This window comes from Phyllobates terribilis, unplaced genomic scaffold (genome assembly GCF_046119375.1).
Source record: "Phyllobates terribilis strain yellow unplaced genomic scaffold, ASM4611937v1 Scaffold_2__4_contigs__length_985480577, whole genome shotgun sequence".
Lineage (NCBI taxonomy): Eukaryota > Metazoa > Chordata > Amphibia > Anura > Dendrobatidae > Phyllobates > Phyllobates terribilis.
Window position 1 is genome coordinate 646701695 of NW_027362762.1, and position 144179 is coordinate 646845873.

Here is a 144179-nt window from a genome sequence, read left to right on the forward strand (position 1 = left end):
AGTCCCCGGCCAATGGCCGGAGGACTTCACCATATATAAGGCACCTCCTCCAAATTGGAGGTGCCCGAGCAATGTTGTTGCACTGTTCACTACTCTGCTTCAGCCCTCAGGTCCCGTTTCCAGTTACCTGCCAGTTACCTGCCAGATTCCTGCCTGATTATCTGCTACCTGCCTGCTAGTCTGAGGTCCGACGGTCTGCCTTACTACTCCTGTCAGTCTGTCTAAGGACCAGCCTGCCCGCTCACCTGGGAGCGCACATCAGCCACCTGCCTGCTTGCCCGAGGTCCGACGGTCTGCCTTCCAACTCCTGTCAGTCTGTCTATGGACCAGCTTGCCCGCTCACCTGGGAGCACACACCTGCTACCTGCCTGCTAGTCTACCTGGAGGCTCCGCCGTCACGTGCTGTGACCACCTGCCTGTCCAGTGACTCCTGCTCGCTCACCTGGGAGCGCTCATCTGCTGCCTGTCTGCTAGCCTACCTGGAGGCTCTGCCGTCACGTGCTGTGACCACCCGCCTGTCCAGAGACTTCTGCCCGCTCACCTGGGAGCGCTCATCTGCCGCCTGTCTGTTGGTCTTCCTGGAGGCTCCGCCGTCACATGCTGTGACCACCCGTTCATCCAGAGACTCTCGCCTGCTCACCTGGGAGCTCACGTCTATCATCAGTCGCCACAGGTCGTACCAACCCTTTACCTAGAGACTGCCCCGGTCACTTGCCGTGACCATCTGCCCGTTCATCCAGAGACTGCCCCGGTCACTTGCCGTGACCATCTGCCCGTTCATTCAGAGACTGCCCCGGTCACTTGCCGTGACCATCAGCCCATTCATCCAGAGACTGCCCCGGTCACTTGCCGTGACCATCAGCCCGTTCATCCAGAGACTGCCCCGGTCACTTGCCGTGACCTCCAGCCCGTTCACTCAGAGACTGTCCCGGTCACCTGCTGTGACCTCCTGCCCGTCTTCCCTGGTCGCCACCCGCTCCCTTACAAGGACTGCCCCCTTGTATAGTAGCTCAGAGGTTCCGCCTCCCAGACCCGTTACAGAAACCCCCCACAAGTGACACCATTTTGGAAACTAGACCCCTTAGGGAACTTATCTAGATGTGTGGTGAGCACCTTGCACCCCAAGGTGCTTCACAGAAGTTTATAATATTGAGCTGTAAAAATAAAATTTTCACATTTTTCCCACAAAAACGTTTTTCATCCCTTAATTTTGCATTATCATAAGGGTAATAGGATAAATTGCACAATGAAATTTGTTGTGCAATTTCTCCTGAACACGCCGATACCCCATATGTGGAGGAAAACCACTGTTTGGGCGCACGGCAGGGTTTGGAAGGGAAGGAGCACCATTTGACTTTTTGAATGTAAAATTTGCTTGAATAATTAGCGGACGCCATGTTGCATTTGGGGAGCCCCTGATGTGCCTAAACAGTGGAAACCCCCCACAAGTGACACCATTTTGGAAACTAGACCCCTTAGGGAACTTATCTAGATGTGTGGTGAGCACCTTGTACCCCAAGGTGCTTCACAGAAGTTTATAATATTGAGCCATAAAAATAAAATTTTCACATTTTTCCCATAAAAAATGTTTTTCATCCCCTAATTTTGCATTATCATAAGGGTAACAGGAGAAATTGCACCATGAAATTTGCTGTGCAATTTCTTCTGAGTAAGCCGATACCCCATATGTGTGGGAAAACCACTATTTGGGTACACTGCAGGGTTCGGAAGAGAAAGGAGCACTATGTTGGCTGGGATAGGTTGCAGACACCATGTCACATTTGAAGAGTCGCTGACATGCCGAAACAGCACAAACCTCCACAAGTGACCCCATTTGGTAAACTACACCTCTCAAGGAATTCATCTAGGGTAGTAGTGAGTATTTTTTAATTTTTAAATTTATACCATTGGGCAGTGAAGAAAACATAATTGTATTTTTACCACAAAAAATGTTCTACCCTCAGATTTTACATTTTCACAGAGGGCAATGGGTAAAAATGGTGCCGAAATGTGTCACACAATTTCTTCTAAAAGTGGCAATGCCCCATATATGGCTGTATCGTACCGCTTAGCCATACGGCGAGATGTGGGAGGGACGGAGCGCTATTTGACAATTGGAGAACAAATTATTGTAGAATAGGCATTTGGATTTGGGAGCACAAAATTTTCTGAATTTCTTTTGGGGGGCAAGGGCCATTTCGATTTTCCAGAGCCTTTCTGCTACCAGTAACTTGGAAGTCCCTTATATTTTTAACAGATGACGGACCTGAATGGGGACTAGCTTTTTTTGAGGACTGAGTTGAAGCTTTTATCGGGAACATTTTACATAACATTTATCCGGCGCTCTAGGCTGAGCACTTACATCGGGGTTTCCATCTAAATTTCCAAGTGATGTAATTCAGATGAAACCCCTGCAGGATCCATTCACTGTAATGAGGCAGCAGAGTTACTCTGGACTCCGTCTGGCCTCTGTTTAGCGGTGTCCTTTTTTTCAGAAGTGCACAAAACTGTGGCCAACCACACTTTTATGCACGCCTAAAAAAACTGACACCGTGGGATCACAGGCCAGATGGCATCCACAGTGGCCTATATCTGCCTCATTACAGGGAATCTTCCGTCATGGGTTCCGTCTGAATCACGTATTTCAGAGATTTACACGGAAACTCTGGTGTAAGTGCTCAGCGCAGAGCGCAGGATAAATGTGAGCAGAGCCTTACTGCGATCTTTGGGAGACATAATAAACAAATCAGTAGCAGGTGAAGAATTGGTTTTATTTATTTTTTACGCCATTCCTCGTGCGGTATAAGTGATGAGATTACTTTATTCTTCGGGTCAGTGCGATTACAGAGATACCAGATTTATATCTGGTGACTGAAAGCTGTCACACACTAAGAGATGCTTTTTTTTGCAAAATGTGGTTTTTGCATCGCCATATTTTGAGAGCTATAATTTTTCCATATTTCGGCCGACAGAGTCATGTGATGGCTTGTTTTTTGCGGGATGAGTTGACATTTTTATTGGTACCATTTTTGGGTAAGTAACATTTTTTGATTGCTTTCTATTCCGTTTTTGGGAGGTAAAAATAACAAAAACCAACAATTCAGGAATTGTTTTTTTAGGTTTTTTTTTATGCCGTTCTGCGTGTGGTAAAAGTGATAAGGCAGCATTATTCTTTGGGTCAGTATGTTTACAGCGATACTACACTTACTGTATATTTTTTTTATGTTTTGGCGCTTTTACACAGTAAAACTATTTTATAGAAAAATTTTTTTTTTGCATCGCTTTATTCTGAGAGCTATAACTTTTTTATTTTTAGGCTGATGGAGCTGTATGGTGGCTTTTTTTTTGCGGAACAAGATGACGTTTTCAGCGGTACCATTTTTATTTCCATTTTGCTTTTTGATCGCATTTTTTCCACTTTTTGTTTGGCGATATGATGAAAAAGCATAGTTTTTTGCTCCATTTTTTATTTATTTTTATTACGGTGTGCACAGAAGGAGTTAATTAGTGTGACAGTTTTATAGATCAGGTTGTTTCAGACGCGGCGATACCAAATATGTGTACTTTTTTTGTTTTTGCATAAATATACGGATTTATTGGTTTAATATTTTATTTATTTATTTTTATTTATTTTGTGATTCTTTTTTAACAGTTTGAAAACATTTTTTAGACTTTTTTTTTACATTTTTACTTAGTCCTGTATGGGACATTAATTTTTATTTTTCTAATCACTGTTCTCATGCAATGCAATAGACATTGCATGAGAACTTTGCTGACAGTTTCACACTGTCTGTCTCCTGCTGGACTCAGCTGCAGGCTGAGCCTAGCAGGACACCATATATGGCAGATCTGGAGGTGGTCATGTGACCTCCAGCTGCCATAACAACGGCAGGTCCTGGAAGACATCAGGGGGCCATCGGAGATGTAAGTGGAAGACCCCCTCTCCTCTCACTATCTTCTATATGCCGCGATCACTATAGATCGCGGCATATAGAAGATAGCAAAGGGTTAACAACCTTGGGACCTGATCCAATCAGGTCCCGATGATGTCCCCTGTCAGAGCTGTCGCTCTGAACCGCAACCGCAGCACTTGCAGGACCCTGGGGGTCCTGAGGGCTGCGGGACCACCGACCGTTCATAAACGTCGACGCTGCACAGAGCCCAGGCAGCGCCGACGTTTATGTACAGTGGGCGGTCGGGAAGTGGTTAACATGACTGCTCCTACACAGACTTCATTGGCTCCATTAACAGGGATATATACTGTATAGTCTGGCAAGAAATCACAACATAGCACCTTCCCTTGAGAAAACAACAAGGCAAAACGTGCGTCAGGGCAGTGTGGGGAGCTCTTATGATACATGCCATGGGTAAATTCAGTATTTTGCTCTGATCATTACTTTTTCCAATCTGTATAGATACTTCAAATGTATACCTCTTTCTCTGACATTTGGTTTTACCAGATCTTTTATAGTATGTGATGTTGAGGTAATACATACCTATTTGTTAATAATGTCTTGTATCATACCCTGTACTTGTTTTCCTTATATTGTTGAGGTAATGCATATTTACTTCGTTTATACAGATATTTACTATACCTTATACATGCCTTCTTCATATATGGGCCAAACTGACAGTGTTCATATGGGTGATAATCTACATTGATAGGTCTTTCTTTTTTGTTCCTTCTGTAATAGACCTCACTGATATATGTTATGTAACTTGTATTCTGTCGTAATAAAATATGGATTTTACTCTATTTGTTGGTTAATGGTTATTTCATTTTTCCTCTCTTGAGCTCAATCTATAGGAGTACTCCACCCCCCTATTTTCTTATCACTTTGGGGGAGCTTGTTATTTCTCATGAATCCTAACCACACTATTATATGATGTGCTATTTGAATATTTGGTCTACAGTCAAATATGGTGGAGGTTCAAAGATGTTTTGGGGTGGTATTGCTGCCTCTGCACAGGGTGCCTTGACTGTGTGCAAGGCATCATGAAATCTGAATATTACCAATGGATTTTGGGTTGCAATCTAGCGCCCAGTGTCAGAAAGCTGGGCTTGCATCCTATGTCCTAGGTCTTCCAGCAGGACAGTGACCCCAAACATACTTCAAGAAGCACCCAGAAATGGATGGAAATAAAATGCTGGAAAGTTCTGAAGTGGCCTGCAATGAGTCTGGACATAAATCCCATCAAATAACTGTGGAGAGATCTTAAAAGTGCTGTTGGGAGAAGGCACCCTTCAAATATGAGAGACCTGGAGAGTGGTCCAATATTCCAGTTGAGAGGTTTAAGAAGCTTGTTGATGGTTATAGGAAGCAATTGATTGGAATTATTTATTACAAAGGATGTGCAACCAAATATTAAGTTGAGGGTGCCAACAATTTTGACCTGCCCATTTTTGAGTTTTGAGTGAAATAATGTCCAATTTGACTTTTTCTGTTTTTTTTTCTGTTGTTCTAATACACACAAAGGAAATAAACATGTGTATAACAAAACATGTGAATTGCAAGAATTTATTGTGAGAAATATTTCATTTTCTGGAACAATTTCAAGGGCGCCAACACTTTCAGCCATAAGCGTATATATGAGAACGGTCACTACACAGTATGCAATCCCTCCATACATTGTTTAAACTGGCCGCTGCTGCAGACAATTGATCAATGGGGGTACCTGGTGTCAGAGCCCTCTGATCTGATATTGATAACTAATTCTAATGCCAGGACATCAATATTTAAATAATGGACAAACCTTTTTAACTTACACATAAGGAGCTAACCCTGTGTATATGCCAGTTTTTATCAGAAATCATGCCTGAATATAACTTAGTAATTTTTCTCCAGTATGTATAGTATAAGATATAGGACATTACATACACTTGTTTAAATTATATCACTATAAATTTATTAAAAAGATAAGATTTATTGTTGGCAAACAATGAAAGAATTAATTACATTTACACGTGTTGTTATAGGCAGAACCATTTTCCATGTATATGTGATCCTAACGATTGGATTCCCATGGCCAGAGCTCATCGACATAAGATTTGATGTGCTTCCTATGAGAGAGAGCATAATGAGAGGTTAATGAAGACTACATACAATAAACTTTGTCAGCTTTATTATTAGAAATCCACAATTCTGCTTCCTAAGGTCTCATTCAGACGTCTGATTTTCATGTACATGTCCTATCCATGTTAATCATGAATACAATATCCATGGAATTTTTTGTATGTTTGTGTTTTCTTACTAATCATGTGTCCACAAAAAAATCTTGGCGACATAACTGTTTTTGATCTCAGTCGTGGATCACAATCACCCATATAAGTCTATGGGTCTGTGAAAATCTGCATGCTTCAATGGGTAAGGAAGTTTTGCAATTTTCTTTTATTTTTTTGCATTTGAGAAAATCACCAATGAAACACTGATAGTAAAAACTGACACACTGATCAAACACTTATGAAAATCTGATCCAAAACACTGATGAAAATCGGTCTGTGTTGTTACATACGAGAAAAATCAATGGTGAATAAAAAAGAGGCCTAAAGCCCCCTGTCTCACATAGCGAGATCGCTGCTGTGTCACGGTTTTGGTGACGCAACAGCGACCTCACCAGCGATGTCGTTATGTGTGACACTTTGCAGCGATCAGGCCCCTGCTGTGAAGTCGCTGATCGCTGCAAAGTGTCCTGGACCATTTTTTGGCCGTTGCCTTCCCACTGGTCAGCACACATCGCTGTGTGTGACCAGCGGGAGTAGCGATCAGGCTGGTAACCATGATAAACATCGGGCTACTAGGGGCACACGCGCACCTAGTAACCCGTTGTTTATCATGGTTACGAGCCTGCTAAAGTGAGCGGTAACCTCCCGCTCACCGTAGCAGAGTGGTAACCATGATAAACAACGGGTTACTAGGTGCGCGTGTGCCCCTAGTAACCCGATGTTTATCATGGTTACCAGCCTGCTCCTGCTTCAGCAGGCTCGTAACCAGGAGCAGGACATCGTGGAAAGATTCTTTCCACGATGTCGCTGCTCCCCTGATCGTTGGTGAGCCTGCCTGTTTGACAGCTCGCCAGCAACCACATAGCGACGCAGCAACGATCCCTGACAGGTCGTATCGTTGTCGGGATCGTTGCAGCGTCGCTAAGTGTGATGGGGCCTTCAGTGTTTTTTTAAAAAAAAAAGTCACTTGTACTCATGTGTAATCAAGCTCCAAGGACTGACAAATGATAATAGTATAGAATGCACCACAACTCTGGCCTATAGGTAAATATTACCATCTAATTGTAATTCACTGTTAACCCCCTCAGGATTGGCCCATTTTTAGCCTTTAGGACGAAGCATATGTACGTGTGTATAAATATATACATATATATATATTTATACGCACGTATATATGCTTCGTACTAAAGGCTCAAAACTGTATATTGTATATATATTTTTTTTTTTTCAGCCTCACATTCTAAGAGCCATAAAATGTCTCTTTTGTGTTGATGGTAATATCAAATTATTATCATTCATTACATCTCATTACTTTTGTACAATAAATACACTGTTTGAAAAAAAAATAGTTTTTGTCACCATATTCCAAGAGCCATAAGTTTTACAGTTTTCCGTCAACAGTGCTGTGTTAGGGCTCATTATTTGCATGACAAGATGTTAGGAGAACCATGGTTATGAGAACTACTCTGAAAGCTGTTGGGCTGGTGAGAGGGAAGATGAGAGAGATGAGCAGATACCTGCGGAATAGAAATCAATAGGCTTGAGAGAGTTGGCTGGAATTTTAGGAATTTACCTCCCTCATAGAATGTCGCTACTGCACATAGACAGCCAGGGTGTGGGCAGGCACTAGTGACCAAGCTCCATGGAAAGGGGCTGTACACTATGAAAGATAAAAGCTTTAATTGTGGGAGAATGACAGCAGAAACAAGTCAATCGCAAACTTGATTATTTTCATACTGTGTAATTTAAGCAATTGAATAACTTGAGAATTACACCGTATCACTTGTTATATTTCCTAGTCATAATTAATTGTTGCTGAACTTTGATTGGTGGATCAGCAGTCAGTGTTTTGACTTGCTTCTCTGTTTCCCTGTAGAATGGTGCTGACTGAATAATGCACAGAGCGCATTCTACCCTAATCCACTCTCCAAATACACCCTGATAACGCCACTCCAGCAGATGGTGAGAAAAAGAATGTAAAAAAATACAGAAATTAAAAAACAAAAATGTCCTTATTTCTGGCGCTGCCACCCTAGGCAATGGACCTCCAATGGCAAGTGGCAAATACGACCCTGGGTAAACTGAAGTAGTGTGATTACTGTACAGTATGACCTTTTTAGAACTAAATTCTAATTTACTACTATTTTGTTTGACATGTTCAAATATTATAACGTCTAATATACAGGGTAGGTGAAGTAGGGGTGTAATTCTATTTTAGGACATGGGGCAAGGTCAATTGGAAATTTGAAAAAGTGAAGACCATACTGTCCATAGAAACCAATCATTCTATCCAAATTAATATTTTAGATGCATACTCTAGTTGAGAAGATTATAGATAAACTCTGATTGTTTTGCACAGAATGAAATGACAGCAAATAACAAAACAAGTGCAGTCAAGGAACAAATAAATAACTGCATTGATAGATGAACAGTGTTAAAGTAGTTGTCTAAATTTAAGGACAGGGATTTTTTTTTGCACACTTTATTTGCTTTGACCGAAAAGGGGAAATTAAGTCATTGAAAAGGGATGTGGTTTGTCATATAAAAGGGCATGGGCTAGCTCTCTACTTTGAGGCAAAAATGCACCAAAATTGTGGTGAAATTTTCTGCATCAATGTAAACCAACCAACCAACCAATAGTCTAAAAATACACCAGATTTATCAAACAGCCACTTATCACCTACTATGATAAATGTGGCACATTTTAAGACTGTGTAGTCTGAATTTGCACTGTCTAAGAATTAGACAGTATTGAGAAATCTTCCCCATTGTGCGGAATTGTGGGCTGTTTTTTTGCTAGATAATTGTTATGCTTGTGTAACAACTCACGCAGGAAAATGGGTGAAACTGTAACTCACCCTGCCGGTTCCTACCTAGAGTTTTCGATCTCAGAGTCCAAGTGATTCCTATTTGGGTTGGAATAGCCCTAACAACAGACTAATGGACCTATGCTGCCTAAAAGGCTATTGAGTGCTTCACGGTCCTCCTAAGTAACCGGAGGGCAGAGCAGAGTGCAATTTGCCTACAGAAGGGAAAGTGTGCTGAGAAAGAGATCCCAGAGTGAGTTAAAACAAACCACAAAATACAAAATGGAAAGATAAGATACACACTGCTACAGAGTATGCCATATACTTCCTAAACAAGAAACACAAGATAGTTTCAGGGTGAAAAGCATAATCAGCAGAGAAATAAACCCTAGCTGGTCTTTCACTGACTGGCATAAACAACGTCAGTATTGCTAGACATCCAAATGAGAATATCACCAGCAGGAATTACCAACAGGGAGAAAGTATGTATTGCCGCACCCAAAAGGTGACCGGGTAAAAAAATTAATAAATTAAAACACTTGCTAACCTAAAAAGACTAAAGCAAGGATAACAGACAATAAACACGAGGATAAAAGGGTGTAACTGCTGTGGCTCAGCAAACAGAAAAGACAAGGCAACCACAAAGCACAGGCTCAATGGTTTGAACCCAGAGGCATGACAATACTGCATAATGTATTTCATATGTTCATGGTGCATTCTAAAATGTCTCAACATATGTCAGGTTTCAAATGTAAGTGAACATTTTTCCCAATTTTTTAATAGTTCTTTTAATTTATATTCAAAATGAGCAGCTACTTTGGCATTCATTAGAATAAGGATTGCACATTGGTGAGGAATTTACATGCAAGGAGTGGATGACACAGATACATTACAGTATTTGCAACATCTTTGTATATTGCTTATATTGTAAAAAAAATGTATTCTGCTATTAGCATAGAAGTAAAAAGCAAATTAAGGTCATCTGTAGATAATATTAGAAATGTAGTAAGCTAAATCTTAAAAAATTGTGAACATGTGTTTTGTGGCATTAAATTTAACTTAAACTTCATATATTAATTGTGAATATAAATTCCTTATTTATCATTCTGAGTATGGTGACTACTTTGAATCAAAGTGAAACTGTATGTGGAAGTTCTAAAGGAAAATTAAATAGCATCTACATATTTTATGCACTTAGCTCATAGGAACTGATAATCTTGTAAATTATTTATATTTTCCAACAAGGCAAATAATTAAAATGGCATATGAAGTATTTTAAATACCAGACATTTCATTAATGGCTAAAGTCATATCTGAAATTAATCAGTCAATATAATTTTCTAGTTTAACTCATTAATAGCACAGACATGACAATATCAGTTAGGGGAAGTCATTTTATTGTCTATACATAATAATTTTAATATTTCCAATTGCCATAGGGGTAGACTTCAGATACATATGCATCAGATTAAAGTTAATCTGTCACTAGATTTCACAATATAAAATGTAAACATTATTAAATATATCTTAGACCTGATGCGGCTGGCTATTAAATTTGAAAATCCATGTCAAAATAACTAGCTATCAGCTGTCAATCCATGTCAGAACTAGTTCTTGTTACTGTTAGTGTCAGGTGCTGGCTGTATAGCATAGCCGGCACCTGCCATTTTGGTGTGGACTCAGTTTCTAAGCCTGATCCATACACCCCCTCCTGACATAGGATGTACCAATGTGTCCTATGTTGGGAAGGAGTTAAAATACTCGCCATAATACATACAAAAAGAGATACAGGAAGAATTCTAAAATGAACAGTAATAATTATTATTAATAATAACAATTCTTATTAACTGATATTATTAGCTTGACTGAAAAAATACACTTATAGTTTTACAGTAATTAGCATTTATTTAGATCTGCTGTTTAATCAGAATCTTCCCTAAAAAATCATTTTATCTGGGACTACAAAATTGTTGGCCCATCCTTACGATCGGCCGTCAATATCAGATTGGGAGAGCTCCAACGAAAGGTATCCTTGCCAATAAACTAGCTGAAGATGCAATGCAAGTGATGTGTCACCTTGGTTTGTTATCTGGCACCACACTCTTGGTAGAGGTTATACATGGTATTTCAGCTCACTTAAATTGATTTGAAGGGGATCAAGCTGCTTGTACTCGGCACTGTCAATTATACAGCACTGTGCCCCTTGAGTCGGCTTGTCAGCAGGGTTTTCCAGATTCTGATTCATACCAATCTGATATTGATTGTCTATTATATCCTGATTCCAAAAAATCCCTAATATCCCCTTCTGCCTTGTTCTGTATATTTATGGTGTTGGTGAGAGGTCTTTAACACAAGCTGTATATATTTGTAGATTGTAAGCTTGCGAGCAGAGACCTCACTCCTAATATAACTGTTTAACCTGTCTTACCTTGTATTGAATTTATTGTCTGTACATGTCCCCGCTTAATTGTAAAGTGCTGCGGAATATGTTGGCGTTATATAAATAAAAATTATTATTAGAATTATTATTATATTTGTGCTGCTTTAATGGCATCCACAACAGGATCTATTGCATGTAAAGGAGGAAAGGTGAACAAAGCTAATTTTTAAATGTTGAAGAGTAGCTAAACTTTTATTTTTTTTATTTTAATTTTTATGTAACAAATGTCATATCCAGAAACATTGTAATAAAGTTAATTACCTGACCTTTCCTCCCTCTGGAAGAAAATTCATGCAAAAGTTTTGTCCAAAACCCCTACTTCCTTTTTGTGGTTGATGGGAATCATCTGAACAATGTATTTAATTAAGCAGCACACAAATGTCCTGTCTTTGAGTGAGGATGGTGTCCAGCCAGCGTGCACTCACTTTATCTTGTATAGAGTAGAATACGCTATAGTCACAGTGAGAACGCTCAAGTCCTATTAGCCTGAACCAATAGCATGTAAGCTCTGTAGATTACACCCTACTTGTATTCAGAGATGGGAATTCGGTACACTGCTTACTTGGATACAGTGTATAGACCTTCTCCAGTAACGACAGAAAGGAGGCCACTAAAGACATAAGAAGTAGGGTTTTGGATGGTACTCCCACATGAATTTTATTCCAATAGAGGGAAAATTTTGCATTTAACTGTATTACAATATTTTTGGATATGACATTTGATGCATAAAATGGAATTGATGTTTTTGCATTCCCCCCATCCTCCAGAAAACTTGATTAAAAAAAAAGTTAATGAATAAGCGAATCTGTCACCAAATTTGACCTATGTAAGCTAGTAACGCTTTTACCTCCGAAGGTGGTTTGCTCGTTAATAGTGTTGAGCCACCCCCGTAGTGTTCGAGTTCGGTTCGGTTCGTCGAACACCCTTATGTTCACCGAACTGTTCGTCGAACTGTTCGTCGAACACCTTCGAACACCATTAAAACCAATGGCAGGCAAACAAAAACACATAGAAACACATAGAAAACACCTTCAAAGGTGTCCAAAAGCTGACAAACTGCTCAGAAGACATAGCTAACTCATGGAAAAGTGACAAGTACATATAGTCATGCGAAAAGAAAAGAGGTGGAGGAGTAAAAGGAGGGGGAGACACAGATATAGGCATGTCATGCCCTTCTAAAATCCAAAAAGTGAGAAGCCGACACGGCCAGTCCGTTGCTGCTCGTGACACCTCCGTTTGTGCCAGAGCCGCGGTGGACCCTGATGACCAGCCCCCCTCTCCCAATACTGGTGCCTGTCCGCTGGTGGGTCGAGCGAGCCCCCCTGTGGTGGAGGCAGCTCTAAGCTTTTTAATTTAAATTGTCTCTCTAATTTGAATGAATACACTTTAAATCCTTTTACAAGGATCTATTGAAGGGCAAGTCTCATGCCAGCAGCCGCGTAATTCCAGCTCCAGTAGCGTACACTAAAGCTGCTGCAGTTAAAAAGCTTTTATAAGGATCGAGCTCGGCTGTCCACCGCAAGGCGTCCTACCGCCAGTCCCAGCCCCTATGCCTTGGGGTGCCTCCTGATGCTCTTCACTGAGTATCCTGTGGTCCCGAAGCATTTCCTTTGAAAAAATTAAGTGTCCAAACTACAGGTGGTGTAGCTTGCTTAACAGCCGGGATAATCCGCTGACTAGCAGACACTGCTACTAGGCACAAAGTATTTCCTGGGCTAGATGCAGTTAAAAATTTGTAATTAGATACTCTCGTTGGATGCTGAGAAAGCATTCCATAGAGTCTCCTGGCACGCCATATATTATTCTCTTAAAAGCTTGGGGTAGGGGTCTAGGGGACCCTTTTATAGCCAAAATCACGGCCCTGTATCACAATGCATCACCTAGGCTGAAGATAAATGGAACTGTAGCACCCCGAGGGCTCGGTTGCTGCAGAGGTATTGCACCTCACCCAGAGGTGTGATATCTCACTCTCTGGTAAGGATGGAGTGAGGATCAGGACCCCGACACCTGCATGCATTACACCACATTGCCGTGGGGCAGGGCGACCAATATGCCCCTGAGATGGGCACGACAGTCCCTGTCCCTGGCTGGAGTGGGGGGAGGGAACACTGAGGAAGGGGAACCCTGTAGCGCAGGAGCAGGGAGGAAGCAGTTCCTGGGTGCATTGAGAAGGGAGTATAAAAGGTGGGCACAGGGTATCAAATTCTTAGGAATTCCTATTCATAGAGACCTCTCCCGTCTATGTTATCTTAATTTTGGGCCCTTTATTGAACAACTCCATACAGACCACGGTTGGCAAGTTAGAACTGTAAGATTCACTACGTGAACCACTGGTGTTTTGTGGAAAAGCACATGTACACTGAGTTCCAAATTATTATGCAAAAAGTGTTTAGGCGTGATAAGGGAAGAATTTGTTTGTTTGTCAGTTAAACTCATTGATGGTGATGTGTGTCAGGGCTCTTTATATCACTGTAAGCCATTGCAGACACCTGTGCTAATTAGTTTGGCAGGTGTGTCCAATGAACGGCAAGACTACTTAAGAAGGCTGTCCCACATTATTAAGCAGCCTACATTTTCTGCCAAAATGGGAAAGAAAAAGGATGTGTCGGCTGCTGAGAAGCAACAAATTGTGGAGTGTTTAGGTCAAGGCATGACTACAATCAACATTGTGCGATGATCAGGATGAAGTGTCTTGGCAATCAAGAAGTATGTAGCTGATTCACAGTACACACGTGTGCGTGCTGATAAGGGCAAATTGAGGACTCTTTCCTACAGGCAATTACGTCAGGTTAAAAGAGCAGCGTCAAAAAAGCCTTGTCATAGCAGCAGACAAGTTTTTGAAGAACGCTGGCTGCGGGGCATGACAAGATCTCCAAGGCGTAAGTGGCGAGCTCCGGCCATTTATCCAGATTGGAAGCCCAAAAAGAGCAAGGGTCCAGTGACACAGTCATGGCTTCAATGTTTACTTGGAGATACTCCTGTACCATCGTCTCTAGGCGTTGACTATGTGTCAGACTTCTTGTCTCCTGTGGCCTTGCAAAGGATGAGCTAAAAAAGTGGTGAAATGATTTCGCAAAATTGATGTTACCAGCAGATACTGTGTTTCTGTTACGGTTTGAGTGCTGAACACTCGACGGTCCCACGGTTGGCAAGTTGGAACTGTGAGATTCACTACGTGCACCACTGGTGTTTTGTGGAAAAGCACATGTAAGATTCTGCAACAGTCTCTGCTGATACTCCTGCATGCGTGCATCCCTTTCTATGGCAGGAATTATTTCTGCAAATTTACTTTTGTACCGGGGATCTAACAGTGTGGCAACCCAGTAGTCAGGATTATTTCTAATTCTCCCAATTCGAGGGTCATGTTGCAGGTAGTGCAGCAAGAAGGCACTCATGTGTCTTGCGCATCCAGGAGCACCAAGTCCCTGTTGTGTTGGTGGCGAGGTAGCAATCATGCTTCCTTCCTCTGTCCTCTCCCCCCAACCTCGCACAACAGAAATGTGATCAAGGTCTCCCTCATCTGATGAGTCTTCCATCAGTTCGTCCTCCACTTCTTCCTGGGCTCCTACACCTTCCTCACTAGTTTGGCTGCTACCATGCACCCTGGTAAAACCATCTCCCCCCACCCTCACATGCCTGCCGCCTTGGTGCTGCCGACCGTCTGGACCTTGCAGATGTTAGCCCTTCCGCATACAACTCCTCCTCCTCTACTTCCTCCACCTCCTCTTGTGCCACCACCTGACTCCGAATTCTGTTTAACATGTGCTCCAGCATGTAAATCACCGGAATAGTCATGCTGATAATGGCATCGTCAGCACTAAACATCTTCGTCGCCATTTCAAAACTGTGCAGAAGGGTGCATAGGTCCCTGATCTGAGACCACTCCTCCAGCGTGATTTGCCCCACCTCTGGATCCCGTTGGCCCAGGCTATATGTCAGAACGTATTGCACCAGGGCTTGTCGGTGCTTCCACAGTCGCTGCAACATGTGCAGAGTTGAACTCCACCGTGTTGGCACATCGCATTTTAGCCGGTGAAGTGGCAGGCCCAAAGACTTCTGTAGAGATGTAAGTCACTGAGCTGCGGGATGCGAATGGTGGAAGTGAGCACACAGCGATCGTGCCCTCTGCAGAAGGCCATCTAGTCCTGGATAGTGGGCTAAAAATTGCTGGACAACCAGGTTCAACACATGAGCCATACAAGGCACGTGTGTGACATTGCCCCGGCGAAGGGCCGCACCCAGGTTTGCAGCATTGTCGCACACGGCCTTCCCTGGTTTCAGGTCCAGTGGAGACAGACATTCATGAAATTGGTTCTCCAGAGCTGACCACAACTCCTCAGCTGTGTGACTCACATTTCCCAGACATTTCAAAGTAAAAACCGCCTGATGACGTTGAGCCCTACTGCCAGCATAGTAAGGAGGTGTGCAGGATCCCTTCTGTGCAGTTAGAAAGCTTGTAGCATGACCAGACAGGCTTTGGGTGCAGGTGGAGGACCGAGAGGAGGTTGAGGAGGCAGAAGCAGTGGAGGAACTTTGACATAAAGAGGATTGACGCACAACTCGTGGGGACAGCAAGACTTGGACTGCAGCCCCTTGTCCTGCTGTCACCATAGTTACCCAGTGCCCAGTCAGCGACATGTAAAGCCCCTGTCCGTGCCTACTCGTCCAAGTGTCTGTGGTGAAATGCACCCTGTCACACACAGAGTTTCTCAAAGAAGCAGTGATGTTGTGTGCGACATGCTGGTGGAGCGCAGGCACACCTTTCTTTGAGAAGTAGTGCCGACTGGGCATCTGGTGCTGGGGCACTGCGACGGACATAAGGTCTCGAAAATCCTCTGTGTCTACCAGGCTGAAAGGCAGCATTTCTGTAGCCAAGAGCTTGCAGATGGTGAAATTCAACCTCTTAGCTTTCTCATGGCTAGGAGGAAATGGTCTTTTACTTGTCCACATCTGAGGGACTGAGGGCTGGCTGTTGTGCTTAGACGGGGTTGATAAGGGTGTCCCCGGCAAACTGCCGGTCTGTGAGGAAGATGCAGGCGGACATGTTAGGTTGCCTTGATACAAAGGTGGTGCTATCGATGTCGGACAGCGCTCAACACCAGCTGGTGTTACCACCTCCAAAGAAAATGATGACCTGCCAATCACGCTGGCTGTTGCGGGTAAAGAGGTGGCAGGTCTGTGTCCCAAAACTGGTGTGACTGCTGTCCCCCCAGTCACAGAGGATGAAGAGGCCGCAGATGCACAAGATGAGGCAGACGGTGGTTGGCCCGGCCGGCTAGGCCGCATTGTAGCACAGTGAGCTTCCCACTGCAACTTATGCTTCATGTCCATGTGCCGGTTCATGCATGAAGTACTCAAACTATGTAATTTTGGCCTCTACTTAGCTTTTGTTGACAAATGTTACAGATAACACGAGTTGGGTCATCTTTATCGATCTGAAAAAATGCCCAGGCTATGCAAGGCTTAGCACCCATGCGACCTGAAGAGCCACCACGACTTGTGGTCAGAGGCAGAGTTGTGTTTGAGGATGCAGTTGTTGACGTGCTTCCAGTACTACGTCTCTGTCCAGGAAGGCGCAACATGACCTCATCGTCACTAGTACCCTCCTCCACTTCCTCTGCTGACCTCACCTCTTGGCTGACAGTGGGTTGACAGTAAGTGGGATCTCCAACCTCATCATCATCACCCTGTGTGTTATCACACCCGTCGTCCTCAGAGCCAACCTGTTCCTGCCCTGACAAAAAACTAAAGTTGTCGCTCCAATCAGGTATTTGAGTCTCATCATCGTCTTCCTCATTGTCTCCACCAACAGGAGTTACAGTTTTGGAATGAGGGTCTACATTATGGTCAGAACCTTCTGCGTCTGGTCCTGGATCCAACTCATAAAGATTCTGGGCATCAGTGCAGATCATTTCCTCGTCTGGATTCACAGAAGCGCTGGAGCCGACCTCTGATTCCCAGGCTATAGTATGAGTAAACAGCTCTGCAGACTCAACCATCTGTTCTACCTCATACTCAGACGGGCAGCTGGAGATTTGGGAGCTGTGAGGAAGCAAGTGCGATTGGGGTGGCACCTCTGAGGACTGGAGTATTTGTGATGTTGAAGTTGATGTGGAGGAGAGCCCACTTAAAGGAGCACTTGATATCCGTTGAAGCACCTGCTGTTTTTGTGCCTCATCTGGAATTTGTAGCGATTGGCGTGGCAGTAAGAAAGGGATCTTATCACATTGTCCGCTAAAAGAAGTAGACATTTTAGTTTTACTGGAAGACGGTCTTTCTTCTGCAGATGTTACTGTTGCTTTAAGACCTACTCCACGGACACAACCTTTTTTCCCCTTCCCAACACGCCTATTCCCCTTTCCACCAGCAGCAGGCCTTTTTCCACTCATTTTGGTGGTTAACTAATTCACAACTCTGGAGTTGTTTGCACAAAAAACAATGGATGGGAACCGAGCAGAGCTGAGTGGCCAAACTGTGGTATTAGGTCAAAACTATTGTCTGGGTTAGATGCAGAAAAAAATTATATTCAGTTTGCAACCTGATGGAGGTCAGTATAGATGGACTAATAGAACAAGTCCCACACACTGCTAGAAGGCCAAATATTTTTTCAGAGCTAGATGCAGAAAAAAATTATATTCAATTTGCAGCCTGATGGAGGTCAGTATAGATGGACTAATAGAACAAGTCCCACACACTGCTAGAAGGCCAAATATTTTTTCAGAGTTAGATGCAGAAAAAAATTATATTCAGTTTGCAACCTGATGGAGGTCAGTATAGATGGACTAATAGAACAAGTCCCACACAATGCTTGAAGCCCAAATATTTTTTCAAAGGTAGATGCAGAAAAAAATTATATTCAGTTTGCAACCTGATGGAGGTCAGTATAGATGGACTAATAGAACAAGTCCCACACACTGCTAGAAGGCCAAATATTTTTTCAGAGCTAGATGCAGAAAAATATTATATTCAATTTGCAACCTGATGGAGGTCAGTATAGATGGACTAATAGAACAAGTCCCACACACAGCTAGAAGCCCAAATATTTTTTCAGAGGTAGATGCAGAAAAAAATTATTTTCAGTTTGCAACCTGATGGAGGTCAGTATAGATGGACTAATAGAACAAGTCCCACACACTGCTAGAAGGCCAAATATTTTTTCAGAGCTAGATGCAGAAAAAAATTATATTCAGTTTGCAACCTGATGGAGGTCAGTATAGATGGACTAATAGAACAAGTCCCACACAATGCTAGAAGCCCAAATATTTTTTCAAAGGTAGATGCAGAAAAAAATTATATTCAGTTTGCAACCTGATGGAGGTCAGTATAGATGGACTAATAGAACAAGTCCCACACACTGCTAGAAGGCCAAATATTTTTTCAGAGCTAGATGCAGAAAAATATTATATTCAATTTGCAACCTGATGGAGGTCAGTATAGATGGACTAATAGAACAAGTCCCACACACAGCTAGAAGCCCAAATATTTTTTCAGAGGTAGATGCATAAAAAAATTATATTCAGTTTGCAACCTGATGGAGGTCAGTATAGATGGACTAATAGAACAAGTCCCACACACAGCTAGAAGGCCAAATATTTTTTCAGAGCTAGATGCAGAAAAAAATTATATTCATTTTGCAACCTTATGGAGGTCAGTATAGATGGACTAATAGAATGATGCTATGCCCAAAAGGTTTTACTTCACTAGGTGCAGTAAAAAAATTGGTATTCTATACACAGGTGGTGTAGCTTGCAACACAGATAGGCTACTCCACTGACTAACACACTCTGCAATAGGCCAAAAAGGATTAGCTTTGCTAGATTTAGCCAAATGCTGTGAAAAAAACTTGCACAGCACTGGCACAGACCTGCCTGGCAAAAACTGATAGGAACTGATGTAACTTAGTCCTGAAAAGGACTGCAATTACAATTAGTCTTTACTCCCACAACCTATCTATTTAAGAGCACAGACCAGCCTGATAAAAGTCGTAGGAAATGCTGTAACCTAGTCCTTAAAAGGACTGCAATCACAACTATTCCCTACTCCCAAGCTATCTGTAGATTTGTGCGAAAATTGGCTTGAAATTAACAAGGTATAGCGCACACAGCAACAGCGGTGCCGTCTAACACGCAGCTGCAGCAGTGAGAAAATGGTGGCGACGGGGAAAATGGCTGGGTCTTATAGGGCAAGGACATGTGACATACACTGCCAATGACACATGCCCTTGCTTGTGTGAAAAAAAGCACTTCGCTCCGTGTGTGCGCTGCTGATAGGCTGACAGATTGCACCTCCCCACTGTAAATGCGGGAAAGATAAAAAAAAAATGGAGATCTTCATTATTCCTGCAGAGATCCATCCCCTGCCCCTCCCCCCACCCCGCTGTACACTCAAACTGCGTATTAACATTAATTTTCATCATTACTGAGAAAAAATGCAGTTATGATTTTGGTGCACGAACAGTTATCGAACATAACCTCGAACAGCCGAATTTTTTTCAAATCGTTCGTGTTCGCCGAACGGCTCGAACACCGCCCAAAACACCTCGAATTTGAGATTGGCGAACAGTTCAAGTCGAACAACACTCATCTCTACTCGTTAATGACCAGGCCATTTTTTAAAATTTTGACCGCTATCACTTTATGAGGTTATAACTCTGGAACGCTTCAACCGACCCCCTGATTCTGAGATTGTTTTTTTCGGGACATATTGTACTTCATTATAGTGATACAATTTCTTTCATATGACTTGCTTTACTTTGTGAAAAAATCAGAAATTTGGCTAAAATTTAGAAAATTTCGCAATTTTCAAACTTTGAATTTTCATGCCCTTAAATCAGAGAGATATATCACACAAAATAGTTAATAAATAACATTTCCCACATGTCTACTTTACATCAGCACAATTTTGGAACCAAATTTTTTTTGTTAGGAAGTTAGAAGGGTTAAAAGTTGATCAGCGATTTCTCATTTTTCCGATAATATTTACAAAAACATTTTTTTAGGGACCACATCACATTTGAAGTGACTTTGAGGAGCCTTTATGACAGAAAATACGCAAAAGTGACACCCCTCAAGGTGCTGAAAACCACATTCATGAAGTTTATTAACACTTCAGGTGCTTCACAGGAATGAGGACAAAAACAATGAACATTTTTCACAAAAATGTTAATTTAGACGCAATTTTTTTTTATTTTCGCAAGGGTAACAGGAAAAAATGGACCACATTTTGTTGTACAATATCTCCTCAGCATGCCAATACCCCATATTTGGGAGAAAACCACTGTTTGGGCACATGGCAGGGCTCGGAAGGGAAGTAGCCCCATTTGACGTTTTGAATGTAAAATTTGCTTAGCGGATGCCATGTCGCGTTTGGGGAGCCCCTGACGTGTCTAAACAGTGGAAACCCCCCCAAGTGACACCATTTTGGAAACTATACCCCTCAGGGAACTTATCTAGATGTGTGGTGAGCAGCTTGAACCCCCAGGTGCTTCACAGATGTGTATAACATTAAGCCGTAAAAATAAAATTTTCACATTTTTCTCACAAAAATGTATTTCAGCTCCCAATTTTGCAGTTTCATAAGGGTAACAGGAGAAATTGCACCATACCATTTGTTGTGTAATTTCTCCTGAGTCAGCCGATACTCCATATATGGGGGAAAACCACTGTTTGGGCACAGCAGGGTTCGGAAGGGAAGGAGTGCCATTTTACTTTTTGAATGTAAAATTTACTTGAATAGCTAGCAAAAGCCATGTCGCATTTGGAGAGCCCCTGATGTGCCTAAACAGTGAAAACCGCCCACACCTGACCCCATTTTGGAAACTAAATCCCTCAAGAAACTTCTCTAGATGTGTGGTGAGCACCCAGAACCCCAAGGAGCTTCACAGAAGTTTATAATGTAGAGCCATGAAAATAAAAAAAAATCAAACTTTTTCGACAAAAATGATCTTTTAGCCCCAAATTATTTATTTTCACAAGGGTAAACGTTGAAAATGGACCCTAAAAACTGTTGTGCTATTTCTCCTGAGTATGCCGATACTCCACATTTGGGGAAAATACACTGTTTGGGAGCACGGCAGGGTTCAGAAGGGAAGGAGCACTGTATGACTTTTTGAACACAAAATTGGCTGGAATCGAGAGCGGACACAAGTGTTCGCTACTTGAGTTTGCATCGGATACTCGGGTATGCACCATGTATTGTGGGTGCTCAAGTGACATGCTCGAGTCCCTGCCCCGCATGTTTCACAATTGTTAGGCACCCAAAAAAAAAACATGTGGGGATCACTTGTGCTTGGCAGGGAATCCCCGCTGTGGTGACTAGTTGTCAGTGGGGATCGACTAGCGCTCATCTCCTCCCTTCCCTAACCAGGGCCCAATGCCAGGGAAAGACAGAGCGAGGTACGCATGCAGCGATTGGTGAAGAACCAATATAGGGACGTTAGTGGAGACAGGGTGAGATTAAATCTAAGTAGGAGGTCTCTACTGTCCCCTTTCCCTAGAGTCTGAGCTCTCTTTCCTTCTTCCCTTTGTGTTGCACTTAGTCTTTCCTTCACCTTGCGTGATATTATTGCCGGCCACTACAGACAACAAGGGGGGACAAACAAGGGAAAATCGCTTAGCTTTAGACGACTCCAGACAAATGCACACACGTCCTCTAGCACCAGAAAGGTAGAAGTACTGCTCTTGCTCAAGCCTTCACAAGGGATAATGTGAATATCGCCAGCACCTCCCTCTGGCACATAGCAGATAATTATACACCCAGGCCAGGGTGTTAATTAGCCAGAGGAAGGTAGCCACTGGGTCTTAAAGAGACAGCATCAAGAAGTTGTCTGTAATGCCAAATGAAGAGATCTCCTGCAACCAACTGCAGGGCAACTGTCTGTCACTTCTGACACACCCATGACAATATTATATTATATATTCAAATGTGACGGGTTTGCGATGGAAGAATATAAAATAATAGCAGTGTCTAGAGATGAGCGAACCCTAACTTAAAAGTTCGGGGTTCGTAATGGACAATTAGTGTCCGCTGCTAAACACCGAACATGGACTTCTCCGCAAAGTCAGTTGCAATATTTGGAGTTTTGGGGAAGGAGAGAGAGAGAGAAAGAGAAAATATTCTAGGTCAAAAGTTTGGGTCCCCGTTGTTTTCAATTGGGTTTGGGTTCCGGTTCAAGTTCGGCTACAGTTGTCGTATCTAAATCGAACTTTAAAATAAAGTTCGGGTCGGGTACCAGAACCTGATCTTCCATGGGTCCTGTCAATCCTAGCTGTGTCCTTAAAGTAAAAACTGGCAGTATACTCATGCACACAATTGTATTCAAAAGTATGTTAAAATAGTGTAAAATTGTAAACTTAAAATACTATATTGAAGCGGCATTCCAGTTATTCAAAAGGGAATGGATGGAGTGTCCCATTCTGGTGATCGGTAAGGGTCTCAGCATCAGGCCCCTCATCCCCACCCCGATCTAGTAGTTATCACCTATGCTGTGCATATCTACTTTATCCCAAATTGTTTCTTTTGGGAAATATTATAATATTTTATCCTTACCTACCTCCACCACCACTTGTATCAGATAGACTTAGAAGTTCTGTGGTTTTGGTGTAAAATTAATTTATGTTTTACTGTGAGGGAGTACTAAGAGGCACAGTGTTGAGGCAGTGAGATAGCAATATTATTGTGAAGGGGGCACTAAAAGGCACTGTTATTGTACTGGAGCAGTAAGAGGACACTATTACTTTGTGTGGCCCATTAAGGGGGCATTTTTATTATGAGGGAGTACTATTCAGTATTAAGATCACTAAATGGGGAAAATTGTTTTGTACCCTTAAACCATAACACCGACACTCACAAAGGGGAGAATAGTTAATGTTTTGGGTTTGGCAATACTGTAATACACCACACTTTTACCAACTGAGGCATCTGTTTGGCACTTTTTTAAGGTTTGTTAGGGTATGTGTCCATGGTCAGGAGCCGCCTGTGTCCCCGCCGCGTGGCTTCTGCTCTCATTTTATCTAAAACTTTTTTTTTTACATGCGGACTTTCCTCATATACAGGTGCTTATCACTAAATTAGAATATCATCAAAAAGTTAATTTATTTCAGTTCTTCAATCCAAAAAGTGAAACTCATATTATATGGAGTCATTACAAACAGAGTGATCTATTTCAAGTGTTTATTTCTGTTAATGTTGATGATTGTGGCTTACAGCTAATGAAAACACAAAAGTCATTATCTCAGTAAATTAGAATACTTTATAACAGCTTGAAAAATGTTTTTAAAATCCGAACTGTTGGTCTACTGAAATGTATGTTCAGTAAATGCCCTCAATACTTGGTCGGGGCTCCTTTTGCATCAATTACTGCATCAATGCGGCGTGGCATGGAGGCGATCAGCCTGTGGCACTGCTGAGGTGTTATGGAAGCCCAGGTTGCTTTGATAGCAGCCTTCAGCTCCTCTGCATTGTTGGGTCATGTGTCTCTCATCTTCCTCTTGACAATATCCCATAGATTCTCTATGGGGTTAAGGTCAGGCGAGTTTTCTGGCCAATCAAGCACAGTGATACTGTTGTTTTTAAACCAGGTATTGGTACTTTTGGCAGTGTGGACAGGTGCCAAGTCCTGCTGGAGAATGACATTTCCATGTCCAAAAAGCTTGTCGGCAGAGGGAAGCATGAAGTCCTCTAAAATTTCCTGGTAGACGGCTGCACTGACTTTGTTTTTGATAAAACACAGTGGACCTACGCCAGCCGATGACATGGCTCCCCAAACCATCACTGATTGTGGAAACTTCACACAAGACCTCAAGCAGCTTGGATTGTGTGCCTCTCCACTCTTCCTCCAGACTCTGGGACCTTGTGGAGTGTGTCAATGACTGCCTTCTGGACATCTGTTATGTCAGCAGTCTTCCCCATGATTGTGGAGTCTACTGAAACAGGTTAAGGGACCTTTTTAAACGCTTAGGAAGCTTTTGCAGGTGTTTTTTGTTAATTATTTTAATTTACTGAGATAATGACTTTTGAGCTTTCATTGGCTGTAAGCCATAATCATCAACATTAACAGAAATAAACACTTGAAATAGATCACTCCGTTTGTAATGACTCTATATAATATATGAGTTTCACTTTTTGTATTGAAGAACTGAAATAAATTAACTTTTTGATGATATTCTAATTTAGTGAGATGCACCTGTATGTTAGTCTATGGGGAAAGTCCACTAGTGGACCCGCAAAAGAAATTGACATGCTGCGGGTCCGAAAGACTTGCCGCATGTCAATTTCCATGGGTGATCCGCAGGTGCCCAGAGACGCATAGTGGACATGGGATTTCTAGAAATCCCATCCACTATGCTGTAACATCTGGATGCTGCGGGTTTGACGCTGCATATGTATGCAGCGTCAAACTCGCAGCAGCTCCTGACCGTGGGCATGTACTCTTATAGTTATGGGAGTGAGAACTTACCTTAGCAGTATGAGCTAGATCGAGACAAACAGGAAATGTCTTAAGTCAAGCAAAATTATATCTGTGAGTCACTGGAGTTAACTGTACTATGTTCATGTACGTGGTCTGCAGATAACCTGTGGAGAACTGGTATCTTTCACTTTATGATGGTTATATTGGTCTCTTTATGGTGTTTTTTATTCAGTAACACTATTGTAATACTGTATTCAGTTGTTATATGGTGATAATATGGAGGTATAATTTTGTAACAGTATGGTGGTGCTGTTTAGTCACTATGTTGTGACAATGTGCGGTCATAGCTTGGAGGTATTATTTTGTCCTAATTCAGTGCTATTACATGGTAATTATATTACGGCAGAATCTGCAGTACTGTACATAGTTCCTAAATAATCCAAAAAGGAGATGGTACTGCATTTCTCTACAAATACCTGCTGCCTCATCCTTTATTCACATAGTCTCTATCCACACATTTACCCCTGGATAGAGACAAAATAGAACAAATTACTACAACAATTCTTACCCAATCTCAGAAGAAGAATATGATGAATGCTTTGGTCTCAGATTTAGGTAATATTCTACTGAATTTGCCAGGGACTGCCAGGTTTCACTCACCTTTAAATAAATTATACATAAAAAAGTCAGCACTATAAGTAGTATCATAAATATTGTGGCTTAATTTTAAAGGGAATTTGCCACCAGGTTTTTGCTACCTCATCTGTGAGCAGCATAATGTAGGGACAGAGACCCTGATTCCAGTGATGTGCCACTTTGTTTACTGGGTGCAGCAGTTGTGAAACAATCAGGGTTTAGATGTAGCATGTAGCAGAGCTCAGAAAGCTAACTCCGCCCACACCCGAGCTTTTATGTACATTGTATATTGACAGTGAACTGCTAATCAGTGGTGTGAGCGGGGTTGGACCAGGAGGCACATGAGTAGCTAGACCGGCATTGATGATCTCCTACTTATAAAACACTCATTGTATTGATACAACAGCACACAGCCCAGTAAGGGGCTGAAATCAGTGTCTCAGCCCCTACCTCATGCTGCCCTTAGATTACATAGCAAAAACCTTCTGAAACACTCCCTTTAATAAGAAAACATAAAATAATATTTTAATTGTATTCTTTGTAAATGAGTGAATTGTGAAAAGTAATCACTTTTTTTCAATGGTTGTAGAAAGAAAAGCAAATTCAAGTAGATTTGAATTGTTACAACTAATTTTAATTTTAGTTTGTTGTAACAATTGAAATCTGCTTGAATTTGCTTTTCTTTCTATAACCATAGAAAAAAGTGTTTGTTTTTCAAAGGAATGAGAATTCTTTTTTTTAGGGCAAGGCTTTACGAAATAAAACTCACCTTCTCCAAGGTTTAGTTTGGTTTTAGAGGGAGGTACATACTGGGAGCCACCATGATCAGATTGATTATAGTATAAAGTGGATCATTTGCAGAATTAAAGGGCTATGCTTTGTCTCAAATTGCATTATATTGGACTAAAGAAATAGCACATAATATTATTCTTCCTTGAAAGACACCATGAAAGAACTCTGATGGCATCCACGGTAAATCAAGAGTCCTTTGGGAGCCAATGGTTTCCATCTTGTAAAAGATGCAGGAATTAATACTTGTAATAATTGCACAGAAAGCCTGGAGAGTAACTAAAAGATGATATGTAAAAGGGCCTCACAGCCCTTAGTCAGACCCATCGCATGGTCTGCTAACCACTATTCAAAACCAATGCAACATTTTAACTAATACTAGTAACTTTCTGGAAATTTATAATTTTCTTCTAGAAGGGTTCTTTTACTTGGTCCAGTCGATATAGTAATCCAAAGACCGAATTAAATAGGATATGAACATTTTCAGGGAAATTATCATCCCTTCTAGACCATAAAACTGGCATTGTAAAATTATAAAATGTGTTGCAAGTGGTATTTTGCATAAACTTTTGCAACTTCTTGGGCTTATTCAGCCAGGGAGGCTAGCAGGAGGGACCTTGCAGCAGGTTTACTATAATACTATAATATATGCCAGAAAATTGTCAAACATTGATGCAGGCACCTCTCATGTAGCCAAAATTGTTGCATTCCTCCTTGCGCTACTCCACACATCTCTAGACTATGGACTGGATGACGCAAATAAATATTATTACATTCTTCATCCATTTAAGAGTGCTCTTTTTCTGTTGTAAAAATAGCTCTGAAACATGTACGATTACGACAATATCAAAGTTGCATAAAAAAATTTTATTTAAGTGGTGAAAAAAATTCTAAAGTCTGTAAAAAAAAATTAAAAAATGTTTGGTTCGTGACACAAGTAACATTTTCATTTTTTTAATTGAGATATGTGACAGCTTGTTTTTTTGCATGGCGAGCTTAATTGTTACCAATTTGGGGTGTATGTGACAATCTTGATCGCTTTTAACTGCCTTTTTTAAGAGAGGATTGGTGATTGAAAAACTGTAATTCTGAAGTTTTGATTATTTTCTCGTTTCAGCTTTTACTGTATGGGTTAATTTTTATGGATGCGGCAATATCAAATCTGTTTATTTTAAAAAATTTTACATTTCTTTATTTTTAATGGTGGATAAAAGGGGTGATTCAAAATTTTTATTTATTTTTTATATTTTTTAATATTTTCTGAAAATCTCAGTCTCCTATGATGCTCAGCTTTAGGGCTCGCTCACACGAGTGCATACATCGGATGAGTGCCATCTGATGTTTTATCATATAGCACTTGAACCAGTGTTATTATATGTGGCAGAGCAGATAATAACACCGCAATGCTGTGAGTTGCTGCGCAAATCGGATCGCACTCACTCATTCAAGTCTATGGCTGAGTGGAAAGTATCGAACTGCACTTGAATGACATACGAGTGCAGTCCAATTGCCGTGAACTCACAAAATGGAGAAATCTTGTTCTACATCTTCATCTTCATCTCACCTCTCATCCGAATCGGATGACACAAAGCTGCCACTTGGGTCAGAGTTTACATAATCGATCCAATCTACGTTTATGTGACTGCGGACTTTATGTAAGCTTCAAAGGAGTACTTGGATATCAGCAGTAATATTTTCAGTGGGCCCCCAGCTGCCATGGAACCCATTAATGCATTACAATCGCGTCACAGTGGGTCAATGGGAGCCAGTGCATGCGAGCATCGGTGCACATTCCATTTAACTGCCGCTGTCAGAGACTGACAGCGGGATTTAAATAGTAACATCAGCACTTGCAGCTCAGCTTCAACTGCTGCTGTGAAACTCAGATGCCAGCTACATGTTATAGCCAGAAGCTACTGCAAGCTTAGCTCTTGAGCTCTCTTCACATGTGATCACTCCTGCAATCACGTATATGTATGTACTGTATGTGATTTTGTGTTAAGAGGTTAAGAACCAACATTCCAAGATCTATAAGCATTTTCAATGATGTTAGTGTGCTGCTATTAAAGAAAAAATAAATGTCAAATCAAATGTTATGTTTGTTCAGTTATTTTATAATTATGTGTGTATAAATGAATTATTAATGCAAACATTTTGTTCTATAAAAATAAATTGTGAAATTAAGGGCTTTTTTTTAATTTCTATTATTTAGGGAATGTCAAAACAAGCTGTTAGAAAATAAAGAAAATATTGGTCAGTTTCCACAAAGTTTATTCCTGATAATTCTAGGTAAATGTAATGGGTTAGCAGTAGTGTTGAGCGAACATGCTCGACACTGCTCGGTACTCACCCGAGCATCACGCTACTCGGGATGTTCGGCGAGCACCGAGCATTTCCGGGTTACTCGGGCGGGAGCTCGGGTCTCCGCCCTGCATGTTTGGCGCTCTTTACAGAGCCAATGAACATGCAGGGATTGCCAGCCAGTCACTGTAATGCCGCAGCCATGTTGTTTGTGGGCATTACAGTGATTGGCTGGCCGCACAGCGTCACCTCGAGTATTTAAAACCGGGTGCCGCCATCTTGGACACAGTCGCTCCGGATCAGACAGTGTAGGGACAGCGCTGCTGATTTAGTGAGAGATATATCCTGCAAAATAGTTAGTGTAGGGTCTGTAAAGGCTGCCAGATCAAACAAACAGTCCTTCTCAGGACTAATATCCATCCCAGGTATATCAGGCAGGCAGGCTGTATAGGAGACGCAGTGGTTATACCAGAAAACGCTGCATTACAGTCCTGTGTGCTGCTCCTGTTGCTGAAATTGCTGGACTTAGCTCCAGGTCCCGGGGGCCAGAAAAAATCCTTTTTTTTTATCTAAATCCTCTTTTTTTTTTCCTCCTTCACAATGTACAAATACCTATCTTATTAACCTTTTGGTGTCCCCCCCCCCCCCCCCAAAAAAAAGTATGCCTCTGATTTTTCAGACACAAATATATCTGTTGAAAATAGTCTGGTGTAGGCCAGAGAAATAGAAGTGTGGTTTTGCAGTTCTATGGGCCATTTATATCTAAAAAAAAACAGTTTGAGTGTGTCGCTCACTGTTCAGCCGAAAATATATATATTTAAAAAAGTCTGGTATACACCAGTAAATTATTACTGTGGTTTTGATGTTCCACGGTAAAACATCTCTATTATCCTGTTTTTGGCATTTTTTGCTGTATAAAAATAATAATAGTGTCTCCCTGATTTTTCAGACACAAATATATCTGTTGAAAATAGTCTGGTGTAGGCCAGAGAGACAGAAGTGTGCTTTTGCTGTTCCACGGTAAAAAATCTCTATTATCCTGCTTTTGGCATTTTTTGCCGTAAAAAATAAATAGTGTCTCCTGATTGTTCAGACACAAATATATCTGTTGAAAATAGTCTGGTGTAGGCCCGAGAAATACAAGTGTGGTTTTGCAGTTCCACGGTTCAAACCTCTGTATTATCCACTTTTGGGCCATTTGTATCTAAAAAAAACAGTTTGAGTGTGTCGCTCACTGTTCAGCCGCAAATATATATATATTCAAAAAAGTCTGGTATACACCAGTAAATTATAACTGTAGTTTTGCTGTTCCACGGTAAAACATCTCTATTATCCTGCTTTTGGCATTTTTTGCCGTAAAAAATAAATAGTGTCTCCTGATTGTTCAGACACAAATATACCTGTTGAAAATAGTCTGGTGTAGACCCGAGAAATACAAGTGTGGTTTTGCAGTTCCACGGTTCAAACCTCTGTATTATCCACTTTTGGGCCATTTGTATCTAAAAAAAACAGTTTGAGTGTGTCACTCACTGTTCAGCCGCAAATATATATATATTCAAAAAAGTCTGGTATACACCAGTAAATTATAACTGTGGTTTTGCTGTTCCACGGTAAAACATCTCTATTATCCTGCTTTTGGCATTTTTTGCCGTAAAAAATAAATAGTGTCTCCTGATTGTTCAGACACAAATATATCTGTTGAAAATAGTCTGGTGTAGGCCCGAGAAATACAAGTGTGGCTTTGCAGTTTCACGGTTCAAACCTCTGTATTATCCACTTTTTGGCCATTTGTATCTAAAAAAAACAGTTTGAGTGTGCCGCTCACTGTTCAGCCGCAAATATCTCTATTTAAAAAAGTGTGGTATACCCCAGTAAACAATAACTGTGGTTTTGCCATCCCACGGTAAAAAATCTCTATTATTCAGGTTTTGGTAGTTTTTTCCGTAAAGAAAAACAGTAGTGTCTCCTGACTGTTGTGATACAAAAATATGTCTGTTGAAAATAGTCTTGTGTAGGCCCGACATCCCAGTGTGGTTTCGCAGTTCCACGGGTCAAATCGCTGTGCTATCCAGTTTTGGGCCTTTGGTATCTAAAAAAAAGCAGTTTGAGTGTGTCGCTCACTGTTCAGCCGCAAATATCTCTATTTAAAAAAGTGTGGTATACCCCAGTAAACAATAACTGTGGTTTTGCCATCCCACGGTTCTAATCTACTCTTTATTGCCCTTTTTCCATTGATAGTGCAAGTGTAAGCTATTTTACTTCATTTACAATGGGCAAGGCGCGTGGCAAGGGGACGTTCTGGTGATGGTTCGTGCAGAGGACGGGGCCGTGGCCAAGGTGAAAATGTGCCACAACCAACAGCCACATCTTCTCGCTCCCACTTCTTGACCGAATTACTAGGGAAGCACAGAACAACACCAGTATTGAGAACTGATCAGTGTGAACAGGTTATTAATTGGATAGCAGACAATACTTCCAGTTACCTGGGCACCACCACCTCCGGTCTGTCTTCCACACGGTCAACTCTTAGTAGCCGTGAGTCTCGAACGCATACTCCTCCTCACCCTGATGCTCCTTCCTCCCACCATGCCGAGTGTCGTCAGACAGCAAGTGATCCCACACTTGGACACTCTGAAGAGCTGTTCACTGGTCCATTTCCATATTTGAGCCCCTCGCCTGATACGCTTGAAGTGGTGGAAGAGGAGATCCCATGTTGCGATGCCCAAATATTTGAACAGCCACGGCCACAGGAAGTTGACGTTGGCAATCTGTCACAAGAGGTGGACGATGACGAGACACAATTGCCAGGAAGTGAGGAGGAGGATCGTGGTGCGCAAGTGGAAGAGGAGGAGGTGGTGGATGATCTAGTAACTGACCCAACGTGGAAGGAGGACATGCAGAGTGAAGCCAGCAGCACACAGGGGGAGGGAGGCAGAGTACCCCAACAGGCAGGAAGAAGCAGTGTGGTGGCTGCAGACAGAAGGCAGGCAATCGTTCCCCGTAACACCAACACGAGGGACGTTGCCAGTACAAGCGGTAGGTCTTCCAGAGTCTGGAATTTTTTTAAAGACTCTGCTGATAACCCCAAAAAGGCCATATGTTCCACCTGCCATGCCAGCATCAGCAGGGGTGACAAAACTACCAGCCTGACCACCACCAGCATGATCAGGCACATGGCAGCAAAGCACCCGACTTTGTGGGGCGAAACCCAGGGTCCACGACCAGTGTCAGCGGGTGTCACCACTGCTTCTTCCACTGTTGTGCGTGCAATAGAACCCCCTGTTGTGTGTGCAAGGCAATCCCCTGTCCATACTGCATGTAAAGATGCCCCCTCCTCTCAGTCTTCACTTGTTATGGCAGTTTCTCAAGAAACAGCATCAACGTCCACGTACACGTCCCACCGCAGCGTTCAATTGTCCATATCCCAGACCTTTGAACGAAAGCGGAAATTCGCAGCTAACGCCCCACAGGCCACAGTCCTAAATTCGCACATTTCACGACTGCTTGCATTGGAAATGCTGCCTTTTAGGCTGGTGGAGACGGAATCCTTCCGCAATCTTATGGCGGTGGCCGTCCCTCGGTACTCGGTCCCCAGCCGACACTATTTTGGCCGGTGTGCCATCCCCGCACTACACAAGCACGTGTCCCGAAGCATCTGCCATGCCCTCAACAATGCAGTTACTGGGAGAGTCCACATGACAACGGACACGTGGACAAGTGCTTGTAGCCAGGGACGGTACATCTCTCTGACGGCACACTGGGTAAACATAGTGGAAGCCAGGACCCAGTCGGACCTTGGGACGGAACACATCCTCCACACACCGAGGATTGCGGGCCCTATGTCAGTCAGAGTTGCCCCCACAGTGTACAGCTCCTGCACATCCTCCTCCTCCTCCTCATGTTCAGCCTCCATCTCAGATATCACCACATCAGTTACAAGCTGGAAGCATTGCAGTACTGCCTCCGCCAAGCGGCAACAGGCTGTGCTGAAACTCATATGCTTAGGTGATAAACCTCACACTGCTTGTGAGTTGTGGACAGCTGTGAAAGAGCAGGCAGATCTGTGGCTGAGACCGCTGAACCTACATCCAGGCATGGTCGTGTGTGACCATGGCCGTAACCTGGTGGCGGCTCTGAGGCGAGGTGAGATCACACACGTACCATGCCTGGCTCATGTGCTTAACCTCGTGGTTCAGCGGTTTCTTAAATTGTACCCCGAGTTGCCAGATCTGCTCGTGAAAGTACGTCACCTGTCAGCTCATTTTTGCAAGTCGGCTACAGCTTCCGCCGCCCTTGCTGTGTTGCAGCAGCGTTTGCAGCTTCCGGCACACCGACTGGTGTGTGATGTCCCCACACGTTGGAACTCTACCCTCCACATGTTGCAAAGGATTTGTGAGCAGAAGTGAGCAGTTGTGGAGTACCAGCTGCAACAAGGCTGTCGATATTCAAGTCAGACTCCACACATAAGACCTCAGGAGTGGACCTGGATGTCTGACATATGTACCATCCTGACAAACTTTGAGGAGGCTACCAAGATGGTGAGTGGCGATGATGCCATCATTAGTGTCAGCATCCCACTTGTCTGTCTTTTGCAACGCTCTCTGCAGAGAATTAAAGAGGAGGCATTGCAGCCAGAGTATGATGAGATGGATCAAGAAGCCGTAGCGGGCGATTACACACAGCCCAGCCTCATCTCATCCCAACGTGCATTGGGGGACAATGAGGGAGAGGAGGAGGAGGAGAAGGAGGAGGAAGAACAGGAGCTGCTATCATGCGTTGTAGACGGTAGTACCTGTACAAGTGTCATACCGTCGGTTCAGCGTGGGTGGCCTGAGGACAGGGGGGAGAAGGAAGAGGAGGAGGAGGAGGAGAGCATGGTCAGTTGTCATCTTGGTGAGGACACGGAAATCTTGCCCGTTACCAGTCTGGCACGCATGGCTGACTTTATGTTACGCTGCCTTAACCGTGACCCTCGCGTTGTCAAAATGTTGGGTGACAGTCATTACTGGTTGGTGACACTTGTAGACCCCCGCTACAAGGAGAACTTTCACTCTCTTATTCCTGAGGTGGAGAGGTCTACAAAAATGGGGCAATACCAGAAGGCCCTTGCTGCAGAACTCTTAAAAAAATTCCCATCTGAACACGCTAGCGGCAGAGGTCACAGTTCGTTGCCCAACCAAGGCGTACAGGCGAGAGAGATGCAACTCCAATCCAGCAGAGGCAGGGGAACACTGTCAACGTTCTGGGACAGTTTTCTGACACCCGCCCAGCTTGCAGGCCCTGAGGCGCGGGGTACTCTCACAAGGAGTGGAAAGTTTCAAAAGATGGTGAGGGAGTACCTTGCCGATCGTACCAGCGTCCTCCGTGATTCCTCTGTGCCTTTTAATTATTGGGTATCCAAGCTGGACACTTGGAATGAACTCGCTCTGTACGCCTTGGAGGTCCTGGCCTGCCCTGCCGCTAGTGTGTTATCGGAGCGTGTTTTTAGTGCCGCTGGGGGAATTATAACTGATAAGCACACTCGCCTGTCAACTGACAATGCTGACAAGCTGACCCTTATCAAAATGAACAAGGGCTGGATTGGGCAAGACTTCTCATCACCACCAAATGACAGCAGAGTAACATAAAGTCAAATCCACTGTGTTATTTCGGGAGGTGTATTCACATGCACCGCTTCACACCCACTCATGGGTATACGCTTCCTCGTTTCGGCTGTTTAATCTTCTTCTCCTTATCCTCAGCCTCCACCACCACTATACCACCAGGGTGCCAGCATTGCAAGTTCCTCCATCCTAATTTTTGGCAGCTTTTGCTGGGAAAACATAAACAAATACCATGGGACACCCACTCCCCAATAATGGGACTTATGTTTGTAATATGCTGTACTGCATGGCTCTTGTAAGGGGCATTGCAAGTTGCTCCGTCCTAATTTTTGGCAGCTTTTGCTGGGAAAGCATAAGCAAATATTATGGGAGACCCACTCCCCAATAATGGGACTTATGTTTGTAATATGCTGTACTGCATGGCTCTTGTAAGGGGCATTGCAAGTTGCTCCTTCCTAATTTTTGGCAGCTTTTACTTGCAAGGCATAAGCAAATACTATGGGACACCCACTCCCCAATAATGAGACTTATGTTTGTAATATGCTGTACTGCATGTGACGCGCCCCCTGGGCCGTGTGTACACGTGTGTGGGATACCCGGTGCCGAGTCTCTGGGGTCTGTTGTCTCCGTGGCGGTGACCCGGTCCCGTGGCTCAGGCTGGTCAAACCAGTGGCCATCTTTCTTAGGTTAATTGTCCGACTGCACCACCCGTGGATTGCGGTCAGGAAGTACGACCGCTGCGAGGCAGACCGCTGAGGCTGGTGTTGTGTGCGCAGCATAGAATGGGATAACTCCCCTCGGGAGGAGTATAGCCTCAGGGCAGTGAGTGTGGATGATGGGGGTGATGGTGCACGAGCGCAGCAGGAACGACTCAGAGTCTTTGCAGTGCAGTTCAGGGTCTTTACTGATGATTATAAGGTAGACCTTCCCGGGAGTACTGGCTAGCATAAGAGGCCTGGTCAATCTGTGAGCAAGCAGGAGTTCCCCTGGCCAGGTGGAGTTGTAGGCCTCCCCGTCTGTCTGCACTCTTCCTGGCTACCTTGCTGTAAGCGGGTAGAAGTAGCCCACATCCCTGAGTGTACCGTGTAGTGCTCACCCGTATGGCTGGTGACTTGGGGCCTTCTGTTAGCCTCCGCTCCACGATGGCGGTGCTGGTCCCTTGCTTGTGACTGAGCCTCCGGGCTTCTATGGCCAGAGGACCTGAAATCCCCTGCCGGCTGGTTTCTGCTGCTGGATATATAAGTCCTCACAGCTTCGGACTCCTGTGTCCGGTTCCTATTGTCTTCTGCCAGGGCGAGCTCTGCTCAGCTTCCAGCCCCTGGTCTTTAGCTCCTAGCTCCTACAGAGCTCCTTGCTGTTACTTTCCCTTGCTCTCACTCTGACTCTGACTGTTCTCTGACTCACTCAACCCCGCCCCAGATCCAGTTTATAAGGGCAGAATTCTCCCCTCCCAGGACTGGGGCAGGAGGATGTTGCATGTTTAAGGGATCCTGACCAGGAAACCTCCCACTTGCTCTCCGACGTAATATCTCTATTACTGTGGTGAACAGACCCCTGGGGTGCCACACATGGCTCTTGTAAGGGGCATTGCAGTTCCTCATAATTTTTGGAAAGCCTTCCATTCACTGCTTAGGCCAACAGTGCACGGGAGGCCCAGTTGCTATAAATGGAAAAAAAGGTTTAGGTAACGCCCTCTGACCTCCATGTCATTTCCAAGGGGCATTGGAGTGGCTCGAAATTTTTGGTAGGCATTGCACTCACTGTATGCCCTATAACTGTGTAGCCGAATCGCTCCTTTTGTTACAGAAACATATCCTACAAGACATATCTGGTTGACTGGCCTGATATTGATGTGAATGGTCCCTGTTCCTCCTGCTCTTTCTCCTTTGCCACCACCTCATCCATCATTTATCACCTGAAGCTTTGTTTTAACGGGAGTCATAGAACTGGGATAGTAGCAGGAAAACATCCAGCAATCCTCGGAGGAGGTAGGATATGCGCCAAAACGCGGACCCCATCAGGCCTAGCCGCTACTACATACATGCGCTTGCATTCCAAGAAAACAAAGCAGATGCTAACTTCTATCATCATCATCATGCTCCTCACCTAGGCACTCTCAACTCCGCTGATGGAGAAGCCAGGGCCCACCGGAGGAGTCTGGTTCTCTGGTGGGCTCGTCCAATGCTGCCCTAAAGAAGGCCAGGCTAAGAAAAGTGTGGGGGAAGGTGACAGGAGAAATCAGGGCGGCTGGGGACTGAGCGTGGACACCCGGCCGCCGGGCGGCTGGGGACAGAGTATGGACACCTCGCTGCCGAAGCGGCCATGAGGTAGTGGCCAGCTCGGCCTCCTCCAAACTAAAAGGCCCCATTTCAAGTGAAAGCTAGCAGTATGGTATTGCAGCCTGCGGGTGGGTGGGTGGTTGGCTGCATATTTTTGCTGGCATAGCAAGGAATGGGGGAGGTACAATTGAACACTGCCCTGGGACAAGGACTTGCACGGGGATAGTTGCAAGTCTGCATCTTCTGATGCGGCAAGGATCACTTCTGATGGGCACACTTTTAGACAGTGACCTGGGGGTCAGAGATGCTTCCAGGAGTCTTCCCCATGCTGATCCCTTGTCTTTTCAGCACTGTATGCATGTGTCACACAGCACATGGCCAGATAAGGTTGTAAAATGTTAAAATGACATTTCCCGGTGAACGAATTTGTCACGGTTGAAAGCAATACAAAAGTGCAAAAACGCATGAAAAATGCTACTTGTGAACATAGCCCAAGGTGTGGAGGAGTATTTTTGTTTTTGGTTATTTATTTTACCTTATACACAAGTTTTTACCCTGGAAAGGAAATTCCTTAACATATTTCACAGGAAAACCATTTCAGTTTCGTTTTTGAACGTTTTATTGTGAGCCCGCAAAAGTGGCTTAATACCTCTGACCACGTTGTTGACAGCAGTGACCTGGGGGTCAGAAATGCTTCCAGGGGCGATCTCCATGCTGCCCCCATGTCTTTTGAGCACTGTCACTATCGTTTTGGGCACTTTTTAGGCTTTCTACAGACTGCCGAGGGTGCTGCCGCAAAAATGCTCGGGTCTCTCATAGACTAACATTGGGCTCGTTGCTCGGGTCGAGCACCCGAGTATCACGGTAAGCTCGGCCCGAGCTTCGAGCACCCGAGCATTTTAGTGATCGCTCAACACTATCAGTCGTCATCTTGGTGAGGACTCGGAAGTCTTGCCCGTTACCAGTCTCGCACCCATGGCTGACTTTATGTTACGCTGCCTTAACCGTGACCCTCGCATTGTCAAAATGTTGGGTGACAGTCATTACTGGTTGATGACACTTTTAGACCCCCTCTACAAGGAGAACTTTCACTCTCTTATTCCTGAGTTGGAGAGCTCTATAAAAATGGGGCAGTACCAGAAGGCCCTTGCTGCAGAACTATTAAAAAAATTCCCATCTGAACACGGTAGCGGCAGAGGTCACAGTTCGCTGCCCAACTAAGGCATACAGGCGAGAGAGACGCAACTCCAAACCAGCAGAGGCAGGGGAACACTGTCAATGTTCTAGGACAGTTTTCTGAGACCTGCCCAGCTTACAGGCCCTGAGGCGCAGGGTACTCTCACAAGGAGTGGAAAGTTTCAAAAGATGGTGAGGGAGTACCAGCGTCCTCCGTGATTCCTCTGTGCCTTTTAATTATTGGGTATCCAAGCTGGACACTTGGAATGAACTCACTCTGTATGCCTTGGAGGTCCTGGCCTGCCCTGCCGCTAGCGTGTTATCGGAGCGTGTTTTTAGTGCCGCTGGGGGAATTATAACTGATCAGCGCACTCGCCTGTCAACTGACAATGCTGACAAGCTGACCCTTATCAAAATGAACAAGGGCTGGATTGGGCCAGACTTCTCATCACCACCAAATGACAGCAGAGTAACATAAAGTCAAATCCACTGTGTTATTTCGGGAGGTGTATTGCCATGCATCGCTTCACACCCACACATGGGTATACGCTTCCTCATTTCGGCTGTTTTTTGCTCTTCTCCTTATCCTTAGCCTCCACGACCACTATACCACCAGGGTGACCGTGATCCATGTTGCCAGCATTGCAAGTTCCTCTGTCCTAATTTTTGGCAGCTTTTGCTTGGAAGGCATAGGCAAAGACTATGGGAGACCCACTCCCCAATAATGGGAATAATGTTTTTAATATGCTGTACTGCATGGCTCTTGTAAGGGACATTGCAAGTTCCCCCTTCCTAATTTTTGGCAGCTTTTGCTTGGAAGGCATAGGCAAAGACTATGGGAGACCCACTCCCCAATAATGGGAATAATGTTTTTAATATGCTGTACTGCATGGCTCTTGTGAGGGGCATTAAAATCGTCTTGTTAAGCTACTGTGACCTCCACGTCTCTTCCAAGGGTCGTTAATATTGTCTTTTTTTTCCACTGCGACCTCCACCACTTTTCCTAGGGGCATTAAAAGCATCTTGTTAAGCTACTGTGACCTCCACGTCTCTTCCACAGGGCGTTGATATTGTCTTTTTATGCCACTGCAACCTCCACCACTCTTCCAAGGGGCATTGATATTGTCTTTTTATTCCACTGCGACCTCCACCACTCTTCCAAGGGGCATTAAAACCGTCTTGTTAAGCTACTGCGACCTCCACATCTCTTCCAAGGGGCATTAAAACTGTCTTGTTAAACCACTCTGAACTCCACGTCTCTTCTAAGGGGCATTAAAACCGTCTTGTTAAACCACTCTGAACTCCACAGCTCTTCCAAGGGGCATTGACATGTTGTTTCTAATTACCTCTAACCTCCACGACTCTTGCAACAGGCATTGCATTTCCTCTTAATTTTTGTCAGCTTTTGCTTTTCAATGCATAGGCGAACACTAAGGGAGACCCACTCCCCAATAATGGGTAGAAGGTTTTTAATACGCTGTAATCCACGTCTGTTTCAAGGGGCATTGCAGTGCCTAATAATTTTTGGAAAGCCTTCCATTCCCTGCTTAGGCTAACAGTGTACAGGAGACCCAGTTGCTATAAATGGAAAAAACGGTTTAGTTAAGGCCCTCTGACCTCCATGTCACTTCCAAGGGGCATTGGAGTGCCTCGAAATTTTTGGTAGGCATTGCATTCACTGTATGCCTTATAACTGTGTAGCTGAACCGCTCCTTTTGGTACAGAAACATATCCTACAAGACATGTGTGGTTGGCTGGCCTGATATTGATGTGAATGGTCCCTGTTCCTCCTGCTCTTTCTCCTTTGCCACCACCTCATCCATCATTCATCACCTGAAGCTTTGTTTTAACGGGAGTCATAGAACTGGGATAGTAGCAGGAAAACATCCAGCAATCCTCGAAGGAGGTAGAATATGCGCCAAAACGCTGACCACCTCAGGCCTAGCTGCTACTACATACATGCGCTTGCATTCCAAGGAACAGAAAGCTAAGGAGGTGGATGGCCTCATGATCATGAATAATTTACTCGTTGTGTAGGAGGCCGACCACTGCTGCTGTCTACCTTCTGAACTTTGTGTTGAAGCCTGATTGACCCAAGACCCGCAATCCTCTATGTCTGGAGGACGTGTTGCATCCCAGTGTCCAACTGTGTCCCGGCTTCCACAATATTAACCCAGTGTGAAGGCGTCAGTGAGATGGACCATTCCTGGCCAAATTCACTTGTCCACGTGTTTGTGGTTAGGCTGTCCTTCCCACTAAATGCACTGGGGAGGGCACAGGTAATGTTTTGGTATGCGCGCTTGTGTATAAGGCGCACCGGGACAAATAGGGGCTGCTGGGGACCGTTTATGGACACCCGGCCACCCCCACGCGGCTGGGGACTGTGTGTGGGCACCCGGCCGCGGGGCGGCTGGGGACTGAGTATGGACACCCGGCCGCCCCCTGGCGGCTGGGGACCAAGCGTGGACACCCGGCCGCCGGGCGGCTGGGGACTGAGTATGAATATCAGGCTACCGATGCAGCCATGACGTGGTGGCCAGATTCCACCTCCACATGCCTAAAAGGTCCAATTTCAAGTGCAAGCAAGCTAGCAGTATGGTATTGCAGCCTGGGGGTGGGTTGGTGGCAGGCTGCATACTTGCGCTTGTATTGCAAGTTATGGGGGAGGTACAATTGAACACTGCCCTGGACAAGGACTTGCACGGGGATAGTTGCAAGTCTGCATCTTCTGATGCGGCAAGGATCACTTCTGATGGGCACACTTTTAGGCAGTGACCTGGGTGTCAGAGATGCTTCCAGGGGTCTTCCCCATGCTGTTCCCATGTCTTTTTCGCACTGTATGCATGTGTCACACAGCACATGGCCAGATAACGTTGTAAAATGTTAAAATGACATTTCCCGGTGAATTTGTCACGGTTGAAAGCAATACAAACTTGCAAAAACACATAAAAAATGCTACTTGTGAACATAGCCCAAGGTGTGGAGGAGTATTTTTGTTTTTGGTTATTTATTTTACCTTATACACAAGTCTTTACCCTGGAAAGGATGTTCCTTAACCCCTTTCCGACCTGGTCAGTAATAGTACGCACCAGGTCGGGAAGGCCGGTTCAGCGGGGGCTCCGGCGGTGAGCCCGCACTGAAGCGAGCACATGTCAGCTGATTATTGGAATCGCAATCCACCCGCGGCTGTTAACATGTTAAATCTCTGACAGTGGCATTTAACTCGCGCTTCCGGGAGTCCTAAGCCCCGCCCATCAGTGACCCCGTCACGTGATCGCGGGTCACCAATGGGTGGGCATGACAACTCAGGGTCTGCAGCAGACGCCTGTGGTTGTCATGTCTCAATTGCTATGAGCACCACCTAGTGGTCAGCGCTCATACCAAGTGAGCATTTCTCCTGCATACAAGCGATCTGCTCATCGCTTGTATGCAGTAGAAGCAATCAGACAACTGCTGCTTCTAGTCTCCTCTGGATACTATAGAAGCAAGCAGAAAGTGTAAAAAAAAAAGTTTTTTAAAAAAGAAAAAAATAAAAAATATATAAAAGTTTAAGTCACCCCCCTTTCGCCCCATTCAAAATAAAATATATATATATATATATATAAAAAAAAAAAACACATACACATATTTGGTATCGCCGCGTTCAGAATCGCCCGATCTATCAATATAAAAGAAGAATTAATACAATCAGTAAACGGCGTAACGAGAAAAAAATTTTAAACGCCAGAATTAAGTTTTTTTGGTCGCTACAACTTTGCAATAAAATGCAATAACGGGCGATCAAAACATCGGATCTACCCCAAAATGGTATCAATAAAAACGTCAGCCAGGCACGCAAAAAATAAGCCCTCACCTGACCCCAGATCCCGAAAAATGGAGAAGCTAAGGGTCTCGGAAAATGGCGTCATTTTTTTTGTTTTTTTTAGCAAGCTTTGGATTTTTTTTTCACCACTTAAATAAAAAAGAACCTATACATGTTTGGTGTCTATGAACTCGTAACGACCTGGAAAATAATGATGGCAGGTCAGTTTTAGCAATCTGTGAACGTGGTAAAAAAAGGACCCAAAAAACAACTGTGGAATTGCATTTTTTTTGCAGTTTCACTGCACTTGGAATTTTTTTCCCATTTTCCAGCACAAGATATGGTAAAACCAGTGATGGTGTTTAAAAGTACAACTCGTCCCACAAAAAATAAGCCCTCACATGGCCATATTGAATGAAAATTAAAAAAGTTCTGGCTCTGGGAAGAAGGGGAGCAAAAAAGGAAAACACAAAAACAGAAAGACCCATGGTCGTTAAGGGGTTAACATATTTCACAGGAAAGCACTTTCACTTTTGTTTTTGAACGTTTTATTGTGAGCCTGTAAAAGTGGCTTAATACCTCTGACCACGTTGTTGACAGCAGTGACCTGGGGGTCAGAAATGCTTCCAGGGGCGATCCCCATGCTGTCCCCATGTCATTTGAGCACTGTCACTATCATTTTGGGCACTTTTTAGGCTTTCTACAGACTGCCGGGGGAGCCGCCCCAAAAATGTTCGGGTCTCCCATAGACTAACATTGGGCTCGTTGCTCGGGTCGAGCACCCGAGTATCACAGTGAGCTCGGCCCGAGCTTCGAGCACCCGAGCATTTTAGTGCTCGCTCAACACTAGTTAGCAGCATACCTGAAAATATAGTATATTCAATAGCCGTAAATATAAGACATTGTTTCAGATTTACTCAATTTTATTACAGACTTTGCTGTAAAGTGCATAAAAAGTTTATACATTTATTATGTGTTTGCTTCTCACTTGAAAAATGGAGAGACTTCATTGGCAGGTGCATGGCGTAGCCTGGATCTAGCATACACTATAAGGCCGGTTTCACACGTCCGTATATTTACGGTACCGGAAAAAACGGTACTGGAGATATCTGTGTCCCGTATGTCCATGTGTGTCACACATGTGGCAACCGTGTGCCACATTGGGAGCACACGTACTGGTGCCTGGGAATCAGCACAACAGTTAGCGCTGTTCCCAAGTGCCGGATGCTGAACGATCAGCATGAGCAAGAGGCAATGTTGGGAGTAGTAGTGTCTGCTCCCACAGTGTCCCCTGTGTAAAAATAAGATTAAAATAATAAAATCCTTATACTCACCAGTCCAGAGATGTCCCCCGCTGTAATCCATCCGACCGATCAGCAGAGGAGCCAGGGAGAATGAGCTGCTCCAGCGAGTGGCTCTGGAGCTGCGCTCAGTGAGTGACAGGACACCGTTCATTCTCGCTGGCTCATCTGTGACAGCGGTCGCATGGATTACAGTGGGGGACATCTCCGGACAGGTGAGTATAAGAATTTTATTATTTTATTCTTATTTTCACACAGGGACACTGCGGGAGCAGACAGTACTACCCTCATCATTGTCCCTGCTGGTGCTGATCGCAGCGCCGGAAGGGAACCATGATGAGGGCAGTGTTCAGCACCCGGCGCTTGGGAACAGTGCTAGCTGTAGTGCTGATTCTCAGGCGCCGGTACGTGTCACACGGATGACAAATGGATGTCATCCGTGTGGGACGTTTTGCGGACTGTGCATTCGCAAAAAAATGGACATGTCAGCGTGTGGAGCACACAGACACACGGTCCGTGGAAACACACCGATATGTGCGCAGACTCATAGATTTGAATGGGTCTTCGTGTGTCAGTGTCTACAATACATGTGGAAACTGTCACCACACGTACTGGAAACGCAGACGTGTAAAAGAGCCCTTACCTAGTAAGAGACTTGGCATAAGATGCACATAAGTGTCTCTAAAAGTAAGCCAGTCAAGATCTGGTGTAAAGTTAGATAGAAGCGTCTAATTGTGTGCCCAATTTATTACTCTGTATAAACCTTCACCATAATGTAGCACATCAGACTGGCAAGTCTAAATTTACAGTGTCAGGAATAATCTATTTATCTCAATGTTCACATCTTTTAAATTTTGAATTTCATTACAAATAAAAAAAAAATACCAGCAATTAACCACTCGCTGACACTAAATACCTGGTTTGTAATTGTGGATGCCCATGAGTTTTCTGTGGGTGTAGGTTCCCAAAAATGTCTGGAGAATGCTTGTCGTTTGAGTCTTAAAAACTGATTTGTAGCTTCCTCTGCAAAAAATGAAGCTCCTAGAATACCTGCATATTAAAAATATATATTCTTTTCAGTTGAATTTCAATATTTTATTAATATAAAAATAAAAACCTTCAGACAAATTAATCCAAACCTGTCATTAGACAGGTTCACAATGAAATGCAGTTCAGGAGCCTCACTTAGGTCATCTAATGCTTATCATATTATTGTACATAACCAATCAATCTAATAACCTTTGAATTGTATATAGTCAATATTAGAAAAAGATAACTCAATGGGCATTTATATGTTTTCAAATGAGGAAGTAACCAAGAGTGAAGGACATATTTATGTCTAGTGCTGAAGGTAACTTCCATTCTATTTTTTTCTCTCTATTTTTAAGCCTCTGATTTGTACAGTGTGTTGTTGTACCTTAAAGGGGATTTCCCATTATTAAAAGTATAATTTATGTGGAACAGAAGCGGATATGCCATGGGGTCCGTACAGGTGAAGGATCTTACTTCTACCTCCAAAGCTGCAAGCAACTTCTGTCATGGACACATAAAGGGTCCATGTACAGTTCTTGCTCAGGGACCCTCTTCGCCTTTATCTGGAGGAAATGTGCTAATTGTTAGAGCCGATGTTCTGGGCACCTTCACTATCACTAGAATGGGTACTCAAATCCTTGTTTCCTAAACACAAAAGTGTCTATGAAGAGGAATTGTAGCCTGGAGCTGCGGTGGAGTGTTTGATGTTTCCATACAAGGTAACGAGAGAGATGGAGTGAGGACAACTTCATACAATTCCTCACCACCCCCAACACTAGTGGTGGTCCCAGCAATCTAACATTTTGATACATGGATGGATTTTCCTACTAATAATATTTATTACCAAAATTCTAATTTATGCACTTTTTTGTCTCAACTGGTAGATGTGAATAATCTATATGTCCTCTTATTGTGTTACCATTTGCTGTGTCCATAATTTTGACACATTAAACTATCACTTTATGCTTAAGATATTCATTAACAACATTTATCCATTCATCTATTCCTATGTTTTCACTATTGTTCATTTAAAGTATTAACCTTTTCTTACCTTGTATCAAGAGGGTGATTTGTAGAAGGATTATCACACGACCCATTGCAAATCAAGAGAGTGTATTGCAGCTAAAAATTTCTCTGCAAAAATTTGTAAGACATAAATAAGTTTCTACCTCTCTGTCACTCACTTTTTCTGACCTTTGAGCCTGCAAACTGTTTATCTACTGATTAACATGGGTCTAGATTCTTGTACAATGAAACTGCCAAGCCTATTTTGTACTTTACACCATAGATTACTCGGATGCCACGCTGGAAAACGAGAAAGATAATATTAAATAGTAAATAATTACATATTTTTATGTCATATCGTAAATCTTTTTAATTTTTATATTACACACAAGCGAATAATTGCAATAACTTCAATGCACTACTACATCTGCATGGTATTTGTTTGTTCTTACAATGTATCTCTCCACTCTCCGAAAACATATTGATAGGTTCATTTGTTTTCTGTGAAACTGACCAAAGTGTGTATGAGATAGGGAAATTGCTGACACATTGATGTGATTAAAGATAATCTCTGTACAGAGTTGCAGAATATGTTGGTGCTATACAAACAACGAGTAGTAAATACACACGTGGTCAAAATTGTTGGTACACCTCATTTAATGAAAGAAAAACCCACAATGGTCACAGAAATAACTTGAATCTGACAAAAATAATAATAAATTAAAAATCTATGAAAATGAACAAATGAAAGTCAGACATTGCTTTTCAGCCCTTCTTCCACTTTTAAAAAAAATTAAACTCATGAATAGGCCTGGACAGAAATGATGGTACCCCTGAAAATAATGTGACAAAAGGGACATGTTGAATCAAGTTGTGTCCACTAATTAGCATCACAGGTGTTTACAATCTTGTAATCAGTCAATTGGCCTGTATATAGGGCTACAGATATTCACTGTGCTGTTTGGTGACATGGTGTGTATCACACTCAACATGGACCAGAGGAAGCAAAGGAAAGAGTTGTCTCAGGAGATTAGAAAGAAAATTATAGACAAGCGTGTTAAATGTAAAGGTTATAAGACCATCTCCAAGCAGCTTGATGTTCCTGTGACTACAGTTGCACATATTATTCAGAAATTTAAGATCCATGGGACTGTAGCCAACCTCCCTGGACATGGCCGCAGGAGGAAAATTGATGACAAATCAAAGAGATGGATAATACGAATGGTGACAAAAGAGTCCAGGATAACTTCTAAAGAGACTAAAGGTGAACTTCAAGCTCAAGGAACATCAGTGTCAGATCGCACCATCCGTCGTTGTTTGATCCAAAGTGGACTTCATGGGAGATGACCAAGGAGAACACTATTGTTGAAAAAAATCATAAAAAAGCCAGACTGGAATTTGCCAAACTACATGTTGACAAGCCATAAAGCTTCTAGGAGAATGTCCTATGGACAGATGAGACAAAAATGGAAGTTTTTGGCAAGGCACATCAGCTCTATGCTCACAGATGGAAAAATGAAGCATATCAAGAAAAGAACACTGTCCCTATTGTGAAACATGAAGGAGGCTCTGTTATGTTCTGGGGCTGCTTTGCTGCATCTGGCACAAGGTGTCTTGAATCTGTGCTGAGTACAATGAAATCTCAAAACTATCAAGGGATTCTAGAGAGAAATGTGCGGCCCAGTGTCAGAAAGCTTGGTCTCAGTTGCAGGTCATGGGTCTTGCAACAGGATAATGACCCAAAACACACATCTAAAAACACCCAAGAATGGCTAAGAGGAAAACATTGGACTATTCTGAAGTGGCCTTCTATGAGCCCTGACCTAAATCTTATTGAGCATCTTTGGAAAGAGCTGAAACATGTCGTCTGGAAAAGGCAACCTTCAAACACGAGACAACTGGAGCAGTTTGCTCATGAGGAGTGGGCCAAAATACCTGTCGAGAGGTGTAGAAGTCTCATTGACAGTTACAGGAATCGTTTGATTGCAGTGATTGCCTCAAAAGGTTGTTCAACAAAATATTAAGTTAAGAGTACCATCATTTCTGTCCAGGCCTATTTCATGTGTTTTAATTTTTCTTCTGTGGAAGCAGGGTTGAAAAGCAATGTCTGACTTTCATTTGTTCATTTTCAAAGATTTTTAATTTATTATTCATTTTGTCAGATTCAAGTTATTTCTGTGACCATTGTGGGTTTTTCTTTCATTAAACGAGGGGTACCAACAATTTTGACCACATGTGTAACTATAATATACTTATAGGTGTGTGTTTCCATGATGATGTTCACCTTTTTCTTTCAGACCATGTCTCATTGATGTTAGTATAATGCTTTATTAGTAGTGAACTTACAACTCATAACTGAAATAATCAATTATGAGGATGTTTAAATTGTCAACTGCGTGAGGCTAGGTGCAAAAATTCTGACATGTACACGACCCCATAGACTAACATTGGTCCAAGTGAGATCCGATGTTTTGTCGGATCGCACGTGTACAAAAAATACGGCCATGTGCACAAGCCTTAAGTCAGACAGGTCTAAAACTCTGCAATGCATAAGTATGGCAGAGTAGACTAGCAATCAGACAAGTGAAAGTTGATGTCCCATACTGGGACTATTTAAAAAAAGTGTCAAATAAAATTTGTAAAAATATGAAAAAATAAAAGAGGAAGTAGGTAAGAAAACAGAAAAAATATTTTGCAAGTAAAAAATACTTTATTTGTCCAGTAAAAAAAGGCCCTTATATGGCTCTATTGGCAGAAAAAAAGCTAAAAAAAAGTTACAGCTATAAGAGTATGATAATACGAAAACAAATTATTTTTTGTAAGAAAAAGTTCTTAGTGCAAAAGTAGCAAAATATATAGATGTGGTATCACTGTGATCGTACTGACCTGAAAAATAAAGTTTTCTTATCATTTTTACAACATAGTGAATGGCGTGAAAATTTATTAATTGATAGTTTTTGTTCACTCTGCCAATCAAAAATAAAAGAAACAATCAAAAAAAGTAAAATAGTCAAAATTGGTACCAATGCAAACTTCAACTCATCCTGCAAAAAACAAGCCCTCATCAGAGGCATAGCTAAGGGGTTCATCTCAGGGACAGCGAAACTTCTGAGTGGGCCCCTAACCAGGTAACCATGTATATATCTACAGTGGCACACCCTAAGAGTGGGTTAAGGGAAACCTTAGCAGATAACCATGTTACTGAAAATAAATCTTTATTCAAAAAACAGCAATGATATTACTGATGGAGGCATTCACTTTTCCTGTTTTTTCCATCTGGCCCAGACCGACAAAACAAGTTCTTCCAGCCACAAATCGTCTGCAGTATTTACAATGAAGACACTTTTGACTTCTCACATTTCCAGCACCATCCCCATCTATTCCCAACCTGCACAAATTTCTCATCGTATTGTCACCCCAATGCTAAGCTGCTGCTGCCGTATGTGTCCCTATAACTGGACCTGCTGTGTGGCTGCGTTTTGTTGTGAAGCAAACAACAAATAGGACAAAATAACTGAAAACTTCAGTGCGCATAACAATTCAGCCCCTACAATCAGAACTTTGTAGTGCCTTCTTTTGCAGCTATTACAGCTGCAAGTCGCTTTCCACTGGGATTTTTGCCCATTCCTCGGGGAAAAACTGCTCCAGCTTCTTCAAATTAGATGGTTTTCTTTGGTGAACAGCAATCTTCGAGTCTGAACACAGATTTTCAAGTGGATTAAGGTCTGGGCTTTGACTAGGCCACTCCAAAACATTTACACGTTTCCCTTTAAACCACTCAAGTGTTGCTTTAGCACTGTGCTTTGGGTCATTGTCTTGTTGGAAGGTGAACCTCCATCCCAGTCTCAAATCACTGACAGACTGAAACAGGTTTAGCTCAAGAATATCCCTAAATTTCGCAACAACCATTTTTCTCTTGACTCAGACCATTTTTCTTGTCCCTGCTGCTGAGAAACATCCCCACAGCTTGTTGCTACCACCACCATGTTTCGCTGTGGGGATGGTGTTCTTGGGGTGATGAGCTGTGCTGGTTTAGCACCAGACATAGCATTTACCTTGGTGCCCAAAAAGTTCAATACTGGTCTCATCTGACCACAGCACCTTCCTCCATACATTTGGGGAGTCTCCCACATGTCTTTTGGCAAGCTCAAAACAAGCCTTACACTTTTTGTGTGTAAGTAAAGGCTTTTTTCAGCTCAGAATTCCATAATGGTCACCTCTATAGAGTGTACAGCTTATTGTGGTCGTATGGACAAATACTCTAGTCTCTGCTTGGGAACTTTGCAGCTCCTTCAGTGTTACCTTTGGTCTCTGTGTTGCCTCTCTGATTAATACCCTCCTTGCCCGGGCTTCGAATTTTGGTGGACGGCCCTCTCTTGGGAGGTTTGTTGTGGTACCATGCACTTTCCATTTGATGATAATGGATTTGACGGTGCTCCAGGGGATCATTAGAGATGGAGATATTTTTTAATAACCCAACTGTGATGAACCCGCACCTTGTCACCCCGCCTGACGTCACTATTACGTCAGAAGGATCACGTAGTACGGTCTCCCCAGTTGCACCAACGTGACGTTCTGCACCCCTTGGGGACACATAAGGTCCGCTTGGCACAGTTTTACACAGACATCCCCTGTGCAGACGGGTCCAGAGAGGCACGGGGAGTGAGAGGGTGTAGCCCACACAGTCACTGACGTGGCACCACACTTGTCTACAACCCTGACAAGCTGAGAGGCCCCTTTCACTAGCACCAGTGAAACAGCGTCTGGTCAGTCTGGTAGGACTGCCACCAGTTCCTCGTTAGATATAAGCCCAGTCCGTTAACGGGATTATATTGGGCCAAAAGACAGGCTCGGTAGCATGGAAAGTTAAGCTGAGAATACGGACATGTGGATTTGTATATCAAGATAAAAGAGCAGCCCAAGGTTAAATTATATATTTAATCCCCTTTAGGCCACACTAGACAATACACTATATACACAATGGTTATATATATATAATGGTCGGATATGCAAATGCAAATAGTGGTAGTACAAAGTATGCAGAAGATGAGAATCAGTTACCAGTCAGATGAAAGGCCTGGCTTGTGGAGGAGGGGTTGCCACATGGGTAGCTTGTGGTCCCCTCTGCCTTGACAAAAGTTCCTCTAATCATCAAAGAAAGAACTTACAGGAGGTTATGCTGGACTGTCAGAGAATTCTTGGTTTTTGTGACTCTGGGGCATTTCTCACTATAGCTGACCCCCGAGTGGTTTACCATAGGCCATACAGCAAGGATCAGGGATTACCATTGAAATAGCTGGAAGCCAATAGAGGAATATCCAAAAAGCAAGTGTAGAACTTTACTTTGGCTTAGGGGTCAAGCAATGCATGGTTGGAGGGATGAGTGGCCTGCCTTCAGATATTCTACTAGAAAATGATGTGGCAGATCTACATTACCAATTTGTGGGTACAGGAAGCAGGGTTTAAGTCAAAGAGGATGCAAAATGGAGCCCGCACCTTCACCCTCTAACTCTATTGTATGATATTCAAAAGTGAAGCGACACCAAAATGCTGATGGATTGTCCAGACAGTTGGAGCCCATTAAGGTCCCTTGTCTGTGCACAAGTTGAGGGGCAAAGGGGTTATAACAGTGTGTCATCCCCATCCTGTTTTCATGGACCATACCGTAATCATGGCTACATTAGCATTCCTTGTCCTGCATCTGGTGGATGCATGTGTGTCTTTGTTCCTCTCTGCAGAGGGCTTCCCTAATACACAACTCTGCAGGCAGGCTGAAGGCTGAACTTATGAAACCTTCTTCATTCTTTGAGCTATCTGTAGTAAATATTTAAGGGGGTGGGTGTGAGTACCTCTGCCCTACCAGGGGGCTGATCTCAATAGATTTAGAACAATAAGCCACATGTTTGGTTTGGCAGTTGGTGCTGTGTCTTGTGAAAGGCGAGGATCTGTTGCTCTGGTCAGGTCCTGGTGCCAGTGTATGGACTATTGGAGATTGGGGATCATTGGCCATGTGAGATTGTGAGGTCTTGCCCACCCTACTAGATTGCTAGATTTGAGGAGCTAATTTAAGGATTGTTGTTGCTTTTTCCTTGGCATTGGATTACCGGGTGGCGCCCCCGAATTTGTTCTTTTTGTTGTGGCCAAATCGCAGACTTTAAGGAATCATATCTATATTTGGTGTTGTATTCTCCCAGTCCCAATAAAGGTCTTTTGAAATCTTCACCAGCCTGCTGTTCCTGCCTGCTCTGTCACACACCCAGTCATACCCAAACACTGTATAGTGGCCCCCTTATTATCTTCCACTCAGTATCATGGCCCCCTTAGAAGCCCCGAGTAGCCCCAACTCTGTATGATGGCTGCCTTATTAGCCCATATCCTGTTTCAATGCCCCCTTAGCATACCCCCTGTATTATGGCACTCTTTTTTGCCCTCACTGTATGATTGCCCACTTAGTAACACCCATGCTGTATCATGGTCCCCTTTGTAGCTCCCACTCTATATGAGGGCCCCCTCTAGTAGCCCCCACTCTATACAAGGTCTCCCTTAGTAGCCCCCACTCTGCACAAGGGCCCCATTAGTAGCTCCCACTTTGTATGAGGGTCTCCTTATGAGCTTCCACACTCATGATGGTCATCACACAATATTAAAATAAAAAATAAACATATACTCACCTAATGCTGGCGAGTCCACTGGCAGACAGTGGCAAGGAGCGGGCAGACCGATGTGGTGATTTAATCACCCTGGGGCACGTCCAAGATGTGAGAGGTGCGAGGACGTCATCATGTTGCTCTGCGCGGGACTGCCACAGGCCTAAATCGACCTGCAGCCTACAGAACAGATATCGGTAGGTCAGGGAGACCATGTCTCTACTGTAGAGTTTAGCTGTATCAGTGTTCTCCGCACACCAATACAGTTTGTATTTGATGAAGTTTTTTACCTCAGTATTTGTAATCCAAAACCAGGAGTGGGTGAAAAATGCAGAAGTGGTGCACGTTTCTATTATATTTTTCCTCTAAGACTGGAATCACACCAGCGTAAGGCATCCGATGCGTAAGCATCGAATGCCATATGCTAACTACCCTCGACTCCAGCTCTGCTGTGAGCAGGGGCCGAGTGTCATGCTACTGTGCTGCGAGTCTTTCACATGAGAGGTTCGCAGCACAGCTGCGGAGGAGACAGAGAAGGTAATTTCTCCATCTACTCATCGGCCTGAATCGAGTCTTGCTGCAAATTGCTGCAAGCTATGATTGTTCTCTCATGCTGAATCGGCATGAGAAAATAATCGCTGATCTGGGCTGCCCTGAGCTGAGCTGGTCCAATTGCTATGCAATGTTTTATCACATCCCCACTCGGCCATGTTATACGGTAGTGTGACGCCGGCCTAACTGTTTCCCTCCTGGTTTTGGCTTACAAATACTGAGGTAAAAAATTCACCAATTACTCAACGTCTGCACGTGGCCTAAAGGGTAGCTGTCGCTTCGGATGTTCCCCTCTGAGACTGCCCTCTCTTTTCCTTTGGTAGCTACACTGCTGTTACCCACACAGCTCTTTCAGCAGAAAAATAAAAAAGTTATAGCTCTCAGAATATGGTGAAGTACACTGCTCAAAAAAATAAAGGGAACACGTAAACAACACAATGTAACTGCAAGTCAATAACACTTCTGTGAAATCAACCTGTCCAGTTATGAAGCAACACTGATTGTGAATCAATTTCTCCTGCTGTTGTGCAAATGGAACAGACAACTGGTAGAAATGATAGGCAATTAGCAAGATACCCCCTATAAAGGAGTGGTTCTGCAGGTGGTGACCACAGACCATTTCTCTGCTCTCATCCTTTTTGGCTGTTGTTTTGGTCACTTTTTCATTTTGCCATTGCTCTCACCCCTAGAGGTACAGTAGCATGAGGCGGTGTCTACAGTACAACCCACAGAAGTTGCTCAGGTAGTGCAGCTCATCCAGGATGGCACATCAGTGCGAGCTGTGGCAAGAAGGGTAGCTGTGTCTGTCAGCACAGTGTCCAGAGCATGGAGCAGATACCAGGAGATGTGGAGGGAGCCATAGGAGGGCAACAACCCAGCAGCAGGACCGTTACTTCCTCCTTTGTGCAAGGAGGAACAGGAGGAGCATTGCCAGAGCCCTGCAAAATTACCTCCAGCAGGCCACAAATGTGCATGTGTCTGCACAAACGGTTAGAAACTGACTCCATGAGGGTGGTATGAGGACCCGACGTCCACAGATGGGGGTTGTGCTCACAGCCCAACACCGTGCAGGACGCTTGGCATTTGCCACAGAACACCAGAATTGGCAAAGTCGCCACTGGCACCCTGTGCTCTTTACACATGAAAGCAGGTTCACACTGAGCACATGTGACAGATGTGACAGAGTCTGGAGACGCCGAGGAAAGCGATCTGCTGCCTGCATCATCCTTCAGCATGACCGGTTTGGCAGTGGGTCAGTAATGGTGTGGGGTGGCATTTCTTTGGAGGGCCGCACAGCCCTCCATGTGCTCACCAGAGGTAGCCTGACTGCCATTAGGTACAGAGATGAGATCCTCAGACCCCTTGTGAGACCATATGCTGGTGCGGTTGGCCCTGGGTTCCTCCTAATGCAGGACAATTCCAGACCTCATGTGGCTGGAGTGTGTCAGCAGTTCCTACAAGATGAAGGCATTGAAGCTATGGACTGGCCCGCCCGTTCCCCAGACCGGAATCCGATTGAGCACTGGGACATCATGTCTCGCTCCATCCACCAACGTCACGTTGCACCACAGACTGTCCAGGAGTTGGCGGATGCTTTAGTCCAGGTCTGGGAGGAGATCCCACAGGAGACCATCCACAACCTCATCAGGAGCATGCCCAGGCGTTGTAGGAAGGTCATACAGGCACGTGGAGGGCACACACAATACTGAGCCTCATTTTGACTTGTTTTAAGGACATTACATCAAAGTTGGATCAGCCTGTAGTGTGTTTTTCCACTTTAATTTTGGAAGTGACTCCAAATCCAGGCCTCCATTGGTTAATAAATTTGATTTCCATTGATGATTTTTGTGTGATTTTGTTGTCAGCACATTCAACTTTGTACAGAACAAAGTATTCAATGAGAATATTTAATTCATTCAGATCTAGGATGTGTTATTTGAGTGTTCCCTTTACTTTTTTGAGCAGTGTATAAAGTCTGATCACCTTAACGCATTGGAGAACAGCATAAAAAATGAAAGACAATTCTTGAATTGCTGTCTTTGCTCATTCTGTTTCCTAAAAATCTAAAAAAGTGATTAAAAGTACCCCCTCATGGCACTAATAAAAAGTTCAACTGATCCCACTACTTATAAATGTTGTTTGTCAAAAATTAATGTTTTCTACGTCAGTAGTAGCTCTACGGCGCTGGAAAAGCGACAAGGATCCCAAAATTCAATCCGGTAAAATCCATGCTTGGAAAACCAAATGGCCCCTCCCCTTCTGAGCCCTGCTGGGTGCCCAAACCACAATTAACATCAACAACTAAGGCATTCTTTTATAGGGAAGAACTCACTAAATGTGGTTCTCCAGGTCACTTGTTGACCTATGTGTTTGATAGGTGATTAATATGAGATTGGTGTGGTCCAACAGCCAGCACGACCACCGATCAGCTGAAAACTGCTCTGGCAGCGGCTAGAATTAAGCGAGGTACAGGCGAACACAGCAGCCCTTATATAAACTATTGGCTGCAGACAAGTACTGCGTATTGACTCCCTTTGAAGTGAATATACTGCAGTACTCGGCAGCAGCCACCATGAAATGTACAAGGCTGCTGTATTCAGCCCATTCATCTCTTAGTTACAGATTCTGCTGGAGCAGTTTTCAGCTAAATTATGGGAGTGACTAACTCCCACCAATCTCATATTGACAAGAGTCATCAACTGTTAGGTTCTAGACAACCCACTTAATTTGTGGGGCACATGTCTCCAGAAGCACAAGATGGACACTACACTGTGTTCCAAATTATTATGCAAATAATATTTTCTCAGATTTTCCCAAATTACCTATATGAATTGCAGTCATTGTAATTTTCCAGTCAAATAACTATTAGAGTACAATGGAAAGGTTTTTGTACAAACTGCCTATGATAACAGTATATTTTTTAAAAAATAAAAAACTCAAACTGCACTCAAAATGCATGTTCCAAATTATTATGCACAGCAGAGTTTTCAACCTTTTCATTTTAATAAAGAACAAAAAAATGGTAATTTTTGAAATTATAAGCATTAGCAGGTTATTACAAACTGAAATCAAACAGTTTTCAACTCAAAACTTTATTCTAGGTGATGTTACATTTGCACATAGGACCCCTTGTTCGAAAGGAGCTTCTGAACTCTCTCGTCCATTGAATTTGTCAGGTTTTGGATGGTTTCTGCTTTAATTGTTTTGCATGAGGTCAGAATACCCTCCCAGAGCTGTTGCTTAGATGTGAACTGCCTCCCGCCATCATAGACACTCCTTTTGATGATGCTCCAGAGGTTCTCAATGGGGTTGAGGTTAGGGGAGCATGGGTGCCACACCATAAGTTTGTCCCCTTTTATGCCCATAGCAGCCAGAGATGCAGATGTGTTATGTGCAGCATGAGACGGGGCATTATCATGCATGAAATGATCCCGATGGTCCAGATGGATGGAGTGGAGGATGGCAGGTTGATGGACACCCATGCAAACACGGCTACGGCTACTGGAATCATGGGGAGAGAGATTGTCGGCCCTTTTAGGATCCCTGAAGGGGTAAAGATGAACTCCATAATGTATGTTGAGTTTCTCAAACAGCACTTCCTTCCATGATTCAAGAAGAAGAACCGTGCATTCCGCAGCAAGATCATTTTCATGCATGATAATGCCACGTCTCATGCTGCACATAACACCTCTGCATCTCTGGCTGCTATGGGCATAAAAGGGGACAAACTTATGGTGTGGCACCCATGCTCCCCTGACCTCAACCCCATTGAGAACCTTTGGAGCATCATCAAAAGGAGTGTCTATGATGGCGGGAGGCAGTTCACATCTAAGCAACAGCTCTGGGAGGGTATTCTGTCCTCATGCAAAACAATTAAAGCAGAAACCATCCAAAACCTGACAAATTCAATGGACGAGAGAGTTCAGAAGCTTCTTTCGAACAAGGGGTCCTATGTGCAAATGTAACATCACCTAGAATAAAGTTTTGAGTTGAAAACTGTTTGATTTCAGTTTGTAATAACCTGCTAATGCTTATAATTTCAAAAATGACCATTTTTTTTGTTCTTTATTAAAATGAAAAGGTTGAAAACTCTGCTGTGCATAATAATTTGGAGCATGCATTTTGAGTGCAGTTTGAGTTTTTTATTTTTTTAAAAATATACTGTTATCATAGGCAGTTTGTACAAAAACCTTTCAATTGTACTCTAATAGTTATTTGACTGGAAAATTACAATGACTGCAATTCATATAGGTAATTTGGGAAAATCTGAGAAAATATTATTTGCATAATAATTTGGAACACAGTGTATAATAGCATGTTTGGAACTTTCACTGTGCACTAATATCTGGGAAACCCTAGTGGGGACCAAATGTTCACTACTCCCACAGATGATTTCCCTGCGTGAAATTTGCAAAATTGGGTCACTCTTTTGGATTTCTGCTGCTTTGGTAACTTATGGTTTCTAAAAATGGCATCCATATATTACTCCAGGAAACTCTGTATCCTAAAAGCCAAATGGCACTCCTTTTCTTCTGAACTATGTTATTGTTATGTGCCCAATCAGAAGTGTATGACTCCATATAGGGTCATAAGTCACCAAAATAGTGGGAACATAGCCTAAAATAAGATTTTAGTGGATGAAACATGATTTTTACTTTCCAGCATTATAAGATTCATTGAAGCACTTGTGGGTTCAAAATGCTCAGTACTCCCATAGATGTATTTCTTAATACATAAGGAATGTAGTTTCTGAAATGATGTTACTTTGGTGGGGTCTGTCACCTTGAGAGCTTTTTGAAAGATTTATCCAGGACTTTTATATTGATGGTCTATCCTTGGGATGTGTCATCAATATCTGATCGGTAGATATACAACATCCGGTCAGCTGTTCCTTGTGACATTGGCAGACAGATGTGCTGATTTGCAGAGCTGCACACCAATGCAATATTGTCCGCGGATGGGTACAGAAGAGCAGCTATTCAAATTAATAGGTGCGGATGCACGGCCATTATGCAGTTGACAGAGCGGTGCTGTTCAGCTCTGCAACTCAGCATATCCAGGCATCAGGAACTGCTGAATGCCAGGTGTCACACCCCCACCAATCAGATATTGATGATTTATTCTAAGGATAGGACATCAATATAAAAATCCCAGACAATCCTTTTAAGTGACACCTGCAAATTATTCCAGACAAATTTGCACCCCAAAAGCCAAATAGGGCTTCTTCCCTTCCAACACCTGCCATGTGTCCAAACAGTAGTTTTTGACCACATACAGTATCTCACAAAAGCGAGTACACTCCTCACATTTTGGTAAATATCTTATTATATCTTTCCATTGGACAACACTGTCGATTTGACACTTTGATACAATGTAAAGTAGACAGTGTACAACTTGTACAACATTGTAAATTTGGTGTGCCCGCTAAATACCTCAACACACAGCCCTTACTGTCTAAACCGCTGGCAACAAAAGTGAGAACACCCCTAAGTGAAAAAGGTCCTGTCATGCGCCCCAGGAATAGTTTCCAACCAGATATGGAGTATCGGTGTATTCAAGAGAAACTGCAAAACATATTAAGTGGCACAATTTCTAATGCTACCCTCGTGAATATTTTCATGGAAAAAAAACATAATTTTAAATTTTCTTATTAATGTTATTAACTTGCATGAAGCATCTGTGAGTCCAGAAAGGTCGGTGTACTCCTGAATTGGTCAGTAAAAAATAGATTTTGCAAAACATGTTAATAAAAGGAAAATTGCTGCTAAACGTTTAACCCTTCTAACATCCTAACAAAATAAAAAGGCGTTTCAAAAATGATTCTGATTTAAGGTAGACAAATTGAAAATGTCATTTATTAAAGTTCAACTCCAGCATTTTTTTTATTTCACCGATGGAGTGGTGCCACGAATGTAAGTTTCCTGATCTTTATATCATACTTAAAAGGTTTATCTACTATTCACGTATGGTGCTGGCGCCATTCCAGTGGTGCCTGCACTGGCTCTCCCAGCAACCATGTAACAGTGTGACATCACGTGAACCCTGCAGCCAATCAGCGGCTGCTTCATTCTCCCTGCTTTTGGAAAAATTGATAACAACCAGAAGAAGTGTGTGCTGCTGCTCGCCTTCCTTGGATGTATCATATACAGTTGGGGGAAGCAAAATGGCCACAGATTGGCAGTAGGGTTCACATGATGTCACACTGTTAAGTGATTGCTGGGAGAGATAGTGCTGACGCCGCTGGAATGGTGCCGCCACCAGAGTATAAATATTGTTATTTTAAAAAGGGGAAACATGAATTGAGGAAGGATTGTCTGAGAAGTAGACAAGCTCTTAAAGCGCCTCTGTCTTCTGTTCTTCCCGAAGCCACTTTGGTCCTGCACCGCCAACTTGTGACCGCAACTTCTAACTAACAGGAAATCAGAGGAAATGGTCACAATCTCTCAATGTAAGTCTGTGAGAGTCTCTTTCTGGATCACAGAGCCTTACACTGAGTTGTGATTTCTGGATTGCGAAAGCAAATACTGGAGCGTTCCGACAGGTCACAAACTGTACGAGATGATTGGAGCGGTGCTGATAACAGATGAAGATGACGGCTGGTGAGTGTAATACAAGGGGAAGGGAACTAAGAGTGGTGCTTTTTAAAAGCACTCCCAACAAAGTCTTTATCCTCTTCTTAATATATTGCAATCATCATATTTTATAGCACTGTGTACTTACAATTGCTCATTTTGCCTTTCTACCCAGATAATTCTTGTCTTTTATCTGCTCTATGTAGAAACATTAAGTATATTGTTCCTATATTTATCATTCATCTCTTCAACTCCTGACCCAGCTGCTCCGCTCCTATCCCTGCCAGGGAGTTTTGCAATGAGAATATTGACCACCTGTTTCTAAATAGAGCTTAGAAGGATTGAGCTAGTAAGTTTTTAATAATCTGATGTCATAGACCTAATGGAAAACAGAAGAATTAACTGTGTAGAAGGGCAAAATGAGCAATTGTAAATACATAGTGCTATATAATATTAATAATAATATTAATGCAATGTATAAAGAGGATAAAAATTTGGATGGGAATGCTTCTTTAACTATATTGTGTGACATGACTATTTGTTATAAGCACATACAAATTAAAAGTTTGAAAATTGCTAATTTGACAAAATTTTTGCCAAATTTCCAATGTTTTTCATAAAATTGTATTAATCTAAATTCACTATAAACATAAAGTGCAGTGTGTAATGAAAAATCAATCTCAGCATGACTAGGATTGAAAGAAACATTCCAAAGTTATTACCGCATAAAGTGACAAATGTCAGATTTCAGGGGGCTCTGTCAGAAAGGTGAAAACAGGCTTCAGTGGTAAGGGTTAAAATGAGTCTATGCTACGGGTCCGGGTGGTAGAACCTCTGTGCTTCGGTGCAAGGAGGGACTAGAGGGGCATGACTAAGTGCCTACACAGCCCGACCAAGGTCACATGGCGGCTTAGTCGACTCCGTGAACCAGGGAGGAACTGGGCAGGTGGACCAGGTGTCACTCTGGGACCGACCTTGTGTGAGAGAAGGTGATTCCCACGGGTCAGATGGCAGGAACTGACCGGTACAGTGGATGAGCATGGCAGGAAGATTGATGGGTGGACCGGGTAGATAAGCAGGCTGATTCGGCAGATAGCCAGAAGGGTGCTCCGGGTAGGCAGACTGGCTGGCACGGCAGGTTACAGACAGGTGCTCCAGGTAAGCAGGCTGGCGGGCATGACTGTAGGCAGACTAGAGAACAGAACTGTTAGACAGGCTGGCGGGCTAGACTGACAAAAGGCTGGCAGGCAGGACTGACAGGCAGCAGGACCTGAGGGCTGGAGCAAGTGTTTAGCACACGGAACAACAACCTTGCACAGGCACCTCCATATTGGAGGAAGTGCCAAATATAGGGGAAGTCCTATAGGACTCTATAGGATGGCGCGCGCAGCCCCTTTAAGAGGGAGGAAGCGCGCTCGCGCACCCAAAGCACGGAGCCCGGGAAGCTGTGCGCAGAGCGTGCCAAAGCAGCAGGGGAGCGGGAGGACGCTGGACCTGGACCGCGGCAGTGAGGGAAACAGCGTCTCTGCCCGGCTGGAGGCAGAGACGCCGATGCTACAGTCTGTCACCCAAAAATGCATTTTAGTACCCCAAAATCCAAAAGCCCTGGAAAAGAATGTTCATGGACTATTTCATGGTCTGTAAATCCATGAAGACAAAATGACAATATAGGAATTGTATGTTATTATGTATATAAAATAGTGATCCTCTTACTCTCCTCCGCCTAACAAAAAGTTTTAACTAACAAACAAACCAGCACACTGTAACGCTAAGTATGCGAACATGAAATATATGAAATTTGAATAGTGTTACTGCTCTAGAAAATAGAAATAAATGAGAAATCTTAGCGCATAAATTCGTCAATTCATATGTACCTGGTAGCCGCGATAAGGCGTTTCTCAAAAATACCAGAACCCTATCTATGTGATACCTCTCTAAGTGACTATATCTGCTTGTGTGTGGGAAAATAAGATCCTGCTACAATTAAAATTGCCTGTGGCCTAGAGGCGGAGTGCTCAGTCAAAGCTTATACATAGAAACAGAAAAAACTGATGGCACTTCCAAAACAAGAAATAGGTGTGAACAGGTGCTCACTAGGAGCAGCTGCCTCCATATACAACTAACAAACAAAGCAGCACACTGTAACGCTAAATATGCGAACATGAAATATATGGCGTCTCTCAAAAATACCAGGACCCTATCAATGTGAACTCCTCACTAAGTGACTATGTCTGCTTGTGTGTGGGATTCTATGTATAAGCTTTGACTGAGCACTCCGCCTCTATGTCACAGGCGATTTTAATTGTAGCAGGATCTTATTATCCCACACACAAGCAGATATAGTCACTTAGAGAGGTATTCATATTGATAGGGTCCTGGTATTTTTGAGAAACGCCTTAACGTGGCTATCAGGTACACATGAATTGACCCAGTTATGCGCTAAGATTTCTCATTTATTTCTATTTTCTGCAGCTGTAATGCTATTAAAATTTCATATATTTCATGTTCGCATACTTATTGTTACAGTGTGCTACTTTGTTTGTTAGTTGTATATGGAGATAGCTGCTCCTAGTGAGCACCTGTTCACACCTATTTCTTGTTATGGAAGTGTCGGTCAGTTTTTTCTGTAACATTGAAAATTAATTTGCTTGTTTTTCTAAGTTTTTAAACTCAGTGTATGGTTTTAGTTTTAGCATAGCAACTAAATTCTATTCACAGTGAAGTTATTCAATGCAACTACAATGTTCCTTATTATGCTCTCGGGGCGACTACTCAGCGGTGGAAGCCTCGGTACAGAGTGAGAATGCCCGAACAGCCTGCCAGAGGGAAAAAAATGGCTGGATGAGTGGAGGAATAGAAAGTGTTCTGCAGTGGTGGTAGGGCAGGTGAGTGACAAGGTGAGTATCATTTTCTTCTTTTTAATCCCTTTACCGGTTTTCTGCAATTCAGTAAAATGGCGGCCACCAAAAAGCAAATTGCAAAAAAAATTGGATTTATTAGAATCTACATTTTTTTCTAAAATTAGAGACAAATTCACTTTGCCTCAAACAAATTTGCTCAGTTATGGTTTCCATTGGCAAATTTAATATAGGTGGCATCTAAGTTTTATATGGCATAGTATAACATACAGAAATTCCCTCTGTGATAAGTTTTCTTACAGCTAAGTTCCCATAATGAGCATCTGATGTAGATTTTCTGCAGCATTTTTACAGCTATTAAATTAGTACACTAGGTTACTTACATTTTTGTCATTGTGTTTTTAGTGCTTTTTTCCCATGTGTTTATTATCATGTTATTGCTGCTGCTGTTTTTGTCTCTTCTTGCCTCTTACTTATGATACTTCTTGGTGTTTGGCTTTGGCAAATCTTTACTGAAACACACTAAAAATGCATATGTGTTGTTAGCTGTCGATTCCACCACCTAATGTAATTCTATGGGGAATATCTACACATAAAAATCATCACACTTTCAAGAGAAATTGTCATTTTACGGATTTCACACACGCACCGCAGGTCAGTTTGCGCGGAGTAATAAAAAAGCACCATGGGCATGAGATTTATATAAATACCATCCATTTTGCTGGAATAGTAAAATGCTGGATTTTTCATGCAGTGAAAATATGCAGCATCAAAAACCCATCTTGGTAACTTAAAGGGAATCTGTCACCCCCCTGGGCGATATCAGACCTCTACTATGGCCATACAGGCTATAGAAAAGTAAATCTATACATACCTGTATGGCCCATAGTAGAGGTTTGATGGCAGAGAAAAGTGTTTTTATAAACTCTATTTTGCACAGGCTTGGCGTCCAGGGGACACTAAGAAATCCCCATCTAACTGTTTATTATTCCCCTAAATCCCCGACTATCTGCTTAGATACCGTATTCCCCCCCTCCCCTGCATGTCACAGGGCCGCTCACATAGAGTGCACTTTGCTTCCTCCCGGCCCCGAATCAATGTGCACTGCGCCGCAGGGTTCTATTGCGCAGGCGCTGGGGAGTCACTGTCACTTCCTGGTGCTGCACAATAGAACTCTGCGGCGCAGTGCACAGAGAGAGGGGCTGGGAGGAAGCAAAGCGCGTTCTATGTGAGGGGCCCTGTGACGTGCAGGGGAGGGGGGGAATATGGTAACTAAGCACATAGGCGGGATTTCGGGGAATAATAAACAGTTAAGCGTGGATTTCTTGGTGTCGGGGGGACGCCAAGCCTGTGCAAAAGGGAGTTTATAAAAACACATTTCTCTGCAATCAGACCTCTACTATGGGCCATACAGGTATGTGTAGATTTACTTTTCTATAACCTGTATGCCCATAGTAGAGGTCTGATAACTCCCAGGGGGGTGACAAATTCCCTTTAACCTAAAGGACCATTCCAAAACTATTTCTTTTTACTCTTCAACACAACTGTATTTAGTTAAAAAGCATGATGTTACAACTTGCTTGGGTTTGTATCCCTATAATTCGATCTTTCCCTGATACTGTATAGGCTAATATGTTCTGCAGACTGGATAGGGTATAACAGAGTCTTACTTGATTTACCAATCTTATAGCTAAATATTATGGGAAATACTCAATTTTGAACATTCACTGCTTTCAAATAACTTGATCTCATTAGATAAATGGCTATATAGACAATCTGTGAATCACTTTTTAAAAAATTATGTTGTTAATCCCCCAAAAACGAGTCCAAAGTGACTGCCATTAGTTGTCCTCGTTTAGTGTAACGGTCTATATTCTGTTCTCAAAGTGCTATCACTAGCAGCAGATACACTGAGAGAGATTACTGGAAGTTCTCCTACTCCTGCTTTACTGTCTGTGAAGATCTCCTACTCCTTCTCTCCTGTCTGTGAAACTCTATGCAGACATAACAAAGAGGAGAGCGTTCAGTTGGAGGCACGCGCATTGTTTGCGGGGAAGGGAGGTAACTTCCAGCATTTATAGTGCTGGCAGAATGCTAATGACGTGGGAATATACTTTGAACATAGTAATAGAAACTATAAGATGCCATTCTACTCTACACTTACTCTTGTTATATCGGACGTCTTAGACACGTTGGTCACTTTCTATCACTTGGATGCAACTAATAGTATTCTGCAGATGCAATTCCAGTTTTTGTAAAGAGAAAAAAAAGATATATAACTAGAATATTCATCCTGTTAGAAGTCAGGATTTTGGATGCTGTCACAGTTGTTCCTTTTCTAATGCTGAATTTGAGAGGTCCTTATAATTATTTAATAAAATTATGAATGGGAATCTGTTATAACCAGGGATTTCATATCTGTTGCAAGAGAGAAAGAAAGTAATGAAGCAATAGAATCAGGGTTTCTGTCTCTACTTTATGCAGCCCTTGGGCCATGGCCCAACTATCAGTATTCCTTCAGTATTTTTTCTCAGGAGTGGGAGCCAAAACCAGGAGTGGGTGATAAATGCAGAATTGGTGACTTGTTTCTATTCTACCTTTTCTCTGATTGTTCCTCACCTGGTTTTGGCTCCCACTCCTGAGAAAAAATACTGACCGAATACTGATAGTGGGGCCGTGGTCTTAAAGAGTAACTAAACTTTTATTTTATTTTTATTCATTTATTTTATTTGTCTTCATTCCCATAAAAAATTCAATATAACAGGTTTAGAAACCCTGTCTTTTCCCCAGTCTATTTAGCTACACTGATATCACAATGTACTAATTTGGGGTACAAATGATAGCGCTGAAAAGGTCACCTCCGTACCTGAGTCTCACTAACTCTGGGCATAAACTGTTGCAAGAGGCTGTTCTGATAAGCACTAGTATATAGATAAGTTTGGGTGCACCACTAAATATACAAAATATCAAAAAGTAGGGTGCTGCATCATGTAGAATAACCAACTAGTAAAAGAGGAGAGAAAAATACACTACATAACAATGAGCACACATGAATACTAGTAAAATTTGTTTATTGAAGACCATAGACAACTATCTAAAAACAATTAAAATTAGTCAATATCATAGTACCAACCACGGAGGCATGTGTGCCAAATGTATGCACCAGATTCTATTTATGGATTAGATTATTATTGTACTATATGACTGCTTAATTGTGAGGGCATTGATTTGTGTTGCTATAGGTTATCTAACAGTACGTGTTGCAAATAGATATGAATGTATATATTTATTATCATTACTCATATATTTTCCATGTCACCATTAGCTTTTTGACAATATTACAATTGGACTGCAATTGTTTATATATTGGGATCTTGTTTTGACATTACCTTTTATAATTGTATGATAATTCTGGTGCATACATTTGGCACACGTGCCTCTGGGGTTAGTACTATGGTATTGACTGATTTTAATTGTTTTTAGATTGTTGTCTATGGTCTTCAATAAACATTATATTTTACTAGTATTCAGGTGTCCTCATCGTTATGTAGTGTCTTTCTCTTTTACTGTTCTGATAAGCACAACACACAGAGGAGGAGATTGGCGGGAACCATTTTACTACCATCATCAGTACTCCGAATGATTAGATTCTGATATTGATAAGCTCTCATTGAAGAAAGCCTTCCCACCTGACTCGGCCTCATTGCTGATCCCGTAATCTGACTCTGGGTCAGAACCGAAAGCTCTAGCCATATCAAAGCAACTGAAGGCAGGAAAATAGACTAGGGAAATGAAGGGGTTTGCAAGACACTTACATGCAATTTTTTAAAAGTGTTAAGACAAATCACCTAATACAGTGACGTGATTAAATGACGTCATGGAATGTCCTTTTACACTACCGCGAGCCGCCCAAGACACCAGACGCACCGGAGAAGGAGACCGGGGGCTGTTGGAAGGTGAGTGTAATGTTTTTTTTTTTATTTTTTACCATTTTTATTCTTTTTTTTAACAATTAACTTGGCCACACTATATAAAATCCATGCCGGTTGTATGGATTTATATAGTGTGAACAAGTTGTCAAGCACTTTCCAAGTGATGCTAAAATCGCTTGGAAAAGCGCTTGATAACCCGCATGCAGAAATGCATGTGAAGAACGCTTGACAAACGCATCTACCTGGCAGGAAAAACGCATGTAAAAAACGCATGCGTTTTTCCTGCCAGAGAGATGCAAAAATAATCCGGAGCATTTCTGCTTCGTGGGCTCTTAGCCTTAAGCTGCCATATTGTAAATGTGCTTATAGATAACCTTTAATAGTAATGATGTATTAGTATTTACCAGCTGCTGCCAGCAGAGGGCAGTAAAATGTTCCTGAACAGGTGACTGACTACAAAGGCAGTACCAGAGTGACAGGTTGGTAGCAGGATTGCCAAATTGACTTTTTATTTTTTCTGGACAGGTTCTCAAAAAGTTAAGGACAGCTAACTATTTTTTACAGGCACATTAGATGACCATAACAAATCATTATGATTCTAAGTGATATATGTATACACACCAAAAATCCTATAGGAAGACATTAGCTGCATTCACTGTGAATTGTAAAAGGGTGAAGACTAGTGTTGAGCCACCCCCGTAGTGTTCGAGTTCGGTTCGGTTCGTCGAACACCCGTGTGTTCGCCGAACTGTTCGTCGAACACCTTCGAACACCGTTAAAACCAATGGCAGGCAAACAGAAACACATAGAAAACACCTTCAAAGGTGTCCAAAAGCTGACAAACTGCTCAGAAGACATAACTAACACATGGAAAATTGACAAGTACATATAGTCATGTGAAAAGAAAAGAGGTGGAGGAGTAAAAGGAGGGGGAGACACAGATATAGGCATGTCATGCCCTTCTAAAATCCAAAAAGTGAGAAGCTGACACGGCCAGTCGGCTCCTGCCCGTGCCACCTCCGTGTCGCCGGGTTTATGCCAGAGCCGCGGTGAACCCTGACGGCCAGCCCCCCTCTCCCAATACTGGTGCCTGTCCGCTGGTGGGTCGAGCGAGCCCCCCTGTGGTGGAGGCAGCTCTAAGCTTTTTAATTTAAATTGTCTCTCTAATTTGAATGAATACACTTTAAATCCATTTACAAGGATCTAGTGGAGGGCAATTCTCATGCCAGCAGCCGCGTAATTCCAGCTCCAGTAGCGTCCACTAAAGCTGCTGCAGTTAAAAAGCTTTTATAAGGATCGAGCTCGGCTGTCCACCGCAAGGCATCCTACTGCCAGTCCCAGCCCCTATGCCTTGGGGTGCCTCCTGATGCTCTTCACTGAGTATCCCGTGGTCCCGAAGCATTTCCTTTGAAAAAATTAAGTGTCCAAACTACAGGTGGTGTAGCTTGCTTAACAGCCGGGATAATCCGCTGACTAGCAGACACTGCTACTAGGCACAAAGTATTTCCTGGGCTAGATGCAGTTAAAAATTTGTAATTCAATACTCTCGTTGGATGCTGAGAAAGCATTCCATAGAGTCTCCTGGCACGCCATATATTATTCTCTTAAAAAGTTTGGGGTAGGGGTCTAGGGGAACCTTTTATAGCCAAAATCACGGCCCTGTATCGCAATACGTCACCTAGGCTGAAGATAAATGGAACTGTAGCACCCTGAGGGCTCGGTTGCTACAGAGGTATTGCACCTCACCCAGAGGTGTGATATCTCACTCTCAGGTAAGGATGGAGTGTGGATCAGGACCCGACACCTGCATGCATTACACCACATTGCCGTGGGGCAGGGCGACCAATATGCCCCTGAGATGGGCACGACAGTCCCTGTCCCTGGCTGGAGTGGGGGGAGGGGACACTGAGGAAGGGGATCCCTGTAGTGCAGGAGCAGGGAGGAAGAAGTTCCTGGGTGCATTGAGAAGGGAGTATAAAAGGTGGGCACCATCTTAGTTCAGTGCAGAGAAGTCTGAGCAGAAGTGACAGGGAGCAGGGGCTCTGCATGAGCTCTGCTCCGGAGGCGGGCCTAGTAACAGAGGCCCAGGCCTGGAAGAGGGAGAAGGAAGGAAGAGGAGCGGAGAAGGCTCCAGGAACGAGGAACGAAGGGATCCCAGGGGTGCGGACGGGCGAGTCGCCACCGCACGCCCGAATCCACCTGCGTGGAGGGGTCAGGCCAAAGGGGGAGACCGGTCCCCGAAACTAGTGGAGGCGGGAAATGACCCTCAGCTAGAAACCGGAGGCTGTGACATTTTATGTGGCGCAGCCCCTCGCTGCACCCGCTAGGAAGGCACCACATAGGGTCAGGGAAACTGGCGCCAAGTTTACCAAGAGGAGGCCCGAGGCAGCCGGACAGAAGGGTTGGTAAGAAAGGCCAGACAAAGGACACACAAAGGGGGTCCTGTGAAGCGCTCCAAAGTTATCTGGGAGTTGTCTGAGCCCCTCACCTGGTGAGCACAGTACGACGTGGGCAGCCGTTACCTGCAGAAGTGGTCTGGATAATAAGAACTGAGTAAAGGCCCTGGACTGCATCACTGACTCTGTGTCGTTACTGCTGCTGCCCTGCACCATCACCCCCATCCTCCGCATACACTGCCCTGAGGCTATACTCCTCCCGTGGGGAGTTATGCTACGCTCTGCTGCACCCACAACACCAGCCTCAGCCGTCTGCCCTGCAGCGGCGGTTCACTCTGACCGCAATCCACGGGTGGCGTAGTCGGACATTTAAACAACAAAACCACATAAATAGTTCCGCCACAGGTTTGACCGCTCTGAGCCACGGAACCGGGTCGCCGCCATGGAGACTACAACCACCAGCATCCACCAAAAAGGGTCCGGCTCCGGGTGTCCCAAGGCCCAGGAGGCGCGTCAGAACATTTTCATCACCTTTCACAATCACCAATGGGACAAGGCAGGGATGTTCTCTGTCCCCTCTCTTATACATCCTAGTGACGGAGCACTTGCTCTCATCAATTCGCCATAACTCCAATATTAGGTGGATTGAGGTGGGAGGCACCAAGTACAAGTGCTCTCTATTTGCTGATGATGTCCTAGTATATATCACTCATTCACATATATCCATCCCTGCTGTTATGGCTGAAATAGATCACTTTGTTACATGGTCAAATTTTAAAATCAATGCAGCGAAGTCTGAGGCCCTCGATGTCTCCCTCCCCAAATCCATACAGGATTCCATCCAGTCCAACTTTCCCTTTGCCTGGCCCTCACAGGGTATCAAATACTTAGGAATTCCTATTCATAGAGACCTCTCCCATCTATGTTATCTTAATTTTGGGCCCTTTATTGAACAACTCCATACAGACCACGGTTGGCAAGTTAGAACTGTAAGATTCACTACGTGAACCACTGGTGTTTTGTGGAAAAGCACATGTACACTGTGTTCCAAATTATTATGCAAAAAGTGTTTAGGAGTGATAAGGGAAGAATTTGTTTGTTTGTCAGTTAAACTCATTGATGGTGATGTGTGTCAGGGCTCTTTATATCACTGTAAGCAATTGCAGACACCTGTGCTAATTAGTTTGGCAGGTGTGTCCAATGAAAGGCAAGACTACTTAAGAAGGCTGTCCCACATTATTAAGCAGCCTACATTTTCTGTCAAAATGGGAAAGAAAAAGGATGTGTAGACTGCTGAGAAGCAACAAATTGTGGAGTGTTTAGGTCAAGGCATGACTACAATCAACATTGTGCGATGATCAGGATGAAGTGTTTTGGCAATCAAGAAGTATGTAGCTGATTCACAGTACACACGTGTGCGTGCTGATAAGGGCAAATTGAGGACTCTTTCCTACAGGCAATTACGTCAGGTTAAAAGAGCAGCGGCAAAAAAGCCTTGTCATAGCAGCAGACAAGTTTTTGAAGCTGCTGTTGCCTCCAACGTCCCCCGAACAACAAGATGCAGGGTCCTTCAGAGGTTTGCAGCTGTGCATACGCCATCCTGTCGACCTCCTCTATCCACTTCACACAAGCAGAAACGGCTCCAGTGGGCCAAACATTACATGAAGACTGATTTCAAAACTGTTTTGTTCACGGATGAGTGCCGTGCAACGCTCGATGGTCCAGATGGATGGAGTGGAGGATGGCTGGCTGATGGACACCCCACGCAAACACGGCTACAGCGCCAACAAGGAGGAGGTGGAGTAATGTTTTGGGCTGGAATCATGGGGAGAGAGATTGTCGGCCCCTTTAGGATCCCTGAAGGGGTAAAGATGAACTCCATAATGTATGTGGAGTTTCTCAAAGAGCACTTCCTGCCATGGTTCAAGAAGAAGAACCGTGTATTCCACAGCAAGATCATTTTTATGCATGATAATGCACCGTCTCATGCTGCACATAACACATCTGCATCTCTGGCTGATATGGGCATAAAAGGGGACAAACTTATGGTGTGACCCCCCATGCTACCCTGACCTCTATCCCATTCAGAACCTCTGGAGCATCATCAAAAGGAGTGTCTATGATGGCGGGAGGCAGTTCACATCTAAGCAACAGCTCTGGGAAGGTATTCTGTCCTCATGCAAAACAATTGAAGCAGAAACCATCCAAAACCTGATAAATTCAATGGACGAGAGAGTTCAGAAGCTCCTTTCGAACAAGGGGTCCTATGTGCAAATGTAACATCACCTAGAATAAAGTTTTGAGTTGGAAACTGTTTGATTTCAGTTTCTAATAACCTGCTAATGCTTATAATTTCAAAAATGACCATTTTTTTGGTCTTTATTAAAATGAAAAGGTTGATCGAAGAGTGTGGGGGATCTAAGAGTGTGGCAACCCAGTAGTCAGGATTACTTCGAATTCTGACAATCTGAGGGACATGTTGCAGGTAGTGCAGCAAGAAGGCACTTATGTGTCTTGCGCATCTCGGAGCCCCAAAATTATTTTCCGGGCTAGATGCAGCTAAAAATTATTATTAATTTTAAATCTGGTGGAGCTTAGTATAGATGGCCTAATATAATCAGTACTGCACACTGCTACAAAGCCCAAATTATTTTCCAGCCAAGATACAGATAAACATGATTAGTAATTTTAAATCTGGTGGAGCTTAGTATAGATGGCCTAATAGAATCAGTACTTCACACTGCTACAAAGCCCAAATAATTTTCCAGCCAAGATACAGATAAACATGATTAGTAATTTGAAATCTTAAAATGGTTGGTGAGGTGATTTTAACCAATCATCAAGCTTTTACTCTCCCCAGGATGACACAGGGGTAGAAAAGTCGTTTCGGATCCATGATTTGTTCATATTTATAAACGTGAGTCTGTCTACATTATCAGTGGAGAGCCGCGTGCGCTTATCTGTCAGCACACCACCAGCAGCGCTGAACACACGTTCAGACAGAACGCTGGCTGCGGGGCATGACAAGATCTCCAAGGCGTAAGTGGCTAGCTCCGGCCATTTATCCAGATTGGAAGCCCAAAAAGAGCAAGGGTCCAGTGACATAGTCATGGCTTCAATGTTTACTTGGAGATACTCCTGTACCATCGTCTCTAGGCGTTGACTATGTGTCAGACTTCTTGTCTCCTGTGGCCTTGCAAAGTATGGGCTAAAAAAGTGGTGAAATGATTCCGCAAAATTGATGTTACCAGCAGATACTGTGTTTCTGTTACGGTTTGAGTGCTGAACACTCGACGGTCCCACGGTTGGCAAGTTGGAACTGTGAGATTCACTACGTGCACCACTGGTGTTTTGTGGAAAAGCACATGTAAGATTCTGCAACAGCCTCTGCTGATACTCCTGCATGCGTGCATCCCTTTCTATGGCAGGAATAATTTCTGCAAATTTACTTTTGTACCGGGGATCTAACAGTGTGGCAACCCAGTAGTCAGGATTATTTCTAATTCTCACAATTCGAGGGTCATGTTGCCGGTACTGCAGCAAGAAGGCACTCATGTGTGTTGCGCATCCAGGAGCACCAAGTCCCTGTTGTGTTGGTGGCGAGGTAACAATCATGCTTCCTTCCTCTGTCCTCTCCCCCCAACCTCGCACAACAGAAATGTGATCAAGGTCTCCCTCATCTGATGAGTATTCCATCAGTTCGTCCTCCACTTCTTCCTGGGCTCCTGCACCTTCCTCACTAGTTTGGCTGCTACCATGCGCCCTGGTAAAACCATCTGACCCCACCCTCACATGCCTGTCGCCTTGGTGCTGCCGACCGTCTGGACCTTGCAGATGTTAGCCCTTCCGCATACAACTCCTCCTCCTCTACTTCCTCCACCTCCTCTTGTGCCACCACCTGACTCCGAATTCTGTTTAACATGTGCTCCAGCATGTAAATCACCGGAATAGTCATGCTGATAATGGCATCGTCAGCACTAAACATCTTCGTCGCCATTTCAAAACTGTGCAGAAGGGTGCATAGGTCCCTGATCTGAGACCACTCCTCCAGCGTGATTTGCCCCACCTCTGGATCTCGTTGGCCCAGGCTATATGTCAGAACGTATTGCACCAGGGCTTGTCGGTGCTGCCACAGTCGCTGCAACATGTGCAGAGTTGAATTCCACCGGGTAGGCACATCGCATTTTAGCCGGTGAAGTGGCAGGCCCAACGACTTCTGTAGAGATGTAAGTCGCTGAGCTGCGGGATGCAAACGGCGGAAGTGAGCACACAGCGACCGTGCCCTCTGCAGAAAGCCATCTAGTCCGGGATAGTGGGCTAAAAATTGCTGGACAACCAGGTTCAACACGTGAGCCATACAAGGCACGTGTGTGACATTGCCCCGGCGAAGGGCCGCACCCAGGTTTGCAGCATTGTCGCACACGGCCTTCCCTGGTTTCAGGTCCAGTGGAGACAACCATTCATGAAATTGGTTCTCCAGGATTGACGCACAACTCGTGGGGACGGCAAGACTTGGACAGCAGCCCCTTGTCCTGCTGTCACCATAGTTACCTAGTGCCCAGTCAGCGACCTGTAACGCCCCTGTCCATGCCTACTCGTCCAAGTGTCTGTGGTGAAATGCACCCTGTCACACACAGAGTTTCTCAAAGAAGCGGTGATGTTGTGTGCGACATGCTGGTGGAGCGCAGGCACACCTTTCTTTGAGAAGTAGTGTCGACTGGGCATCTGGTACTGGGGCATTGCGACGGACATAAGGTCTCGAAAATCCTCTGTGTCCACCAGGTGGAAAGGCAGCATTTCTGTAGCCAAGAGCTTGCAGATGGTGAAATTCAACCTCTTAGCTTTCTCATGGCTAGGAGGAAATGGTCTTTTACTTGTCCACATCTGAGGGACCGAGGGCTGGCTATTGTGCTTAGGCGGGGTTGATAAGGGTGTCCCCGGCAAACTGCCGGTCTGTGAGGAAGATGCAGGCGGACATGTTAGGTTGCCTTGATCCAAAGGTGGTGCTATCGATGTCGGACAGCGCTCAACACCAGCTGGTGTTACCACCTCCAAAGAAAATGATGACCTGCCTATCACGCTGGCTGTTGCGGGTAAAGAGGTGGCAGGTCTGTGCCCCAAAACAGGTGTGACTGCTGTCCCCCCAGTCACAGAGGATGAAGAGGCCGCGGATGCACAAGATATGGCAGATGGTGGTTGGCCCGGCCGGCTAGGCCGCATTGTAGCACAGTGAGCTTCCCACTGCAACTTTTGCTTCATGTCCATGTGCCGGTTCATGCATGAAGTACTCAAACTATGTATTTTTTGGCCTCTACTTATCTTTTGCTGACAAATGTTACAGATAACACGAGTTGGGTCATCTTTATCGATCTGAAAAAATGCCCAGGCTATGCAAGGCTTAGCACCCATGCGACCTGAAGAGCCACCACGACTTGTGGTGAGAGGCAGAGTTGTGTTTGAGGATGCAGTTGTTGACGGGCTTCCAGTACTACATCTCTGTCCAGGAAGGCGGAACCTGACCTCGTCGTCACAAGCATTCTCCTCCACCTCCTCTGCTGACCTCATCTCTTGGCTGACTGTGGGTTGACAGTAAGTGGGATCTCCAACCTCATCATCATCACCCTGTGCGTTATCACACCCGTCGTCCTCAGAGCCAACCTGTTCCTGCCCTGACAAAAAACTAAAATTGTCGCTCCAATCAGGTATTTGAGTCTCATCATCGTCTTCCTCATTGTCTCCACCAACAGGAGTTACAGTTTGGGAATGAGGGTCTACATTATGGTCAGAATCTTCAGCGTCTGGTCCTGCATCCGACTCATAAAGATTCTGGGCATCAGTGCAGATCATTTCCTCGTCTGGATTCACAGAAGCGCTGGAGCCGACCTCTGATTCCCAGGCTATAGTATGAGTAAACAGCTCTGCAGACTCAACCATCTGTTCTACCTCATACTCAGACGGGCAGCTGGAGATTTGGGAGCTGTGAGGAAGCAAGTGCGATTGGGGTGACACTTTTGAGGACTGGAGTATTTGTGATGTTGAAGTTGATGTGGAGGAGAGCCCACTTAAAGGAACACTTGATATCCGTTGAAGCACCTGCTGTTTTTGTCCTCATCTGGAATTTGTAGCGATTGGCGTGGCCGTAAGAAAGGGATCTTATCACATTGTCCGCTAAAAGAAGTAGACATTTTAGTTTGGCTGGAAGATGGTCTTTCTTCTGCCGATGTTACTGTTGCTTTAACACCTACCCCACGGACACAACCTTTTTTCCCCTTCCCAACACGCCTATTCCCCTTTCCACCAGCAGCAGGCCTTTTTCCACTCATTTTGGTGGTTAACTAATTCACAACTCTGTAGTTGTTTGCACAAAAAAACAATGGATGGGAACCGAGCAGAGCTGAGTGGCCAAACTGTGGTATTAGGCCAAAACTATTGGCTGGGTTAGATGCAGAAAAAAATTATATTCAATTTGCAACCTGATGGAGGTCAGTATAGATGGACTAATAGAACAAGTCCCACACACAGCTAGAAGCCCAAATATTTTTTCAGAGGTAGATGCATAAAAAAATTATATTCAGTTTGCAACCTGATGGAGGTCAGTATAGATGGACTAATAGAAGAAGTCCCACACACTGCTAGAAGGCCAAATATTTTTTCAGAGCTAGATGCAGACAAAAAATTATTTTGAATTTGCAACCTGATGGAAGTCAGTATAGATGGACTAGTAGAACAAGTCCCACACACTGCTAGAAGGACAAATAATTTTTCAGAGCTAGATGCAGAAAAAAATTATATTCAATTTGCAACCTGATGGAGGTCAGTATAGATGGACTAATAGAACAAGTCCCACACACTGCTAGAAGGCCAAATATTTTTTCAGAGATAGATGCAGACAAAAAATTATTTTTAATTTGCAACCTGATGGAGGTCAGTATAGATGGACTAATAGAACAAGTCCCACACACTGCTAGAAGGCCAAATATTTTTTCAGAGCTAGATGCAGGTAAAAAATTTTTTAATTTGCAACCTGATGGAGGTCAGTATAGATGGATTAATAGAACAAGTCCCACACACTGCTAGAAGCCCAAATATTTTTTCAGAGCTAGATGCAGATAAAAATTATTTTTAATTTGCAACCTGATGGAGGTCAGTATAGATGGACTAATAGAACAAGTCCCACACACTGCTAGAAGGCCAAATATTTTTTCAGAGCTAGATGCAGACAAAAAATATTTTTAATTTGCAACCTGATGGAGGTCAGTATAGATGGACTAATAGACCAAGTCCCACACACTGCTAGAAGGCCAAATATTTTTTTCAGAGCTAGATGCAGACAAAAAATATTTTTAATTTGCAACCTGATGGAGGTCAGTATAGATGGACTAATAGAACAAGTCCCACACACTGCTAGAAGGCCAAATATTTTTTCAGAGCTAGATGCAGATAAAAATTATTTTTAATTTGCAACCTGATGGAGGTCAGTATAGATGGACTAATAGAACAAGTCCCACACACTGCTAGAAGCCCAAATATTTTTTCAGAGCTAGATGCAGATAAAAATTATTTTTCATTTGCAACCTGATGGAGGTCAGTATAGATGAACTAATAGAACAAGTCCCACACACTGCTAGAAGGCCAAAAATTTTTTGAGAGCTAGATGCAGACAAAAAATATTTTTAATTTGCAACCTGATGGAGGTCAGTATAGATGGACTAATAGACCAAGTCTTACACACTGCTAGAAGGACAAATATTTTTTCAGAGCTAGATGCAGACAAAAAAATATTTTTAATTTGCAACCTGATGGAGGTCAGTATAGATGGACTAATAGAACAAGTCCCACACACTGCTAGAAGCCCAAATATTTTTTCAGAGCTAGATGCAGACAAAAAATTATTTTGAATTTGCAACCTGATGGAGGTCAGTATAGATGGACTAATAGAACAAGTCCCACACACTGCAAGAAGGCCAAATATTTTTTCAGAGCTAGATGTAGATACAAATTATTTTTAATTTGCAACCTGATGGAGGTCAGTATAGATGGACTAATAAAGCAAGTCCCACACACTGCTAGAAGCCCAAATATTTTTTCAGAGGTAGATGCAGAAAAAAATTATATTCAGTTTGCAACCTGATGGAGGTCAGTATAGATGGACTAATAAAGCAAGTCCCTCACACTGCTAGAAGCCCAAATATTTTTTCAGATGTAGAAAAAAATTATATTCAGTTTGCAACCCGATGGAGGTCAGTATAGATGGACTAATAGAACAAGTCCCACACACTGCTATAAGGCCAAATATTTTTTCAGAGCTAGATGCAGACAAAAAATTATTTTGAATTTGCAACCTGATGGAGGTCAGTATAGATGGACTAATAGAACAAGTCCCACACACTGCTAGAAGGCCAAATATTTTTTCAGAGCTAGATGCAGATAAAAATTATTTTTAATTTGCAACCTGATGGAGGTCAGTATAGATGGACTAATAGAACAAGTCCCACACACTGCTAGAAGCCCAAATATTTTTTCAGAGCTAGATGCAGATAAAAATTATTTTTAATTTGCAACCTGATGGAGGTCAGTATAGATGGACTAATAGAACAAGTCCCACACACTGCTAGAAGGCCAAATATTTTTTCAGAGCTAGATGCAGACAAAAAAATATTTTTAATTTGCAACCTGATGGAGGTCAGTATAGATGGTCTAATAGAACAAGTCCCACACACTGCTAGAAGCCCAAATATTTTTTCAGAGCTAGATGCAGACAAAAAAATATTTTTAATTTGCAACCTGATGGAGGTCAGTATAGATGGACTAATAGAACAAGTCCCACACAATGCTAGAAGCCCAAATATTTTTTCAGAGCTAGATGCAGACAAAAAATTATTTTGAATTTGCAACCTGATGGAGGTCAGTATAAATGGACTAATAGAACAAGTCCCACACACAGCTAGAAGGACAAATATTTTTTCAGAGCTAGATGCAGAAAAAAATTATATTCAATTTGCAACCTTATGGAGGTCAGTATAGATGGACTAATAGAATGATGCTATGCCCAAAAGGTTTTACTTCACTAGGTGCAGTAAAAAAATTGGTATTCTATACACAGGTGGTGTAGCTTGCAACACAGATAGGCTACTCCACTGACTAACACACTCTGCAATAGGCCAAAAAGGATTAGCTTTGCTAGATTCAGCCAAATGCTGTGAAAAAAACTTGCACAGCACTGGCGCAGACCTGCCTGGCAAAAACTGATAGGAACTGATGTAACTTAGTCCTGAAAAGGACTGCAATTACAATTAGTCTTTACTCCCACAATCTATCTATTCAAGAGCTCAGACCAGCCTGATAAAAGTCGTAGTAAATGCTGTAACCTAGTCCTTAAAAGGACTGCAATCACAACTATTCCCTACTCCAAAGCTATCTGTAGATTTGTGCGAAAATTGGCTTGAAATTAACAAGGTATAGCGCACACAGCAACAGCGGTGCCGTCTAACACGCAGCTACAGCAGTGAGAAAATGGTGGCGACAGGGAAAATGGCTTGGTCTTATAGGGCAAGGACATGTGACATACACTGCCAATGACACATGCCCTTGCTTGTGTGAAAAAAAGCACTTCGCTCCGTGTGTGCGCTGCTGATAGGCTGACAGATTGCACCTCCCCACTGTAAATGCGGGAAAGAGAAAAAAAAATGGAGATCTTCATTATTCCTGCAGAGATCCATCCCCTGCCCCTCCCCCCGCCCCGCTGTACACTCAAACTGCGTATTAGCATTAATTTTCATCATTACGGAGAAAAAATCCAGTTATGATTTTGGTGCACGAACAGTTATCGGACATAACCTCGAACAGCCGAATTTTTCTCAAATCGTTCGTGTTCGCCGATCACCTCGAACACCGCCCAAAACAGCTCGAATTTGAGATTGGCGAACAGTTTGAGTCGAACAACGCTCATCTCTAGTGAAGACATACAGTAGTACAGTAGTAAAAATCTGTACAATTCTATCCAGCTTCAAAAAAAATCACAGACACGTCTAATATTTTTACAGAAAGGGGAAAAAGGTGTCCTATTTTTACCGGCTGTCCAGGAATTTCTGGATGGTTGGCAATCCTGGTTGATAGGTGACAGCTTAGTAATGGGGACTGTCTCACAAGTTCTGAATGTGCACTGTAGGCTATAAATGGGCATTAAATTCAGTTTTTATGTAGTCAATTTATGGCCCACTCTAAACACTAAAGAATATTATGTGGACATATAGTGCCTTTATGTAGGAACCAAATGACAGTTAATGTGAAAATATTGCACTTAGGTCCGTGTACAATGCACTACGTAATTGAGCAATGTATGGAACTACTGGGCTATTGGTTCTATATGCGTACAGTATATTTAAACCAAGAGAGAAAAGTATTAAAGAGAAACTGTCAGGCAATTCATGCAGCCCAAACCGCAGGCAGCATGAATTGCAGCATGGCTGATCAATTGCAGCAAGGTATATTATTCTCTACAATGCTTCAGGTTTTCAGATAAAATATACTTTCAAGATCCGGCCAGGGAACATAGCTGTTGAGCAGACTAGTACAGCCCTACCCCTTGCCAGCTCTTCCCAGGTTATTGGCAGGTCTCTCCCTATGTACATACAATGGAGAGACCTGTCAACTGTCAATCACCTGCAGCAACACTGGGAAGAGCTGGCCGGGGGTGGTGCCAGACTACTCTGTTCTCCGACTATTTTACTAGGACGGATCTTCAAAATATATATTCTCTTAAACGCCGAAGAATTTCGGAAAATAATATACCCAGCCATAAATGTGCAGCCTGGCTGTCATTCATAGTCGTAGCAAGTGGACAGGATTGGGATGAGCGGACCCAAACAAGTTCAGCGTTCGTAAGGGACAGTTACTGTCAGGTGCTAAACACCAAACACGGACTTTCCCTGGAAGTCCGTTGCAATGTTTGGAGTTCTGGGAAAGAGAGAGAGAGAATTTTCCGGGTCAAAAGTCCGGGTCACAACTTTAGGTCCCCATTGGGGTTCAGGTTCTGGTTTAAGTTCAAAATAGACAAATGGGCCCTTTAAATAAAGGGTCCAGGAGACCAGAGTTATAGGTAAACCAAACTTATACTTTATTATACACAGTTATAAAAATTAAAAACAACACAATGCCACAAGAAGAGGAAAAACACTCCACAATCAATCCAAGTGCATAATATATGGCTAGATAAGTAAACTACAACCAAATGAGGCCGAATGTAAAATCCTATAGATCATATTAAATGATATACAAATGCTATGCAACAAGCTACTTTGAGGTGACGAGTGCAAAGGAAGAAAAGTTGTGGGAAATAATTTCATCACGATATAAGTATGTGTGAATCCAATCAAACATACCTCCCTCTAGATTAAAAGATAGTCCAAAAGTCCATAATAAAAAATAAAGTGACAAGTGCCTATAATAAATAATGGACAAGAAATGGACAATACATGCATGAGTGCAGAACCTAAAGGACAGATTTCATCTCATATTGTTACCCCCAATTGCACTCTTAGTCTCCAGTGCCGTAGCAGAGAGGCCAATATACTTACAAACAAAAGTGTAGTATGTGGAGTGGCTGCCTCCGCGCCCCAGCGCACGTTTCGCCCTTTCTTCATCGGGGGGCGTGAGTTCTCGTACCCGAACTTTGGAATAAAGTTCAGGTCGGGTACCAGAACCTGAACGTCCATGGGTTCACTCATCCCTAGACAGGATAACTAGGCGAGGCATAGTCATCAACTCTCCAATATATTTTTCATTAGTTTAGGCAGAATATGGCACAAATATAAGCTGACACAGAATGTATTTTCTGTCTTTATGACATTCCAAAAACCAACAAATTAAGAGATATGCACAATTTGCTTCAATTAACTTTAGTGTGATTAGTTTAAAATAAAAAAAGTCTTAGGAAATGTTCCCCTAATGTTTTCCTTTATAGCCTCTTTTTTAGATTTAGCAAACTTTACTAATGTAATATTCCATAAGAAAGTGAGACAATAGTATCTTGTGTTATGTGGTCTCCTTGTGTAAGTATATTTTGCAGACTCCTTAATTGAAAGCAATTTTACATTAGTGATAAATTGAAGGTATAAAATTCTGCAATGGTTACTAAAGTGTGGGACATTATATCATGCTAAGCCCATTCGTATTCCTCCACACAAAAAGATTTGCAGCACTGCACAGATAATTATGGCATTAGAGGAAACCAAATATTTTTATATATATAAAAAATGTTATTCAATAGTTACTGTGAACAAAAAGTTCCAAAATCTATCCCAGATCCCTTCATTTCTGTTGCATTCAATCACTTTACATCAACATCCTTCATATTAATTAGGAACATTGACCTGCAGTTGGAGATGTGATTTATGCAGTCTGAATATTACAAAATGTTAGAGAAGAGAAATGCAATTAGAACAAATTGCATATTGATATGATTTTTACAAACCTCATTTAGATCTATGGAACAATCAGAAATTTTGGCAACAAATCTGACGTCTGTGAATATACTCTAGGCTTCTGTTATATCAGGAATAATGTTATTACACTGAATGGCACATAGAATAAACTCCATGACAATAATATTTTGGTTGCTACAATGATGGCAAGTAAAAATGGGAACAGGCAAAAATAATTCCAAGCACAAAATATGTACCCATCCCCCTGCTAAGTCCAGCTATGCAAAGATGTATAGGCTTTTTAGTGACATATAGAATCTATGAGGCATAATTCAGAACGACAGGTCTTCATTAATTGCCTTGTTTGGGTTGTCTGGATGTTAAGCAGACCGGCAGTAAATTGGAGTGACTCACTGAAAGTTCTCCTAAAGTATTGTGGCCATCTCAAGTGAACATTTGTGGAGCAATTAATGAATGTGATTCTAATAACATGAATAAAAGAGTAGTCTATAGGCATATGAAGGCTGTTCCATAGTAGCTAAAATCTTTGCTGTAAAGATCTTTGCTCAAGAATACTTTTTGTTACCTTGTAAGATAAATTTTTATGATCTTCTAATCACAGATTCAACTATGTAATCTATGTTGTACTAACCAATAGGATAAGGAAACAAGGCTGATTAAAAGTTTTTTTTATTGCTAAATGAAATATAATTAACCTATTACAGAAACTTGGATTGCAAACCAAGATAAAGTCAACAAGTCTCCCAAAACAGAGTGAATAATAGCAACTATTATTAAACAGATGCTATAAATGTGTCTAAAGTGCTAATATTAAAATGTTCAAAATCATGAGATAAGACGTGTGATTTTAACATTAAAGAAGAAAAAAACAGTTTCCTAATCATGTTTCTAAAGCAAAAATACTTTCTCCATAGCCTTATCCTTAGATTATTATTAGTGATGAGCGAACGTGCTCGCCACTACTCGGTACTCGCCCGAGCATCATGGTGCTCAGCAAGCTCGGCGCTCGGCGAGTATTTCCGGGTTGCTCGGGTGGGAACTCGGGTCCCCTCCCTGCATGTTTGGCGCTCTTTAGAGAGCCAATGAACATGCAGGGATTGCCTGCCATGCACTGTAATGCCGTAGCCATGTTGGTTGAGGGCATTACAGTGATTGGCTGGCCGCACAGCGTCATCAGGTTTATATCAGACCTGGCGCCGCCATGTTCGTCACAGTCACTCCGGATCAGACAGTGTAGGGAGAGCTGCTGCTGCGTCAGGATAGATTTGCTTGTGTATTAGGTAGTGTAGGGAGAAAAACCGTACATTACACATATCCATCTTAACAAACAGTCCTTTTGAGGACTAATCCATCTGCAGAGATATCAGGCAGGCAGTGTATATAGGCAGGCAGGCAGGGTATATAACAGACTGCAGTGCACATAGGACAAGAGGCTCCATTCCAGTTCTGTCGGCTGCTGGTGTTAGATATTTCTGGAAATAGGCCCAGGTCTCAGGGGAATTTTTTTTGCATCTTAATCCTCATTAATTGTTTAAAAAGCAATCCAGAGAACACGGTTTTTCTGCGCCATTTGCTTGTTGGCACTGCAGAATACAGCCAGGTCCTTTCCATATTACAGCGCTAAAAATCCATCTATTTAAAACTGTGTTTTCTCCTTCACACGGATCACATACACGTTTTCAGAAAATACTGCCATTTCTGGCCTCCATTAAATTTTTTTTCCAGTGTGTCAGCAAAGTTTTTGACACTGGTTTGCTGTTCAAAACAGTTACCTACAGGCCAGGTATTTAAAACTGTGTTTTCTTCATCACACGGATTACATATACGTTTTCAGAAAATACTGCCATTTCTGGCCTCCATTAAAAACAATTTTCAGTGTGTCAGTGAAGCAATTGACACCAGATTGCTGTTCAAAATAGTTACCTACAGGCCAGGTATTGAAAACTGTGTTTTCTCCGTCACACGGCTCACATATACGTTGTCAGAAAATACTGCCATTTCTGGCCTCCATTAAATTTTTTTTTCCAGTGTGTCAGCAAAGTTTTTGACACTGGTTTGCTGTTCAAAACAGTTACCTACAGGCCCGGTATTTAAAACTGTGTTTTCTCCGTCACACGGATTACATATACGTTTTCAGAAAATACTGCCATTTCTGGCCTCCATTTGTAAAACCCCTTTAGGGCTACCACGGTACACTGGGTGTTATGTGGGGTCTCACCTCTCTAGGGCGCAGTGCCTCCACCCGATTCTTGATTGGAGCTCTCTCTCTGGGACTGCAGAAGGACGGTTATCTTCTGCCAGGGGCTGATTCGGGAAGCCCCTGCCACAGCTCAGTACACACTCACAGGGAACAGGAGTAAAACCGTTTAACAGGTTTATTGCTATGCAGCAGAATTGAGGTGGGTGTAAAGGAATAACATACAATACAATTAACAGCGCTCTATAAAAGTCATATACACATCACAATCTACTTCTACTCCAACCCTGCAAATATAACGTAGCAGGTTTTCCTTTTTTGTTTTAACTCAGTCCAAACGTTGGGGCCCAGTTGCCACGGATGTTGGTGCGCAAATTAGAACAGTTGGTGCACTTAGATGAATATTAATGTCAATAGTCTGGGTTGTAATGTACTCACTGTAAATAGCGCTGGTAGAACCACAAGTCTCAGAAGGGCACTCACTGTGTGTCTCAAACGGTCGGATGGTTCTCTGGACACCAGCTGAGGCTGGTAGGATTCAGGCCTTTATACGGTGGGAGTGCCGGTAGAACTCTCCGAGTCCTTGATGTAACTTGCTTCAGAGGGTGACAAGGCCGCGCTCTCTCCAGCAGCGCAAGTATCTCAGAGGGGGCAGCCATACTCTGCAGCGTAGAGGAATGCAAATACACAAATCCGTCTCTCACAGCAAGCGGCCACGCTCTTTTTCCTCTGAATTTTTACTTTCACTTCCTGCCCAGCTCCCTCCCCCAAGTCTCTCCTCATCCAATCCACTCTCTCTCCTTCTATCCTTCCAGGCTGTGTCATCTGACTGAAACAAGGGTCCCTGGGAATTGTAGTCCACTGCAGCTCAGGGGAAAAATGGTTAATGTCTGTAGGTCCCAGTTTAACAGCAGCTGCAAAGCTCTTCTTAGTTATACACACATCAACCAACATACACAACGTCATGGATAGGAGATATAGAAGAGATACAACTTATACTCCATAACCATGGAAAATTGCCTACTCAAAAGTAAATACAAAGACTGGAGGAAACTGAGTACACGGCATCAATAGAAAAAGCTTTATTGAGAATAGAAAAGTCACATTAAAAAAGTACATGTCTCAAGTACATGTGAGTTCCAGAGCATGTCAAAGTAGAAAAACACATGGAAAGATGGCCATGGTCACACTTTAGCAAAGGAAAGGAAGGTACCCATACAAATAAGTAGTCAGGAAAAAGTCCTGATACAGACTACAAGTAAATAGGTCCTCCCAAAGCACAGGGCTAACAGGACGTATATAAATAGTAAGGCACTAAGGTGGGAGCAATGAGTGTATTACTCTAAAAGCCAATGGCAATCTGGATATACAATGTATATATATATAGACAGCTTAAAGCATCAGACATTCAAAGGATATCCAAGATATATATTGCATCAGAAGTAAGTAACTCACCCGTGTAAACACCAACAATTGCTCCAGCAGAGGGGGGAAAAAGAGAGGTGAGGGAGAGGACCGACAGAGCAGGAGCGAGCAAGTGTGGGGCCCGCAAGCCTTGGGGGTTAAGGCATCCTGACTAACACCAAATTTACATGCACACAAACCACCGCCTGGACACATGGAAGATACCGGGAAAAAAGGCCAAACAGAATTTGAATTAGGGTGTATCAGCCTGGGGACCTCAGTGGTATTTCCCATTCTATCATAGGTCAGCCTAATGGGTGGTCTAGTGTCCCGTTTGGAATGAGTGTGTACCGAGGGGGCCCCCTCCTCAGCCCCGACTCTTGTCTCTCAAGAACGGGCTCCTCCACATGGATCTCTTCATTCAATAAATGTCCCTCTTCTGAACTCTCCCCCAATTGTGGGCAGAGCGCACTCGCCTCCTGACAAATGTCCTTTTATCGTGTTTCCACTTCAGGAGTCTGGTTTACAGGGTCCGCGCCTATGGGCCATGGGTCCTCGGTCCATCTGTAGCTCCATTGACCGTCGGGTCCCCATTCATCCCCAGACTCGCTGTCACTTCCTCCTGAGGCAACCCCAGGCTGGGGTGGTTGTTTACACCTACGACTTCTCCTATTGCATGGAAGGGTTGTATGACCTCCTTGGGTTGGCAATGGTGGTAAAGGGATGTTTTTTCCCACAGGCAACAGATGGTGTGGATGGTAGATTTTGACAGCTCCGCCCCCTTTCTCAGGCTTCACTCTGTAGGCCGGGACACCGGGCAGCTTCTCCATCACCACATAAGGGTCAGGACACCGCCGATCAGCAAGCTTGTGCTTCCCAGGAAGGCCCAGAAGTTGGATAAGGACTCTATCTCCAGGCAGTAAAACTTGTTCTCGAACTCTACAGTCATAGCGAGTCTTATTGTGCTTCCCTGACCAACCAGAGGCCTGCTCTGCCAATCTGTAAGCTTTTTTCAAATCCTCTTGTAGCTGGGACACATATTTTAAGTGGGTCTTCCCATTAGAACTGTCAAAGGATGTCCCAAAACTAATATCCACTGGTAGCCGGGCTTTTCTTCCAAACATGAGGAAATAAGGCGATTATCCAGTTGACTCATTTGTGGTGCAATTGTAGGCATGAACCAACTGACTCACATGCCTGCTCCAGTGTCCCTTCTTCCTGGGATCCAAAGTGCCTAACATGTTCAGAAGGGTACGGTTGAACCTCTCAGGTTGAGGGTCCCCTTGGGGGTGATATGGTGTGGTTCTGGATTTCTTGATCCCACAGATGGCGCATAGCTCCTTGATTAGTCTACTTTCGAAATCCCTTCCTTGATCAGTATGGATGCGGGCTGGCAGCCCGTAATGTACGAAGAACTTCTCCCATAGTGTTTTTGCCACAGTAATAGCCCTTTGATCTTTAGTGGGGTAGGCTTGGGCATATCAGGTGAAATGGTCAGTGACCACTAACACATTGCTGACATTGCTTTCATCAGGCTCGATGGAGAGGAAATCAATGCACACAAGCTCAAGTGGGCCATCACTGGTAATGTTCACAAGGGGGCTGTTCTCAAAGGCAAGGTTTTTCTCAACACACACTGGGAGCATGATTTGCAGTATTCTTCAATATCTGCTTCAATCCGAGGCCAGTAAAATCGGTCGGCCACAAGACTCATGGTCTTTTTGATGCCAAGATGTCCATGATCATCATGCAGGGACTTCATGACCATCCTCCGAAATCGGGTTGGTAACACCAGCTGTCTGCGGACTCCTCCCTTCTGGCGCTTTGCTTCCTGGTATAGTAGTCCATTTCTTACTACTAGAGACTCTAGCTGCCGAGTCAGCAGCACAGACTCCTCTGTTCTTAATGCATTTATTTCAGGCCTCCAGCCCCTTTTAACCCACCATCGGACTACCCCCACCGACCGATCCTCCTGCTGTGCCTTTCTGACTTGATTACGAGTCAGTTGAGGGAGAGAGTCTGGGGTTACATTTGTCACTCGGCAGTACAACAACGGGAGCACTTCACTGGATACTCCTAAGAATTTAGCACAGCACTGCATAGGGAGGGCATTAATTTGATGTCTATGGCACAGAGTCTTCACCTCAGGGGCAGGGACCTCTATCCATCCTCCTTCTTCTTCCTCATTTAAGGGTTCCCTAGGCAGGCGAGAGAGTGTGTCTGCATCAATGTTACTGATCCCTGGTCGATATTTTAAACTGAAATCGTACAAAGAGAGTGCGGCAAGCCACCGGTACCCCGTGGCATCCAGTTTTGCTGTGGTTCTCACGTAGGTTAAAGGATTGCTGTCGGTATGAACCACAAAGTGTACCCCATAGAGGTAGCCATGCAGCGTGTCCACTACAGCCCATTTCAAAGCCAGAAACTTCAGTTTGTGAGCTGGGTAGTTGCGTTCACTGGGAGTCAATCCTCGACTAATGTAGTAAACAGGACGCAGACAGCCATCATGGTCCTGATAGAGAATGCCTCCTAGTCCATCGAGAGAAGCATCTACATGTAACACATATGGTTTACTGGGGTCTGCATAGGCCAACACTGGAGTTTGGGTCAAGCATGACTTCAGTTTCTCGAATGCCTCATCGCATACAGGTGTCCATCTTTTCCCAAAAAGTTCATTAACTCGGTAGTAGACCCTCTTTCCTGACCTTGAGGAGTGGGCTGTCCTCCCGGAAGGGGGATACCCCTGGGTAAGGGCAGTTAACGCCTTTGCAATCCGAGAGTACTGGGGTACAAATCTTCGGAATATATCCACAAAATCCTTAAAAGGACCTAAGCTCCCTCAGTTTGGTGGGCTTAGGCCAGTTTACAACAGCCTCCACTTTGGCGGGGTCGGTGGAAATTCCTTCTCTGCTGACTATGTGCCCCACATATTTCACAGTCGTCTGGCAAATCCAGCACTTGTCAAGGGACAACTTCAACCCAGCCTCCTTCAACCGATCCAGCACCGTGAACTGGTTGTGTTCTTCCAGAGTCTTCCCAAAAACAATAAGATCATCTAGATAAACCAGAACTTCATGTAAGTGCATGTCCCCCACTACTTTGTCCATACATCTCTGAAAAGTGGTCCGAGCACCTGTCAGTCCTTGAGGCAGTCTCTGAAAATCGAAGAACCCAATGGGGCAGATAAAAGCGGTCTTCTCTTGATCTTCTTTTGACATGGGTATCTGATAGTAGCCACTTCGCCGGCAAAGTGTACTCGTCAGGGACCGTACGTTTGTTCAAGTTACAATAATCCACACACATCCGAATAGCTCCATTTTTTTTTCGAGCTATCATGATGGGGGAAGCATAGGGGCTACTAGACTCTATGATGACTCCTGTGTCTAACATACCGCGTAGATGCTTCCTGACATCTTCGATATCCGCCGGGGCCAATCTTCGGGATCTCTCTCGGAAAGGCTTTTGATCCTTCAACCGAATGCGATGCTCTACTCCTTGGGCGAGGCCCATGTCCCATTCGCCTAAAGAGAAAGCTGCCCCCCACATCATCATGCCGTCGATGACCAGCCCCCTTTCTTCTCCTTTCAGCTTACTTCCTTCAAAACAAGGGTCAAAGCTTTCAGGCTGTAGTTCCCTCTTCTCCTCCTCCGTTCTCACATAGGCTTCCAGACAGACTGGGTGGATGGATAGGGTCTGCGAGTAATTTTCTCCCTCAACTTCCCGACACCACTGAGCTAACGTACGGAAGATGTTGGCATTTGTTCCCACTATGACAGGTGTTGGTCTCTCATCTGCCTCTGCCTCCGGGCAGATTAGCGCTATGATGGGAATCTCTTTATCCACTCCAACAACAGTCTTTGGGAATCGTAGTGTCATGGACACGTACCCTCTGTAGGGGTAGCTGTGCTCACTCAGTCCCCACACCACGAGTCCAGACAAAGGTTTCAGAGGCACGTTGGATAAATGTCTCTTATACCATCCTTCAAAGATGATGGACACTTGAGACCCGCTATCCAGCAATACTGTACAAGGTTGACCATTGATATATGTGGGGACATGTGGGGCTGGTCCCACTAAACCTTCAGGCAGTGTTTTCGATGAGGCACTATTGGATGGGGCGGTAGAGTAGGTCTTAGTTGCTGATGGGGGCTCAGTATGGGGTTCTACTGGCCCCATTTTCCATTTCCCGACTGCCTCTGAGTGGGATGGGGAAGATGTGAAAAGTTCTTTGAGCTCCACCTCTTTGGACACTGACGAGCTATATGGCCTGGACTCCCACAAACAAAGCACCCTTCTGGTTTCCTACTCTCTACTCTACAGAGGTCATCATTCTCGCTTCTTGAAGCCAGGGTTTGCTTCTAGACTACCTCCGCAGCACTTTGTAGCTGCTGTATTGTCTTGGCCTGGGCACTTAACAACTGTGTAATCTGCTCCCCCTGTTTCTCGATGACTTTCAACAGTTTCATCTCTCGGCAGTCGGCTGCTGGCTTCAGGGCAACAGTAGTCACCCGAGGGGATGTCTTCTCTCTTGCGGCCAAAATAACCTCCTCCTTGTGAACTTCCTTAAGCAACTCATGAAAAGAACCAGGAATCTTCTCTCTATCACAAGATCTCATCCACTGGGCAATTGGATCATGAGTGAGAGCTCCTCTGGGTACTTGTTCCAGACGACACTGATCAACTTCTTTAGGGCTGACTCCACCTTTAGATACTATTCTATGAACCAGCTTATCTAGTCGGTATAGATAGTCGGACATCTTCTCATCTGGCTGTTGGTAGGTGGTACGGAGTTTATAGAGTAGATCAGTAGCATCTTCAGGGGATCCAAATGTTAGAACCTTGCTCTTAGGTTTTTTTTCCTTTGCTGGTCACATGACCTTGTTGGCCTATTTAATCCTGCTCCGCCCTTCTCGCTTTGCTGGACTTCATTGTATAACTACTTTCTAGCTAGCCTGTGCTCTGTATCTAACTCTGTTAGTTTGCTTGGTCTACGGACCTCTATGTTCTATATATTTTGTTTGTTCGTCTGTCTGCTACTATTTCTGTTAGGAGGTGTCCTATATTCCTCCCAGTCCTTAGTACTTGTAGGGATTCCTTCCCCACATCTATAGGTCTCCGTACAGACTAGCTTAGGACTTTAGCAGGTCTGATCGCAGGATCAGGTTCCCTGTTACATCGTAGGGATTCAGCTGAGTTCTATCGTAGGGACAGATCTCCTCTCTTTCCTTAGCTCTGGTAGCAGAACATAACAGTAAGTCCAGCCTGCAAATTCTCTAAGGAAAGATTTTTCTGTTCCATCATGGTGTCGGTTCAGGATTTGGCTCATCGCCTGCAGGGACTCTCTCTGGAGGTGGCCGAGCTCCGCCAGCACGTGATTAACTGTCCTGGAGCACATTTCTTGGAGCCTAAGGTATGTTTGCCGGATTTATTTTTTGGTGAACGCCAAGAATTTTTTTCATTTAAAAATGCTTGCTTATTGTATTTTCGTTTGAGACCCAAGTCCTCTGGGGATGAATCCCAGCGCATAGGGTTCATAATGTCACTTTTGCGCAAAGAACCTCAGGAGTGGGCCTTTTCTTTGCAACCTAGTGATACATGCTTCAGATCAGTGGATAGTTTTTTTTCTGCTTTGGGACTATTATATGATGATCCTGACCGTGTCGCATCAGCTGAGACTGAGTTGAGACGTTTGAAACAGGGATCAGGTAATGTGGAAAAATATTGTACTCATTTCCGTCGTTGGTCTACTCAAACAGGGTGGAACGATTCTGCTCTGAAAAGTCTATTTCTTGCTGGGCTCAATGAAAGGGTTAAAGACCTGCTAATTGCTTATCCTACACCTGAAGATTTGCAACAGGCTATGCAATTAGCTATACGGGTGGATAGGAGACTGCGTGCAAGGGTTAATGAGAGCAAATCCTCTGCTATGTCAGTTTCTGGTTATGAGAATGTGTGTACTAACAATGGTGTTCACCATGAGAAATTGGATTTGGTAGTTTTGAATAACTTGCCTTCTCCAGTAATATTGGGATTGCCCTGGTTAAAATTTCACAATCCTGTACTGGATTGGTCTACCAGTGAAATTAAATCCTGGAGCCATAAATGTTATGACAAGTGTTGTAACGGGCGTATTGCAGCTTTGGATAGGGGAGAATTGCCTGTTCCTATTCAGGATTTTTGGAGAGTTTTTTCTGAGAAGGAATCGCAGGTTTTGCCTCCCCATAGAGACTATGATTGTTCTATTGAATTTGTCCCTGGAGCGACTCTTCCTAAAAGTCGTTTATTTAACCTTACTATTCCTGAGAGGAAGGCTTTGGAGGAATACATACAGACAAGTTTGGCCGCCGGTCACATTAGGCCTTCTAAGTCTCCTGTGGCGGTTGGATTTTTTTTTGTAAAAAAAAAGGACGGCGGTTTACGTCCTTGTCTGGATTTTCGTGAGATTAACAAAATTACTGTACGCAATCCTTACCCACTGCCATTGATTCCTGATCTGTTTAACCAGTTAATGGGGGCCAAGTGGTTCTCTAAAATTGACCTTAAGGGGGCATACAATCTGTTGCGCATGAAGGAGGGTGACGAATGGAAGACTGCTTTTAACACTCCTGTGGGTCATTTTGAGAATCTGGTTATGCCTTTTGGTCTTACTAATGCTCCTGCATTTTTTCAGAATCTTATTAATGACATCCTTAGACCTTTGATCGGCAAAAATGTGGTTGTGTATTTGGATGACATTTTGATTTATTCGCCGGATCTGGAGTCTCATTGGCGGAGCGTACGTGAGGTATTACAGTTATTAATGGACAATTCGCTTTTTGCTAAGCTGGAGAAATGTGAGTTCGCTGTACAGAGAATTAGTTTTTTGGGTTACATTATCTCCAGCGAAGGTTTTGAGATGGACCCGGTTAAAGTTCAAGCTGTACAGGAATGGCCTAGGCCTATTGGTTTGAAATCGATACAGAGGTTTTTAGGTTTCACCAGTTATTACAGAAAATTCATAAAAAAATTTTCTAGTATTGTCAAACCTCTGACCGATCTCACCAGGAAAGGTGCTGATGCGGTTCAGTGGTCTTCTGAGGCCATTGAAGCTTTTGTGTATCTCAAGGAGAGGTTCACCTCTGCTCCCATCCTTATGCAGCCTGATGTGACTAAGCCGTTTTTGGTTGAGGTTGATGCTTCCTCTGTGGGGGTTGGCGCAGTATTGTCTCAGGATAACGGGGATGGATTACATCCCTGTGCCTTTTTTTCAAAAAAATTTTCGGAGACTGAACTGAATTACGATATTGGTAATCGGGAATTGCTGGCTATTAATCTCGCATTTGAACACTGGCGCCACTTCTTGGAAGGTGCGGAATTTCCCGTTCAGGTTCTTACGGATCATAAAAATCTGATATATCTTGATGCTGCCAAGCGCCTGAATGCCCGTCAGGCTAGGTGGGCACTGTTTTTCTCGCGGTTTAATTTCTCCGTTACTTACATCCCTGGTACTAAGAATGTTAAGGCGGATGCCTTGTCTCGCAGTTTTTCTCCCATAGTCGGTGCTGAGAAAGAGGAGAACATTTTACAAGAAGGTGTTGTGATAGCTGCTTTGGACTCCGTTTTGGAAGATGAGATTCTTACAGCACAGGAGAATGCCCCATCTAACACTCCTCATGGGAGGTTGTTTGTGCCTGGGACCTTTAGGAGAGATTTGTTTGTTGAGTGTCACGAATCTCGGTTGGCAGGTCATCCCGGAATCTCTGAGACCAAGAGACTGGTGGGTCGCAGTTTTCGGTGGCCTGGATGGCAGAAGGAAGTCATTAAGTGGGTGCGTCAATGTACTATATGTGCTAGATCTAAGTCCTCACATACTCCTGCTGCGGGGTTGCTTTGTCCTTTGGAGGTTCCCAGTGCTCCTTGGACACATTTGGCTATGGACTTTATAACTGACCTTCCCCCCTCTGAGGGTTTTACTGTCATCTGGGTGGTCGTGGACCGTTTTAGCAAGATGTGTCACTTGGTTCCCTTCATCAAACTGCCCTGCGCTAAAACTCTCGCTAAGGCCTTTGTCAAGGAAATTGTCAGACTTCATGGCGTTCCTACTGACATTGTTTCTGATAGGGGTCCTCAGTTCGTGGCTCGTTTTTGGCGTGCCTTTTGTGACAGGTTGGGAGTTCATTTGTCGTTCTCGTCCGGATATCATCCTGAATCTAATGGCCAGACAGAAAGGAAAAACCAGGATGTTGAGCAGTTCTTGCGTTGTTTTGTGGCAGACAATCAAGAGGGGTGGTCTGAGTTTCTGCCACTTGCTGAATTTGCTCTGAACAATCATACATCTTCTTCTGCTGGTTGTTCGCCTTTTTTTTGTTGTTCTGGGAGACATCCGTCGTTTGGGTCGTTCTCCAAGTTGGGATCTGCCGTGCCTGAGGAGGAGAATTTTTCCGGTGATTTGGAGAGAGTTTGGACGGATGTGCGTGGTAATCTTCAGGAGGCCAACAGAAAATCTAAAGACTACTTTGATAGGAAACGACAGGAGGTTTTGTTCGCTGTTGGTGACATGGTTTGGTTGTCCTCTAGGAATCTGCGGTTGAGGATTCCTTCTAAGAAATTGGGTCCCAAGTTTGTAGGGCCCTTTAAGGTGCTTCAGGTTGTCAACCAATCTGCTGTTAGGTTGGAGGTTCCTACCTCCTGGAGAATTAATCCGGTATTTCATGTCTCTCTGTTGAAAAAAGCTGTTGTATCGGATTGTGACGCCTCTGCCTCTGTTCCTCCGGTGGTGGAGGACGGGGAATATGAAATTTCTCGCATCCTTAACTCTAGACGGTATAGAGGTAGTTTGCAGTATCTTGTGGCCTGGAAAGGTTTCGGACCCGAGGATAACTCTTGGGTGAGGTCGGATGATGTTTCCGCGTCCAGACTTATCAGAGCGTTTCACAGGAGATTTCCTGATAAGCCTGGTCCTAGGGGATCCGGAGGATCCTCTTAGAAGGGGGGGTACTGTTAGAACCTTGCTCTTAGGTTTTTTTTCCTTTGCTGGTCACATGACCTTGTTGGCCTATTTAATCCTGCTCCGCCCTTCTGGCTTTGCTGGACTTCATTGTATAACTACTTTCTAGCTAGCCTGTGCTCTGTATCTAACTCTGTTAGTTTGCTTGGTCTACGGACCTCTATGTTCTATATATTTTGTTTGTTCGTCTGTCTGCTACTATTTCTGTTAGGAGGTGTCCTATATTCCCCCCAGTCCTTAGTACTTGTAGGGATTCCTTCCCCACATCTATAGGTCTCCGTACAGACTAGCTTAGGACTTTAGCAGGTCTGATCGCAGGATCAGGTTCCCTGTTACATCGTAGGGATTCAGCTGAGTTCTATCGTAGGGACAGATCTCCTCTCTTTCCTTAGCTCTGGTAGCAGAACATAACACCAAAAGCATCTTCTAAAGCACTCATATAATCTTGATAAGTTGCTAGTGGCTTGCTCCGCCAAGCAGCCTGCACCACTTCCATAACAGTACCCTTCAAACTTTCTACTATTCTCTGCTTCTTTACTGCATCAGTGCACTGCCACTGTTCTAAGCACAGTAAAGTGACATCCCTCCAAGTATCATATCCTTCTTCTCCAGCAGGGGTGGGGAGGGCACCCGAGAAAGTTCTTAGACGACGGTAGTTCCCTTCTGGTTGCATCTTTGCAAACTGACTGACTAACTTTTCCATAGCTGTCATAAGCACATCAGCAGGGGCCGCTGTCTCTTCAGGACTGACTCTAAGTGGAGTAGAGGGCGGACATATACTAGTCTTTCTAGGCTGAGTGGTTGATTCCTGTTGCCGGGTCTCAACTTCGGACTCAGTAGGCCAAGTAATCTACCATTGTCGACCATACTCTGGGGACACGGCTACCATGGATGGTAAGTATTCTTTCCTCAAGACCTGCCCGGTTGAAATCAGGGCTGTGGGTAACTGTCCCCCCTTTTCCTTCCTGTGGTCGACCACTTTAGGGTCAGTGAGTCGGTTAACTATTTTCAGTATCTCTTCATCAGACGCATCACAGAGCTCACCACATACTGCAAAGCTTTGTTTAGCTGTAACAGCCATCTCTTCACATCACAAATACACTTCTTGCTCTGTTAAAGTCTCCATACTAAATACTCCTGTGTTAGTTCTGGATCTCAGCAGTGCCTCCACTGTAACACCCCTTTAGGGTTACCACGGTACACTGGGTGTTATGGGGGGTCTCACCTCTCTAGGGCGCAGTGCCTCCACCCGATTCTTGATTGAAACTCTCTCTCTGGGACTGCAGAAGGACTGTTATCTTCTGCCAGGGGCTGATTCGGGAAGCCCCTGCCACAGCTCAGTACACACTCACAGGGAACAGGAGTAAAACCGTTTAACAGGTTTATTGCTATGCAGCAGAATTGAGGTGGGTGTAAAGGAATAACATACAATACAATTAACAGCGCTCTATAAAAGTCATATACACATCACAATCTACTTCTACTCCAACCCTGCAAATATAACGTAGCAGGTTTTCCTTTTTTGTTTTAACTCAGTCCAAACGTTGGGGCCCAGTTGCCACGGATGTTGGCGCGCAAATTAGAACAGTTGGTGCACTTAGATGAATATTAATGTCAATAGTCTGGGTTGTAATGTACTCACTGTAAATAGCGCTGGTAGAATCACAAGTCTCAGAAGGGAACTCACTGTGTGTCTCAAACGGTCGGACAGCAGCGTGGTATCTCAGAGGAGGCAGTCACACTCTGCAGCGTAGAGGAATGCAAATCCACAGCACTCCGTCTCTCACAGCAAGCTGCCACGCTCTTTTTCCTCTGAACTTTTACTTTCACTTCCTGCCCAGCTCCCTCCCCCAAGTCCCTCCTCATCCAATCCACTCTCTCTCCTTCTATCCTTCCAGGCTGTGTCATCTGACTGAAACAAGGGTCCCTGGGAATTGTAGTCCACTGCAGCTCAGGGGAAAAACGGTTAATGTCTGTAGGTCTCTGTTTAACAGCAGCTGCAAAGCACTTCTTAGTGTCTGTAAGTTCCAGTATACCAGTAGCTGCCCTGACAGTTCCCTGTGCAGGTGTTACTGACGCGCCCCCTGGGCCTGTGCTGTGCAGAGGATACCCGGAGCCGGATCGCTGGGGGTTGTAGTCCTCCGTGGCTGTGACCCGGTCCGTGCCCAGGGCGGTCAAACCAGTGGCAGTCTGAGTGTGATAACAAATGTCCGACTACGCCACCCGTGGATTGCGGTCAGTGGGGACCGCCGCTGCGCTGCAGACCGCTGAGGCTGATGTTGCATGCGCAGCCAAGTATGGGATAACTCCCCACGGGAGAAGTATTGCCTCAGGGCAGCTAGTGTGGATGATGGGAGTGATGGTGTGAGCGTCCCAATACTGATGGTGCTGGTGCGGCGATGAAACACAGAGACGTGTGGTGCAGTTCAGGGTCTTTACTGATGGTATAACGCAGACCCTCCCGGGAGTACTGGTTAGCAGTAGGGACCTGGTCAGTCTGTAAGCAAGTAGGATCTCCCCTGGCCAGGTGGAGTTGTAGGCCTCCCCGCCTATCTGCACTCTTTCCTGGCTACCTTGCTCTATGCGGGTAGAAGTAGCCCACGTCCCTGAGTCTACCGTGTGGTGCTCACCCGTATGGCCGGTGACTTGTGGCCTTCCGTTAGCCTCCGCTTCACGATGGCGGTGCTGGTCCCTTGCTTGTGACCGTGCCTCCAGGCTTCTATGGCCAGAGGACATGGGATCCCCTGCCGATTGGATTCTGCTGCTGGACCTGGATGTCCCCACAGCCTTGGACTCCGTTTCCGGGTTTAGTGTCTTCAGCCAAGGCGAGCTTTCTAGCTTCCAGCCTCTGGCACTCGCTCCTGCTCCTACAGAGCTCCTAGTTCTTGCTTTCCCTGTGTCTGCTGTCCTCCAGACCTGACTGCGTCTCTGTCTGGGACTCTCTCCACTTTGGGTACTTCTCTTTCTTTGCTGTTCCTTTCTGTTCCTGTTCCTTTCTGTTTCTGTTCCTTCCTTCTGGCTCCAGCCTTCACCCTAGGCTTGCCTCGTGGAGCTGGGCCCAGACTGAGCCACAGCTCCCTGTCAGCCCTCTCTGGCTGAACTCCTTCTCTCACTGAACACTGTTCTAAGATGGTGCCCACCTTATATACCTCCCTCTGACCATGAGCCCAGGTGACTAGCAACCAATGGGCTCCTTCCTATGCTCAGGACCCAACCCCTATCTGCCCCTACAGCACTGGGTATTCCACCCCCTCCCCACTCCAGCCAGGGACAGATGCTGTCGTGACTGCACTTCTGTCTAGTGGGAGCACCGTTGAGCTGTCCCTCGGAAATGGGGTGTTTGTGCTGTATGCAGCCTACTGAGCCTTGATCCATACTCCATCCTTACCCGGGAGTGGGATATCACACCTCTGGATGAGGTGCAATACCTCCGTAGCAACCAAGTCCTCGGGGCGCTACATTACATTCTCCCCCTGGTGAGTCATTGAAAGTGTCCCATCACGACATGAGGACTCACCACCTGAAACATAAATGGGGGTTAAGGCATCCTGACTAACACCAAATTTACATGCACACAAACCACCGCCTGGACACATGGAAGATACCGGGAAAAAAGGCCAAACAGAATTTGAATTAGGGTGTATCAGCCTGGGGACCTCAGTGGTATGTCCCATTCTATCATAGGTCAGCATTATGGGTGGCCTAGTGTCCCGTTTGGGATGAGTGTGTACCGAGGGGGCCCCCTCCTCAGCCCCCCGACTCTTGCCTCTCAAGAACGGGCTGCTCCACATGGATCTCTTCATTCAATAAATGTCCCTCTTCTGAACTCTCCCCCAATTGTGGGCAGAGCGCACTCGCCTCCTGACAAATGTCCTTTTTTCGTGTTTCCACTTCAGGAGTCTGGTTTACAGGGTCTGCGCCTATGGGCCATGGGTCCTCGGTCCATCTGTAGCTCCATTGACCGTCGGATCCCCATTCATCCCCAGACTCGCTGTCACTTCCTCCTGAGGCAACCCCAGGCTGGGGTTGTTGTTTACACCTACGACTTCTCCTATTGCACGGAAGTTTGTATGACCTCCTTGGGTTGGCAATGGTGGTAAAGGGATGTTTTTTCCCACAGGCAACAGATGGTGTCGATGATAGGCTTTGACAGCTCCGCCCCCTTTCTCAGGCTTCACTCTGTAGGCCGGGACACCGGGCAGCTTCTCCATCACCACATAAGGGTCAGGACATCACCGATCAGGAAGCTTGTGCTTCCCAGGAAGGCCCAGAAGTTGGATAAGGACTCTATCTCCAGGCAGTAAAACTTGTTCTTGAACTCTACAGTCATAGCGAGTCTTATTGCGCTTCCCTGACCAACCAGAGGCCTGCTCTGCCAATCTGTAAGCTTTTTTCAAATCTTCTTGTAGCTGGAACACATATTTTAAGTAGGTGTTCCCATTAGAACTGTCAAAGGATGTCCCAAAACTAATATCCACTTGTAGCTGGGCTTTTCTTCCAAACATGAGGAAATAAGGTGAGTATCCAGTTGACTCATGTGTGGTGCAATTGTAGGCATGAACCAACTGACCCACGTGCCTGCTCCAGTGTCCCTTCTTCCTGGGATCCAAAGTGCCTAACATGTTCAGAAGGGTACGGTTGAACCTCTCAGGTTGTGGTGTCCCCTTGGGGGTGATATGGTGTGGTTCTGGATTTCTTAATCCCACAGATGGCGCATAGCTCCTTGATTAGTCTACTTTCGAAATCTCTTCCTTGATCGGTATGGATGCGGGCTGGCAGCCCATAATGTACGAAGAACTTCTCCCATAGTGTTTTTGCCACAGTAATTGCCCTTTGATCTTTAGTGGGGTAGGCTTGGGCATATCGGGTGAAATGGTCAGTGACCACTAACACATTACTGACATTGCTTTCATCAGGCTCAATGGAGAGGAAATCAATGCACACTAGCTCAAGTGGGCCATCACTGGTAATGTTCACAAGGGGGGCTGTTCTCAAAGGCAAGGTTTTTCTCAACACACACCGGGAGCATGATTTGCAGTATTCTTCAATATCCGCTTCCATCCGAGGCCAGTAAAATCGGTCGGCCACAAGACTCATGGTCTTTTCGATGCCAAGATGTCCATGATCATCATGCAGGGACTTCATGACCATCCTCCGAAATCGGATGGGTAATTGAGATAGAGCAAGGAACCATACAGGGTAATGACATACAGCCAAGCCTCATCTCATCTCAACGTGGATTGGGTGACAATGAGGAAGAGGAGGAGGAGGAAGGATAGGAGATAGTTTCATGCACTATAGATGGTACTACCTGCACAGCTGTCATACCGTCTGTTCAGCGTGGATGGCCAGAGGACAAAGAGGAGGAGGAGGAGAGCATGGTCAGTCATCCTCTTGGTGAGGACACGGAAGTCTTGTTAGTAGTCTGGCACGCATGGCCGAGTTTATGTTACGCTGCCTTTTCCATGACCCTCGCGTTCTCAAAATTTTGGGTGACAGTCATTACTGGTTGGTGACACTTTTAGACCCATGCTACAAGGAGAACTTTATATCTCTTATTCCTGAGGCGGACAGGTCTACAAAAATGGGGCTGTACCTGAAGGCCCTTGTTGCGGAACTATTAAAAAAATTCCCATCTGAAAATGCTGGCGGCAGAGGGCAAACTTCATTGGACAACCAAGGAGTACAGGCGAGAGAGTCACAACTACAATCCAGCAGAGGCAGGGGAACATTGTCAAAGTTCTGGGAGAGTTTTCTCAGACTCTCCCATCGAACAGGCCCTGACGCGCGGGGTACTCTCACAAGGAGTGCAAAGTTTGGGAAGATGCTGAGGGAGTACCTTGCCGACCGTACCAATGTCCTCCGTGATTCCGCTGTGCCTTATAATTATTGGGTATCCAAGCTGGATACGTGGAATGAACTGGTTCTCTATGCCTTTGAGGTCCTGGCCTGCCCTGCCGCCAGCGTTTTATCAGAGCGGGTTTTTAGTGCCACTGGTGCAATTATAATTGATAAGTGCATCCGCCGGTCAACTGAAAATGCTGACAGGCTGACTCTTATAAAAATGAACAAGGGCTGGATTGGGCCAGACTACTCAACACCACCGAATGATAGCAGCGTAACATAAACTCCAATCCAGTGTCTTTTCTTGGGAGGTGTATTCCCATGCACCTTTTCACACCCACACATGGGTATACGCTTCCTGATTTTGGCTATTTGCTCTTGTCCTCCTCCTTCTCCTCATCCTCCACCACCATATCACCAGGGTGACCGTGGTCCGTGATGCAACACCCACCTAATTTTTGTAAAGGGTGTTTATGATGCCCGTTAAAAAAATTTTATACAGTATGTTCAGGGGTAAATGTTTGTTAAATTCTTAGTGGGGTTTTTCCCAAATTTTGGCAGCCCTTGCAGTCACAGCATGGCCATTACCACTATAGGAGACCCGCTCCTTTATAATGGGAACATTTTTTTTACTGAGACCCTCCTCTATGTCTCTTCAAAGGGGTATTGGGTTGCGTCCAAATTTTTGGCAGCCCTTGCAGTCACTGGATACGCAATAACAGTATAGGAGACCCACTTGTTAATAATGGGAACAACAAAGCATAGCCGGCTGATGGCTCTCAAACAATAGCTAGGGCCGACTGCTGGCCTTTTAAGAATAGTAAGGGCCGCCTGATGTCCCTATAAAAATAGGCTTTATGACTTTCAGAGTCCCTCCATCATAAATAAAACAGGACGTGTCCGATGATGTGTCACACACCACATTGCCAGTTAAGGTTGTAAAATGTTAAAATGACATTTCCCGGTGAATGCATTTGTCTTAAAAAAAAAACGTAAAAAAAAAATAACAATAGGATGTTTCTTTAGTATAAAAAAAAGCGTCACCAATTTAACAACAATGTAATCACATTGTTCAGCTCATGCACCTCCTCCTCCATCTCTGAAATGACCACATCAGTCACAATCTGACTGCACTGCAGCACTGCCTTGGCCAAGCGGCAACAGGCTGTGCTGAAGATAACATGCTTAATGCTTAATTGACAAACCGCCCAGTGCTGCGGAGTTGTTGAAAGCTGTAACATAGCAGCCTGATCTGTGGCTCTCACCGCTGAACATACAGCCAGACATGGTCGTGTGTGACAATGGGCGGAACCTGGTGACGGAGAAATGACAGCCGGGGTAGATACGGTTTCCCTCTATGCCAGTCCTTTCACTGAGCTAAAGAATATGGCTGTGGTGAAATACAACTCCCACTGAGAAGCTGTTTCAGATTGAAAAACATTGTGCCCAACAGAGGATTTGATTCTGAGGGCTAACCTTTCTCCCCCCGCTCAAGAGCCCCATAGCAGCTGCAAAGTTAGCACTATCATGAACTCTCCTGAGGTAGAAGCCAAGGCACACCAGAGGATTCTCTGGTGGAACCATCCAACCCTGCCAAGAAGCAGTCCTGGCTAAGAAAAGTGTGTGGAAAGGTTCCCAGACACTCTATGGCTGCTTTTTTACTGAGGAGGAAACACACGCAACACGGGGAGAACATACAAAGTCCTTGCAGATGTTGTCCTTGCTGGGATTTGAACCCAGGATCCCAGCGCTGCAAGTCTTCAGTGCTAACCACATATCCAATGTGCTGCCGTTCACTCTCTAATATCTAACAGGCTGGAGAAACTTGCACCTACTGCCACTCTATCTTCAGCTCCTTTGTGAGAAAATGTATTTGGGCAGCCACTCAGTCTACCAAATAAAATTCCTGAGAAGGAAATTGGGGATGGCTTTGCTACCTGGTACTGGGGGCAGTGCTAATACTATGGCGTCGTACCATAGTTTCCTGGAAATATTCTAGGCTGGTAGGAGGCAAGCAAATTCCCACATAAAAGTACCAGCAGTAATGTTCAGGGACCCGCGCTTGTAGAAGACGGAGACAACACTGGGAGAAATAGTGACGGCTGGGTACCGAGTATGGACACGAGGCATGAGGCATGTGGTTGTGAAAAGCTTCCACGAGCCTAAAAGGTCACATTTCAAATGAAAGCAGCTTTACAGGACTTCCTGTGAGAAATGACATGCAGGGTAGATAGGGTTTCCCTCTATGCCAGTCCTTTCACCGAGCTAAATTCAACTGTCAGCAAAAAAAGTTGTGGACTGGCTTTGTACCGTTCCTGGTCATATTCACCTGTCCACGTGTTTGTGGTTAGGTGGTCCTTCCCAGTAAGTGCACTGGGGAGGGCACGGGTAATGTTGTGGGACCCGTGCTTGTGGAAGTCGGAGGCGATACCAGGAAATATAGTGGCGGCTGGGGACCGAGTATGGACACCCGGCCGCCACCGGCATGAGGTTGTGAAAAGCTTCCGCCTCCACGAGCTTAAAAGGCCATATTTCAAGTGCAAAAAGCTGCCCAGAAATCTGGCAGTTTAGTGTTGCGGCCTGTGGGTGGGTGGCTGGCTGCTTACTTGCACTTGCATTCCAAGTAACAGAAAACTAAGCAGATGGTGGCCTCTATCATCATCATGGCGTCACCCCGGCACAATGAACTCTCCTGAAGGAGAAGTCAGGGCCCACCGGAGGAGTCTCCAGTTCTCTGGTGGGCCCGTCCAACCCTGCCGAAAAGCAGCCCTGGCTAAGAAACGTGTGGGGGAAGGTTCCCAGACACTCTATGGCTGCTTTTTTATTGTGGATCAGCCATGCTTATGCATGTTAGTTCTCAAACCGCATTACAGATCAGGCCATTGTCCAACTCTGTATTCAAGAAATTAAATGCGCAAAGAAAGATGTGTGTGTGTCAAAGCACCACCGACAAGGGCGAGTTGATGTTGGACGGGCTGCCATTGCTTCTGCAGCAAGCTACATTACAGTACTTCCTGTGAGAAATGACATGCAGGGCAGATAGGGTTTCCCTCTATGCCAGTCATTTCACCGATCAAGCTATTACCCGTGGTGTCCCTTGCCACGCACCTTGCCCATTTTAAATGGAGGACAATATTTTTCACGTTCACTAGATATGGCTGATTTTGGAACGCAGTTATATGTGAGATACGTCTGACAGAGAACCACGGTTTTAAATAGCAGGGCTGTAATTTACTATTGCTATTCTTCACAGAGACCTAGTGTGCATAGCTTGACCGACACACTGCAACAAAATGGAAGGCAGTAATGACTGATTTTGGAACACAGTTATATGTGAGATACGTCTAACAGAGAACCATGGGTTTAAATTGCAGGCCTGTAATTTACTAATACTATTCTTCTCAGAGACTTAGTGTGAATAGCTTGACCGACTTGTGCTTAACATCGTGGTTGAGTAGTTTCTCAAAACCTACCCAGATCTGTTGCATCTACTTGTCAAAGTACGCCACGTGTGTGCCCTTTTTAGAAAGTCAGCTACAGCTTCCGCCGCCCTTGCCATGCTTCAACAGCATTTCCAGCTTCCAGCTCACCGACTGGTGTGCGATGTCCCCACGCATTGGAACTCTACATTGCAGATGGTGGGAAGGATTTGTGAGCAGAAGAGGGCAGTTGTTGACTACCAGCATCAACACGTCTGTCAGTATTCAGGTCAGACTCTACATATAAGACCTCAGGAGTGGACATTGATGTCAGACATCTGTACCATACTCCAAAACTTTGAGGAGTCCACCAAGATGGCGAGCGGCGATGACGCCATAATTAGCATCACCATCCCGCTTCTCTGTCTTCTGAAATGCTCTCTGCTCACGATCAAAGAGGATGCATTGCAGGCAGAGCACGATGAGATGGAGCAAGGAACCATACAGGGTGATTCCACACAGCCCAGCCTCATCTTATCCCAACGTGGATTGGATGACAATGAGGAGGAGGAGGAAGAACAGGAGCTAGTTTCCTGCGCTATAGATGGCACTACCTGCACAGCTGTCATACCGTCTGTTCAGTGTGGATGGCCTGAGGAGGAAGAGAAGTAGGAGATGGATGAGGAGGAGAGCAAGTCAGTCGTCCTCTTGGTGAGGACACGAAAGTCTTGCCTCTTTGCAGTCTGGCACACAAGGTTGAGTTTATGTTACGCTGCCTTTCCCGTGACCCTCGTGTTGTCCAAATTTTGGGTGACAGTTATTACTGGTTGGTGACACTAGACCCACGCTACAAGGAGAACTTTCTGTCTCTTATTCCCGCGCAGGACAGGCCTTATAAAATGGAGCAGTATGAGTAGGCCCTTGTTGCAGAATTATTTAAAAAATTCCCATATGAAAATGCTGGCGGCAGAGGTCACAATACGTTGGACAACCAAGGAGTACAGGCGAGAGACACAAATGCAATCCTGCAGAGGCAGGGGAACTCTGTCAAATTTCTGGGACAGTTTTCTTAGATCCTCCCATCGCACAGACCCTGAGGCATGGGGTACTCTCACAAGAAGGGAAACGTTTCTGAAGATGGTGAGGGAGTACCTTGCCGACCATACCAATGTCCTCCATGATTCCTCTGTGCCTTATAATTATTAGGTATCCAAGCTGGACACGTGGCATCAACTGGCGTTTTGTCAGAGTGGGTTTTTAGTGCTGCTGGTGGAATTATAACTGATAGGCGCATACGCCTATGAACTGCGAACTGAAAATGCTGACAGGCTGACTCTTAGAAAAATGAACAAGGGCTGGATTGGACCAGACTTCTCAACACCACCGAGTGATAGCAGCATAGCATAAACTTAAATACAGTGTCTTTTTTTGGGGGAGGTCTAACTCTATTCCCATGCACCTCTGTCTTCACACGCAGACATGGGTATAAGCTTCCTGATTTTGTCTATCTGCTCTTGTCCTCCTCAATCTCCTCATCCTCATCCTCCACCATCATATCACCACAGTATCTACCATATCACCATAACTATGTCTCTTGCAAGGGGCATTGGAGTTCCTCCAAATTTTTGTCGGCCGTTGCATTCACTGCATAGGCAAACAGTATGGGAGACCCACTTAATAATAATGGGAACATTGTTTTCAGGAGTCCCTCTGACCTCTACGTCTCTTGCAAGGGACATTGGAGTTCCTCCAAATTTTGGGCAGCTGTTGCATTCACTGCATAGGCAATCAGTATGGGAGGCCCATTTTCTAAAAATGGGAACATTGTTTTCAGGAGGCCCTCCAACCTCTACATCTCTTGCAAGGAACATTGGAGTTCCTCCAAATTTTTGGCAGGTGTAGCATTCACTGCATAGGCAAACAGTATGGGAGACCCACTTAATAATAATGGGAACATTGTTTTCAGGAGGCCCTCCGACCTCTACGTCTCTTGCAAGGGACATTGAAGTTCCTCCAAATTTTGGGCAGCTGTTGCATTCACTGCATAGGCAAACAGTATGGGAGACCCACTTCCTAAAAATGGGAACATTGTTTTCAGGAGGCCATCTGACCTCTACGTCTCTTGCAAGGGACATTGTAGTTTCTCCAAATTTTTGGCAGCTGTTGCATTCACTGCATAGGCAAACAGTATGGGAGCACCACTCCTTTCTGATGGGAACATGTCGTTACTGTGGCCCAGCTCTATGTGTCTTTAAAATGTTATTGGGGTATTTCCTATATTTTGGCAGCCGTTGGATTCTCTGAATACCCTATAACTTTATAGCAGACCTGCTCCTTTCTAATGGGAACATGTCATTACTCTGGCCCAGCTCTATGTGTCTTTAAATTGGTATTGGGGTTTTTCCCAAATTTTGGCAGCCCTTGCAGTCACTGCATGAGCATTACCACTATAGAAGACCCACTCTTTATAATGGGAACATTTTTTTTTACTGAGACCCTCTTCTATGTCTCTTCAAAGGGGTATTGGGCTGCATTCAAATTTTTGGCAGCCTTTGCAGTCACTGCATATGCAATAACAGTATAAGAGACCCACTCTTTAATAATGGGAACAACAAAGCATAGCCGACTGCGGGCCCTTTAAGAATAGTAAGGGCTGCCTGATGGCCCTTTAAAAATAGTGTTTGTGACTTTCAGTGACCCTCCTTCATAAATGAAACAGGATGTGTCTGATGATGTCTCACACACCACATGGCCAGATAAGGTAGTAAAATGTTAATGCATTTTTCACCTGCTTGAAAGCAATGCAAAACTGCAAAAATGCATCAAAAACACTATGTGTGAACATAGCCCAAGATGTGGAGGAGCATTTTTGATTATTTATTTTGCCTTATATACAAGTCATTACCCTGGAAAGGATGTTCCTTAACATTTTTCCCAGGAAAATCCATTTTGGTTTCATTTTTGTATGTTTTATTGTGAGTCCGTAAAAGTGGAGCAATACCTCTGACAAATTTGTTGACAGCAGTGACCTGGGAGTCAGAAATGCTTCCAGGGGTCTTCTCCATGCTGTTCCCATGTCATTTGAGCAATTTTCCCATCGATTTGGGCAATTTTTAGGCCCTCTGCAGACTGCCGGGGGGCCAAAGGAAAAATGCTCGAGTTTCCCATAGACTTACATTGGGCTCGTTACTAGGACCGAGCACTCGAGCATTCCAATTTGCTCAACCCGAGCAATGAGTACCCAAAATTTTAGTGCTCGTTCATCACTATTTAGAATACCTCTAAGGGCTGTTTCAGACATCTGTGATAATCGTTTCGATGTCGCATCGCATTGCACAGGCCGGCCATGCATCTCCTGACCTGAACATGACAGCTTCATAGAAATATATGAAGCTATCAAGCTCGGCTCATGAGATGCGTAGCAAATCCGTGCATTGCAATCCAACATCGAAACGATTATTGTGAACGTCGCTCTAAAACCAAGGATTCTGTGTCTCAGAAAAGGTTCTTCCTGGATCATGAAACAGCAAGCCAAAATTGTATTTATTTATTATTTTAAGACAGAAAAATCTCCATAAACCAGAAATTTAAATACCACAGTCTACCTGACAAAGTGTACCTATTGAAAGAAAATACATTCTTTTGACACCTCTTTGTTGTAATAATCCATTAAGAGACCCTCACATGCCACCTGAATACAGTGGTCTGTTGCAGGTGCTTGCTTTAGGTCGTAAACCTAACAAGCTTTTCTTGTCTTGCACTTTTTTGTAAAAGACCTCAAGATGTTTTTTTTTGTTTGTTTGTTTATTTACAATTTTTTTAAAGAATGGTCATATTTTATTTTTTATAATTGTAATTAGGGTGGTTTCATGCAAAGTGTTCTTTTCAAACACTCCATAATTATTTCTCCCAGGTGTAGTAACAGTACTGTGTATTTTTGTGTCTCTTTTTCAATGCTTTCGTTATGTTTTTGGGGTCCTTGTGTTCTTTTTCTAATGCAACATGCTTTTATGTTTAGTCAGTAGAGTATTGCTAATAGAGGCAGACTACATGGCTACTAATGGCCTGTAAGTCGGGGGGTGGTGCCAGAGCAGGTGCTGGGCCTGCCCACCCGGCATCACACTTTCAACTTTATCTGCATTCTGGATTTATGGGGACAATGAAAGAGGTACCACATCACATTTGAAATGATTTTGGGGACCTATATGACAGAAAATACCAAAAAGTGACACCATTCTAAAAACTGCACCCCTCAAAGTCCTGAAAACCCCATTCAAGAAGTTTATTAACCCCTACGGTGCTTCACAAGAATTAATGCAATGTAGAAGGAAAAAATGAAAAATGTTCACAAAAATGTTACTTTAGCCCCATTTTTTTATTTTCACATGAAGAACATGATGAATTGAACCACACAATTTGTTGTGCAATTTCCCCTGAGTACGCCGATACTCCATATGTGGGGGAAAACTACTGCAAGGTTCAGAAGGGAAGGAGCACCCTTTCACTTTTTGAACGAAAAATGACTGGAATCGAGAGCGGAAGCCATGTCGCATTTGGAGAGCCCCTGATGTGCCTAAACACTGAAAAAAAAACACAAGTGACCCCATTTTGGAAACTAGACCCCTCAAGTAATGTATCTAGATGTTTGGTGAGCACATTGAACCCCCAGGTGCTTCACAGAAGTGCAATTATGCAATTTTTCCTGAGTACACCGAAATTTATACCATTGAGCGGTGAAGAAAGAATAATTACGTTTTTACTGCTAAAATGTTGTTTTAGCCCCAAATTTTAGATTTTTATAAGGGCTAATTAGTCATGAGCGAGTACCGCAATATTTGTAATCGCTATACTCGTAATGAGTACTTTGTAATAATCACATATTCGTTCCGAATAGCGAGTACAGCGTAAGTCAATGGGAAATGCGAGTAATTTTCTGCTAGACCCGACAAAGTGGTCTGGGGGCCTGAGGAAAAGGCTGAAATGGATGGAAAAGTGATGAAACAGAATAGGAAGAGCCTGGAGAATGTGCCTGCATGCATTTCTGACTCATATGGTTTCTGGGAATAAGTTTGTCGCAGTGTTATGCCACTTTTACAGACACACAAGAACAACTACCAAACCTAACCGAAATTGCATGTAACAGGCCAAAAACGCAATATCAAATATATCACTTGTGCAAGTCAAAGGACAAAGGATATATGGTGCCCCCCTCCAGGATGGGTTGGAAAAGCTTCTCCAAATGGCTCAGAGATTTTGATTGTCAATATTCTACCGATTATATAGGAAGATGATACTTAATACTGTACTACTTGGTCCAGTGCAGAATGTGCAGCATCGTATTTCCAAAAATTACTCCTGGGGGCTGTGTCATTGGTGCAGGGAGATTCCATGACAAGGGCCTCCCTTGTCAAACATTATGTACGATGGAGTGCTGTAGTAGTTGTGGCCCTCAATTCAAGTTTTCAGAGGGCCATCAGTCGGTCATCAACAGTCAGTGTAAATTTCTATTGAATATGTATCCCTTATCTCAGTCACAATGTGGCAAAACCTGTGACAAGGGACTCCAATGACAAATATTAGTTTGTTAGGACCACTGTACATTTCAGATTTGTCCACTGCACAATGTGCATAGGGTTTCTAAAATTAGCCCTCTGGGCTGAGTCATGGCAGGAAGCCACCATCCCAAGGGCCTCCAATCACAAATAGTAGTTAGGCTGGAATAGGAATACTGTCCTGGTTTGTCCACTGCACAATGTACATAGGGTTTCTAAAAATTAGCCCTCTGGGCTGAGTCATGGTTGATGAAGGAAGGAAACGTTTTTTTATGGGAAGGGGGTGATGTTAACAGCAGTAGCATGAATCTGGATTTTTGGTGAATTTAGGTGGCTTGCTGTCATCTGGAGGGATTACAAACTGTGGAGATATCCAGTCCTTGTTGAATTTAATTAGAGTAAGTCTGTCTGCATTTTCCGTGGAGAGGCATGTGCGCCTATTAGTAATGATTGCCCCAGCGGAACTGAAAACACGCTCAGGCACCACACTAGCAGATGGGCAGGCCAGCACCTCCAAGGCATATAAGGAGAGGTCGGGCCAACTGTTCAGCTTAGACACCCAATAATTAAAGGGAACTGAAGCATCAGAAAGGATGCACGTATGGTCACTTAAGTACCCCTTGACCATGTTCTGCAACTTATCCCTCCTTGACATTGTTCCAGGCACAGATACCCCTTGCTGTTGTGCTGGTTTATTGAAAATTGCCAAATTTGTGCACATTTTCCCCCCACCTCTGTGGTAGCTGGTGTTCATGTCCCTCCCCTTTATCCCATGGTGTTGAGAAGAGCCGGTACCTCTGCCACCAGCATTGTGTGAGGGTGATGTTTTCAGCAACTGATCTACAACAGTCCTCTGGAACGATTCCATTGTAAAACTCTTTGGTGACTCCAAAAGGAGAGAAGAAAATTTCACCTTGCACAATGTATCGAGAAAGGTGGCCAACAAGTATAGGTTGTTGGATAAAATGTGTATCACGCGAGGGTCTTGCCACAGACACTTACCATGAACTGTGCCATGTGGGCCAAGCTGCAAAAAGGCAAATGTTCTGTGTCCCCAACAGTAGAAACATTACAAAGCCTCTCCTCACGCTGACTGGCCTCCTCCTCCTCCACCTCCTCCTCAAAAGCCCATCCAGGCTGGACAGAGATGAAGCTTGGGTTGGGTGTCCCCTCTGTAGCATTACGAGTCCCCTCGGTAGCACAGAAAAACAAGTCCTCTCCCTCCTCATCCTCCTCATCTTCCTCCTCATCACCTAATGTTGCCTGAGAATATTGGGAAATCTGGCTCCATACCAACATGCTGGGCACTCAAAACTTCCTCTTTGAGATTCTGCAGTGATTGCTTCAAGAGACAAAGCAGCGGGATGGTTACACTGATAATAGCCTGATCACCGTTCACGAGGTTGGTGCAGTACTCAAAGCTCTCAAGAACCTCAGAAATGTCAGTGATCCATACCCACTCGACAGTTGTTATGTGTGGTGGCTGACTTTCAGTCTGACGGGCATGCTGAAGCTGGTATTCAGCTACTGCCCTCTGCTGTTCACTAATCCTCGCCAACATATAATAGGTGGAGTTCCACAGCGTGGGCATGTCGCAAATAAGTCGGTGACTTGGCAAATTCAAGCGCTTTTGCAGCGCTGTAAGAGCAGCAAAAGCGGTAGAGGAATGGCGGAAATGGGCACTAATACGGCGCACCTTCTCAAGTAGGTAAGGCAAGTCACGGTAAGTTTTCAGAAATTTCTGAACAACTAGGTTCAACACGTGAGCCATGCATCGCACGTGTACCAGCTTGCCGAACTTTAAAGCCGCCACCAGGTTACGCCCATTATCGCAGATGACCAGACCGGGTTGGAGGTGCAAGAGGAGGGGAGAGAGGAAGAGGAATATGAAGAGGCAGAAACCATGACAGAAGTTGGGCCCGCTATTCTTGGCGGTGGTAGGATGTGTGTTGCTCCCGTTTGCGCCTTTGTCCCACCCTCCACCAGGTTCACCCAGTGTGCCGTGACAGAAATGTATTGCCCCTGTCCACAACAACTTGTCCAGGTGTCTGTTGTTAAGTGGACCTTCCTGGTTATAGCGTTGGTGAGAGCACAGTTCAGATTGTTTAACACGTGCTTGTGTAACGCAGGGACGGCACACCGGGCAAAAGAGTGGCGGCTGGGAACACTGTATCGTGGGGCAGCCACAGCCAAGAGATAACAGAAAGACTGTGTTCCCACAAGCCTAAACGGCAACATCTCCACAGCTAGCAATTTGGCAATCTGCAAGTTTAGTATTTGTGCGTGTGGGTGCGTGGCTGGGTATTTACGCTTTCTTTCCAAGCTCTCAGGCACGGACAATTGGACGCTTTGCTGGGACAAGGAAGTGGATGTGGTTGATGTTTGTTGTGCATGAGCAACTGCAGCTTGTGGGCAGAAGGTATGAGCACCTGCTTCCTGAACAGCATATTCTGAAGGACATAGCCCAGGCGACACGGCATTGGTTTGACCCGCAGACGCAGAGTTGGTACCCTGGTGTTCCGCCCACCTTCTGGGGTGCTTGGCTGCCATGTGGTTTCACATACTGGTTGTGCTTAGGTTGCCTTTGCCCTGGCCTCTGTTCAACTTGGTATGGCTGATGCTACAGACTACAATGTTTTTCTCTGAAGGACTTTCAGAAAAAAAATTCCACACAGCAGCTGAACGCCCCTTTGCCCTGACTTGGCGCACAGCGTGGGTGCTCTTGGGAACAGTTGACCCAGTTCTCACTCTGGGCAAAACACAGCCCCTTGGTGTCTGTGTTGGTGCTACATATCCATCTTCCTCTGTGTTGCTGTCATGGCTATGCATGCCAACAGTCCAGGTCGGATCAGTGGACTCATCATCGACCACTTCGTCTTCCATCTCATCGTCATTCCCAGTTGACATTGTAGGCTGACCTGATGGCAACTGTGTCTCATCATCATCAGTCTCCACCTCTGGAGACAGTAAATGACGTTCCGCCAAGTTGGTTTCTTCTGGCCGTTGGTCCTCGAATACTTGAGCATCAACGCACGCCACCTCCTCTTGTCCCTCTTCAATGCTGCACCGTGATAGGCCAGAGCCAACCAAAGGATACGTACCAAACAGATCCTTGGAGTGGCCAAGCTTGGGGTCATATGTCTCCTGTGACTGATAATGGCGTTAGGAAGGAGAACCAGCTTCAGGATTGGATGGGCCAGCCTTCTGTCTATCCACAGTAGACTGTGTGGTCGTGGAAGATTTGTTGCTGCTTGACAAATGCGTAGAGGCCTTGTCTGCTATCCAAGACAGAATCTGTCCTCGCTCTTCAGGCTTCCACACACGTTTACGTGCCAGACCGGGAATTTTTTCACGAACATAGTGGATGTATCAAGCTTCTTCTGACCTGACACAGACTGAGTGCCTTCTTGGGCACCACGGACAACACCACATCCACATCCCTTAACAAAAGGCTTTTTTGTCATTTTGGGTTTTGTTGACAGATTTTCAGATGTTGATGGCACAAGCCAAGCTAGCTGTCACAGCCAAAATAGTGGTTAAAATGGCCTGGTGCTTGTTTGATTTTCCTGCACAAAGCAGTAGTCCAAATATTTCCTACTGCCTGCTACAAAGATTTTTTACGTAGACTAATACAGACAGAAGGCAGGCTGACACCCCAAAATAGTGGTTAAAATGGCCTGGTGCTTGTTTGTAGCAGGCAGTAGGAAACGTTTGGACTACTGCTTTGTGCAGGGCAAACAAAGATTTTTTAAGTGGACTAATACTGACAGAAGGCAGGCTGACACCCCAAAATAGTGGTTAAAATGGCCTGGTGCTTGTTTGTAGCAGGCAGTAGGAAATGTTTGTGACTCCAAAAGTGACTCCATTTTACAAACTACACCTCTTAATGAATTAATCTAGGGGTGTAACGATCATATTGACACCACAGGTATACCACAGAATTTTATACCATTGGGCAGTGAAGAAAATAAAATTATTTACCACAAAAATTTTGCTTCAGCCCCAGATTTTACATTTTCACACTGGGAAATGCGTAAAAATAGCACCAAAATTTGTCACACAATTTCGGCTGAGCATGGCAATACCCCATATATTGCAGTACATTACTGATTAGCTACATGGCGAGACTCGGCAGGGAATGAGTGGTATTTGCCTCCTAAAGCGCAGACTTTCCTAGAATAGTTTGCGGACTGCAAATAGAGAGACCCTAAGTTATAAAAAAGCAGACCCCTCCCCCCCCTCAAGTTACCCCATTTTGGAAATTATACCCCTGCCAAATATGTGGACACTAAATGTGGTGTAGGCACACTGTGTGGCTTAGAAGGGAGGGGGGCATTTGGATTTGGGAGTGCAGAATTCGCTGGATTTCTTTTGGGGGGTGGAGGGAGCATAGGGCTTTTTCAGAGCCTTTTTACTACCAGTAATGTGGAAGCCACTTATATTTCCATTAACAGATGACAGACCTGAGCGGGGACTTCGTTTTTTTGTGGATTAAGTTGAAGCTTTTATTGGGAACATTTGACATAACTTTTGGGATCACATTTATTCGGCAACCTACATTGAGCACCTACATCAGGATTTCCATCTAAATCTCTGAATGACGTGATTCAGATGAAACCCCTGAGGAATGCATACACTTTAATGAGACAGCAGAGTTACTCTGCACTCTGTCTGGCCTCTGTTCAGTGGTGTCTTTCTTTTCAGAAGTTCACAAAACTGTGGTCAATCGTGCTTTTATGCACACCTACAAATACGGACACCGCCGAATCATAGGCCAGATGGTGTCCACAATGTCTCCATCTGCCTCATTATAGGGAATCTTCCACCGGGGGCTCCGTCTGAATCACGTATTTCAGAAATTTACACGGAAACATTGGTGTAAGCGCTCAGAGCAGAGCACAGGAGAAATGTGTGCAAAGCTTCACAGTGATCTTTGGGAGGCAGAATGAACAAATCAATAGCAGGTGAAGAATTGGTTTAATTTCTTTTTTACGCTGTTCTCGTGCGGTATAAGTGATTAGACGACTTTATTCTTTGAATCGGTGCGATACAGCGATACTAGATTTACATAGTTTTTTTATGTTTGGCTGCTGTCACATGTCAAAAAACTTTTTTTTGCAAAAACTAGTTATTGCATCGCCATATTTTGACAGCTATGATTTTCCCATATTTCTGCTGACATAGTCATGTGAGGACTTGTTTTTTGTGGCACGAGTTGATGTTTTTATTGGTACTATTTTTGGGCACATAACATTTTTTGATCGCTTTCTATTCCGATTTTTGGGAGGCAGAACGAACAAAAGACAAAAATTCAGGAATTGTTTTTTGTTTTTTTTTATGCTGTTTCGCATGTCGTAAAATTGATCAGACAACTTTATTCTTCGGGTCAGTACGATTGCAGCGATACCACATTTATGTCATTTTTTTAATGTTTTGATTCTTTTACACAATAAAAACTTTTAGAGAAAAAATAATTATTTTTGCATCACTATATTCTGAAACCTATAACTTTTTAATTTTTCCGCTAATGGAGCTGTATGGCGGCTTGTTTTTTTGCGGGACAAGATGACGTTTTCAGCTATTTTCATTTGCATTCATTCTTTTTGAATTAGTTTTATTCCACTTTTTTTCCGGCGACATGATGAAAAAGCAGTTTGCCACATTTTTTGCTGTTGTTTTTTTATGGCATTCACTTTTATAAATCGAGTTGTTCCGGACACAGCGATACCAAATATGTGTACTTTTTTTGTTTATTTTTTTTTACATAAAATGTCTATTTATTGCTGTAATATTTTTTTATTTTGTTGTATTATTTAGTATTTTTTTATATATATTTTTACAATTTTTTTCCTATTTTTTCACTTTTTTACTTAGTCCCTCTATGGGACTTTCACTTTTTTTTTTTACTTTGATCGCAAGTATAATGCATTGTAATGTACCAGCATTACAATACATTATACCTATACAGAAGCTTCATAGAAATGGTCAAAGAAGCTTTCCATAGGTTGGTGACCCGGGGTTAGTGCAGGAGTTCGGCCACTAGCAGTGCTGAGCTCCTGCTGTGATATTTCAGCACCTCCTGCACGATCATGCTGTGATAAGTCACTGACAGATGACAGTGTTCTGAATTCAAGGACCGATGACATGGGTGCTCACACTCTTCCCGTGCCACTCAGCTGTAACTGACAGCTGTCATCACTAAACTGTCACTGCATGTTTACATGATGCGTGAACTGACACCCGCTTATGACATGCTATGTCCGTCATTAGTTGTAAATGGGTTAACTAACCTGATTGGTAAACACCGTAAAGAGAAAAAAATAAAAACTCCAGAAATGCATTTTTTGTGTCATCTCACCTCCGTAAAAAATGAAATAATAGGCAATCAAAGCGTCATATGTAAACTACATTGGCATCAATAAAATAAATCCTGATTCAGCACCATGAACAGAAAAATAAAATTGTTACAGGTCTTGGAAAATGTTGACACAAAGCAAAAAAAATTACTTTTTTTGCAACATTCTGAATTTTTTTTCCATACTTAAATAAAAAAAATTGTTGCATTTTGGGTATCACTGTAAGCAGACTGATGTGGATAATCATGTTTCTACATTATTTTTACCTCACTCTGAATACCTTCAAGACAAAATCCAAAAATAATGGCAAAATTGTATTTTTCTTTTTACATTTTGAATTTATTTAATTCTTTGTAAATGCTATTCACTATAATCATCTTGTTATCTTTATTCTGTGAATCACTACAATCAAATTTATATAGGCTTCTATGTTTTTGCTACTCTTGCACAAAAAATGTTGAATATTTTTTTTCTATCAGGAGTTTTTTTTAAATTTTTTTAAACATAATATATTACTTAGGATTGTTGGGAAAATGGAAAGGGTTGAAAAAAATCTAGTCAAAAATACAATTAACACAAACTACATGGCTGGAATTCTGTTTTTTTCAATATTACATCACACTTGGAATTTTTGTTCCATATTTCAGTAGATTATATGGTAAAATGGTGCCATTCAAAATTACTCGCTCTGCAAAAAACAAGTCCTCACAGGTTTATATACAGTGAAGGAAATAATTATTTGATCCCTTGCTGTTTTTATAAGTTTGCCCACTGACAAAGACAAGAACAGTCTAGAATTTTAAGGGTAGGTTAAATTTAACATTGAGAGATAGAATATCCCCCAAAAAAAATCAAGAAAATCACATTGTATAAATTAGATAAATTTATTTGCATTTTGCAGTGAGAAATAAGTATTTGATCTCCTACAAACCATTACGAGTTTTGGCTCCTACAGACCAGTTAGACGCTCCTAATCAACTCGTTACTTGCATTAAAGACAGCTGTCTTACATAGTCATCTATATAAAAGACTCCTGTCCACAGACTCAATTAATCAGTGTAACCTCTACAACATGGGCAAGACCAAAGAGCTTTCTACTGATGTCAGGGACAAGATCATAGACCTGCACAAAGCTGGAATGATCTACAAAACCATAATAAGCCGCTGGGTGAGAAGGAGACAACTGTTGGTGCAATAGTAAGAAAATGGAAGAAATACAAAATGACTGTCAATCAACATCGATCTGGGGCACCATGAAAAATCTCACTTCGTGGGGTATCCTTGATCATGAGGAAGTTGAGAGATCAGCCTAAAACTACACAGGGGGGAATTTGTTAATGAACTCAAGGCAGCTGGGACCACAGTCACCAAGAAAACCATTGGTAACACATTACGCTTTAAAGGCTTAAAATCCTACAGTGCCTGCTCAAGAAGGCTCATCTGCAGGCTGGTCTGAAGTTTGCCAATGAACACCTGGATGATTCTGTGAGTTATTGGGAGAAGGTGCTGTGGTCAGATGAGACAAGAATTGAGCTCTTTGGCATTAAGTCAACTCTCCATGCTTGGAGGAAGAGAAATGTTGCCTATGACCCAAAGAACACCGTCCCACACTGTTAAGCATGGTGGTGGAAACATTATGTTTTGGGGATGTTTCTCTGCTAAGGGCATAGAACTACTTCACGGTATCAATAGGAGAATGGATGGAGCCATGCACCATAAAATCCTGAGTGACAACCTCCTTCCCTCCACTAGGACATTAAAAATGGGTCGTGGTTGGGTCTCCCAGCAAGACAATAACCCAAAACATACAGCCAAGGCAACAAAGGAGTGGCTCAAAAAGAAGCACATTAAGGTATGGAGTGGCCTAGGAAGTCTCCCGACCTTAATCCCATAGAAAACCTATGGAGGGAGTTGAAGCTCCGAGTTGCCAAGCAACAGTCTCAAAGTCTGAATGATTTAGAGATGATCTGCAAAGAGGAATGGACCAAAATTCCTCCTGACATGTGCGCAAACCTCATCATCAACTACAAAAAACGTTTGACTGCTGTGCTTGCTAACAAGGGTTTTGCCACCAAGTATTAAGTGTTGTTTGCCAGAGGGATCAAATAATTATTTCTCACTGCAAAATGCAAAAAAATTCATCTAATTTATACAATGTGATTTTCTTGATTTTTTTTGGGGATATTCTATCTCTCAATGTTAAAATTAACCTTCCCTTAAAATTATAGACTGTTCATGTCTTGGTCAGTAGGCAAACTTACAAAAACAGCAAGGGATCAAATAATTATTTCCTTCACTGTAAATTAAAAATTAAAAAATTGTTGCTCTTCAAAGAAGGCGAGGAAAAATCCAAAAATGTAAAAGTGAAACATTTCCAGGTTCTTTAAGTGTTAAATAAGACAATCATACATAAATTCAGATTACTTACCAAAAAACTGAGGAGTGTATTTATTGCATTGTTCAGATATTTGTGCTATTACCTTCACCTAATAGTGAGTAATAAGAAAAGCCAGATGTATTTCAGGTAGTGAAACAATAGCATTATTACAGTTCCAGTGATAGCCTCGAGCCTTTAACCACTGGAATCAGTTCTCCATGTACAATGACTATGACATTTCTATCTACAACAGCCTCCTATCATCATTTTCAGCATATCAGGCAATTGCATCTTTTCATTTAGTTATTTTTCACTTGATTTAGATCGCACAATATAAGACAGGAAAAATAAACACAGACATAAATAGATTAAATGATCTAGGCCTTGGTTTCTCTACACTGGCTAAAAAAATAAATCTGACATTAATATTAAACTGTATTTAATGCATATAGTTTATGAAATAAGACTAGAAGTTCAGTTTATTAATTTTTCAATATCTCTTTTCATTCCTTTTCATTTTTAACCTCCTTGTAGCCAAAAAAAAAACATTGGTGCTTAAATGTCCACGTCAAAATTAACATTTCAGAGTCCTCAGTGGTTGATACCTTTTAATGGCTAAGTAAAAAGATGGTAACAAATAGCAAGCTTTCAAGACTACTCAGGTCTCTTCATCAGGCATAATATCAAAATTATTATTATTATTTTTTGAATAATACATTCCAAGCTAGAGATGATCAAATTAGAGATCGAGTCAGAGACTTGAATTTGGCAAATCACATAAATTTATCATGAAAATTTAATTAGCCTCAAGGTTCGATGCAAAAAAATAATACACATTTCAGTGCTTGCCTGTACTCCATCACGTGCATTTTATTTGGTCTGCTTCACTCTGGGTCCCAACTCTTCCGCCTGACTAAGTCTCTGATGTTCCTATGCTCCATGCCGTTGAGGTACACCGTTTCACACCATGACATTACAACAACAGAGGTATGAGGCCTAGTCAGTATGTTGGGTGAGGTGCTCCACACACAGGGACATCAGAGGCCTAGTCGCGCTGGAAACCGTAGTCCAAAGAAGATGCATGCAATGAGGACAAAACACCAGGTGGGACAGGTGACAGGTGCTGGCATCCTACAATTCAGCAAAGTGACAGCAAGTTAGCTACTAATGAACAAATTTTCTCATCTCTAATTCTAAGACCTCATTCAGACGTAATTTTTTAATGAATTTGTTCTATCCTTTTTTTTAAGGATAGAGCACATACCCATTATAATCTATAAAAAAAACATGGAGACATGTCCATTTGTGATCTGATTCACAAGTCAAAATCACCCATACAAATCATGGACAGCTCAGTTTAGCTCATGAAAATTACGGACTGGACACACATATCATCTGTTTGCAAACTGTATGCTGTGCGTTTTTAGTGCTGCAATGGGTAGGAGAAATTGCCCAAATTTTAGTTTGCTTGTTTGTGTGTTTGTTTTTTTAAAACAAATTACACAATAACTGTGTGAAAATCTGAAGTAACACACCAATCAGGGTTTTTTTCACATACAAGAAAAAATGGATATCTGAAATCCTAGGGTCAATATTTTTTATGTCTGTGTCCATCACCTTAAGTGTGTCCATAGCTAAAAGGGTGAGAAATATGAATTATACCTGAATAATATGATGCATACAGACTGTCCCTTGTGATCTGCCACCATCGCACTCTAATCAGCATCTCTGTTTACCCATTCCTCCTACAGGTGTCAAGGTAAAATATATATATTATAGAAAATCAATTAGTTTCTTTTAGTAGATTACCTAATCAGTGTGAATCAATATAGAGATGATGGAATAATCTACTTGTATGTATGTATGCAAATGTGTATATGCACATGGATTATGTTAATAGTTAATGAATATATAATTAATAGCTTCTATTCTTATTGTAGAAATGATTTCCTGGGAATGACGTATGCATATGCATGGCTGATAACAGAGAGATTCATGTCGAGTTGACAAAGATGGCGCTGAGAGACGAACTCACCCCCTCCCATCGGAATTCCTAAAGCGTTACTCAGACCAAGAGATACATAGATGAGCAAATTACAGTGTGCCGAGTTATCAGAAAAGAGCAATAAATTTTACTAATCCCACCTAGAAGGAGAATACTATTTAACCGCATGTCTATGTAATAAAGTATGCCATTTGCGTGGTTCAGTCTCTGAGTGAAGTTTTTCAACCAGATTAGCAGATTTGGTTAATTAGCTTCTCTGCATGCACTCGGACATCTTTAATTTGGAGGAGAGCAGTTACCTAGTGTATCTTAAATAGAGATGAGCGTTGTTCTACTCGAACTGTTCGCCAATCTCAAATTCGAGCTGTTTTGGGCGGTGTTCGAGCCGTTCGGCGAACACGAACAATTTGAGAAAAATTCGGCTGTTCGAGGTTATGTTCGATAACTGTTCGTGCACCAAAATTATAACTGGATTTTTTCTCAGTAATGATGAAAATTAATGTTAATACGCAGTTTGAGTGTACAGCGGGGTGGGGGGAGGGGCAGGGGATGGATCTCTGCAGGAACAATGAAGATCTCCATTTTTTTTTTCTCTTTCCCGCATTTACAGTGGGGAGGTGCAATCTGTCAGCCTATCAGCAGCGCACACATGGAGCGAAGTGCTTTTTTTCACACAAGCAAGGGCATGTGTCATTGGCAGTGTATGTCACATGTCCTTGCCCTATAAGACCAAGCCATTTTCCCCGTCGCCACCATTTTCTCACTGCTGCAGCTGCGTGTTAGACGGCACCGCTGTTGCTGTGTGCGCTATACCTTGTTAATTTCAAGCCAATTTTCGCACAAATCTACAGATAGCTTGGGAGTAGGGAATAGTTGTGATTGCAGTCCTTTTAAGGACTAGGTTACAGCATTTCCTACGACTTTTATCAGGCAGGTCTGTGCTCTTAAATAGATAGATTGTGGGAGTAAAGACTAATTGTAATTGGAGTCCTTTTCAGGACTAGGTTACATCAGTTCCTATCAGTTTTTGCCAGGCAGGTCTGTGCCAGTGCTGTGCAAGTTTTTTTCGCAGCATTTGGCTGAATCTAGCAAAGCTAATCCTTTTTGGCCTATTGCAGAGTGTGTTAGTCAGTGGAGTAGCCTATCTGTGTTGCAAGATATACCACCTGTGTATAGAATACCAATTTTTTTACTGCACCTAGTGAAGTAAAATCTTTTGGGCATAGCATCATTCTATTAGTCCATCTATACTGACCTCCATCAGGTTGCAAATTGAATATAATTTTTTTCTGCATCTAGCTCTGAAAAAATATTGGGCTTCTAGCTGTGTGTGGGACTTGTTGTATTAGTCCATCTATACTGACCTCCATCAGGTTGCAAACTGAATATATTTTTTTCTGCATCTACCTCTGAAAAAATATTGGGCTTCTAGCTGTGTGGGGGACTTGTTCTATTAATCCATCTATACAGACCTCCATCAGGTTGCAAACTGAATATATTTTTTTCTGCATCTACCTCTGAAAAAATATTGGGCTTCTAGCTGTGTGTGGGACTTGTTGTATTAGTCCATCTATACTGACCTCCATCAGGTTGCAAACTGAATATATTTTTTTCTGCATCTACCTCTGAAAAAATATTGGGCTTCTAGCTGTGTGTGGGACTTGTTCTATTAATCCATCTATACAGACCTCCATCAGGTTGCAAGCTGAATATATTTTTTTCTGCATCTACCTCTGAAAAAATATTGGGCTTCTAGCTGTGTGTGGGATTTGTTGTATTAGTCCATCTATACTGACCTCCATCAGGTTGCAAACTGAATATATTTTTTTCTGCATCTACCTCTGAAAAAATATTGGGCTTCTAGCTGTGTGTGGGACTTGTTCTATTAATCCATCTATACAGACCTCCATCAGGCTGCAAACTGAATATATTTTTTTCTGCATCTACCTCTGAAAAAATATGTGGCCTTCTAGCAGTGTGTGGGACTTTCTCCATTAGTCCATCTATACTGACCTCCATCAGGTTGCAAACTGAATATAATTTTTTTCGGCATCTAGCTCTGAAAAAATATTTGGCCTTCTAGCAGTGTGTGGGACTTTCTCTATTAGTCCATCTATACTGACCTCCATCAGGTTGCAAATTAAAAATAATTTTTATCTGCATCTACAGTACCTCTGAAAAAATATTTGGGCTTCTAGCTGTGTGTGGGACTTGTTCTATTAGTCCATCTATACTGACCTCCATCAGGTTGCAAATTGAATATAATTTTTATCTGCATCTAGCTCTGAAAAAATATTTGGCCTTCTAGCAGTGTGTGGGACTTTCTCTATTAGTCCATCTATACTGACCTCCATCAGGTTGCAAATTAAAAATAATTTTTATCTGCATCTAGCTCTGAAAAAATATTTGGCCTTCTAGCAGTGTGTGGGACTTTCTCTATTAGTCCATCTATACTGACCTCCATCAGGTTGCAAATTAAAAATAATTTATATCTGCATCTACCTCTGAAAAAATATTTGGGCTTCTAGCTGTGTGTGGGACTTGTTCTATTAATCCATCTATACAGACCTCCATCAGGTTGCAAACTGAATATAATTTTTTTCTGCATCTAGCTCTGAAAAAATATTTGGCCTTCTAGCAGTGTGTGGGACTTGTTCTATTAGTCAACCTATACTGACCTCCATCAGGTTGCAAATTCAAAATAATTTTTTGTCTGCATCTAGCTCTGAAAAAATATTTGGCCTTCTAGCAGTGTGTGGGACTTTCTCTATTAGTCCATCTATACTGACCTCCATCAGGTTGCAAACTGAATATATTTTTTTTCTGCATCTACCTCTGAAAAAATATTGGGCTTGTAGCTGTGTGTGGGACTTGTTCTATTAATCCATCTATACAGACCTCCATCAGGTTGCAAACTGAATAAAAAATTTTTCTGCATCTACCTCTGAAAAAATATTTGGGCTTCTAGCTGTGTGTGGGACTTGTTCTATTAGTCCATCTATACTGACCTCCATCAGGTTGCAAATTGAATATAATTTTTTTCTGCATCTAACCCAGCCAATAGTTTTGGCCTAATACCACAGTTTGGCCACTCAGCTCTGCTCGGTTCCCATCCATTGTTTTTTTGTGCAAACAACTCCAGAGTTGTGAATTAGTTAACCACCAAAATGAGTGGAAAAAGGCCTGCTGCTGGTGGAAAGGGGAATAGGCGTGTTGGGAAGGGGAAAAAAGGTTGTGTCCGTGGGGTAGGTGTTAAAGCAACAGTAACATCTGCAGAAGAAAGACCATCTTCCAGCCAAACTAAAATGTCTACTTCTTTTAGCGGACAATGTGATAAGATCCCTTTCTTACGGCCACGCCAATCGCTACAAATTCCAGATGAGGCACAAAAACAGAAGGTGCTTCAACGGATATCAAGTGCTCCTTTAAGTGGGCTCTCCTCCACATCAACTTCAACATCACAAATACTCCAGTCCTCAAAGGTGTCACCCCAATCGCACTTGCTTCCTCACAGCTCCCAAATCTCCAGCTGCCCGTCTGAGTATGAGGTAGAACAGATGGTTGAGTCTGCAGAGCTGTTTACTCATACTATAGCCTGGGAATCAGAGGTCGACTCCAGCGCTTCTGTGAATCCAGACGAGGAAATGATCTGCACTGATGCCCAGAATCTTTATGAGTCGGATCCAGGACCAGACGCAGAAGGTTCTGACCATAATGTAGACCCTCATTCCCAAACTGTAACTCCTGTTGGTGGAGACAATGAGGAAGACGATGATAAGATTCAAATACCTGATTGGAGCGACAACTTTAGTTTTTTGTCAGGACAGGAACAGGTTGGCTCTGAGGACGACGGGTGTGATAACGCACAGGGTGATGATGATGAGGTTGGAGATCCCACTTACTGTCAACCCACAGTCAGCCAAGAGATGAGGTCAGCAGAGGAGGTGGAGGAAGATGCTAGTGACGACGAGGTCAGGTTGCGCCTTCCTGGACAGAGACGTAGTACTGGAAGCACGTCAACAACTGCATCCTCAAACACAACTCTGCCTCTCACCACAAGTCGTGGTGGCTCTTCAGGTCGCATGGGTGCTAAGCCTTGCATAGCCTGGGCATTTTTTCAGATCGATAAAGATGACCCAACTCGTGTTATCTGTAACATTTGTCAGCAAAAGCTAAGTAGAGGCCAAAAAATACATAGTTTGAGTACTTCATGCATGAACCGGCACATGGACATGAAGCATAAGTTGCAGTGGGAAGCTCAGTGTGCTACAATGCGGCCTAGCCGGCCAGGCCAACCACCGTCTGCCATATCTTGTGCATCCGCGGCCTCTTCATCCTCTGTGACTGGGGGGACAGCAGTCACACCTGTTTTGGGGCGCAGACCTGCCACCTCTTTACCCGCAACAGCCAGCGTGATTGGCAGGTCATCATTTTCTTTGGAGGTGGTAACACCAGCTGGTGTTGAGCGCTGTCCGACATCGATAGCACCACCTTTGGATCAAGGCAACCTAACATGTCCGCCTGCATCTTCCTCACAGACCGGCAGTTTGCCGGGGACACCCTTATCAACCCCGTCTAAGCACAATAGCCAGCCCTCGGTCCCTCAGATGTGGACAAGTAAAAGACCATTTCCTCCTAGCCATGAGAAAGCTAAGAGGTTGAATTTCACCATCTGCAAGCTCTTGGCTACAGAAATGCTGCCTTTCCGCCTGGTGGACACAGAGGATTTTCGAGACCTTATGTCCGTCGCAGTGCCCCAGTACCAGATGCCCAGTCGGCACTACTTCTCAAAGAAAGGTGTGCCTGCGCTCCACCAGCATGTCGCACACAACATCACCGCTTCTTTGAGAAACTCTGTGTGTGACAGGGTGCATTTCACCACAGACACTTGGACGAGTAGGCATGGACAGGGGCGTTACATGTCGCTGACTGGGCACTGGGTAACTATGGTGACAGCAGGACAAGGGGCTGCTGTCCAAGTCTTGCCGTCCCCACGAGTTGTGCGTCAATCCTCTTTATGTCAAAGTTCCTCCACTGCTTCTGCCTCCTCAACCTCCTCTCGGTCTTCCACCTGCACCCAAAGCCTGTCTGGTCATGCCACAAGCTTTCTAACTGCGCAGAAGGGATCCTGCACACCTCCTTACTATGCTGGCAGTAGGGCTCAACGTCATCAGGCGGTTTTTACATTGAAATGTCTGGGAAATGTGAGTCACACAGCTGAGGAGTTGTGGTCAGCTCTGGAGAACCAATTTCATGAATGGTTGTCTCCACTGGACCTGAAACCAGGGAAGGCCGTGTGCGACAATGCTGCAAACCTGGGTGCGGCCCTTCGCTGGGGCAATGTCACACACGTGCCTTGTATGGCTCACGTGTTGAACCTGGTTGTCCAGCAATTTTTAGCCCACTATCCCAGACTAGATGGCCTTCTGCAGAGGGCACGGTCGCTGTGTGCTCACTTCCGCCGTTCGCATCCCGCAGCTCAGTGACTTACATCTCTACAGAAGTCGTTGGGCCTGCCACTTCACCGGCTAAAATGCGATGTGCCTACCCGGTGGAATTCAACTCTGCACATGTTGCAGCGACTGTGGCAGCACCGACAAGCCCTGGTGCAATACGTTCTGACGTATAGCCTGGGCCAACGAGATCCAGAGGTGGGACAAATCACGCTGGAGGAGTGGTCTCAGATCAGGGACCTATGCACCCTTCTGCACAGTTTTGAAATGGCGACGAAGATGTTTAGTGCTGACGATGCCATTATCAGCATGACTATTCCTTCCGGTGATTTACATGCTGGAGCACATGTTAAACAGAATTCGGAGTCAGGTGGTGGCACAAGAGGAGGTGGAGGAAGTAGAGGAGGAGGAGTTGTATGCGGAAGGGCTAACATCTGCAAGGTCCAGACGGTCGGCAGCACCAAGGCGGCAGGCATGTGAGGGTGGGGGAGATGGTTTTACCAGGGCGCATGGTAGCAGCCAAACTAGTGAGGAAGGTGCAGGAGACCAGGAAGAAGTGGAGGACGAACTGATGGAAGACTCATCAGATGAGGGAGACCTTGATCACATTTCTGTTGTGCGGGGTTGGGGGGAGAGGACAGAGGAAGGAAGCATGATTGTTACCTCGCCACCAACACAACAGGGACTTGGTGCTCCTGGATGCGCAACACACATGAGTGCCTTCTTGCTGCACTACCTGCAACATGACCCTCGAATTGTGAGAATTAGAAATAATCCTGACTACTGGGTTGCCACACTGTTAGATCCCCGGTACAAAAGTAAATTTGCAGAAATTATTCCTGCCATAGAAAGGGATGCACGCATGCAGGAGTATCAGCAGAGACTGTTGCAGAATCTTACATGTGCTTTTCCACAAAATACCAGTGGTGCACGTAGTGAATCTCACAGTTCCAACTTGCCAACCGTGGGACCGTCAAGTGTTCAGCACTCAAAACGTAACAGAACCACAGTATCTGCTGGTAACATCAATTTTGCAGAATCATTTCACCACTTTTTTAGCCCATCCTTTGCAAGGCCACAGGAGACAAGAAGTCTGACACATAGTCAACGCCTAGAGACGATGGTACAGGAGTATCTCCAAGTAAACATTGAAGCCATGACTGTGTCACTGGACCCTTGCTCTTTTTGGGCTTCCAATCTGGATAAATGGCCGGAGCTAGCCACTTACGCCATGGAGATCTTGTCATGCCCCGCAGCCAGCGTTCTGTCTGAACGTGTGTTCAGCGCTGCTGGTGGTGTGCTGACAGATAAGCGCACGCGGCTCTCCACTGATAATGTAGACAGACTCACGTTCATAAAGATGAACAAATCATGGATCCGAAACGACTTTTCTACCCCTGTGTCATCCTGGGGAGAGTAAAAGCTTGATGATTGGTTAAAATCACCCTACCAACCGTTTTAAGCTTTCAAATTACTAATCATGTTTATCTGTATCTTGGCTGGAAAATAATTTGGGCTTTGTAGCAGTGTGCAGCACTGATTCTATTAGGCCATCTATAATAAGCTCCACCAGATTTAAAATTACTAATCATGTTTATCTGTATCTTGACTGGAAAATAATTTGGGCTTTGTAGCAGTGTGCAGCACTGATCCTATTAGGCCATCTATACTAAAGCTTCACCAGATTTAAAATTAATAATAATTTTTAGCTGCATCTAGCCCGGAAAATAATTTTGGGGCTCCGAGATGCGCAAGACACATAAGTGCCTTCTTGCTGCACTACCTGCAGCATGACCCTCATATTGTCAGAATTCGAAGTAATCATGACTACTGGGTTGCCACACTCTTAGATCCCCCAAACTTTTCGATCAACCTTTTCATTTTAATAAAGACCAAAAAAATGGTCATTTTTGAAATTGTAAGCATTAGCAGGTTGTTAGAAACTGAAATCAAACAGTTTTCAACTCAAAACTTTATTCTAGGTGATGTTACATTTTCACATAGAACCCCTTGTTCGAAAGAAGCTTCTGAAATCTCTCGTCCATTGAATTTGTCAGGTTTTGGATGGTTTCTGCATCAATTGTTTTGCATGAGGACAGAATACCCTCCCAGAGCTGTTGCTTAGATGTGAACTGCCTCCCGCCATCATAGACACTCCTTTTAATGATGCTCCAAAGGTTCTGAATGGGGTAGAGGTCAGGGGAGCATGGGGCTCACACCATAAGTTTGTCCCCTTTTATGCCCATATCAGCCAGAGATGCAGATGTTTTATGTGCAGCAAGAGATGGTGCATTATCATGCAAAAAAATGATCTTGCTGTGAAATACACGGTTCTTCTTCTTGAACCATGGCAGGAAGTGCTGTTTGAGAAAATCCACATACATTATGGAGTTCATCTTTAGCGCCTTCAGGGATCCTAAAGGGGCCGACAATCTCTCTCCCCATGATTCCAGCCCAAAACATTACTCCACCTCCTCCTTGTTGGCGCTGTAGCCGTGTTTGCGTGGGGTGTCCATCAACCAGCCATCCTCCACTCCATCCATCTGGACCATCGAGCGCTGCACGGCACTCATCCGTGAGCAAAACAGTTTTGAAATCAGTCTTCATGTAATGTTTGGCCCACTGGAGCCGTTTCTGCTTGTGTGAAGTGGATAGAGGAGGTCGACAGGATGGTGTATGCACAGCTGCAAACCTCTGAAGGACCCTGCATCTTGTTGTTCGGGGGACGTTGGAGGCACCAGCAGCTTCAAAAACTTGTCTGCTGCTATGACAAGGCTTTTTTGCCGCTGCTCTTTCAACCTGACGTAATTGCCTGTAGGAAAGAGTCCTCAATTTGCCCTTATCAGCACTCACACGTGTGTACTGTGAATCAGCTACATATTTCTTGATTGCCAAGACACTTCATCCTGATCATCGCACAATGTTGATTGTAGTCATGCCTTGACCTAAACACTCCACAATTTGTTGCTTCTCAGCAGCCGACACATCCTTTTTCTTTCCCATTTTGGCAGAAAATGTAGGCTGCTTAATAATGTGAGACAGCCTTCTTAAGTAGTCTTGCCTTTCATTGGACACACGTGCCAAACTAATTAGCACAGGTGTCTGCAATTGCTTACAGTGATATAAAGAGCCCTGACACACATCACCATCAATGAGTTTAACTGACAAACAAACAAATTCTTCCCTTATCACTCCTAAACACTTTTTGCATAATAATTTGGAACACAGTGTACATGTGCTTTTCCACAAAACACCAGTGGTTCACGAAGTGAATCTTACAGTTCTAACTTGCCAACCGTGGTCTGTATGGAGTTGTTCAATAAAGGGCCCAAAATTAAGATAACATAGATGGGAGAGGTCTCTATGAATAGGAATTCCTAAGTATTTGATACCCTGTGAGGGCCAGGCAAAGGGAAAGTTGGACTGGATGGAATCCTATATGGATTTGGGGAGGGAGACATCGAGGGCCTCAGACTTCGCTGCATTGATTTTAAAATTTGACCATGTAACAAAGTGATCTATTTCAGCCATAACAGCATGGATGGATATATGTGATTGAGTGATATATACTAGGACATCATCAGCAAATAGAGAGCACTTGTACTCGGTGCCTCCCACCTCAATCCACCTAATATTGGGGTTATGGCGAATTGATGAGAGCAGGTGCTCCGTCACTAGGATGTATAAGAGAGGGGACAGAGAACATCCCTGCCTTGTCCCATTGGTGATTGTGAAAGGTGATGAAAATGTTCTGACGCGCCCCCTGGGCCTTGGGACACCCGGAGCCGGACCCTTTTTGGTGGATGCTGGAGGTTGTAGTCTCCGTGGCGGCGACCCGATTCCGTGGCTCAGGGTGGTCAAACCAGTGGCGGAACTATTTATGTGGTTTTGATGTTTAAATGTCCGACTACGCCACCCGTGGATTGCGGTCAGAGTGAACCGCCGCTCCAGGGCAGACCGCTGAGGCTGGTGTTGTTGGTGCAGCAGAGCGTAGCATAACTCCCCACGGGAGGAGTATAGCCTCAGGGCAGTGTATGCGGAGGATGGGGGTGATGGTGCAGGGCAGCAGCAGTAACGACACGGAGTCAGTGATGCAGTCCAGTGCTTTTACTCACAGTTCTTATTATCCAGACCACGTCTGCAGGTAACGGCTGCCCACGTCGTACTGTGCTCACCAGGTGAGGGGCTCAGACAACTCCCAGATAACTTTGGAGCGCTTCACAGGACCCCCTTTGTGTGTCCTTTGTCTGGCCTTTCTTACCAACCCTTCTGTCCGGCTGCCTCGGGCCTCCTCTTGGTAAACTTGGCGCCAGTTTCCCTGACCCTATGTGGTGCCTTCCTAGAGGGTGTAGCGAGGGGCTGCGCCACATAAAATGTCACAGCCTCCTGTTTCTAGCTGAGGGTCGTTTCCTGCCTCCACTAGTTTCGGGGACCGGTCTCCCCCTTTGGCCTGACCCCTCCACGCAGGTGGATTCGGGCGTGCGGTGGCGACTCGCCCGTCCGCACCCCTGGGATCCCTTCGTTCCTCGTTCCTGGAGCCTTCTCCGCTCCTCTTCCTTCCTTCTCCCTCTTCCAGGCCTGGGCCTCTGTTACTAGGCCCGCCTCCGGAGCAGAGCTCATGCAGAGCCCCTGCTCCCTGCCACTTCTGCTCAGACTTCTCTGCACTGAACTAAGATGGTGCCCACCTTTTATACTCCCTTCTCAATGCACACAGGAACTGCTTCCTCCCTGCTCCTGCACTACAGGGTTCCCCTTCCTCAGTGTTCCCTCCCCCCACTCCAGCCAGGGACAGGGACTGTCGTGCCCATCTCAGGGGCATATTGGTCACCCTGCCCCACGGCAATGTGGTGTAATGCATGCAGGTGTCGGGTCCTGATCCACACTACATCCTCACCTGAGAGTGAGATATCACACCTCTGGGTGAGGTGCAATACCTCTGTAGCAACCGAGCCCTCAGGGTGCTACAGTTCCATTTATCTTCAGCCTAGGTGACGTATTGCGATACAGGGCCGTGATTTTGGCTATAAAAGGGTCCCCTAGACCCCTACCCCAAGCTTTTTAAGAGAATCATATATGGCGTGCCAGGAGACTCTATGGAATGCTTTCTCAGCATCCAACGAGAGTATCTAATTACAAATTTTTAACTGCATCTAGCCCAGGAAATACTTTTGTGCCTAGTAGCAGTGTCTGCTAGTCAGCGGATTATCCCGGCTGTTAAGCAAGCTACACCACCTGTAGTTTGGACACTTAATTTTTTCAAAGGAAATGCTTCGGGACCACGGGATACTCAGTGAAGAGCATCAGGAGGCACCCCAAGGCATAGGGGCTGGGACTGGCACTAGGATGCCTTGCGGTGGACAGCCGAGCTCGATCCTTATAAAAGCTTTTTAACTGCAGCAGATTTAGTGGACGCTACTGGAGCTGGAATTACGCGGCTGCTGGCATGAGACTTGCCCTCCAATAGATCCTTGTAAATGGATTTAAAGTGTATTCATTCAAATTAGAGAGACAATTTAAATTAAAAAGCTTAGAGCTGCCTCCACCACAGGGGGGCTCGCTCGACCCACCAGCGGACAGGCACCAATATTGGGAGAGGGGGGCTGGCCGTCAGGGTTCACCGCGGCTCTGGCACAAACCCGGCGATGTGGAGGTGGCACGGGCAGGAGCTGACTGAACGTGTCGGCTTCTCACTTTTTGGATTTTAGAAGGGCATGACATGCCTATATCTGTGTCTCCCCCTCCTTTTACTCCTCCACCTCTTTTCTTTTCGCATGACTATATGTACTTGTCACTTTTCCATGTGTTAGTTGTGTCTTCTGAGCAGTTTGTCAGCTTTTGGACACCTTTGAAGGTGTTTTCTATGTGTTTCTATGTGTTTTTGTTTGCCTGCCATTGGTTTTAACGGTGTTCGAAGGTGTTCGACGAACAGTTCGACGAACAGTTCGGCGAACACACGGGTGTTCGACGAACCGAACCGAACTCGAACACTACGGGGGTGGCTCAACACTAATCTTAAATTGGTGAAACCTCAACAAATGGTGCCGTGACTCGGATAACACTCGAGGGGACTCTTAAGTCTTGGGGTGCCCATCACCGGACCAGCTACAGACGAGCCGGGACTGCTCAAAGCGAGAGTCTGATCAACTCTCATCACTGAATACGGTAAGTCTGCAGATTTAATGAATCCGTAGTGCTTACTCGTATTTTGAGCGGTCTCTGGTGAGTTTGTGGTGTCTAGATTGGCCCTTAGGGACAGCCCGTGCGACTGGGCGGGTCCCCGGTGTGTGATTCCAAGAACTCTGATGTGTAGTCGCTCCTGGCTAACTGCTGCTCTGTGGTATCTTAGGTGTCCCGTCCCATTAGAACGATCTTTGCATGCAGGGGCGTACACGTATACACTTGAGAATTTAGGAAAATTTCTTTGTTTATAACGCGGGCACGCGGGGAGTGACGTTGTTGCTGATAAGTCGTGTACTAAGATATCATTAGGACGCGGGCGCGCGGGGCGAACCAATTCTCTATTAAGTCATGTATTAAGTCGTGGGACACTCGGGGAGGGAAGTTACTGATAAGTCGTGTATTAAGACGTTATTAGGGCGCTGGCATGCGGGGTTAACTTATCCTCTATTAAGACGTGGAATACGCGGGGAGCCGACTGCATCGTTAAGCCGTATATTAAGACGTCACTAGGCCGCGGGTGCGCGGGGTGTTCAGTGCTTCATTAAGTCATAAAGAATCAATTCAGTGCTTGGTAGGGAGTGTAGGGACTTGTTACAATTCTACTTGTGTATCAGCTGCCTGGTCTGATCATAACTCTAAGGGGACGGAACGCCTGGAGCCAAAATCATGAAAAAACTAAAGACATTGTTTGTGTCGCAGGGGTCGCTCAATCAGGTGCTACAGGACCCCAAAGACACAGTTGCTTGAAGAGAAGGAAGGAAATATGTAGAGAAAGCCAAAAGAGTAATGTCATTTTGTGGGTTGTACCCGGGGATTACAGTACGAGATGTTGAATGCAGCAATTTGTGAAAATGGGAAAACTGGAAGATAATGGGTCGTTGCAAAGTGAATACATGTGGAAAAAGGCTGCGCTGAGTTTATCGAAAGAGGGGAAAAAGTATGTGCAGAAAACTTAAACAGTTAACTAAATATGCGAGCTACCAGATAAGGGCCGGTTACAGCCGCTGGAATGGAAAAAGAAAAAGGGCAAGCTAGAAGATAAAGGGTTGTTACAAACAGCCTTGGCTTGGTATAGAACAGCAGACAATTTGTCAAAAGAAGGGTGGGTGGAGGAAGAAAATACAGACAATAAGGGAAAGACGCCATGTTATGTGTATTACAAAGATACTGCTCTCCAGCCGCCGCCCGATAATGGCGGACGGGGGGATGGACCTGTACAAATTGCAGTCAGCAGAATCCAGATAATAGAGATATTTGTCTTGCATGTGGGGCACCACGTCCCAGACCTCACACTGTTCCTCCCCTCCACACCATGCCTCCGCCACCACCCTATAATGGCGGCGCAATGAATTATTAGGGGTATTCTAATTGTGGCCAGCAGAATCCATTGTCAGCCGATTATTGTGTTGCATGTCACGCTCCCCGTCCAGGAGGCCCACCCCTTGCTACTACCCAAGCCACTCCTAGTGCCCCATCCTCATCTGTTATACCTATGTCCGCCCAAAGTTTCAACCCCTCCTGCAGCGGCCATGTTGCTACACCCATTGCATCACCTCTGGCTTCTGAACAGATGTCCCTTTCGGTGGCGGCCATCTTGGAGCACCCTTCCTGTAGTGTGCTTCCTTCCAGTGGCGGCCATCTTGGCGCACCCGGAATACAGGCCACAATACACACTACACCCGGAACATCAACAGCAACATTTACTCCTATATCAATGTATCCGGTTGTCACTCCGGATGGTGCATACTATGTCCCAAAAGACTATGTCCCTCTCTATCCTCATTTGCCCAGCGAAACTCTATTTAATAGTCCGGAGTTCCGGCAGGCCCTTAACCAAAGGAGAAATACTATTGAACCCGGAGGAGCCGTGGGATGAAGAGGCGGCAGCACCACCATCAGCGTCCACACCAATAAGCGATCCAGAAGGTAAACCGGCTCGTGTGACATTTCATACACCAGTATCAGAATTCCCTCCGGATCAGGAGGATTCCTGTGCCACCCTTTCAGATGAAGAATACCCACAGGTGTGGAAACCATGGACAGAAAGATTTGGAAGTCATCAACGGTACTAACAGCATGTCTGGGGGATCTGGTAACACAGCGAGTGGATGCAATAGTTAATGCAGCATACCCTAGACTACAACATAGGGGAGGAGTGGCTAAGAATATTGTGCAAGCCGGAGGTAATGCTATTCAGGAAGACTGTAACAGCATTGTACATTCTTCAGGACCGGTCGAGGCAACAGACCTGGTAGCCACCAAACCAGGGAGATTACCATGCAGGCTTATCATTCATGCAGTAGGTCCAGCGTATGATGAAGATCATCATAATCAGTGTGTGTCACAACTTAGAGTTACAATCAACAATATTCTGAACTATGTGGGAACAAGGAACCTTACTTCTATTGCTCTTCCTGCTATAAGTTCTGGAATGTATGGATTTCCTATGCAAGCCTGTGCCCAAGCAATAGTCCAAGCTATACGGGAGTATAGAGGATTAACTATGTTGGAGGAGATAAGACTAATCAGCAATGACTATCATAAATCTCAAATTCTCACCCGAGTTGTGGAAAGTGGCACAGCTAGATCAGACTCACTCAGCCATCAGATGACCTTAGAAGATAACCCAAATGAACTATTTCCTGGACAAACATGTCCACCTCCTGTTGCTGTGTTGCCACTATCTCCCTCAACATCTTCTCAGTCAGAATCTCCAGTGCCAGATTACCATAATAGATATGTGGCATTCACACCTTCCCAAGTTTATCAGGTGATTAGACAACTACCTGACCCAGACAGACACCCTATGGCGTTCTACAGAAGAATCAGACAAATTCAACAAACTTATTCAGCCACTTGGAAAGATCTTCATGAAATCACTAGCATTAAAGCGGGAGATGCCTTCTGGCCAATAATTCAAGTAGCTCTGAATGACAACCAAGTGACAGACAAGGAAACTTACCAATCAGGAGGAGCTTTCTGTCAACAACTTCAGCAATGGGCCAAGGAGCAGCTCACAGACTCATCTACCAGTGTATCGGACTGAACTCAAGAATCAAGGGAGAATGTCAAAAAATTTTACACCAGAATCTATACTCTGTTCAAGGATCAAGGGTTCGATGAAGGTCAGAGGATCCAACAGAATCTGGTAGTCACTTCATTTGTTAGGGGACTCAGAGAGGAAATCTCAGCGAAGCTTACAGACTCCAGACCAGAATACGTGGACATGTCCCCGCAAAAGGTACTCCTCATTGCTAAAGCTATAGAGAAACAAATGTACAGAGGACCGAGTTTAAGACTAAGGGAACCAATCTGTTACCGTTGTAACCAACCAGATCATTTCAGAAGAGGATGTCCAGAGAAAAGAGGGAAGCCTTTCTATGGCTCGATGCCACTCTCCTACAACCTGCAATTTAAAAGAAGAGATTCTCCTCACTACCAAGGGAATCCACTGTACTCCCGCCAAGAGTATAGACAGCCATCACGGCAGCCACCACAGAGAGAGTATGAGACAACGCCAAGAGAACCTGTGCAGAATTACAGAGACCAGCCACCGCAACAGATGTACCAAAATAACAGGGACCCACCACACTTGTTTGCGGGGGAAGACCAGAATTACCCCGCATAGGATAGTGGCAAACCCTTGCTCACCTTGACCTCAGTTGAAAACGCCCCCACTAAATCTGGACTGATTTCTACTGTTAAAATAGATGTAGGGGACAGAACTTTACCTTTTCTAGTAGACACGGATGCAGCCAAATCAGTAATACGGTCAAGAGATTTACCCTATGAATCGCTTATATCTGATGATTTCCTTTCATGTGTGGGAGTTGATGGAAAACCACACTCATCCCAACTAACATTTTCATTGTCTACTGGGAGAGAACAGAAGCTGCTGGCCAGATTGCTCGTTTCAGACACCTGCCCACTTAATTTGTTTGGGGGCAGATCTTCTCCAGAAGTTAAATGCTCAAATATCATATGATGAGAATAGAATGCATCTAGATGTCTCTACTCCATTATCATTAGAGGAACAAACAGAGGTACATGCCCTCCCATTGTGTGTCATCCAATTTGCAACAACCGCCATACCACAGCATTATTTTGACGGCATACCACCTGAACTCTGGTCTCAAGGTCCTGATGATAAAGGCCGGCTGCCTGTCCCACCAGTCCAAGTTTTCCTGAAAGAAGGTGCACGGATTCCCAGACTCCCACAGCACCCACTGAAAGAAACGTCATTAGATGCCCAGATCCAAGAATTACTCAAGGAACGAGCATTAATTCCCTGTGTTTCTCCTGCTAATACTCCATTGTTTCCAGTGAAGAAGAAAACTACAAGAGGTGAACCGGATAAATTCACTATGGTGCAAGATCTGAGAGCTGTGAATGCAGTTACAATCCTGGAGACCTCAGTGGTGCCAAATCCACATACATTACTCAGTGAAATTCCCCCTGAGGCAACACATTTTACAGTAATCAACTTGGCAAACACCTTCTTCAGTGTGCCTCTGCATCAGACTGTCAGTATCTTTTTGCTTTTACACACACAGGAGTGCAGTACACCTGGACCGTTATGCCTCAAGGAGCTCAGAACTCTCCTCGTCATCACTTCACACTGGCCTTAACTACTTGTCTCCAACCCTGGAAGAGTGAGAACCCTGAAGTCACATTGATACAATATGTCGATGATCTACTCCTCTGTTGTCCCGACGACCAAACTTGACACAGGTTCAGCTATTCTTTGCTCCAATTTCGGGCCACCATCCGATGCAAAGTTACTCTACGAAAACTACAATGGTGTTGTACCAAAGTTGTGTTTTTGGGTCATTGCATATCCCAGGTACCAAGCATCTAACTGAACAGCGGAAAACTGCCATCCGTGACATCCCGTACCCGAGAACTGTCAAACAACTCCAAACTTTCCTGAGAATGGTCACATACTGCAGGCAGTGGATCCCTAACGCGTCAGCTCTCATGCAACCTCTATATGATCGGGTCCACTCTTCTGAGCTTGACCTGCATTTTGACCAAGAAGCTGAAGATGCAATGGACCAGTTGAAAGAACTCATCATTTCAGCCTCTGCACTGAGGATTCCCAACTATGAATTTCCATTCTTTCTATTTGTCTCTGAAGCGTGTGGCCATGCCTCAGGAGTTCTGGCACAAAAACATGGAGGCCACATGAGACCCATCGGATATTATTCAAGTAAATTGGATCCAGTGGCGCAAACAGCTCCAATATATCTCAAAGCAGTGCTGGCAGCTACAGAACTCCTCCACAGAACAGCAGATATTGTACTTGGCCATCCTACAACCATACTGGCCCCTCATGATTTGAAAGCAATCCTTGAACAAACCCAGCACAACCATCTATCTATGCAACGTTGTGTCAGAATCCAATGTGAGCTCCTTTTACCAGAAAATATAGCTCTTCGGGGATGTACTGTCTTGAACCCCTCCACTCTGCTTCCTCTGTCAAGGGGGAACTGCCCTGAAGACTTAGGGGGGTCCTCAGAAGACCATCAATACCCTGATTCGAGTGACCATGATTGCCTTGAGGTCATGAAGGCAGAAACCTCTCACCTACCTACTGTCTCTGAGCAGCCACTGCCTGAAGCGGATCTGATACTGTATACTGACGGGTCCAGATACGCAGATGAATATGGAACTTACCATACCGGATATGCGGTGGTGTCCCCACCAACGGCTGTTTCTGCTGGACCACTGCCATCTTATATGTCAGCTCAAGAGGCCGAACTGTATGCTCTGACCGAAGCCTGCAATTGCGCAGAGAGTAGAGTGGCCAATATCTACATGGACTCGAGGTACGGATTCGGGATTACCCACGACTTTGGCCTGATATGGGCCCTGAGGGGCTACAAGACAGCCAGTGGAGCTCCAATCTGGAATGCAGCAGCAGTGAGAAGTCTGCTAGAAGCTCTGAAGTTAACTAGGCAAGTGGCTGTGATCAAAATTAAGGCTCATGGGAAACTGAATTCAGAGGAAGCCAAGGGGAATCATCTGGCTGACATTACAGCAAAAGCAGCAGCTATGGAACCAATATTTCCAGAGGAAGCAGAGGTGTCGGGGGGTACGGAGGTGTGTGTGCTCACCAGAAGTCAGAGACAACGAGGGGGTGAGGAAGAAACGGGAATGAGAAATTTGGGGTTGGAAGAAGAAGAGGAGGAAGATGAAGAGGAGCAAAGACTGGAAGAGAATCCGACACACAGGACTTAAGTGGACCGGCAGAATGCAGTAACAGAAGAAGAAAAACAAGGATGGATCGGACGGGGAGGAACGTTTTGTAAGGACGGAATCTGGAGAGTGGGAAGAAGAATATATCTGCCAAGAGCACGGTATCCTGCAGTGGTTCAGTGGGCTCATGGAAAGGTACATAGAGGGAAGAATCAGATGATTTCAGCTATCAATAAACTCTATATTGCACCCGAGATCTCAGGTCTTGCTACAAACTATACTAGGAGCTGTGAGATTTGTAACACTTGTAATCCCGGAAGAACAGAACATGTGCCAAAGAAGAAACTGGCAAAGTCACAGTATCCTTTCCAGAGAATCCAAATTGACCATATGTAATTACCCAAGAGTGGAAGATATGAATATGTTCTGGTGGTGGTGGATATGTTTTCCGGCTGGACAGAAGCATACCTAGTAGCCAACATGACTGCTAGAACTACAGTGAAAAGGCTTCTGGCAGAACTTATCTGCAGATTCGGGATTCCAGAAGTGATTGAAAGTGATCAAGGACCCGCCTTCACTGCAGAAGTTACCAAATCAATCTGGGAGATGATTGGGGCAGATTTAGACCTGCATACTCCTTATCATCCTCAAAGTAGCAGCAAAGTTGAAAGGATGAATGGCACTTTAAAAAACAAAATTCTTAAAGCCAGTAAAGAATTGTCACTTCCATGGCCGGAGGTGCTGCCTATTGCGCTCTACTCAGTCCGAAATACCCCGAGACAACCCACAGGGCTCACACCATATGAAATCTTGTTTGGGGGGGCCACCTAGAATGGGTCGATATTACCCAGAGCAGCTTAGTTCAGGGAATGATAAGCTTGTGAATTTTGTTGTCGGACTTGCTAAAGAGTTAAAACTAACACATGCTACAGTGTACTCTTCTATTCCAGACTCATATCTTGCACCAGCTACTCACAGCATCCAGCCTGGAGATTTTGTCTGGATAAAGAATCATGTGCGAGGCACACTGGATGCCAGATTTGAAGGGCCCTACCAAGTGCTGCTTACATCACCTACGGTTGTGAAAGTCGAAGGCCGAACATCATGGGTCCACGCATCCCATTGCAAGAAGGCGGTCTCAGACCCACAACCCTGATGTTCCTTTTTCTGATGATGGTAGCTATGGGGGACGCCTTTGTTACGGTAACACGTGCATTCCAAACAATTATTACTAAAGAGAATGATATTCCAGTTTTCTGGTACAACACTTCCTTGAATGTGGTGACATGAAGATTAGGATTAGACTGGAGGGCAAATGGCAAATGTGCCTTAACTAAAGCAATAATGTCTGTTTACCTTATATCTGAGTCCCAGGAATCCAAAAAGGAAATAAAGGCTGCGTTTGCAGGTACATACAGGGTCAAGAGAGAAGTTAACCCCAAAGGCAGTTTTGACCCACATATGTATATTGATGTTCTCGGAGTGCTTAGGGGGGTGCCAGACGAATTCAAGGCCCGAGACCAAGTGAAATCGGGATTTGAGTTCATAGTAATCATAATAACTGTTAACAAGAACGTAGATTGGATAAATGACATATATTATAACCAACAAAGATTTGTCAATTACACCAAAGATGCCTTACAAGGGATAGCTGACCAACTAGCACCCACATTTACCATGGCCTTCCAAAACAGAATAGCTCTGGATATGTTACTTGCAGAAAAAGGAGGGGTATTCAAAATGATAGGTGAGCATTGTTGTACTTATATCCCAGACAATACCGGCCCCACAGGGAAAGTTACTAAGGCTCTCAAAATCTATGAATAAACAGTTCCCCTTAGAACAAAAGTGTCGTACCAGAGAGATTACCGGAAGTAAATGAGTTTGTAAAGTTAATATCCATATTTCTGTGTTAGGGGTGGCCCTCAATTACCCAGTCACTAGATCTTTTAGGGTCTCCATCCCTTTCCAGTAGGTCTGCGCATGAGTTAGATTTAGGAACGTCGGTGGGTCCGTCTAAAAGGGACGGGGCGCCCGTCACATCGTAGGGTTCCAGAATACCCTTAACATAGGGTCAATTCTTCTCCCCCTCTGATTTTTAGCATATGGATATTGAAAGCAAATAATTGATTTTAGGGGGGTCTGTCAAGGTAAAATATATATATTATAGAAAATCAATTAGTTTTCTTTTATTAGATTACCTAATCAGTGTGAATCAATATAGAGATGATGGAATAATCTACGTGTATGTATGTATGCAAATTTGTATATGCACATGGATTATGTTAATAGTTAATAAATATATAATTAATAGCTTCTATTCTTATTGTAGAAATGATTTCCTGGGAATGACATATGCATATGCATGGCTGATAACAGAGAGATTCATGTCGAGTTGACAAAGATGGCGCTGAGAGACGAACTCACCCCTTCCCATCGGAATTCCTAAAGCGTTACTCAGACCAAGAGATACATAGATGAGCAAATTACAGTGTGCCGAGTTATCAGAAAAGAGCAATAAATGTTACTAATCCCACCTAGAAGGAGAATACTATTTAACCCCATGTCTATGTAATAAAGTATGCCATTTGCGTGGTTCAGTCTCTGAGTGAAGTTTTTCAACCAGATTAGCAGATTTGGTTAATTAGCTTCTCTGCATGCACTCGGACATCTTTAATTTGGAGGAGAGCAGTTACCTAGTGTATCTTAATTTGGTGAAACCTCCACACAGGTACGTGACCCAGCTTTCATATCCTGATTTCCATGCTGATTTCTCTTTGCATCCCTGCTCCTATATACTAATGGTACGTGACCCAGCTTTCCCATCCCGATTTCCATGCTGATTTCTCCCTGCCTCCCTGCTCCTACATACTAATGGTATGTTTTTCAACTAACAACTACTACCCCCCACTCTTATTTATGACTGTTTACTTCGCCTTTGAATATCCAGCATGTGGCTCAGCCTTAATCAGCTGGTCAAGATGAGCACAGACCACTCCCCTCTAGTTCACAGCTGAATGCATTGTGTAACAAATGTATTGTGAACTAGGAGTCTGTTAAACTTTAGTCTGTGTCCATCACCTTAAGTGTGTCCATTGCTTAAGTGTGAGAAATATGAATTATACCTGAATTTAACCTGAAGGGGACTGAAGGCAACTGGATACTAAGTCATAGCAAACAATGTTTGCGTTTGTTTTCACTCTCACCCCTTTAATCCTTCACTTTTTACAACCACCCCTAATCCCTACACCTAGTAATGAACTCTTCATCTCTCCCTCCATCCTCCCCATTCAACTCACCTCCTCCTCAGAACTATTCCTCAACATTCTACTCTGTCTCTAAGCACAGACAGATGCCTCATGCCCTCTCCTGCTCCCACCTACTAGCACTTTCTCTGCTCCTCCTCACTGCTGGCTATATCTCCCCAAATCCTGGTACTCTTCACCACATCCCCACAGTCACTTCCATCTCCTTACCCACGATCTATCACAAACTATCGCAACCCTTCTAACCTTATACCCATCCGCCCAGCCCCCGCTTCCGCAGTCCCTCTAACAAGAGCTCTATGGAACGCTCGCTCCGTCTGCAACAAACTTTCCTACATTCACAATCTCTTCATCACTACCAAGCTTTCCTTCCTCGGAATCACTGAAACCTGGCTCACCCCCTCCGACATGGCCTCTCCTGCTGCACTTTCGCATGGTGGATTTCACCTTTCCCACACACCCCGCTCCAATGGCAAGCATGGTGGAGTAGGTTTCCTCCTACCAGATAACTGCTCTTTCACCCAAATCCCACTGCTGTCCTCCGTTACTCTCCCCTCTTTTGAGGTGCACTGTGTGCGCATCTACTTCCCTCCAACCTCCAACTGCCTGTCATTTACCATCCCACAAGGTCAGCCACCACCTTCTTTGACCACTTCACCACCTGGCAACTTCATTTGCTTTCCACTGACATCCCCACTATCCTCATGGGCGACTTCAACATCCCCATTGACACTTCCCTCTCAGCTACCTCTAAGCTTCTATCCCTCACTTCCTCCTTCGGCCTTACTCAGTGGTCTTTCGCAACCACCCGCAAAGATGGCCACACTCTGGACCTCATCTTCACCCACCTCTGCTCCCTGTCTAACCTCTCTAACTCATCCCTTCTTCTTTCTGACCACAGCCTACTTACATTCTCTACCCTCTCCTCTCCAGGTCCTCAACCCCCACTCCACCAACTTGCACACCCTCGCAGAAATCTTAAACACCTTGACCTACACTCACTCTCTGAAGCCCTTCTCCCTCTTACAGACATTAGTTCCTTACATGATGCAAACGTTGCTGCCACTTTATGCAACACCACAACAGCTGCAGCTCTCAATTCGGTAGCCCCCCTCACACATACCAAAGCTCGCACAATGAACAGGCAACCCTGGCACACCAGCCTAACTGAAGAACTGTGAAAGGCCTCCAGTGTCTCTGAGCGTAAATGGAAAAGGTCCCACACCAATGAGCACTTCACCGCATTCAAATAGTCCCTCACTACCTTCAAGTCCACGCTCACTGCAGCAAAAAAAGCATACTCATCTCTCATATCCTCCCTGTCTCACAACCCCAAACAGCTATTCAACACCTTCAATTCTCTCCTGCATCCCCCAGTGCCTCCTTCCTCTCCTCTTATTTCAGTCGAAGACTTTGCCTCATTCTTCAAGCAGAAGATTGACACCATCAGACAAAGCATTTGCCTAAAGTCCTTACAGCCCCTCCTCATATCCACTCAACCTTCCTCCTCCAAAACCACCTTCTCCACCAATACGGAAGATCAACTTTCCTCTTTACTCTCCAAATCACACTTCACCACCTGTAAACTTGACCCAATCCTGTCCCACCTCATCCCAAACCTTACCACTATCTTCATCCCAACCCTAATCCATCTTTTCAACCTGTCACTAACAACTGGCATCTTCCCCTCATGCTTCAAACATACCTCAATCACACCCATCCTCAAAAAGCCCTTCTTTGACCCTTCCTCTCTGACTAGCTATCGCCCAATATCACTTCTCCCCTATGCCTCAAAACTAGTGTTGAGCGAGCATGCTCGACACTGCTCGGTACTTGCCCGAGCATCTCGCTACTCGGGATGTTCGGCGAGCACCGAGCATTTCCGGGTTACTCGGGCGGGAGCTCGGGTCTCCGCCCTGCACGTTTGGCGCTCTTTACAGAGCCAATGAACATGCAGGGATTGCCAGCCAGTCACTGTAATGCCGCAGCCATGTTTTTTGTGGGCATTACAGTCATTGGCTGGCCGCACAGCGTCACCTCGAGTATTTAAAACCGGGCGCCACCATCTTGGACACAGTCGCTCTGGATCAGACAGTGTAGGGTCAGTGCTGCAGAGCTAGGGAGAGATTTATACTGCAAAATAGTTAGTGTAGGGTCTCTAAAGCCTGCCAAATCAAACAAACAGTCCTTCTCAGGACTAATATCCATCCCAGATATCAGGCAGGCAGGCTGTATAGGAGACGCAGTGGTTATACCAACAAACACTGCATTACAGTCCTGTGTGCTCCTGCTGGTCAAATTGCTAGACTTATTCCCCGGTCTCAGGGGCCAGGAAAAATCCTTTTTTTTATCTAAATCCTGTATTTTTTTTTTTTCCTCAGTCAGACTGTACAAATATGCGTCTTATTAACCTTTTGGTATTTCCCCCCCCCAAAAAAAAAAATTGAGTGTGTCTGTGACTGTTCAGACACCAATATATCTGTTTAAACTATTCTGGTGTAGGCCAGATAACTAGAAGTTTGGTTTTGCAGTTCCACGGTTCAAATCTCTGTATTATCCAGCTTTTGGCCTTTTTTTCCGAAAAAAAACAGTAATAGTGTCTCCCTGACTGTTCAGACACAAATATATCTGTTTAAAATATTCCGGTGTAGGCCAGATAACTAGAAGTTTGGTTTTGCAGTTCCACGGTTCAAATCTCTGTATTATCCAGCTTTTGGCCTTTTTTACATAAAAAAAACAGTAATAGTGTCTCCCTGACTGTTTAGACACAAATATATTTGTTTAAAATATTCTGGTGTAGGCCAGATAACTAGAAGTTTGGTTTTGCAGTTCCAAGGTTCAAATCTCTGTATTATCCAGCTTTTGGCCTTTTTTTCCGTAAAAAAAACAGTAATAGTGTCGCCCTGACTGTTCAGACACAAATATATCTGTTTAAAATATTCTGGTGCAGGCCAGATAACAAGAAGTTTGGTTTTGCAGTTCCACGGTTCAAATCTCTGTATTATCCAGCTTTTGGCCTTTTTTACATAAAAAAAACAAAAATAGTGTCTTCCTGACTGTTCAGACACAAATATATCTGTTTAAAATATTCTGGTGTAGGTTAGATAACTAGAAGTTTGGTTTTGCAGTTCCACGGTTCAAATCTCTGTATTATCCAGCTTTTGGCCTTTTTTACATAAAAAAAACAAAAATAGTGTCTTCCTGACTGTTCAGACACAAATATATCTGTTTAAAATATTCTGGTGTAGGTTAGATAACTAGAAGTTTGGTTTTGCAGTTGCACGGTTCAAATCTCTGTATTATCCAGCTTTTGGCCTTTTTTACATAAAAAAAAACAGTAATAGTGTCTCCCTGACAATTCAGACACAAATATATCTGTTTAAAAGATTCTGGTGTAGGCCAGAGAAATAGAACTGTGGTTTTCCTCTTCCACGGTTCTAATCTCAATTTTATTACCCTTTTTTCATTGAGTGTAAGCTATTTTACTTCATTTACAATGGGCAAGGCGAGTGGCAAGGGACGTGGAACTGGACGTTCTGGTGATGGTGCGTGTAGAGGATGGAGCCGTGGCCTAGGTGAAAATGTGCCACAACCAACAGCCACATCTTCTCGCTCCCACTTCTTGACCGAATTACTAGGGAAGCACACTGCACACTGTGAACTGATCAGTGTGAACAGGTTATTAATTGGATAGCAGATAATACTTCCAGTTACCTGGGCACCACCACCTCCAGTCTGTCTTCCACACGGTCAAGTTTTAGTAGCTGTGTGTCTCGACTGCATACTCCTCCTCACCCTGATGCTCCTTCCTCTCACCATGCCGAGTGTCGTCAGACAGCAACTGATCTCACAGTTGGACACTCTGAAGAGCTGTTCACTGGTCCATTTCCATATTTTGGCCCCTCGCCTGCTCCGCTTGAAATGGTGGAAGAGGAGATCCCATGTAGCGATGCCCAAATATTTGAACAGCCACGGCCAGAGGACGCCGACACTGGCAATTTGTCACAAGAGGTGGACGATGACGAGACACAATTGCCACGAAGTGAGGAGGAGGATCGTGGTGTGCAAGTGGAAGAGGAGGAGGTGGTGGATGATCTAGTAACTTACCCATTGTGGCAGGAGGACACGCAGAGCGAGGCCAGCAGCACACAGGGGGAGGGAGGCAGAGTAACCCAACAGGCAGTATGAAGCAGTGTGGTGGCTGCACACAGAAGGCGGGCAACAGTTCCCCGTAAAACCAACACGTGGGACGTTGCCAGTACAACCGGTAGGTCTTCCAGAGTCTGGAATTTTTTTAAAGACTCTGCTGATAACCCCAAAAGGCCATTTGTACCACCTGCCATGCCAGCAACAGCAAGGGTGACAAAACTACCAGCCTGACCACCACCAGCATGATCAGGCACATGGCAGCAAAGCACCCGACTTTGTGGGGCGAACCCCAGGGTCCACGACCAGTGTCAGCGGGTGTCACCACTGCTTCTTCCGCTGTTGTGCGTGTAAGAGAACCCCCTGTTGTGTGTGGAAGGCAATCCCCTGTCCATACTGCATGCAAAGATGCCCCCTCCATTCAGTCTTCACTTGTTATGGCAGTTTCTCAAGAAACAGCATCAACGTCCACGTCCATGTCCCTCCGCAGCGTTCAATTGTCCATATCCCAGACCTTTGAACGAAAGCGCAAATTCGCAGCCAACGCCCCACAGGCCACAGTCGTAAATTCGCACATTTCACGACTGCTGGCGT

At 44.2% G+C, this 144179-nt stretch overlaps 1 protein-coding gene and 1 long non-coding RNA gene across 2 annotated transcripts; one reads left to right on the forward strand and one right to left on the reverse strand.

Moving 5' to 3' along the window:
- Positions 1-5905: 5905 nt before the first annotated feature.
- Positions 5906-45036, reverse strand: CUNH3orf85 (chromosome unknown C3orf85 homolog). Its single transcript, XM_073670675.1, has 4 exons — positions 44849-45036; positions 43682-43815; positions 25447-25538; positions 5906-6061 (listed from the first exon to the last, which is right to left on the reverse strand). The coding sequence occupies exons 1-4, from the start codon at positions 44892-44894 to the stop codon at positions 6007-6009; spliced, it is 327 nt and encodes a 108-aa protein (XP_073526776.1). The 5' UTR covers positions 44895-45036; the 3' UTR covers positions 5906-6006.
- On the forward strand, positions 44063-118484 carry LOC141252915 (uncharacterized). The gene is made up of 4 exons (XR_012314150.1): positions 44063-44116; positions 58368-58600; positions 61292-61470; positions 118278-118484. It is a non-coding gene; the product is annotated as an uncharacterized lncRNA (long non-coding RNA).
- The last annotated feature ends 25695 nt before the right edge of the window (positions 118485-144179 follow it).

Bases quoted from the DNA above. Each gene is read 5' to 3' on its own strand.
- CUNH3orf85 (XM_073670675.1), bottom strand. From the start codon at position 44,894: ATGGGTCGTGTGATAATCCTTCTACAAATCACCCTCTTGATACAAG. The intron at 25,539-43,681 runs GTATTTAGTGTC...ATTTATTTAAAG, and splicing joins CATCCACAATTACAAACCAG to GTGAGTGAAACCTGGCAGTC. The intron at 6,062-25,446 runs GTAAGAATTGTT...TCTCTCTCATAG, and splicing joins TATTCTTCTTCTGAGATTGG to GAAGCACATCAAATCTTATG.